Below are 128,866 nucleotides of genomic sequence, written 5' to 3'. Positions count from 1 at the left end.
GACCCGGCCTCGTTAAAACTGAAATCCGTTTTAAAATCGGACGATGCATTACAATAATATTGGGATTTAAAAATTGAGTTTTCCGGAAATTTTGATTCCACGTTATTGGTTAAGAAAATAGCGTTATGTTCAAAGTAAAATTGTTTAGTCGTATTTGAACACATTCGGATTTTTTTGTTAAGTCGTTCTTGAAATCAGAAAGGTTTTTGTAAAGTCGTCCTTAAAATCATTCGGATTTTGTTAAATCGTACCAGGAATAATTCGATTTTTTTCATCTTTTTATTATCGTTACTCTTGTTATTGGTTTAAGAGCTCTGCTTCTTACAGGAACTTCCAGCTTTACTTTCGACATTAACGGAAGACCCACTCGTTGCTTTGCAACGAGCTTTGCTCTAGTTATTTTTTTTTTCTTCTAGACGCCAACTTTGATCCTTAATATCTCGCTCGTTTGTTCACCGATTGTTTTGAAAGTTTCAGGACTGATAACATGCCGCGTGATGTTGTCGTTGCATATTTTAGTTGAGGAAAATCCCTATCCGGTTTTGAGTTATTCCCCTTTAAGTAAAATTTAACGACTTCTTTTGTCCAGGGGGTTTAGCTTTAACGATGACTGGCAGAGTCTCAAAGATGGGCTGGTTTGGAAGCTAATACATTGAATTTGTGCGAGATATATTTTATTTATTATTTAAATGCAAATAAAAGGGAAGGTATAGATGTTGAAACAAAGGTAAGAAAAAAAATCAAAAAAATTCGCGTATTTTCCGTGTTAGTTTTCTACCTGATAAAAATTTGTTATAACATGTATTTTAAAAGTTCTTGGTCTTACCCAGACCTTTCATTCGGTATACCGAAAAAGGGGCTGGCCCTTATAATTAGGGAGTTTGAGGCGTCCAAAGTTTCTTATCAATAACTTAAAAAGGAATAAACATTTCTAATGCATTATTTAAGCAAAGTTGTAAAGAAATTAATTTTGAATCCTTCTATAGTATTTAATTTAATGCTTTCGTAATTCATAGTCAGTATTTGCAGAAACAATTGTTGTCAGTTCGGTCCATTTGTGTGGGGGTGCGCACGTTTATGAGGTTATGAAAGGGCTTCTTGTAATGCACTAACTGATACATGTAGCGCGCAAAAATAATTCCACATTAAATTCCCAAATGTTTTATACATATGTACATTTTCATTTCATATAGATAAACCTCTTTGACCTTATTTTTGTTGTTTGTTTCATAACTGTGCCCCTGTCTATATTTAGATGCATTACGAGACTCAGGTAACCGATCGATAGGACGCTAGCTGTATTCAGGCCGTCGCCTAGACGACAGTGCATGTGCTTGTAGAGCTGGACGTACACGATTAACGCCCCACTGTATTACTGTAACAGAGACATTTTGAATTGTTTCAGTACTGGGAGATGTGTTAATAAAATGGTTCCAATGCATGGTAATTAAACTCAACTTTTCTACAATACGTATACACGGCCGTCATATAAAGCACAATGTGTATTACTGTCATGACAAATGTACGCTGGCAATTTAAACGAACGCGGGATTGCTCCCGATAGAACATACTGATTTGCGATGGATATAATATAATTATCATCGTGGAGATGATTTTAAAAAGTGAACTTTTAAAATACGATATACGATAATATTTGAATCCAAAGCCGCTAGTTTTAGGTTACGGTTATTAGGGATATTAATTATGACTTGCCCCACGTTTCAGGTTTTTTACTTGCAAAACGTCTACAAACGAAAATACCAAACAACCTTCAGCAGCAACTTATAAATTATTTATTCCATACACAATTCTAAAGAGGTAATTAAATAAATTTTATAAATGCTTTATACTTGTATTCGCTATCTTCCATGGAAATCAGTTGCATGGAAAAAATGTTGTTCAATGTTCATCAAATACGCTGTTGCCTTAGCAATCGAAAATAATTAACAAACTGTATATTGATAGATTGACATATCAACAAACATTCAGACCCGCAATGTGTTTTCTTACCAGATCTATAAAACGTAGACTCAATGACTGAATTCTTTACCGTTTTCCGTCTGGGTTATTTTGAATCACGTGTGTACGTTATGTGTAGCCATATAGATGAACACTTTAAGTGTTTAATTTTTAAAAGAAATTGTGTACATGCAGAGCAATGCAATGCTAGGACAATAAAATTCCAGCAATGTATATGGTGAGGCCGGTCAGACTGATACTGGTTCTGCTTGTTCTACAAATAGCGAATGTAAGACGAAGTTTTTGGGTGTTATATTTTATACAAATCTTAAAAGCTTGCATTACTCAACAAAGTATTTTATTGGAATTATTCTTAGTTACCTTAGCTGCATATATGTACCGCTCGGTCTGTATCCCGGAAAAATTGACTACCATCCGAAATTTTTCATACAAGGTCTACAGACTTGCAGCTACATGTAACATTACCTTTAAAAATACATTTTGGAATTTGCCGCTGTTTATAAATTAATTAAAAAGACGCGCAGAATCAAGTGGTAATATGTCGTTTGATATGGGATTTATGACGTCTATTTATATTGTTTTCCTTAAAATTATTTCATTATTTCAAGCTTGCGGGTGGAATGAAATCAGTTTCACATGTTATATGACATAAAGATGTCCTCTCCCCACTTTTTCTCGAAGCAACTATTTTTATAAAATTTACATTAAAAAAATTGAATTATCATGGAGTTGCCCCCCCCCCCCCATTTTGGTAGCATGTAAAAAAAATGCTATGAAAATCATGAAATTATGAGTGAAATTTTGAAAAATTCAAAAAAAAAAATCTGTTTTTTTTTCTTGTCAAGATTTGTTGGATGAGTTTGCCCCCCCCCCCCCACTTTCAAAAACGATGCTACGCGCTTGGAAATTACTCATTTCTTTATTCCCCTCTTTAATAAACAAAACAAACTAACAAACATAACCGATCCAGATAAATATAATTACATGTATCAAAAATAAACTTAAAAAACAAACTACACATTCATCCTTCACCCACAATATTGCCACAACGATATTTCTCATCGTTGTAGACCCGTGTAACAATCTGTTAAGTAGGTGCTTGCACGAAAAAGAACCCCTTGCTGATCTACATTTTCATTAACGCATACAAAGAAAAAATATATTTTGATTTATTTTTGAATTTCTTTTGATGTAAAAAAAAAAAAAGAGAAGAAATTGGTTCTCAGTCTCTCTTTATGCCTGTTTGTTAGCGGTTAATCCAAGTTCATTTTGAATATCCTTTTGTAATTTAAAAAATGCGATGTAAATTTTTTTCATGCAATATTTCGGATAAAGCAATGAAGAGTTGTTTCTTGAAATTTTATTAAACCATAAAATTGTAAAATGCTAACATTGAAAATTGTGCCCGATTTCTTTCTTTTTTTTAAGGTAAAACTTTATTGATTTAAAAAATGATTCTTTGAGACAAACAAATTGAAATAATCAATAAGAGTTTGACAATCTCTAACTGCAGGTCTGTAGCTTTTAGTCAGAAAAAGAATCGGATGGACGACCTAGGACACAGATCGTCCATCCGAATTTCTTGAAAATTGCCATTATTTTCGTACGCGGACGCAATACTCACCGAAACTAAATGGTTCGTATCTTAAGTTTTAAGTTTTAACTGCTTTGAAAGGTAATATTGGTTTTCTGATAATTATGAACATGAATAATTAAATAAAAATGGTTAAAAGTACAGTAAAATTTCCGGCATCGGTCTTCTCCGTGCGCGGATCTAGAAGGGGAAGGCTTCCAGACCCCCCCCCCCCCCCAGCGAAATTTCTTTCAATTACGTGTACATTATAAACTTACCAAATATGCCTCGGACATCCCTTGGCAAACTCAAATAACCGTCTGACTTTTCAACCCCCACCCCGGAAAAATTTTCTGATCCGCGCATGTTCCACCTCCTCGAAATACAAAATTATTCTTCAAAACCCCTTGTAAAATTTCCAGGATCTCCGCATGCTAGTAAAAATGCTAGTAAAACGTTTGCCAATGGTCTTTTTACCTTCGTACCGGGCATAACCACAGTCCCACTCTTTGAATAAAATGCGGCGAATCAAACTAGGGACAACGTGTTAAGATCTGTATTTGCTCATAAACATGTAGTATCATCGTGCAAAATACACTGTTCAATTATAATTTTTTTTTTTACTTTACTTGTAAAATTCAACACCTGTTTCGTAATTTTTTCTCACAGTTTATTTCTTACATAGTTACTTTTTTTATTTAGTGATTGACACTTTTCAGACTTTATATGTGATTTCAAAAAGACAGAGTGTCATGTCTCAAGGACTGTTAACCTCTTAAAACAACATTGTGCAATTATCAGATTTTCATTTCTTGGACATCAAAGACTCATTGAGTTTATTTAATTATTTTATATCTGTGAACCTTTCACTCAGCTTACTTATATCATTACCTGTCAATTGCAATTTATACTCATTGTTAAGATTCTTATAAATAGTTATGTACAATTGTCAATGCGCAGTCTGGAATACGGCGGCCAGCCCCGGCCACGTCCTACTCTCCCAGAGTCTTGAGTCCGGAGGCCACTTCTGGCCATATATCCGACTTGTTTGTAACATGTCTGTCTGTTAAATTGTTGCCATCGTTGAGTCTCGTCCAATAATGTGGAATCCTGCATCAATTGCCTGTTTATTTTTCTGAAACTGTATACTGGTGGACCTTCGGGAATATGGCAAACCTACCCTTCGTTTTAGCTTACGGCCCACAGCGCGCCCCAACCATTTACCTTATACACTTTACGCCAACATTCCCTCACCCGGTTCGTACTGCACACGACCGATGCAGATCCAGACGAATTCTCTATCACCGTAAAATCTACGCGGTCACAGAAATATAATACTTTGTTTCTCAGTGTTTACACATCTAATATTGTACTATGGTCAGCTATCAATTTTTTGTAATACGTCACAAGTATGACGCAGCTACGACGGAAAACCTAATCGTTGCTTGCAACGAGCTCGTCTCTAGTTAGTATGTACTATTCAAAACCAGACAAGGTTAGTTTGGAAAGCGAACCCTACGCTTTTAACACACCAAACGCTTTGATAAGGAACCGTAATAAGGATATAAAACATTTTACTCGATTGTGCTTATTTCAGTTAATGAGTTATCTCTCTTTTTGTTGCATGCCCTAATGCGTTTTCCGTATCGCGTACAAGTTATACAGAACAAATACCATTATGATATAATGTTTTTGTAAGATATATACTGAACAAACGTACCGACGTGCTTTTAAGAACATTGAAAAATTCAAAGAATCTGACAATATATACGTCTTAGCATAAAAGACTTGCAGACACAGAGACGTTCTGTTAAACACAATGAAATAAGTAAAATGATCTCGAGTTTCTCAAGAAGATAATTTCATAGAAGATAAGTTTCATATCGACAATGACATACCTGATTGGGATGTTTTAGCAATGCATGCATTTGATAAACTAACATAAAAACAGCGATTCCATGTTACGTCTTCCAGATCTTATTAAATTTCTTAAAACTACCACAAGATGAACTTCTGCGCCATACAGTCAACTGCAAAGTGACAGAAAGGAAACCAAAGTTGACCGACCGGCTTCACTTTGGCATTTAGTTAGTTTAGTTACGTTTCTAGACCCCTCAGTTATCATTGAGTGGACTAGATGGTAAAGGTTCATCTTCTGTGTTACTAGTTTTCAAAAAGCAAAAGTTTATTCAATGTAGGTTAAATAATTTTCTGTATAATATATACATTGCAATTTTTACTTTTCAAAATTATAATCTATTGCATGTGTATAATTTATATATTGAAAATAATTTTGAAAATATCAAAACAAGTGGTTCTATCCACATATTTGATAATGCTTATTAAAGTTGACCATTAGCTGTCGATAAAAACATGGCAATAATAACTGCAGCTTTATCAGTCTGGCATTCGCTACAAATCACAGAAGTCATTTATAAACCCTAAGAGGACAGACCAATTCTAGGCTATCTACCTTGCGTAAGCGAATTGATTAGCAAGAAAGAAATATCAAACTTTCATTAGATGGGATTATGCATATTCCAGATGATATGTGTTAGAAAATTCCAAGGACATCAATACCTATCGTCAACATACCGGTTTCAGCTAACAATTCAACAACATATTACCAAGTATAAACCAGATTTAACTTAGTAAAAGTAGACGTTGCGACTTTAGTCACAATTTAACCGACAAATGTAGTTTAAATACTGAGATGGCCATTGTTTTCAGATACAGTCTTCCATACTGGTAACCCGTAGGATAGTATGTTCTACATTGGCTTTGGATTGAAAAACTGACGAATAATACAACCTAGCCTCTTCATCAACATTAACTTTAGAAACTTAGGGTATTTCTCGCCACCTTCATTAAATATGGAACGATTTCTATACATATTTTTCCATTTAAATGCTAACACCAGTCAAAAGTAAGCAAGAGCAAAAAATGGATTTATACCAAAAAATGGTTACAATGTTTCAATCTTCCCTGTTAAAGATATTGACAAATTTATATTACAAAATTCATGTTGCATGTGTCTGATTATTGTTGATAAGTTTCCTTTTTATCACTTTGATACATAAAAATAGAATCAGTGTTAACTTCCTCTCAGGAGTGCTATTCTAGGCTGCTAATTTCTTTGCATGCATTGACAGCGGACAAAATCGGTACTAATTGACACGCATTGGAGGAAGTCATGCCTCGCTATCAGCACGCTCATAGGATGGTCACTGCAATTAACTAAAAGATGTTCAGTTATGATGGCAAGTGATGGAAGTCTGATCTACAGTATGATTTCATTTAATGGAGATATAATTCGCTCTCTGATCACTCTGATAAGAAATGTCCTTTTATAAGACAATCAACTGCATTTTCCAAACGTTCTGTCAATGTAGTAAGCTATCACTAAATTATAAATAACCGGCATAAGACCATTTGCAATCAAACATTAATAGCTCTGTGCGTTAATATGAGATAAATGATATTGAGATAACTATAAGCATAGTTAAGGAGGCTGAACGATCAACTTACCCATCAGATCTACCTTAATTTTGAAACAGTGTTTTCTTTAGCTGTTAACTATTCCTAGTATTTAGTTAGGATACATAGTTCTTTTTTTTAACTTTGACCTTTGAATGTTATCCCATATCTTTTTCAGCAAAACGATCTTCCAATAATTTCAAGTTTCTCTAAGTTATCCAGCAGTTGTCGTAGAATTCAGGGACTTGGACATGTTAAAGCACAATGACAGACTTTCAGCGTGTTTATTGATGTAAATATTTATAAAGATGAAAATCCATTTAACATTCAGATAGCGAACAAAAAATGAGTTTTTGTGAATTCGTAAATACTACAAAGCATTAAATTTGGAATTTGATAGAAACCTTGTAAAATATGAAATGAAGGTACCTGATAACAAGTTAACAATGATCCAATGATAAAATTGGAAAATGAGAAATACACACTTGATAAAAATCACACACATGTCTTCCGATTGATAGTCAGTTGAATTGTGTCTTTTTAGTTTATTAGTGCCTCTAACATAAATAAAGAACTCTCAATCAAGGCATGTATTTATATCAATATATATGAATATGCATCTTCCAAAGATGTTTCATACTTATTTATTTCATTGCAAGGAAAAAATCAATCTTTTGATTAGTATTTGTAGAACAACATTTAGAAAGTAAATATTATACAAAAACATTTGAGGTAGAATTTAATACCCATGTTTTCTCCCTCTTTCTGCAGAGCTTATTTTCAAAACACAAAAAACAACGAAAGGATTTGAAACAGTTTTTAAAAATACTTTAAGTGATAGTCGCATAATTCCTCAATTTTTTATACAGGCAACAAAGACAAGATGTATATAGATTTTATATCATAAAGTGTATCGTGTTTTAATTAAAATATATTAGGAAATAGACGGTTTACGGTACATTGTATCAATAGCAGGCTCAATCAAATCAAAGAAAAATTGTTCCTGCAATAACGATCGTCGTTGTCATCCTTATCATCATTATGATCGTCATTATTATTTAATTTCAATCGATTCATCACATTTACTAAAAGGTTTCTTCACGCTTTTCACTTCCATAAGTATTGCACTACCCGTCGCCAATACACAACGTTAATATTTATTACCACAACATAGATAAACATCAATAATGCATTTGTTTTTGTCTATGTTTACGTGTTAACTTGATCTTATGCACAAGCAACAGTAATATTTTTGTCTATCTATAACACTCTTATTTCGCCAGTTGAAAACAACTTCATTTGAATCCATTTTTAGCCGGGCTCTGCTGAAAGCGGAGTCCTGGCTATAGGCAGGCCAATCGCCAATGTTACTATAAATAGCACAAATAAACAAAAAACCAAACAGCGTCAAGGTAAAGCTTCCGCTATACCAAATAGTCACACAAAGAGCCACGTTTTGTCAAAAGTGTTGGCATTTTGTTTCTTTTTTTAAATTTCGAATGAATTGTCTATCTTTTTTATTATTAATAACGTGTTTTAAAAACATTATTATGCATTTTGAACTCATACAATGCGCATGAATTTCCATGAACTACTTTGCTGCACGATGAAGAAACGGGGATTGAATATATAATGCTTGTTGCAAAATTCAAGGGAGCAACTGTTGAACTTTTTAACTTCTACTAGACAGACTTATTTTTTGTTTATAGCCGCTTACAAAATTTGGTCGCTCTCTGATGCTTTGCCGACATTAAAAGCATGAGAGAGAGAGAGAGAGAGAGAGAGAGAGAGAGAGAGAGAGAGAGAGAGAGAGAGAGAGACAGAGACACAGAGAGAGAGAGACAGACAGAGAGAGAGAGAGAGAGAGAGAGAGAGAGAGAGAGAGAGAGATTTTCAGTCTTTACTACACAATATGCATAAAGACACACCAAAAGAGCCCGGCTTTTAGTACTTCAGTACTTTGATTATAATTTGAAACGTAAAAAGCTCAAGGTGTTTTATGGCCACGGCATTGTAACGATTGTGAAGAGCTTTCGATGTTCTTATTCTAAATACTCGTGAATTCGTTTCTTTGAGTTGTACGAGGGTTGTCCCAAAATAATGTAGACAGGACACATAATTTATAATCTGTTCACTGGAATTTCATTAGACTTCTATATTTTCTTCAATGTCCCTTTGGCAAACAATGCTGAAAAGTTCAAATCTGTACTTTATTTATTTCTCGAGAAAATGAATAATTAGTAACAAGTTTTGTCAGGCGGCGCAATGTGCGACGTCAAAAAATTCCAGTTTTACGTTGTTGCTAAACCCTCCACATCGTTCACGATAACATTAACGTTTTATTTCCGAAAATGTCTTAGAAAAAATATTATCTTTGAACATGTAATCTGCGTGCACATTCAATATATATTTCTAGTTTTGTTTTGTTTTTAAATATTTTCTAAGTACAAACGATCTGTCGGCTCCAAACTTGCCCTTTATTACTTGTTGTCTAACGTCCGTCTTACCGAAATGTGTCGTTCAACATTTTGACGTCCATTGATATCGTTCGGGGTTTCTTTTTTCCACTTATTGTCATCATACTTGTTCAAATATTTTCAATGTTGTTTTAACTACTTATTCACAAAACGCAGTTCTCATCGATTTTGTTATTTTCATTTACTTCCAAAGCCGCTTAGGATTTATTTCATGGTCTTTACAAAATTGTATCAGTTACTGCTGCGCCGCCTTCAACGCTGAAAACGTCATTTTATTACCACTTAACTTTTCAACTTGTCACAAAAAGCGCTATAAAATATTTAAAAGTTTTGTTATAGCCAAAACATTTTCTGAGTAAATAATAGAATTATTATCAAATATCGGTGTATGTTTTATTTGAATTTTTTCATTCGAAAAGTACTTTCCCGCCCAATTTTCAATTCATTATGTTGATTTTAACTTTTTGTTTTTGACATTGCACCGCATGTCGAATTTCTGATCTAACATGCGTTCATTTCACTAATTTAATCTCAAACAATATTCGATTTTAAAACATTATTTGAATGCAAAGTTCTTGAACCCTTTGTAGCACAAATTTCATCTTCCTTTGTCTTCGATTAACTGAATAACGCCACTTGTCTACGGTATTTTGGGACAACCCTCGTATGTCTGCTTGATTACTTTAGTTCTTTTATTTAAAAAATTTAATGTTTTAAAAAAATAAAAAATAAAGCCACAAATTCTTGGTATTGACTCTTGCTATAGCAGGGTTTTAAAATGATTTTACAGAACCTTATGACCTTATGACTACAGGTTGCATTTTTGTTTACATTAAAATTATCATAAAAGAAAAGAGTTGCAATGAAAAGAGATGTTAACAAACGATTTGATAACTATTGAGAGCTATTCAGTTACCAGTACATTGGCGTCTAAGAATAAAGTGAGATCAAAGAGTATTCATCGGTAAAACTTGGCTATATTGATTTCAGTATGTTTCAATATTTGAATCTTTTTAACTTGTTGTAAAACCAAAAATTCAAATCAATGTAGCAATTAAATTACAAATAAAAAGAGAATACATATTACTGTTTTAACAACGCAATGTCTCGCAAGATTAAGCACAGTAAGACATTTTCAGCAAAGTAATTTTTACATGATTGATGAATTTTTATTGTTTTTCAAATTTTCATTCAAGATGATCAAAAGCGATGCGTCTTGAGACGACATCATATCAGAAAGCTTCTGTGAAATTAATTGCGTATCTATTTTCTCGACAGATTACATCTTGTCTTTTTCGGGATTTATGAGTATGAGACGAGCTCCATCATGTAGGTGTCTGTGATATCTGATGTTACAAATATTATGTAACACTAAGGTCTTTTAAAAGTACTTAAACATTATTTATGGTGTGCTGGAATAAACCTCGTGATTGTAACGGGAATTTTACGCTTTAGTTAAAAAAAAAATTAATGTTGAAAATAAAATGCGTTGAATAGCTGCCCAAAATAGAATTGGTATTCTTAATTTTTCCGTTCATTTTCACTTACTCTCCAATGAGAAATCGTAAGGATTCTAGAAATGTGAATAAGGACTATGACGTCATCATTGTGTCTGATTTTCCCAAGTACCCTGTAAAAAATGTAAGACATTATTTGAAGTTGCTTTTATCTGATTTTAATTTTCAATCGCTTTATTTCAAAAACCATATGCAAAATCTGCAAAACAATATTTTGAAAAAAATATATATTTCAGTTAGCAAGGACACCAAAATATATAACATTGAAAGTTTAATTATCAAAATTAGTTCCTGTTTCTTGATGTTTCAGTGTTGATTATTTGCATTCAATTTCCAAGACCAGACATAAATCCCGAAATCAACATCCAGAGACTGTTCTTGCAACATAGAATGACAATAAAGCACACCGCATCCCTTACATGGCTTACAACCAAATGAGGATTGTCGGAAGCAAAGGCACGACTCCATACAAGACAAAAATCGTTAACACGGAAATCTCTAGATACTTGTTACAAGGTTCGGAGAAATTTGATGTCCCCTCTGATCTCTGATTTCTTCACTCGTCTATTTAAAAAGAATGTGAAAGTGGATATTGACGGATATTGTAGACAAAATGCGCTGATCATACAACAAATTTCGACTTGTTCAATATATTGATGCAAGTTTACCGAGCGCAGGGAAGAATGCTCAGCTGTTATATAATCTCTTAGGCTCAAAGAATGAATTTATGAAAAGGAACATATTACATTAAATGGTCGTAGAGCATTTACGTTGTGGGGCTCACATTTTCTGGCTCCGGGGCCAACAAACTTAAACGATCTCACTTTTGATCTCAGTCTCACTTTTCCACTATATGTTCCTTTTGTAAAGTGAGACTTAGATTACAAGTGAGCTAATTTAAGTTTTATGGCCCCAGGGCCTGATGAGTGCACCGTGTGCCTCCCGAGTTAATCTAGTTAAACTTAAAAACTGCGTCAGCTCAGGTGTTATCTTAACAGCAACACTCAACCCGAGTATCAGCATTCAATCATTTTCAAAGTTTCATTATCAAATTTGAAAAATGAAGTTATGTAAAATCTAAACAGTAGTCAATATAATTTCAGAATATTTTAACCAAGTGAAGATATCATTGACTGACAAGTTTGGTCATTCAATACAACCACGCCTACATTACTACTTCTGGCCAGAGAGACAGATTTCGGGAATACCTCATTATTTTTTTACAGACATAGTACACTTCTCTTTTGAATTGTGCACACTCTTAGTTTGGTTTTGTCTCCTCCAATATTCTGTGCGATATGTTCTATATATGGTGTATGATAAGATATTTTAAGATAGACTAAGTGGTGTTTCGTTTTATTTGAAAAACATCGGAATAATATGCACACTTTTATTTGATTGATATTTTTCTTTCTTTTATTATTTTGGTCAAAAATTATTTTTTCGATTTTATTGTATACAATGCTTCAGTAAGGCATTTTTGATAAGCAACCAAAATTTGGGTATCATTTGTTGGATCATGAGCAAGTTACAGAGCATACAATTCTTTGCTATACAAACAAAGCTTTTGTTTACATTTTGAACGTTGAAGTGAAAATTCCAGTCCTAGACCTAAGATTAATGTGTTAAACGTTATGAACTGTTTATTTATGCTTATAAATTGAATAAGGAGATAGAAAAAAAAGTTTGAAAAAGATTTTTACTGGTATATAGAACCTACGTAAACAAAAACAGGGCACGAGCCTTGTTTACATGACAAAGAAATGTGGGCCCTGTATCTTGCCTATAACTTTACGATTGACTCTGAAATTTTGGTTGATCATAACAAATGCATTCCTAAAGCATTGTAAATATTAAAAACAGAACATAGAATTTGACCAAAATCGTGACCATGCTCCTTTAAGGAAGGAGTCTTTTCATTATCAAACATACTTCTTATAATAAGAAATGCATGAAATTTTGACACAGTCAAACGGATCATATTACTTAATGATTCTATCAGTTTAGATAAATTTGACCTTTTTGTTTTCGGATAAAGGTCAGGTCAAGGTCACAACCTTTTTCCTCAACGTAAAGGGTGATAAAATAAGTGTAGCTCTTTATAGTTCTGTAGACATTTGTTTAAGATTTGAAGATTCAAATCTTCAATGAAATCATAGACCATGAGAGTGTCTATCAGCTTATACTACTAAATTGGAATAAATATTTATACTAAAATTGATATTGCTTAGCCCGCATTTCCTCTAATTTTCTTAAATTTTGAAGAAATTTTGATTATTTTTTTATGCTTCCAATAATAAAATATTTCTAATTTTTATGTATTATGAAGACTTTATATAAAGATATAAATTGACAGAAAAGCTAATATATTGACCGTTTCATAAGAGAGAAAAACTGATTTTAGTGATTTTTTCACAAAAATCAATGTATAGAATGGGCGCTTAAAAAAGCGAATAAAAATGTTATTTGATAGGCAAATCATATTTTAAAAACATATTCTGAAACCCAAGTATCATATTATTAGTTCACATTAGTAAAAAAATATCCAACATTATTGTTATTGTTTTTAAAATGCTAAAACAGACTCATTATATATATATAATCTGCAGCAATTCTGAATTGCGCAACATGTGGTATTTTCCTACGCCAATATTACGCCAAAAATATAGTCCTTGTTCCATTCTAAACATTGATTACATTTTTCTATGCCAAGTTGTATGATAGTAAAAAAGAAAGAAAAATATACTATTTTAATTTCCTTTCATCTTGATTTAATGAACAATTAATCAAATTTACGTTTGACAAGTCGAAAACCAGAAAAGACTCCTTCCTTAAGTTTTATCTCTTGTTGATACACCTGTATATGTACACACTTAGTTGTTTTTGTTTTGCCTTTTCTATTTTCATATTTCTGTATAATATGTACATCCCTGGTTGTTGTACCCCTCTTTTTAAATACAATGTTTAGTATATACATTCTTATTGGTTTATATTGTTGTATAATGCATAATATATAATGTATAATATATAATGTAGAATACATAAAATATTCTTGGTTGTTGTTTATTCGTGAGGGTCAATGTTCGTGGTCAGCCGAAATGTTCCTGGTTCGTGGGGATGTTATTTCGTTGGTAATAAGCGTAATTTGAATAATTAATATTAAACAACTGATTGTGTTTAGGTTCGTGGGAATGTAAATTCGTGGGCAAAGGTTACCCAAGAATGCTGCAAACATTGCCCCCCCCCCCCCCCTCCCCACGAACAATGATGATTCCACAGTAAACTAAGAACTGTGTCTACGTTTTGCACCCACTTTTTAAAATATACTTTCCTTAAAGTCTACAAAGTCAAATGACTTTCCTTTGTCCAGAAAGCATACAACTTGTTTTGTTTTACTGAGTTTAACTGGACAGGTAAGATGTTTATCTTTAAAAACATTTGAATGAAAAAACTGTAAACGCATTAAATCTAGCATTCACAATATTTGGAAGCAATTTTCCGATGAAATACTGTGCTAACAAATTCATATTTTCCTTTGGAAAACTATTCATTCCATTGGAATATATTTCAATCTGACACGTGAGATACATCAACAACAAAACTAGTTACGAGCTCATTAGACAATTGTCGTTTATATATCAAAAGGGAACTATTTGAAAATGTTCTTCAAACGGGTACATATGTGTCATCCTAGCACTTTCATAACCTGTAATCTTGGCTAGCCTAAGGTGCCAAATGCACGATGTTTCTCCTTTCCGAACAGGGTATCAAAGTGAATCGTCAACCCAGCAAAGATGTTACTTGTTTTGTTTTGTCATTTTTTCATATACCTGTAAAATATCTTTACTTTTAGCTGGCTTATCACTTCTTATACACCTGTATTATATGTACATTCTAAGTTTGATTTAATCTCTTTTTATATATGCTTCGACCTGTTTTATATTTTCACTCATTGTTAAGTTTTCTTTGTTTTTTTAACTACAAAATATTTTCTTAATTCTTTTTGTTTTAATTAACTACATATTCTATATGTACACTTTTAGCTGAAAGTATTTATTTTAATAAAATGAGTATGCAAGTTTCTAAACCATTATAAAATAAAACACATTGAAAATTGTTTAATTTATTCATGCTTTATAATCGTATCTCATTTTCATGATGAAATCTGAGCACTTCTTGAATAAAATCAGATATTTTTTCTTAATAAACTATCTATTCAATATTTGGAAACATAATTGCCTGACGTCATGACGTCAGGCATATCTAAGGTTTAAAAGTTGCAATCTCCGAAACAGTGCAGACAATGGGACAAGCAATATAATGATATTTCACAAAAGAGATTAACCGATGCATGTTTAAGATGTCAGCATTTACATTCACAATGGATGAAAATGTTATATGGCATGTAATAACATCAGTGAGCAAGAGTTTTCAATTAAAAGGGACGTTCACCATGCAGTGCACGTGTGTAATCCTAATTTAAAAATAGATCAAAAGGGGGAGGGGGTCATCGCAACAAGTTGTAATATATTGTCTATTACGGTACAGTGTAAGTAATAATTGGTGTTGGATTATCATTATTACAAAAGAGTCATCAGTTTGGATTAAAACAAATATATATTTATACAGCTGGAATGTTTACTGGAGGGACTAAATCGCCAAAGCGGGGTGTGACCTGATTTTCGTTCAGTTGGGCGATTTCATTAATCTTGAAAAGGGGTCATAACTCGCGTATCTTACTAAATGTACATTACTACTTTTAACAATTACTAATCAAGTGTGTTTCTTAATTCTATAGATTTCTTCTAAAACATCCGATCCAAAGTATAATATACATATGTGTAGCTGTTACAAAACAAATGTCAAAAAATTCATCTGACCCCCTCCCCATGGATCTCTGCCAATGGATGAGTTCATTCGTTTCGTGAACGGTAATAACAAGATTTCGCGCCATAATGTCTCATTCATAGTTTTTCGCGCCATAATGTCTCTTTCATAGTTTTGCGCGTCGATTAGCTGACAAGTCCGTAGGGATCCTGTGAATTGAAGTTACAGTTAGGGTTTTTTTTTTTCATGAATTTGAGAATTCACCCTTTTTTAATTGCTTGTCAAGATGATTTTGATGAAGCTGCCCACACACATTAAAAAACAATACGTGTTTGTATACCCTTTCATATTTCATATGGTTGGACATTTTTAAAAATGCCTTTCAGTTGATTTTGCATCTTAATATAACAAATACAATTTTTAAAATTAAAACTACTATTTACTCTCCAGCTTTCAAGCTTACATGCACTTATATGATATGTGCACATTCCTAAAAAAATGAATTAATAAAATAAATGAATTTCAAGTTATATATACATGTATGTACATGTTCTAGATCGAAGAAAAGACTGACATTTCGTCTTAAATTTGCACGTTCCGTTTATAAATTTATGGTCAGCAGCGAAAATTAAAATTCATTTCTGATAAGATAGCCTAATTGATACATGCATGCTTCCATTGAATAATTTTGTTTAGTCAGGCAAGCTTTTTGGAAAGCTATTACTTGTATGATTTAGATCCTATTCAGCTCTTGAAACATCAAGACGAGGTAGGATAGGGAAATATATACATGCATTGGTGGTCCAAAAGTCTGGGATGGATGTTCAAAATATTTCTTTCACACTTATTGCCTGACGTCATGACGCCAGGCATATCTAAGGTTTAAAAGTTGCAATCTCCGAAACAGTGCAGACAATGGGACAAGCAATATCATGATATTTCACAAAAAAGATTAACCTATGTATGTTTAAGATGTCAGCATTTACGTTTATAATTGATGGAAATGTTATATGGCATGTAATAACAACAGCGAGCAAGAGTTTTCAAGTAAAAAGGACGATCGCCATGCAGAGCACGTGTGTAATCCTGATTTAAAAATAGATCAGCATTCCGCCATATTTGAACGGTGAAAAAGGGGGAGGGGGTCATCGCGATCGCAACAAGTTGTAACATATTATCTATTACGGAACAATGTAAGAAATAATTGGTGTTGGATTATCATTATTACAAGAGAGTCATCAGTTTGGATTAAAACAAATATATATTTATACAGCTGGAATGTTTACTGGAGGAACTAAATCGCCAAAGCGGAGTGTGACCCGATTTTCGTTTAGTTGGGCGATTTCATTAATCTTGAATAGGGAACATAACTCGCGTGTCTTACTAAATGTACATTACTACATTTAACAATTACTAATAAAGTGTGTTTCTTAATTCGATAGATTTCTTCCAAAACATCCGATCCAAAGTATAATAAACATATATGTAGCTGTTACAAAACAAATCTACCCCCCACCCCCCTCCATGGATCTCTGGATGAGTTCATTCGTTGCGTGAACGGTAAAGCAGGATTTCGCGCCAAAATGTTTCATTCATAGTTTTTGCGCGTCGATTAGTTGCCGAGTCTGTTGGGATCATGCAAATACCCCAGAGCACACCATGTGTTTACATCACGGGCACGTAGCATCGGGGGTTAGGGTGAGGGAGGCTGCTTCCCCTCCCCTCTTTTTTGACAACTGGCACTTTTCTTAACTTTTTAGGATAAATGGAAATATCATGGATTTGCCCCCCCCCCCCCCACACACACACTTTAATTGGAGCATTCAATAATGAAACTGCATGAAAGTTGATTTTGCAATAAATACAATTTGAAAAAAAAAGGACTATTTACTCTCCAGCTTTCAAACTTACATGTACTTATATGATATGTGTGCATTCCTGAAAAACTGAATTAATAATTTTAAAATAAATGAATTTCAAGTGATATATATGTACATGTTCTAGATCGAAGAAAAGACTAACATTTCGTCTTAAATTTGCATGTTTCATTTATAAATTTATGATCAGCATCGAAAATTCAAATTCATTTCTGATAATATAGCCTAATTGTTACATGCATGCTTCCATTGAATAATTTTGTTTAGTCAAACAATCTTTTTGAAAGCTATTACTTGTTAAAAGGAATGTTTGATTTAAGGGTCCTGGTATAAAAACGAATTACTCTTGCAATTTACCATGGTTTCTATTATGTAAAATACAAAGTTATCTCTTTCCATTTATCTTTAATAATTTTAACTGTGAAATGCTTTTTTGTGGACCATGCTTTAATGAACATTATAGGTGTCAAAAATTTGCATTTTGATTTTACCATTAATGTATCTTAAAGCAGGTTTATAAGTAACGAAAAATAACAGCTCAAATTGGATGGTATCATATTATTCGGTAATGTAAGTGGTTATGTGAATATGACCGAATTTCTATACTTAAAAATATGACAAAAACCACTTTAATCATTAGAAGTGAATTTGTGAAAATAATAAATAAACTAATTATTCAAAACCAGATAAGGTTGCTTTGGAAAACAAATGGATATAAACAAACCAAAGCTCGTAATAGAAAAAACCGTGATAAGAGGATGATCACATTTAAATTTATACTTACTTATTTAAGTTTTTATTATCAACTTTGCTGTCCAGGAGTTATCTCTCTTTCTGTTATGTGTCCTTGTTTGTTCTCCCTATCGTGTCCACGTTATTCAAAACAACTACCATACTGTCTTCCAAATTGTTAGAAATATTCTTAATATGTTCCAAGCCCTCTTAAACAACTTCTAACAATACATCTTCGTATAAGATAATCATTGCAGGACACATAGGCGCTTCTTTAACAAAATTCAATAAATATAACAGTCTTGAAATTTTCAAAACCTCTCTATCTACTCTAGGTTCTATTAACGATGAAATAAATGTTTGTTAATTTATCAGTTAAACATTTTATTTGAAAACTTTTTTTTGAAACTTCATCATAAAAACAGCGATTTTATGTTACGTCTCCTTGATCTTATAAGTTTGATTTTCTGAATCTTAAACTTCTACAAGATAAACCTGTGCTACAAACAGTCAACTGAAAAGTAACAGAAAGGAAACGAAAAGTTGACTGACTGGTGTAACATTGCCATTTTATTACCTTTCTAGATTTTTCAGTTAACATTTAGAGAAGTGGATGGTTAAGGTTCATCTTCTGTATAATCTAGGCAAAGGGTATTTTAATTAAAGTAAGATAATTCTCTCTTTTCATACAATACAGTCTGTGATTTTCATAATCAGAAATGTGGAAAACATTTACGAGAAGTGAACCGTTGTATGTTCTGGATAACATATTTCAAACCCTGTGCATGCCATATAAAAAAGTTTCCAACATTTCATGATATACTTTTAAATAATATTATTCTAAAAACCATATTTCTAATTAGTTCCTCAGTCTTTAAAAGTATGGCTTCATTATTAATGGTTATGAATGCTCTAAACGAGACTTTAAGGTGTAAAATATCATTTCATTTTGCCACTTAACGATTTATTTTTGAGATTTAAAAAAGCATTAAACGTAAAAAAAAAACCCATCTAAAACAACATATTTTATTAATTGAGAAAATATTTTTAACGATGAACGAAAGTCTATGCCATCTATGTCGTCACAACTTCTGACTTCCGCCAAATTACATCCGGCACACAAGAACCGGAACAGGTGAGTGGTGAATGACGTAATCACTGACACTTCCTAGGACGGTCCGGCGGATCTTCCCGAGTCCTCGAGTACCTGTGACAATCAGCGTGGCATTCTCTTCCTTCGCTATCTTAAGTATGGCCTCCCCTGGCTTACCACCACCGGTACGAAACTTCCCATCAATCTGTGTGCAATACGTTATAATCATAATTTTGCTTATAAAAGAAGTAAGTAAAGTGAACTTAGTGTTTAGGGTGTTTCAAATAATGTCAGAATATATTTTTTTACTAATTTTGTTCAAATCCTCCGATCGATCTGCATGTCAAAGAAAAATGAATTTTATTACAAATTGCTTTTAGTTTATAAAAAAAAACAGTGTCTTTTTCTTTAAGTTCAACATTTTCTCAAGTTGAAGTGTTGAAAAACTTGTCAGATTGAAACTTTGTAATGTGAGTTTTCAGGACATAAAGATACATTACGGCTACAAAACAAACTAGTATCGATTTATAAAAGGAAAAAACATCAAAATCTTTATACGAGATGTATGCTACAAGGATTTCAGCAATTTGAAAGTTATGTTCCATTTAAAATGCACTTAATTGATTGTGTGCAATCTTTTTAATTCCATTTTCTATAAAAGCTTGCACCAAACGAGAGAGGTTGACGCCATGTTCAAAATGGCCGATATCATGTTTCAAGTGACACTGACACACACTTATATTTTTTCTACAGAAAGGTTTTTGTTATCAATTCAATGTAAAATGTATCAACCGTGAAATCATTTACACTGTGTTTATTTCTTGTGTAAAAATATGGAAAATAATTTTCAAATATAAAAAAAATGGTTTTATCTACGAATATTGGATAATATTTAACACTATTGATAAAACATACATGACGATAATGATAATCAAAGAAAGATGTCATCATTATGAATGTCTGGGGATAGTAGCTTAATCAGTCTGACATTCGCTTCATATCACTATAGTCATTTATAAATTCTGAAAGGACAGATCATTTCAAGGCTTCATACCTTGTGTAAGCTAATTGAGCACCAAGAAAGAAATATCAAATTTCATTACTAGATGGGATTATACATCTTCCAGTTGAATGTGTTGATAAATTGTGTAGCGACCTTTGCAAGGATTGATTACTTCTGTGTCAGTCTTATCATTATACTCACCGGTTTTGACAAAAGAACCAATGGCAAATAACTATATTATTGTATTATTGACTGTCAGTGAATTAGTTATATCGAATTTACCGTTTCACTGCTTATCAGTGCATACCAGTTTTGACAAAAGAATGACAACTTGATATGGCCTTCATGTTATAACAGTTACTGTAGTAATCAGTGTTTCTATATAATTCTTCTACTTGGTTTACATAGAAAACGTCGCGACTTTAATCACAGTTTAGCTAACGAATGTAGATCCAGTGCAATTTAATAGCCATGACCATCGTTTAAAGCTACAATCCGGATTCCACAGAGGTAATTTTGGAATAGGATGGTGTACATTGAACTTTGATGACGAAATTGACCAATATCATAATCTAGCATGGTCTCACAGCTTTGAATTCAAAAAGGAGATTTTTCGCTACCTTTTTCGTATGCAGAAAGATTAACATATATATGATTCCATTAAACATTTTGACACCAAGTAAATTTAAGCAACAGCAAGGAATTAGATTACACGTAAAAATTTAAATTAGATTTGATTGATTACAATGTATCAATCTTTTTTGTTAATGTCAAGAACCAGTAAATTAGATTTGCAAATAAATAATAACTTAGCTTAGATATATTATATATTGGCAAATTTTAATTACCAATTAATGTTATCTGTCTCTGGTTTTTGTTGTTGAAATTCCTTTTATCACATTGATACTTATGAATAGAAAAAATCTGTTAACTTCCGTTGAGGAGTGCTCTTTTTGGACAAAATCTGATTATTACTCTGCATATATATTGACAGTGGAAAAAATCGAGACTAATTGACACGCATTAGAAGACATTCCTTGCTATCAGCACGCCTATAGGATGGTCACTGCAATTAACTGAGAGATGTTCAATTATGGTGGCAAGGGATCTACAGTACGATTTTATTTAATGGTAACACAATTCGCTCTCTGATCACTCTGATCAGAAGTAATCTTATGTATGATTAAAAATTTATATGTCAAAGATTCTATCAATGTGCTGAGCTATATGTGATAAATTAAACATCCTGTATATGACCATTTGCAATTAAACGTTTACAGCTTTGTGTGTTAATTTTGCTGTGGTCTTACCCCGTATGCTTTGACTTTTTCAGCATAGCGATCTTCCAAAAACTTCACGTTTTTCTCCAATTCATCCAAAAGTTGTCGTATAACTCCAGGACCTGGATATAACAAGATACAATGACAGACATTCGACGTGTTTATTTATGTAAATTCTAAAAAAAAAATTAGATATTTGCTGGAATGCATTCGGATAGTGTACAACGACCATCGTGTATCAATTGATGATCGTGTAGGTTGATGATCAGAAAAACAGACAAGAAAACGTCGAAGTGTGTAGAATTAGACCACTAACGTGCACACGTGCACGTTTAGATGCAAAATTAAAATAAGAAAATGATCATCCTAAATATTATGGAAAATAGACTTTAGATTTAAGTTAACGGAATGCATATGATGCAAAAACTATATATAAAACACTATTTTTCATATAAAGCTGCTTAGCAGGCTAGCTTTATTTCCATTATATATGTAGCAAGAACAGCAAAATCTCCCTATTGGGGATATAATAATTTAACATCTTTTGTACATGTATTACAGACGACAATATTTTTTTCAGGCCAAACAAATTGATGAAAACAAAAAGCTAACCTATTTTCCATTTTAAAGTGATATCTCAGTTGCAATACCTTGATTTGGCGCTTTTCATGCACTAACCTGTTTTTCGTTGTTGTTGATTTTTTTGTGGTTTTTGGTGTGGTTTTTTTGTTTCATTTGAAACATTTTATTTCAGAAATTCTAACACTTGACGAAATCATAATTTAGATTAAAATCCTAAGCTTCAAATGTGTGAACAGAAGTTCTTTTTCGTATAATAGCTAAAAATTGATAAATTATCATACTTTAAACTAGGGTTTGTTATTCAAAGTCATGTTTTTCACTAAATTGTTAACAAACATTCAATTATTTTAAAATTTAACCATGCAAAAGTCACGACTTTGTATGACTATCGTCTAATATATTCTAATTAGAGTCAACACATGCAAATAGATATCAATATAGCAGGTAAGACACGTCCGTCTACGTGTAGCAGAAAGAAATTTTGCCAATATGCAGATACATACTTGGAACCGTGAAATCGAACGCATCCTTCTGGAGCGCCAAGGGCGACCACTCCCCTGCGACGCAAATATTTGATGTGAATTCGTGAATACTTCTTTGAAATCATAATATTAAACCTTTATGGAGTTTTAGGTGAATAATAAATGTCACTAAACTTTGAAACCTTTTATCGATTTTTAAAATTAAATTCAAAATATAAAATGAAGATACCTGATCACAGATTAACAACAAATAGGTGATTTTAAACACCTAAAATTGGAAAATCGAACAATGAGGAAAACACACTTGATAAACACACACACACACACACACACACACACACACACACACACACACACACACAGAGGGAAGAAAGAACGCGAATTTTGTACATGTTTCCCGATTGCTAAAAAGCAGAAATGTTAGTGCAACACAAATCTAGAATTTTTAATCAAAGCGTGTATTTATATCAATAGATATAAAGATGCATCTACCAAAGATAATTTTTATTTTGATAAGGAAACAAAATCGATTTTTAGATTGGTTACCGCTAAAACAACATTAAAAACAGGCAAACGTTTTTGTGATAGAAATTAATACTTATTTCTTCTCCGTTATTCTGCACAGCTGATTTTCAAAAACGCAAAAAACAACAAAAGGATTTGAAACAATTTTCGAATATGTTTGTGATGGTAGCAAAAATCCTTAATTATTTATATAAAAAAAATAAATCAAAAACAAGCTCTTTGCATTGGTTATATTATGAAATTCGTCGTGTTTTCATAATAAATACAAAAACAGATGGGTTTTTTTCAGTATACAGTATGAATAGCTAAATCTGAAAAAAAAAATACACGAGAACAATTTAAACGTAGTGTTCCTGCGACAATTTTCATCATCGTCGTCGTCGTCGTTGTCGTTACTAAAAATTCCTTACTTTGCTCAAGTACTTAATTCAGCGAATCCACTGTTTAGCATCAAATCTAGAGAGTATAATATCGCGATCACTAACAATTTTATATAGTTCAAAACTGTCTTAAAAATTCCGCGAGGGTTCCTTCTCCCAAGTTCACGCGGAAATTATTTCCTTGCGTTTCATTAGGAATCTACAGCATTTAATTTCAATCGATTCATCACATTTACTGAAGAGTCTCTTTTACGCTTTCCATTTCCATTAATATTGTACTAACACTTGCCAATACACAACGTTAATGCCTTATTATCACAAACGGGTTGAACATTAATAATTCATTTGTTTCTGGAAATATGTTCACGTGTTATTTTGTTCAGTGAGACGTTATCCAACAGAAAATTATCGATGCTCATCTGCACATACAACATTAATGCGTCCATGTCTATTTATAAAACACATGTATTCGCTAGTTGAAAACAACTTTATTTGAATCTATTTTTTATAATTGCAAAATAAGTTGAAACGTCGAGAGCTCAACTGTTTCATGGATGCACCCTTGTAATGATTGCTAATCTTTCAACGTTCTAATTTCAAAAACTCGTGTACACGTTTCATTGAGTTGTGTGTTTGCTTGATTAGTTTGTACTTATATTTTTCATTTCGACTATTTGATGTTTATTAAAGAATTTAAGCCACAGCCCCGTGTGTTTGCTATAGCAAGCTTTTAACAATATCTTAACAGAGCTTTATGACCACAGAAAGACTGTTTGCAAAGAACTGCGTTTTTAAATCTCAAAATAATTGTGATACAAGAGAGTTGCAAAAAAGAAAAGAAAAAAAAGAAATGAAAATAATACACAATATTATGATAACGATTGAAGTGCTAATCGATTCCCATTGTATCGGTATCTAAGAGTAAAAATTAAGATCAAAGAGCATTGCTTATAATTAGCATGTGTTCTCTCCTTTTTTTGGTTCTTGAAATAAATATTATATTGATCTGAAGTGGGTTTTTATCAATGCTCTTTCTCGTAAGATTCAACACCATTTTTAAATTTTCAGCGAAATGTAGTTATTTATACGATTGATGAACTTTGATTGTTTTTCATTAAGATGATCAGCAGCAAAAGTCTCGGGGCGGCATCATATCAGAAAGCTGCTGTGAATGAATTGCCTATCAATTTCCTCGACAAATTACATCTAGTCTATTTCGGGATTTATGATTATGAGACGAGCTCCATCATGTAGGTGTTTGTGATATCTGATGTTATAAATGTTATGTTACACTAGAGCCTTGTAGAAGTACGTAAACATTATTTATACATGATGTGCTGCATAAAACCTCGCGACTATCACAGTAAATTAACGGTTTGGATCGAATTCACCAAAAAAATAAAGCGATGTTTTAAAAAAGTGTGTTAAATATCTGACAAAAATTAGATTTGATATTCTCAATTTCCTCTGTTCATTTTGACTTACTTGCCAATGAGAAATCGTACGACTCTGGAATGTGAATAAGGACTATGACGTCATCGTTGCGTCTGATTTTTTCCAAGTACCCTGTAAAAATGCAAGACATTATTTGAAGTTGCAAATTTGATCGGTTTAAAATTATGAATCGGTTTATTAAAGAACTGCAAGCAAACTTTGCAATACAATATCCTGAAAAAACCCAAAAAGAACACGTTGATTGATTTTTCGGTTAAAGCAAGGAAACCAAAAAACTGACGTTACAAGTTTAATTATAAGAATTAGTTGCTGTTTATTGATGTGTCAGAGTTGTAGACTTGCATTTAATTTCCAAACCAAGACGTAATACTCGAAGGCAACATCCGGGGAATGTTCTTGCAACATAGAATGACAATATAACGGAAGACATATACCGCATCTCGTAAACTGCTTACAACCATATGGGGATTGTCGAAAGAAAACACACGACTCGATACAAGACAAAAATCGTTAACGCGGAAATCTCTAGATACTTGTTACAAGGTTCGGAGAAATTTGATGTCCCCTCTGATCTCTGATTTCTTCACTCGTCTAATTAAAAAGAATGTGAAAGTAGATATTGACGGATATTGTAGACAAAATGCGCTGATCATACAACAAATTTCGACTTAAGCTTGTTCAATATATTGATGCAAGTTTACCGAGAACGGGAAGAAAACTGAGCTGTTTTATAATCTCTCAAAGAATGAATTTATGAATTGGGAACGTTTTACATTAAATGTTTGTTGATCAATACGTTGTGTGGCTCACATTCTCTGATGAGTGCACCGTGTGCCTCCCGAGTTAATCTAGTTAAACTGCATCAGCTCAAGTCTTATCTTAACAGCAACACACCTTAACTAGAGTACATGTGAATCAGCATACTGTACAGCCACGGTTTTCAATGTTTCATTTTCAAATTGAAAAAACGTTTCTAAAATCTTTCTTTTTTCAATGTCTCGTCTCAATCCATGAAATTTGTTTTTCAAGCCATTTTGTGATCACATTGAAATTGTGTGCATTATAATTACGGCGATTAGTTGCATCAAAATGAAAAAAAAAATTGAATTGTTTTCCAATGAAATATACTTAAGGAGTAAATAAAACTGTACTCACAATCAAAAGCTTTTTCAGCATATTCACTGTTATCTATCGCTACAGCTACGACCCGGGATGGTTTGGAACTTGGTTTAGATTCTGTTGCCATGGTCAATACAGTCTATTCCTCAACTGAGCGACTTTTCCTGGCAAGAAAGAATCCCTTCGTGAAATAAAGCTAATAAGGGATAAAAAAGAAGACGAACAGTTTTTTGTGTATTTCTCCAGAAGCCAACAACTCAATGAGTTGTCTATCACAGCAACGTCTTGAATCAAAAGTGAAAACCTTCACACATTGATTTTTCTGACAAACATTTAAAGACGCAGAATTAATGCAAGCAGAAACGCCAAAAGTCAATTAATTTTGACTGTCTTATCTTCATTACCATCTTCTGCAATTAGGAACAACTCTACGACAAAGCAACTGGAAAGTAAACCGACTTTATGGTTTTTTGCTACCAGAGCGATCGTTGAGCAAGTTCTTGACTGGAGAGAGCTCTGGGTCCAACCACTGGTATTTTACATATAAACCCTATAGATTTTATCGCCCTTTCCCACTGTGGAGATAAAAAGCGCGCGAGAATTCACAGAAGTACTATGAAATTCCCTATAACATTAAGTTTTCTCTCCCTAGGATTGTTGTATTATTAATTCAACGCACGCCAGTGGTTCGCTACATTTACAGCCGTGGCCAATGCGAGAGTATGTATTGATAACTTTTTCAACATTAAGGTCGAAACAGGGTCTATCGTGGTCGACTGTTGCTTCATAATTCTGTCTATATGCGAAACTGATGAATTATCCATAGATTGTAATGTATTTCATTGTCGCAATGCATGCAACTTCGTATTTTATTCCTCTGATGGGTTTTAAGATTTTATGTTGATACAAACTGTCAAATTACATGAAAGATTGTTGATTTAGAAGTGATATAAAAATTACAATAATTTATTGTGCAAATCATTTAAAATGGCTGTCGATTAAAAGTAATTGTGTCATCCATCGAAACACCCAACCATCTCATTGAAAAATTAAAATTCGATTGTATTTCAAATCTAATTTTATGATAGAAAAGCACAAGGTTTCACAGCAAACTCTTAATGTTTTGATTGAAATATACCTTATCAAACAACAACAAAATGTTAACACCTACAAGGCCAAGAAAATGAACAACAAATAATAAAAGTAGGCGTAACTTTCTTCTTGGCGACATTACTATATAATAATAGCTTTCTCAGTCAAACCTTCGGTCAAAAATTATTCTGATTTCAATATCGTTCTCTAGACAGTGCATCAGTACATTTGTGATAACCCTAGCTTAAATACCTAAAAAATACATATTGTAGTCACAGTGTATTGACTTTTACGGTTAACAGCCGTATTTAGATGAATTTGAATTATACATTGTATTACCACAAATGACGCACAAGGACACGGACAAACATGAGGAAACATGCTTGCAGGAGTTGGAGAGGGATCGGTGATTGATCTGAAGGTCTTTTGTAACCTTTGGTAATTTGTCTTAGAGCTACACATCGATCTCTTTGTTCCGGGGTACCGAAATATATTTTCTGATACTGTGAAGTTTATTGATAGTGTACTCTTTGCACAGTGGAACAGCAGAATTGATTGGATGACGATGGTCAACGAAAATTTCTCGCGAATTTAGTCTACCTTAAAATTAATCACTCACAAAAATTATTATATAGCCCATCTCGAATAAGAATTTGAATTCAAATGATTTCAAATTAAAATAAAATAAACTTTTAAAATTCAATTTAGTTGCGTTTAAAGGTAAGTACAGGCATTGTAGTTTTGTTCCTATTTATTATCATAAAACCCTTATCAATTTGATTTTAAAATAACATTATTAAATGAAAATTAATTAGTTATCAAAGATGTAAATTAGAAATAACACCCTTACCTGATTGTTTCTGATCTGTCCTGGTTGTCGAAAACTAAACCGAGTACTTTAATTTCCAATCGAACACTTAGCCTTTACCCATGTACTGTTTAGAAGTCATAGTGTTAACCACTGAAGGTTTGGATACAAGGTATTGATCAACAAGCAATCTGTCAAGGAAATAATAAGAGGGGACTGGCTAACTCCCAATTACTTCTGATAATTATGTAAAAACTGATTAAGAATTCAGGTGTTGCCAGCTGCAGCAGCGCATTCCGATATTATAACGAAAGTAGATTTAAAGTATCCTCCGATCAGCAGCTCCTACACATAGTTCATCGCTGTCTTCTCGGCAATAAAGCCATGTGTTCTAAGAGAATACCATGTTGGTAAGAGAGGCTGCATTCGCCATTAATCTGTCAAAACGCATCAAAAGCCCTTCAGAGGACAGCTTATGTCAGGGTTCTGTTTGTTTTTGGTTTTTTGTCTTTTAGGTTTTTACAAGGTATCGGTTCCACTAACACTCTTTTGAGAGGTTTCTACTGTAAAAGTTTAATTTTAAGGAACAATTTTTTTTTTGTGCTTCTTTTGATTGTTATATTACCGAAACACTTCGGTTGTTGTCTCTTTTCATTACCTGATTGATGTTTAAAAGGGGACAACAAAAAATGTACAGAAAAAGTTTCTGGCGTTATGTTACCGCTACCGATTACGTATAGATAATTTTACATCACACGGCACTCTGTTAATAGAAATCAAGCGACAAGTGGCGAGACGAGAGCATGATTAAAAGAAAGAGTTGCTGATTTAGAAATTGTCTGCCTCTAATATTGATCTCTCGAAATGCAATTATTGTCTAACAATGCCTTCTGACAATCGAAGTCAAGTAGAGATTAGATTACCGTAAAGGATCAGAGGATGCATGAGTTTTGTACATCGCTACCATACCGGTAAAATGATTTAGCTACCTGTACAAGTGTATAGATCCCTACCGTACGGATGCAAACGTTTAGATGAAAAGTATACATTGCTCCTGTAATGGTACAGCTTATATATTAAGTTACAAATTTACATTGCTTCGGTAGAAAGGTTACAGTACGATAAATGTAGCAGAGGATAGCTACAGGTACATATTGCTTTAATAGAGACTAGATAACCGTATAGGTACAAGAATGTAGCAACAGGTTAACATTGCTACAATAGGGACGAGATACCGATACAGACATAGAACAGGTTAACATTGCTACAACAGGGACGAGATACCGATACAGACATAGAACAGGTTAGGTTATAAAATGCTACAGACGAGAAGCTCGGAGGCAATTGATTTGTCTTATCTTATCTACCCTTAGAAAACAATTGTTCTGAAATTTAGACAAGTCGAATTAGAAAGTTATACCTAAAAATGAGGTACCCATAAAAGGTCGATAAACTGTTAATTAATGCACCATACGTCAAAGAGGGGACATTTTTTCTTGAAACTTGATTAGCTGGAGAATCAAACGGACATCGATCATAAAACTACACTTTATCATAATGCTATATTTGGTATCCTTTTAAATTAATTAAATACAGCTTTGGTAGAAATGTAAAATCACCATCTCTTTGAAAAATTGAAAGCTGAAATAGCAATAAAGTATCCATTGACAGAATAACAAAATTACGGGAAATCGATCGAGGGAATGGATGTCTCGGTGGTCACTTAACCGGCTTAACCAGGTTTCCAGACTCCGGTTGTCATTTTACATAAATCACATTTTCATCCGAAGGATTTCAGTTTCCAATAACATATTTTGAACGAGGCTAAATATTCCAAATAAAAAGAAAATTGTATCGTAATGATTCCTAATTAATGCATATTCCTCTATCAACAGATTAACATGAATATTGTTGATTATTTGTAATCGAAATTAACTATCTAAAAGGGTTTTTTAAAATTTCATTAAATGCATTGATATAATTTGGAAAATGCTATTGATTTTAATGTTAAAAATTGCTATCATGTGCATGTTTACGTTGTAAATATACAAAACACATTGCACTGTTATTTCAAAACATAATGATATTGATTATTGATCGTGGAGGATATTCAAATTACATGCATATGAATAGAGACGAAACACATTTTGCAATAGAGGGACAATAGCGACCCTTGCTGCATGGTTACTTTGGATGAATTAATCATTTGAAGGTCGCCTTAACAGTTGTTGAGTTTCGGTGGGAAATCTCATTGAATAACAGCCCTCGACAGACAGCCAACACAGATTACAGTACATATTTCTTCCTTCACATTTGATTGATTTATTGTCCTTCGTTGTAACAGTATAATTCGTCTCATTTCCGCAGGAAGTTTGGAAATTACCGATACTTTTAATTAATGGTGTAATCAAAAATGAATACAGTATGAACTTAGCATTTATAAAAAGTGCATGATTATATCCCAAGGGTCTATTTTTGTTCTATTTTGATTTGATTTTCTAACAGAACTCACTGAGAGTATGAAAATGATTTTTTATTAGTTTACTCGCCAAGAGTTGTCGATCCTGGTGTAACAACATATTTTTTATAAGCTCACCCGTGCGGAGGCTTTTCAATCTAATCCAATTTTTCTAACCACCTGGCAGATAACCTAACACCTTCGTCTTTCACATCTGATTGATTTATTATTCTCCATAATTTGAGAATATTGCATCCCATTTCCGCAGGAAGTATGGAAATGAATTTATCAAAATGTTTATGATGAGAGGGAATTACAAGGACGGGTGTACCTTGCATTTCCGGAAAATAACATTAGTGATTTTATCCTAGAATACTATTTTTTAGTCTTATTTTGGATTTTCAAATAAAACTCACCAAGAATATGTTAGTAAGTAACTCATTTAAGTGACATGTGTTATTCCAATAATTTATACATGGATATATGTAGAAGATAGATGACTTGAACACCCAGTCCACGCGTCATTGTATTTATGTTCCGTTGAACAACAAGTTTAATGTAAAACTTCATTTATTACCAGTATATGTTATTCTTTCTCGCATCTTTCAATTTTTAAAGTAAATAAAACAATCAATACTTCATTGTTTGTAACATTATATGTTATTCATTTTTTGTAAACTCATCTTATCTGGAGGTTCAAGTGAGCTGTTGCCCCGCCATCGCCCGTTTGTAATCTGTTCAAATTATTGATTTCAGAGAGTCACTGGAAAAATTTTAACCAAACCAAATCCAATATTGTTAAGGGGGGTAAAAATATAACTTTAAAAATAGGGTTGAGGTCTTTAAAATTCGTTACAAAAAAACCCACTACACCAGTTATGTCAATATATAATGAACAGTCAAATATAAAAGGAAATGCATTTAAAGAACTAGTTAGTTGTGTTATCATACTCTGCAAGCACCCTTATGAAACGTGCGTCCTTCAAATCGTGAAACCTACGAAAGGAAGGGAGAAATGTTCCGCAGCAAAAAACAGATCACATCTTTCCAAATGATTTTTTTTAGATAGACTTTCTACATTTTGTGTTTTCAAAATAATCATTTTAACACAAATTGCAAAGGTTTAATTTTAAAAAGTGCACACTATCCCCCGATCCAGCACCTCCCTATCCTTCAGTTCAGTGCTTTATAAGATGAATGTAGAAAGAGCTACAAGAACTCGCTTAAGAAAAGAGTCATTTACTCAGGTGAGCAGTGTCACCCACGAGACTCGCATTATTTTAGATATCGAAATGTTGCAAAACGTGATCTAGACTGCAATATATGTAAAGGAACATTATGTATTGGTTGTTCAATGCGTTTGTCACTTTGGTAAAAAAAAAAAGAAGTTTCTGTTCACAGTGACTAATCCTGGGAATTATTCCTAGTTAGATCAGTTTTCAGAACAGATGATCACAGGGTAAAACCTCGTAATTGCGTTTTTTTCTGTAAAAGATAATCGATTTTATTTACCAACGTAATCAAGTCTCGTTTAATTATTATTTATATACTTTTATCACATAAAATTGATTATCGAAGCCAAGTTAATTACAAAATATAAAAAAAGAATATGACACGACTAAAATTCAGAGAGCATAGATTTTTTAACAAGCTGCCTCACTTAAGAACCTTTGACAGGTACACTACAGAAAATATGGTGACGTTATTGATGTGGGATAAAAATCTATAAAGGACCATTGTTCAGTGAATTCATTATTCTGGTCTAACTTAATTGTTGCAAGGTACTTGAACACAGAGTTAGGATTTTCCTCATATTAGTAATATCTCTCCGGGGGTTTTCATTTTGAAAAGTTATACAATGACTGTTTGTGACTGTGAAGGATTAAATTGTAAATGTTGAGGAGTAGATCCAAATCTTACAGTCAATCAATGAAATTAAAGTAAAAATAAATCAATAGTAGTTCGATAGTGTTTATCAAAATTGTTTGTACGAATGGGTTTAATGGGTTAAAATAAACGACCCCCTCCACAGAAAAAAATAAAATAAAAACTATATAAATTCAGAAACAAGTAAATCGATGTGGATATTTTTTTAAATCAAATAGTTGACAAAACAATCAATATATCATACCAGTAAGCAATATTAGCAAACAAACAGTTGGCAATTATTGTTCAGTTACCGTTGAGCGATGTGGCCCACGGCCCTCGGCGATGTGGCCCGTAGGCCTCGTGTTCAATAATTATAAATCCATCGACAAAGGCATTGATTTAACGCAAAATAATCTACTAATTTAATACGAAGGAGTGTAAAAAAAAATTATGTATTCTTAGTATATAAAGTTGTTTTTTATGTGACATCCAAGACGTGACATTAAAAATATCTATCATACTTTGAACATACCATTGTTATACAACTATATGACTGTGAGTTCATATTAAATCCATCAAATTTTCAACAAATCAAAAAATGAACCATGGAGTAATCTACATGTATTTATTAAAATAAAACGATGCAAACAACCCCGTTATTGACGATATGTACAATATTTTGATATATTATACTACCATTAACTAATTCTTGTATTTGGTTCTTGGTCAAGTCATGGTCACGATTTTGGTTGAAATCTATTTTTCCGATTTTAATGTGTACAATGCTTCAGTAAGGTTTTTTTAACAGGCAGCCGATTTTGAGTGTCAGTCGCCGAGTTATAAGCGAGATAAAGGCCTCACAGTTTTTTTTATGTTCAAAAGTTATTAGCAGATAGAAAAATCAGCTTAAAAAAGAACTTTTACTGGTATATTTAACCATTGGAAACAAAACATGACATGAGCCTTGTTTACATGGCAAAGAATTGTGAGCTCTGTATCTTGCTTATAACTCTACGAATGACATTTAAATTTTGGCTGATTATTAGAAATGTATTATACTCAAGCATCGTCCATAATAGAAATAGAAAAATAAAATTTGACCAAAATCGTGACCATGTCCCATTAACCAATATTTTGGAATTTTATTCATAAACTTAGCCTGTATTGTGAACTTTATATATATTGGTCAGAATTAATAAGCAACTATTCTTGGGGGGGGGGGGCAGTTTATTAAACTAGACACCTTAAAAGCTGACAACAGACTTAATAACGAACCATTTCATTAGCGAAGGATTATTGAATTAGACATCCTTGCTTTGAAGTTTAGAGGCAATAAAAAGGCAAATCTGAATTCCTATCTTGCATAAGAGTCATATTTTATGATCTAAAAGTTTTATTTGTTGCTATATTAAAGAAAAGAGAATTAATTGAAAGTGAACCCCTCTGAAGTATGGTATGTAGAATTCCATAATTTTAAAAGGTAAAAACTTATGTTATGAAATGTGGCATATAATCTTATTATGTCAATATATTATTTGAGGTCAGGTTTTATATTAAGAATATATTTGGAAATTTCTTTACAAACATTCTTCTACAAAACTACATGTATTTCGCAAAAAACTTGAAACATTTAGGGAAGCATGGCTTCATGTAATGTATATTCAAGTCCATTCCACTCATAAGCCCTGGAAGTAGGGTGGGATGACAAGGGGGGGGGGGGGGGAGGGGGGGGGGGAGGTTGTTGAATTTTTAAAGAATATACATATGTATAAAGCAAAAAAAAAAAATCTTCTTTGCAAAAACTATATAGAAAATTTAAAAAATTATGATTAAAGCTAGCATCTTAAAGAAGTGTAAATTCTAGTATGTTCAAATAATAAATTGATATCCGGGGGTAGGGAAAGCAATTATTTTGGGGTTTTACATATTGATAAGTGAAGGAACATCTTTCACTATTTCCTATTTCTTTTAAAAACGTATAGGGGCTTAACCAGAAAATTTAAAGAATAATGTTGAAACATCTGCAGGGAGTGTATATTCAATTTTGTTAATCATGACCCCAGCCTGCGATACGGTGGGACCATGGACATTTAATTTAAAAAAAAATATGAAATGTATATCATGCTACCTATCAAAATCAATTAATTTTCTGCTGATTCAGGAAACTCTTTTAAAGTGTAATGCGCCGCCTTAAATCAAAATATTTACAAATGTATGCTGTACATTTAGCTTACACGTGCATAACTACATGTACAATGTAGCTACATATGTCCATCAAATTTCGCTTTTGACACAATAATCTAAAAAAAAATTCATATTGTTTCAAAAAATTTTTCGGGGGGAGGATTTTAATAACATGTCATTTTTAAAGCCATTACGTTTTGTCAAAGAATTTAAAATAATATACATGTTGCTTACTCATATGCTTTGAGCGAAACATCTCGGCGAGAACCATCTCAGGGCGAAACTGAATAGGTGCGAACCGTGCATAGGTGCGAAACATCTCGGTACCGAGTAATTTTCGCGGCAATATGGCTGAAAACGAAAACATGGAGAAGGCTGCGCTACACAAGGCCATTTTCATGGCATTACCTCATTTACAAAAAATAAAATTTGCAGTCATGGAAGTTAAGAACTGTAATGCAACGGAAAGTAAACTTTTTTCTGATGTAGATTGTAAGTTTGACATGATAAAGACGGAGAGGGAAGAAGAAGAGTTGAAAAATGAAGTGAGACCGTTAACCGTCAACTTCACAACCTTGTTCCGGCCTGGACTCGAACTTCTAACCGCTTGTCAGGATGAAAATATAGTGATGGAAGCATTGGTTCTCCTTAACGACTATTTTCAAAATATAGGTGAGAATGTTTTGTTGAAAAAAATCATGGCCTGGGCTCTGTTTACAGACCGATAGTTAAAGCCTTTATCTTGTTCTTGAAACATTTCAGGTTTTCACGAAGAAAGTCTTATCAAAGTGTTTTGTGACAAAGGGTCTCAGAAAGAAGATATCACTGTTGCATATGCAGAACACCTCCTTAGAAAGCTTGCTCCTGGGAAATCATATATTATTGATGATGAAGCAGAAAAGAAAGGATTAAAATGCAAATGTGGATGCAATGTTGATCCAAACTTAGGCAGTACAGGCATTGGTATGATTAAATTTTTTATATGAAAAAAAAAAGAAATAAAGTAGCATATTTGTTTGCTAGGTGTGTTCAGGGACATTAATAACTGTTATTTATGTCTCTGGTGCATTTTAGTTTCCTTGAAAACCGAATCTGCATTATACAAAAAAGCTTTCAACTGGCCAGAATGTATAGTCTACTTTTGTACAAATTTATGGCAGAGATATGACGGACACTGTGCTATTGATATATGTATGGTTTTAAAACAATTGATCCTTAGATTCCAGCCAATAAATTGTGCCTTACAAACATAATGTTAACAGTATAAAGTGGCAGTCTCTATAGTTCAGTTGCTATGTCACAGTATTTCCCCCACTCCCAAAGCAATAATAATAATTTGAATGCATTGTTTATATCATTGGACAAGTGCACCTGTTTTCATACTAATTTCTCAGTAGGCCTATCTAAAGGCCAAAAATATTACAACAGTTAAGTTAACATTCTTTTATACAGATACTAGTCTAGTTTTTAAGTTTTAAAATTTTTTAAATTAAATAAAAGTGTCGGACTCGGAATAAGCTATTGTTATTACAGGTATATCTAACCATTTTGACTTGTTTCTATTACCATGTAGTAAAATTAAATTTGCAGTAAGGAAACTAAGTTTGATTATTTTCAGGTCATGAGGAGGTATGGCACGGCCCTGTTGATATAATATGTTCATCTGATAACTTTGAAGATCAGTGCATTGCGACCTGTGAGAAGGATCTGGTTGTTGCAGATAGTATTACCAGTTTATGTACCCCTTCCAAAAGAATAAAAGAAGATGGTATGTGGCATTCTCCAATCATTTGTTTTTAAGGTGGCTGGATGGTCAACAGATTATCCATCAGATCTTCCAAAAGATAAACAAGTCCACTTAAAGGTTCTTCATTTATTCAGATGATAAAGGGATTAAAGGATTAAACCCAGGGCTCTACATTAACTTTTTTCCCTACTTGTCCATTCGGACAAGTGACCAAGATATTTACTTGTCTGAACTTCAACTTCATTTGTCCGAAAAATTTTCAATATTTATTAAAGATCAAATATTGCAAACTTGAAAACTACGGTTCTGTATAAAGTCATTTATTGATTATTCTTGCTATAATTAATAACCTTACTTTTTAAATGGAAACTTAAAGTGTCTTTCCTAAATGCATTTGTTCCATATAACATTAAACATGATTTGTCAGCTGTAGCTTTGTCATGGCCAATTACAAGACATTTCAAATTTAGCATGAGGTTTAGAAATACATGTAACTGTTATATTGATTTCTCAGCTGTTTTTAAAACTAAGCATGGGAAGTCATCATAGTCTATCAATGATGAATGAAACCTAAAATAAATTACAATTCTTTCCATAATACTTATCTTTGCTACCTTTTCTTCCTTCCTTTTCTTAACGTGTGTTTGGTACTTTGTAAGAACTAAGATCCACACCTTTACAGTTCTGAAAGTTGTTTGAAATTAATGAACTTCAATCCCGATCAAGAGTAACTCAATTGCATTGCAATTTGATGTCGGGATCAAAATTCAAAATAACTCATCGATAAACTTATAACGAGACTACGGAAAAACTTATATCAAAACTTTCTTTTTTTTCAAATTTTGGAGACTTCTTTACATAAAAATGTACTTGTCCAGTTGGACAGCAATATTCACTTGTCCGTTTATTTATTTAACTGGTACCAGACAAGCGGACAAGCGTTAATGTCAAGCCCTGAAACCCTGTAATATAATTAATAGTTATCAGCATAAAAATGATCAATGTTTACAATAAGTTTCAGCAAAAAAATATACAATCATTCATGAAATACATTACTGCTCAGAGTTCACTAATCAGACTATTTGTAAAGAAGGATAACTCTGATTATAATGCATCATTCTTTCAGTGTCAAGAAGAGTTACTGCCCTTGAACACAATTTACAAAAATATAGAAATACGCTCTATATCAGATATCATTATCAATATTTGATTAAGTAAAAACATAAACTTTCAATGTAGCTCCTTTCTGAACATGTACATGTAAAATATAGATGAAGTGTAGGATGATGATGAAAATGAAATATAAATAATGCATGACTGTAATTATTGTCATAAAATGCACCCTATTACACTTAAAATTCAAGATATTACATTTTTAGCCATACAGTATCATTAAGTAAAGAAGAAATCAAGATATTTTAGCTTTAAAATTTATATATATTTCATATATTTAGTATTGAGCTCAAGGAGATTATTATGGTACATGTATAGATGTATATAATGGCCACAGCTATCAAGGCTTCTTAAGCTCTTCTAGAGTGTCAATGACCAGGTTATGCTCTTATGGTTGTGAGGTGTCCACCTGTCTGTTTGTCTGCAAACAATTTTAAGCCCTCGATTATCCAGATGCAAAAAAAATAATTTATAAAAACACATACACCTCAAACCAATTTTGAGCTCGCGATTATCCAGATGCTAAAAAATATACCTGATAATATATATTAGATAGTGCCTCATTAAATTTAGTTTATTACCATGTTGAGGTGAGTTTTGTAATATTTGACTACCTAAACCAAGAAACCAAGAAAAAAAATTTATTCAACTAAACTTTATGATGGGAAAAATATTATTAATACTACATGTACTATTACCGGTAGTATAATAATAATATATTTAATATAATCATATTCTATGTTGATGTAGACTAATGTTCTGTGAGTTTTGTAGCATAAGTCAAATGAACATGTGTGTGCATGAAGAAATCTGGGGGTGGGGGTGGTCTAAACCTGAACCCACTTGGAAAATTCTAATTTCTTAAATTTACAAATTTACACAGCAGAGACATTCAATGGAACCCCCCCCCCGCTTTCAAAATTTTTTTTTGGATCCATGCATGCTTTAAGTAGCTGATTGTCCCTAAGCTTAAGTTAATATCCTTTACATCAGGACAGTTACAATGATACAGGACACTAACAGGGGACTCAGGGGCATGTTGATTTGTGCAGGATGGAGTTCCTCAAGCTGGAGCTGGAACTCTAGTTGAGAGTGCTGTTCTTATGCCTTTGAGAATGTGAACATTTTCGCTTACTTATAAAAAAAAAAGGGGGGGGGGTTTAACTGTCAAGTGTAAACTTATATTATCCAAGGGGTAAATAGTAAAAAATTATGCAATTGTTATTTCAGGTGGTGAGGAAGACTGTCCAGGAGGGAAAACAATGACAGAAGTGAAAGTAAAAGCTGTAGGAACAAGTGAACGGGCCCTAGCCCAGACTATTGTATTTTCCTTACTTCAGAGACAGCGACATCCTAATTTTCGTACCTCTTTGACACCAAATATTCTATTTTCACCAGATTATATACAGATTATCATGTATGATGCAGTGAATGATGTTTTACTGGGCAGCAATTTTATTGATTTATTTAATGTGAATGCCGATGGTCATCTCTCCAGTGAAGCCGTTGTCACTCTATGGCTTGTTTTACATTATAGAATATTCTGTTGTGGATTGTATTTCAAAGATAATGTTGAAGCTGAGATTTTTAAATCAAATTTTCATAGCCTGACCAAGGAAAAGTGGAATGTTTATACGAAGCATTTAAAAAGCTGTGTTCCGTGTTTTCCAGTTATAGACAAAGAAATCAAAGTTGATACATGGAACAGAAAAGTCCTTCAAGGAACAGAGTATTGCAAAGGCATGAGGAAGAAAAAAACCCAATGAAAAGTCTTGATGCTACTCCTTATAGGTACAAATCAATTTTTATGCCAATGTCAACTCTCAGTTACAATTCTTCGATATTAAAAATATTGTTATACTATTGTGTAAACAGGGCTTTCATTTGTCAACATATAAAAAAAAATAGTGTAATTCTTAAAACTACATGTTATTATTTTTTTTTTTAAGTTCATCTAAGTCGAAGGCTCAAGTGAGCTTTTCTAATTACAATTTGTCACTTGTCGTTGTTGTCATCGTAAACTTTTCACAGTTTCATTGTCTTCTACAGAACCACTATACCAATTTCAACCAAACTTGGCACAAAGCACCTCTGGGGGAAGGGCTTTTAAGTTCATTCAAATAAAGGACCAGGTCCCCTTTCAAGGGGAGATAATTGTAAACTATTAAAAATTTGTTGGTATTTTTCAAAAATCTTCTCAAAAATCAGTCGGCCAGAAAAGCTGTAACTTGAATGGAAGCTTCCTCAGATAGTGTAGATTCAAGTTTGTTCAAATCATGACCCTTGGGATTAGGTTGGAGTCACATTGGGGGTTGAATTTTTACTTTAGAATATATAAAGAAAAGTCTTCAAAATCTTTTTCTCAAAAACCATTTGGCCTAACAAACAGGCTTGTATGGTAGCATCCTTAGGTAGTGTAGATTCAAATTTGTTCAAATCATGATCCCAGGGCTAGGGTTGGGCCATGGTGGGGGGGGGGGGTCAATTTTTTACATAGAACATTACCGAGAAAAATCAAAAACCAATTGGCCACAAAAGTTGTAAATTGTTTAGAAGTATCCTCATGTAGTGTAGATACAAATTTGTTCAAATCATGATCCCTGGGGGTATGGTAGGGTAGGACTACAATGTGGGTCAAATTCTTACATACATTTATAGATAGAAAAATCTTTAAAAATCTTCTTGTCAAAAACAATTGCAAAACAAATAGAAGCTTGTGTGTTAGCATCCTCAGGTAGTGTAGATTTAGGTTTGCATGTTCAAATTATGATCCTCAGGGGTAGGGTGGAGCCACAAGGGGGGAGGGAGGAATTTTTACATATATATATATATATATACCGGGTATAAAAAAAAATCTTCTTAAAAACCAATCAGTTAGGCAAGCTGTAACTTGTGCATCCTTATGAAGTGTAGATTCAAGTTTATTTGAATCATGAACCCGGGAGTAGAATGAAGCCACAATGAGGTGGTTTGGGGGGGGGGGGGTCGAATTTTTGCCTAGGAAATAAATTTGATTTTCTCAAAAACTCAAATTATATAATATGTGGTACATGTATTACTTATATGCGAGTATCTTGACATTTGTTGATTCTCACTTGTTATACTTTGGCTCTTCGACAATTCTTGGCTGCACAAGGGGTTCAAAGTTTGACGTATGTTTATATTTACATGCATAGTTGATCTTCTTGAGAACTGCAATGCCAAGTATGCATGAAATCATCCAGTTACAGAAGGGACTCAATGTTAAGCATAAGACTATCTGAAAAAAAAAATTGAAAACCTTTTTATAAAGGATCTGTTTTAACATTGTTCAGATATTTTGTATATGTCTCCTTAAAGCTGATTTTTTCATGGCTGTCGTTGCGCAGGTTAGCGATGTGGGCTATGGGCTTCTTGTTTTAAATTGGAATAAAGTATTATGAATATGTCGGAAATAAGTATTGCTATTAAAAAAATACGAAAAACATTTTTGGTGCCATGTGCGACCAAGATGTAGTGGGCATGGTTATTCCAGACATTAAATTTTTTGAGGGCATAACCCTATCCTTAAGAATCCTGTGTACGAATGTACCTGAGTAGCAGAGTTCCTAGTTTCGGCGCCTAGTATAGAACCTATTATAACAGAATGTTAGGGTTAATTTGCACCTTGGCACCAAAATAAGGTGTTTATCAGTCCCGCTTTAGGGCATGGGAATTGGGCGGAACAACTGTACCCAGTGTAATCTGGTCTCACCTGGCACTACCCAAGGTTACCGTAGTTTCTGCGCTGATCTACAGCTAATTCTGATGCCAAGGCTTTTTAGTAAACCATAGATTGTTAAATACTAAGCGCAAAGTCGGAGGTGTGACAATGAAAATTCTATTGTGAACGGTTGCCTCTTCAAAGTACCTTGTCCCAAATTTGGGCTAATGAATAAGGATATTTGGCGCCAAGCTGCCCAACTTTGGATCTGGGGACTTTGAGGTATCAACAAGAATCCAGTGGTACATCTCCCACTTGGGCGCTAGTCTCCAAACTTTAAAAGTACCTAACGGTTACCTAGAGCTCTGACGTAAAAAATCAGTCCCACTTTGGGACCGAGGACCTTAAAGAAACAAATGTACCCACTATTATCCATCTAAACTAAATGGTACTTCTCCGTGTTTGAACCGGGCGTTATTTTCTGGCCTCAAAGTTGGCCTGGCCTCAAATTTTGGCCTGGCCTCAAATTTGGCCTCTACCAAAATTTTTGGCCCCCAATTTATTTTTATATTTTCTTTATATATTTGATGATTTTATTTATTTATTTTCAATGCACATTAAACATCCCACTTGGTCACCTTAGTGTCTTATAGTGATAATTTATTAAAAATAATAGTTACAATTGAAAATATAGTGCCAACAATGCATATTTATGACTACAGGTATGTCGAGTAATCCACTCTAATAGATTTTTATTCAGTCTTTTTTTAATTCTTAATTAAGAACTTAAGAATGTGATTTTGCCCTGCCATAGTATAACCATGGCATTATTATGCAATGTACTTAGATCAAACTGCTCTCAGGATTCGAGAATATCTATGTAACTTTTCTTTTACCAACGATTTGTTTGAACAAAAAAAATAATGGAAGAGGCCAATATTTGTTCTAACTAACATCAAAGGTAATAAATGTTTTGCTTTGTTCAGATTCTGATAATGACATATTCTCTTTTGAGAAGTGGACAGGCATAGCCTATTCTCTTTTGAGAAGTGGACAGGTATTCTCTTTTGAGAAGTGGACAGGCATAGCCTACATCCACATGGATGTAGGCGATTCTTACTTTTATAGTTAATCGCTTTTGTATTGACATCATCTATTCCTTAACAATAGTAAGATCAATGCTGTACCTACATGTGTGTTTTGTGTGTGTCATAGGTATTTTTTGTGTGTTTAGACATCGATTAAATTAATTAAACTTGAACAACGGTCACTTATCATATTTTTTCATATGATTATTCCTTTAAATATTAAAAACCCATTGAAAATATTTTTAAATGAAATCAATAAAAATTCAATCCAAGTCTAAGAAAATAAGAAAAAGAAAAATTTTAAAATAAGAGGCCAAAAATTTTTGAAGAGGCCAAATTGAGGCCAGGCCAAAATTTGTGGCCAGGCCAACTTTGAGGCCAGGCCAGGTTTTAGAGTATGCCATATATTTGTAAATGTAATACTGTTATACATATGTATTTACAGTGAAATTCTGACAATTTTGATTTTTATTTTCTTTAACTTTTTTTTTTTTTTTTTTTTACAATTCTATAATTTTTAAGGCGTCGAGCTAATGCTCGGCAGCCTTCTAGCGATCGTCTGGATTGGCAATCGTCCAAAAATTCATGCACTGCACCGCCTTTTAAATGCGCATTAGAAATAAGTTCCTTTAAGTATTAAACATATTACAAGATTTTTATTCCATTTATTCAACTATATTGTGTACAAAAAACCCAACTTTGCCTCCCTGGTTATTGCCAACTCATTGCATAAGTATAAATTTGCTTAATCAAGAAATTGCGGATGAATACAATAAGGTGTACACATCTAAAATTAATGTTAATTAAGTTTATCGCTTACATTTTAATGGGAGACCGTGCCCGATAGAAATAAAATTTGATATGTAGATTTATTTTTTATCGGGCACGGTCTCCAAAATAAATGTAAGCGATAAACGTATCTAGTGATTTTGTTGCAATAAGAAAACACGAAAATGCAGTTGGTTTGTTCGAGCATTTTAGATAGCACGTGTTGTGGATTTGTTTGTAAACAATCGTAACATAGGTAATCTTTTTTCAAACGGGAATTGATATAGATAAAAGTATGTTTTATTATTAAATTAGGGACACATTGTTAATGTATTCAAATTATGAACCTGTGAAAATTGTTCAAAGACTGTTTAAAGCAGAAAGAATTTTTTTTTTGAACTTTGAAATTTCGACGATTTTTGTAACCATGATGAGTTATTGTATTATAAACGCATCACTACCTATTTTATAAGAAAATATACTGATTTTTGTTTTTAAAGCAGCACAAAACATAATTCATTTACTTTTTTTATTCTAGTATTATTTGATATACGACTTTTAGTATAGAACTGGAGAAATTCAAATTATTGATATCATTCTATATAAAAGAAAATGTCAGCTCTACGCCTTTGTGGCCGTTCCGGCCTTTGATTTTTTTATTTGTATGAGTTCCAAACGGTGTGGTCCCGTTTTGCACACATTTGATAATTGGGTATGGAACAATAGGTGTGATTTGTGTTGTGATAGCAATTATAGTCTGCTTTTGGTCTAAGATATTACCTGGATTTTTACCTGTGTTTTATCAGCGCCTTTACGATAAAACAAGAAGAATATAGATATTTTGTTGTATTTTAGGTCTAATAACTAATAACTATCACCATTTTTTTCGTTTGATAAAATAAAGATAATGATATATTAAAAAGTCCATAAAACCAAATGAATTAGGAAAAATTGCTGGTCCCAAGCCAATTGGAAGCTGATTCAATAAATAATTATATGATGAAGGGAAAAACTACATGTACTCCGTGTCTCTTTTTACAATTGAGTTGCAAATTATGTAAACCCATGTTTATAATTGATTGTTTGGTATCAACAGAAGGAATATTATGACAGAAAACAGATCTTTATCACAAAATATTTCAATATTTGAAGTAGCGACCTTGACAATAGTTCTTATGACATGACCGCTTTAGTATATTGCGGGTCACTTTCTAGTTTTCACTAGACACATTTCCTCCATATATGTCAGCAAATGCAATAATTAAATATTAACATGATATTTTCTCTTCAAACTTTTAGCATGTACATGTACTTCCTAGAGGCAGTAAGATAAACAAAGGCGCTACATATACAACGTTTTTGCAATATTCGTTCTTTTTTAAAAAAAAAATAATGAAATTGTTCATGACCAAATTGATGTTTGAAATCAAATTCATGAATATGGATGTCAATTTTTATGTAAATGTGCTTTTATGCAAGTTGCATTGTAACATAAAATAAATGTAAATATCAATTGCGAGTAGATATGTTTTATTTCTTTAATTGTCAATTGCCTTCGCAGGAATAGTGATATAGACTATAGCAATTAAGCAATTATCTCACCTGGTCAAATTCCCGTTTCGCACACATTTTTTCGATACCTGATTTTCAAATGTGTGGAAAACGGGAATAAACCGTTCCAAACCTTTATTATTCAATTCAATTATTTGTCCCATTTGAAATTAGCCTTGCGGGGGTATTAGTCCCATTAGAATAGTTCTAGTTAATTCTTAAGGTTCCTCGACACATCAAAATTTTATTTTATGTATCGATAGAGAATCTTTTTTGAAACATGATTCCACAAAACAGAGATCAACATCGGCTTTCAGTTATTTTATACGAATTTTTTTGTATTTTTTTAGTGAAATAGGAAAAACTGTTTGGCAGACAAACAGAATATATTAGAGCTTTAAACTTATTGACAATTAATGTGTAATATAATTATAAATAAATTCATGCCAAAGATCGTTTGGTCAAGTGTTTAATTTTTTAATTAAAAAAATATTTCTGAAAATCAAAATTGTAATTCTTTAATATCTTTTTAATCTATGGATAAAATTTTAAAAATAACATATAGTCACGTAAACTATTTACTAAACAATGATATTTTACAAAGAAATTGAAATGAAAATGCGAAATTTTGGAAAAATTGCTATTTATCAAATTTTAACCGATCCCGATTGAAAAAAAAACTGATCCCGATCAGAATTATTTTAAAATTGAAATTTTACAAATAAACTGTAGTTTTTTTCTAAGTAATTGATATAAATTATAAAGTTAGTAAATGACGAAACCATTTTACAGCTAAACAACCTTAAAATTTTGCAAAATTCTGATTCATTCTAACTTTATGTGATTTCGTTCGGGATCAGTTTAATTACAATCGGGATCGGTTCGATTTTAAAATTTTCCATTTTTTCTTTAATTTAACTATTTGGTTTCAATTTCTTGTTGAAATATGATTGTACAGCAATTGTTAAATGCGAGTAACAGTTTATCTGCAGTTTTTATCCATAGATTTAAAAAATATCTACAATCCTTTTTTTTCATTTTCATAAATATTTTATTTACAAAAATATTTCAAAGTTTATCTGGCCGTTTTTGATATATATTTATAGATAATTGTATTGTGCATTAATTGATAACAAATTTTTAGCTCTAATATATCTTGTTCGCAGCTAAAACGATGTTTCCGGTTTCTATCAAAAAATACAAAAAATTCATATAAAATAATCAGAGGCCGATATAGGTGTCATTTTTGTATAATCATTTCTCAAAAATGATTCTTCATCGATCCATCAAATAATGCATTGGTGTGTAGAGCCACCTTAAGTTTACATCTGTCCAAAAGAAAGGTGAGATTTTACAATCCGCGAGATGTTCGAACTTCATTTCCTCGGGTTTTATTAAGGAATATACAGTAACTGTCATATCCTACATAGAGGATATCTTTATTGTGTGATTTTATATTTGCTTTATCCAACGAGTTGAAATGGTGTATATATTCGCTAGGCTTGCCGATCATACAATTCGATTTATATTATGAAGCTTTTGAGACAGTCCCTTATGTGACCCGAATTGTTTTTTTTTTTCAAAGATTAAAAACGATGATGCAACGTTGTGTTATTCTGCTATTGTGACCTTGCACAATACAATTTAGTACGTCATTCCTGAGATAAATCTAACTGTTTTAATGTAAAGTTTCACTGAAATAAACCTTAAAATAATTTGTTAGCTCTAAATAATTTCTTAGAGCTTATTCGCTTGATTAAATGGAAATTCCGATTAGAAGACTTAAATAATCAAGTTTGTTGACATACACGAAGTTGCGAAATCTCGTTAGTTTGAATTGACTCGAACGAGGAACAGTTGTTGATGTTTAATAAAACAAACACTAGGCTAGCCTTATGATACGAAATTGAAAATAGTGAATAAGGATGCTTACTGGTGGTGGAATAAAAGTCTTATGAAACATTATTTCGGTAAGTTCTTGTATATAAACCAGGCACGTAGCATCAGAAGGGGGGGGGGGGGGGGCATTTTTCGCAGCAACTAAATTTTTTAAAATTTACATATAAAAAATTTAATTATCAAGGAGTTGCCCCCCCCCCCCCATTTTTTTGGGAGGATGTAAAAAATTAATATGAAGATAAGGAAATGAGGACTGAAATTGAAGTTATTAACCCCTTCACTGTAACTGCGGTACTGCTCTTTTGCAGGGCAAAATGACATAGTTTGGCGAAATATGACGTAACGTCAATTGTTTCATTTACGTCATTTAATTATCTATCTACTGAAATTTCGGCAAAGCATACCATTTTGCCCTGCAAGATAACAGTACCGCAGTTATCGTGAAGGGGTCTATATACTACGCCGGCTACCCCCCCCCCCCCCCCCCCCCCCCCGGATTAGGATTTTGAAGATTTTTGGAAAGTCCTTTTTTCCTTTTTTTTTTTTTTTTTGCTTGTCAAGATTTTTTGGATGAGTTTGGCCCCCCCCCCCCACTTTCAGAAACGAAAAGGGTCTTGTCGTTACGGTTATGAATAACTTTGCATTTGCAAAAAAAAAGGGGGGGGGGCTAACCCCCCTCCCCCCGGCCCCACTCACAATAGCCCCCCCCCCCCCCACACCCCCCCCCCCCCCGGTTCCGACGCATGTGCTACGCAGTTTTGTGTTTTCCTTCATATTTGTAATTTAAATCTTTGATAAAATCAATTTTATATTAATTTTTATAGTAGATATGGTTATTTTGAAAGTACTAGCAAATCTTCGAAAATAGGTCACTGAAGCGTTGAAGCAAGGGGTTGTGTCAAAAATAGTTCGGACCGGAAGTATTTGATAAAGCATCACCCGTTTGATTTAGCAAAGGTTTATCACACGGGTAATAGCGAGCGCAGCGAGGCGGCGCGAAGCGCCGCTTGCGTAGCGAGCTCCATAGACAACGTGTACGAACGGAGGAAATTCGAGTTGAAATCTGCACATTGTTCAAAGAAAATTTTATGAGGCCACGTGAAAACGTTCTACTATCCCAGTGATCCTTTGCGGTGCATAGCAACATGGCAGAACAGGAAGCGTTTTTAAGAAAATAGTTACCTGTAAATGGCATACATCATTTTCATTTAAGAATAAAAAATCCTTTTAAAAACATTAAAGTAAACAACACATATGCTTACGTAAAAAACTGTACCTATGACGTCATTTCCTTCCCCGAATTTGTCCGACAATTTACGAAAACTGTCGAGCGCAAAAAGTTATGTATGACGTCACAGTGATCTCGCGTTTTATATTCCCGCGATACATTTAGAGGTGGATCAAACATCTGTACTGAATGTAACGTGTAGGAAGTACTCAGTAGGGAGTCACCGTTAATACTGATACTGCGCTCGCTATTAACGGTGACTCTTTGGCTGATTAGTTTTGTTTTGATGATTTTTTTTCCTCAGTAAATACACATGCAAGTTCCATGCTAAATTTATTGTCATATTGATCCAATCATTGTATCGGCGTTAGGTAGGTGACAAAAAATTATTAAAAAAGAAAAGTCTAATCGTTATTAGATATACGTGTAGCCACTTCATTTTGTAATGAATAAATAAAAGAAAAAAATTAAACTGTTAAAATACCTACATGTATTTGTTATTGTTGCATATGTGGTCAAACCTTTCAATAATATTGGATATCACACACTAAAAAGAGAGGGAGGGCACATATGTCTACAACGCTTATATAGCGTACAAAAATTAAAAAGATTAAGAACAAAATTGATGTCACAGAGGAAAATAATTAAAACACCAATAACAAAAAGGAACAAAATGAGAAATAACACAGACACACAATTTATTGATTTTAATGATCATTATTAAAAGGTAAAGAAGAGATAAAAATTTTAAAAAAAAACCGGCTTTGTGTTTATCAAAATATTTTGATAAGTCTGTTTAACATTTTATTTAATGCTCAGTGGTGGTTTTTTGTTTAAGTGTATAATTAATCCTAGGAAGGGACCATTGGAATAAAAGTTTGATATCTTCCGGTTCCTTGCGGTGGTAAAAGTTTTCGAGACAAAGCCAAAGTTTTTTGGTTTGGTTAAACGGGTTGCATTAAACAATGATGACAGATGTGTGGCTCCTTCTGCGCTCGCCCCAACGGTCACACCGTAAAACATATTATACACCACACGTATGAGATAAAGAAATATATTTATAACATTTATACACAAAAACATTGTGTCGTTTTTGGCAACAAAGACTATAGTTTACTGAAACTTTACACGGAAAAGACCAAGCAGATTTTTTATGCTTTATTATTAGTTTGTGTATCATAAAACGTTTTGTTAGATAGATATCGGTAATAGATTAACGACCTTGAATTAAAGATAATATTAGGCTAAAGCTTTGTCCATAGAAAAGAATGCAGATTAGCCTATAAATACTGGATCTATATGACATGAAGATTTATTGTTCACAAAGTTGTATATTCTGATAAAGCAAATATCAAGAAATAGGTGTTCATTTTTCAGCTGCAGAGACAGGTTAACAATTTTTTTTTCAACATTTGATTTATCTAATTGAAATAGTTGAGTTAAAGTTTGTCCTAATCCTCTTCCTCGGTCTCATCGTCCTCTTCCTCGGTCTCATCGTCCTCTTCCTCGGTCTCATCGTCCTCTTCCTCGCTTTCATCGTCATCATCTGAAAAATCATAATCCTCCTCCCTTTCTTCTTTATCTGGGTCCCCTTCTGATACCCTTTTGTCATCGTCACTTAAAACCTTCAATTTGGAATCCAACTCTACAAAACAGAGCGATAAATGTGAAGTTAAAACGCAACCCCTGTTTATGCTGATATTTGCTTCGAATTCCGTGAAGGATAGTAATTGGCTTTTGTTGTATCAGCTATAGACAGACCTTTGGGTTTGTTTTCGATTTCTAGTTTCTCCAGCTCCTCTCTGTTGTAATCATTCAGCGTGAGTTGTACGACATTGTTGTCTATCTCTGCAAGAAAGCTTTTCCCGTCATTCCCTGGAGTCATTAGACCAAACTGGAAAAGGAAACATCGCATACCAATTCAGTTCACAAAAATAATCCAACTCACCCACCCCCAATGTACAACAAAAGAAACAAACATAAACAAATCACAAGCCGACATTGGTCCACACTTAACTTCAAAGTTTTGTTCAACCTTGATTCTTTCACTTCATGTCTATCTTTTTTATAATTGAATAGGTCTATATAACATTTATTTCATGCGATCACTAACACCATTTAAATGTACAAGAATGTGAAAGTTCACTTGTCATTTTTTTGTGAATGACTGGGAAGGTGACCGTTGCCAAAACATACAAAGATGCTTTCAAATATCCGCTTCACAACTTGTATTCTATGTTCGTAAGGAAGAAAGCTATTATTTTACAATACATGTTTTTGCATTTCTTGAACATACCATGATGATCGTGAATTATTTTTACCCCGTCATGTGATTGATTCAAAAGCTTTAATGAGTTTTCACTGTTAATTTATCTGACCTGAACGTTCCATACTTTGCATCACAACATATGAATTTCTAGAAGAGCGTAAACGTTCAATTCTGTGTTAACTTTTTCATTACGTTACAATGATCATAGCACGCGCTTATCGCTTGTCGTTTGGAATATTGTTAACATAAACTCAGAGTAATATTAACAATTCTGAACGGTTTGCCTTTTTCAAATGTAAATACAAGTAATAAACATCTGTTTTAAAATTTCACCGGAATATGATCTTGGTTGGTACGTGATCAAATCTTCTGAAAAGCCCTTCGAACGTCACTGAATTTAATCACGTGACCAACCAAGTTCATAGATTCGATCACATGACTAACAATATCCCGGTAAACTTTTTAACTTCCAGTTTATTTCTTAAAATATTATGGCCAATGACATCGTCTTTTTCCTCTCCAACAGTTCAACTCGTGAATCATTAAAATATATTTACCCTCTTACAGCTTCTAGTACATGTATATTATTATTCATACTTTCAAGTTTTAAAATATTCCATTCTCTGACCTGTTTTTTGAAAAGATAAAACGTACGATTTTTTTTTTACGGAATAATAGTTCAAAGCTTAATATAATTTTACATATCTTAAAATTTTAAGTAGATCTGGCCCCGCCGTTACCAACTATCCTCAAGTAAATACTCAGCCTCAAATCTGAGGGTTGACCTCAAATTTATGCACCTTTCTTTAAAGGATTTGAGTTGAGGAATGAGTTGAGGAATTTGAAATTTTGGTGAGGGTGGAGCCTGATGGTTAATTTGTTGACCAACCAGACTCCTTTGTATAAATAAATTACCAATAACACCAAACATTTTATGTTACTCACGCACCACAATTTCTGACCGGTAGGTGGCCACGCACTCCCAGCTGTCCACGTCCCAGATCCTCATCAAGTTTTCCTCCTCCATGTCACAGTAAGACATCAGGAACGTACCCCCCGGCGCCATCACTAGATCAGGCACATCAGTGTGGCCGCTCAGCTTCATGTGAAATTTGCCTTAACATACATGTATAAATGTTAAATTAATATCAGTTTATTTCAAAGTTTTTGAGCATGTTATTAGTTTAAAGTAAATGTAAATGCAGTTTATCAGTGAATAACAATCCAGACCAGAATTCTTTAACGAAGGGTGTAGATTAATTTCCATAGTTTATCTGGATATATCTAAAGTATATATATTGTCTACCAAATTTTCATGGTTAATTATCTGCACCACTGAAATCCCACAGATAAGACCATTTCTATTTTTAGCTCATTATTCATGACATGACATAACATCTGATACAAATACCTTTGATTTGCTGCACAAATATTTTTTGATTCATTCTTTGATTTTAAGCTAGGTGATCTAAAATTATAATAAGATAGCTAATGTCCAAAACACACAACTTTTTTTTTTTTTTTTTTTTTTTTTTTTTTTTTTTTTATATATAGAACCTCAAGAAACGTTTCTTAGTTCAAAAAATAGAATTATCAAAAAAGAAAGATAATTTGAGAAATTGAAATTTGCCAAGTTTTAAATTCGCCCGCTGATAACGAGGGCGAAAGGGGCAAAAAAAAATAAGACGGGGGCGATATTTCCCTGTATACAGTATACTTTACTGCAGTACTGACCGAGTTTGAGGTCCCAGAGTCTGATGGCACCATCCGTGTGTCCCACGGCTAGCAGCTCGTCTTTGATCACCTTTTTGCTATACATTTCCAGATCAATCACTGACTTGCCCTGCTGTTGGTAGGGCTCGAGTTCTTCTTCATCGAAAAGGATCGAACATGAGTCTGTAAAAATAAAGCTTAATGTTCAAATCCGTCTGTAGCGGTAATATTTATTGATTTGTTTTCATTGTCTAAAAATAATCATCAAATCTTTTTTTTTTGCTTAAAGGTACCAAGCCTTTCTGAAAAAAAAACAAGAGGCCCATGGGGCCACATCGCTCACCTGAGCAACAATGGGCGTTCAAAAGATATTGTGCCATATGGCCCTCTGTAGAATAACATAAAAATAAATATTGTAAAGTATTCGAATTTTACACTTATTTTTGCATACACGTAATCTTTGACTTTGTACCTTCATGAAATACTGTTTTTACACAGAATAAGAAAATCCTACGCAAGATATAGAACTAAATATTTGGTAGGGGTACACTGTTATATAACTTCTAATTCCCTGTATTTTCGTTCTGCCCCCCCCCCCCCCCCCCCTCCCCCACTTAATAAAGCGATCAAAATATATGAGAGCATATAGGTACATTTTCTTCCTCAACTACTTACTAGTTATTGTATTTTTTTTAAATATAATAGTTATTGTATTTTATAAAAAAAAATCCTACATGTAAATATGTGAAGAAGAAAATTGCACCTCAATGAGCTCAATTTCTCAAAAAAAAAATATTCAACAATTTAATTTGCTTCTCCATTATAATTAAATGACTTGTTTACCTCGCGTAAACTCGTGACTTTTATAACTTTACTCACATTTGATTGATGAATACACTGGAATGAAAAATGCTGTCACGTGACATGTTAAAGATCTATAAAAATCAATGTTACCGTATTGACAGGTACATCACTCTAATTTACTATGGCCACCGATTATTTTCGTTTTTAGCTCACCGAGACGAAGTCAAGGAGAGCTTATGCTATACCCTCGGCGTCGGCGGTGGCGTCGGCGTCGGCGTCCGGACCTGGTTAAAGTTTTTGTTGCAGGTCCTGTATCTAAGCTATTACTTGTCCTATCTTCACCAAACTTGCATGGATGATGCATCTGGACCTACTTATGGACTTGAAAGACTTTGATGCTGAATCTGGGTCCTAAATTTCAGATGCTGGAGGAGGATAAGGTTGTTGGACCAGGTTAATGTTTTTGTTGCAGGTGCCCTTTAATAGCAATATCTTAGTTACTGCTGGTCCGTACTTCACCAAACTTGCATGGATGGTGTGCCTTATGATACTGATGCACCAGACAGGCTTGAGTGCTGAATCTGAGCTATATGTTTCGGATGCTGGAGGAGGTTAAGGTTTTTGGAGCAGGTTAAAGTTTTTGTTGCGGGTGCCCATTGATAGCAATATCTAAGTTACTTCTGGTCCTAACTTCACCAAACTTGTATGGATGATGTGTCTTATGATACTGATGCACCTGACAAGCTTGAATGCTGAATCTGAGCAATAGGTTTCGGATGCTGGAAGAGGTTAAGGTTTTTAGAGCTGGTTAAAGTTTTTGATGCAGGTGCCCTCTGATGATTATATCTTAGTTACTACTGGTCCTAACTTCACCAAACTTGTATGGATGGTGCGTCTTATGATACTGATGCACCTGACAAGCTTGAATGCTGAATCTGAGCAAAAGGTTTCGGATGCTGGAGGAGGTTAAGGTTTTAAGAGCTGGTTAAATAAAGTTTTTGAAACAGGTGCCCTCTGATGATGATATCTTAGTTATTACTTGTCCTTACTTCACCAGACTTCCATGGATGGTGTGTCTTATGATACTGATGCACCTGACAGGCTTGAATGCTGAGTCAGGTTTCGGATGCTGGATAAAGTTAAGTTTTTAGGAACAGGTCACATGTTTAATAGATGATAGTACTATTTCAAACCTGCATAGTTGATTTAACTGTAATATGAATGAATCGCAGAGGTAGCTGCAGATGCAGAGCTTTATCTCCATTATCAAGGATGCTAAAAAATAAATCTTAGTTATTACAGGTCCTAACTTCACCAAACTTGAATGGATGGTGTGTCTTATGATACAGTTGCACCTGACAGGCATGGATGCTGAATCTGAGCCATAGGTTGCAGATGCTGGAGGAAGTTAAGGTTTTAATTGCTAGTGCCCTCTGATGATGATATCTTAGTTATTACTGGTCCAAACTTCACCAAACTTGCATGGATGATGCGTCTTATGATACCAATGCACCTGATGGGCTTGAATGCTGAATCTGAGCCATAGGTTTCGGATGCTGGATGAGGTTTAGATTTTTGGAACAGGTCACATGTTTTATAGATGATAGCTTGCATAGTTGATTTAACTTTATTATAAATTAAATGCAGAGGTTGCTTCAGATGCAGAGCCTGATCTCCATTATCAAGGATGCTAAAGGAATCTCCTACCTCACTCAAACCAGCTCGATAGATAGATGTGTTTGTTGATAAATGATATAACATGATTCCTATGATATAGTATTGTATGATATGAAACAATATTGTTTGATATGATACAATATGACATCATATGTTATATTATAAAAAGTTATAAGATACGATATGATATTGTATCAATTTTTTTGATATTTTATGATATGATATTGTATTATGATATTGTTATGTATAGTATTGTATATTATGATACAATATTGTATAATATTATATTGTATTTTTAATATATTATTTTATCACATGATACAATTACATAAGATTTTGCAAAATATTATATTGTATCCAATGATACAATATTGTATATTCTATAATATGGTATCATACAATATTGTATAATATGATATTGGTTTCAGTAATATAGAATTATATCACATGAAATTGTATTGTATGATATTGTAATATTATATAATATTGTATCATACGATATTATATGATATGATATTGGTTTATATGATATATTTTTATATCACATGAAATTGTATTATATGATATTGTAATATATATTATTGTGTCATATGATACAATATTTATAATATAATAATGTATTTTATAATATTTTACTTTATCACATAATATTGTATCATTTGATAAGATACAGTGTTGGAATCAAATTATATTGTATTATATGATACAATATCATATAATGTATCAATTGAAATATGTTTCAGTGTCATTCAATATAATATCATACTATATTATACAATATAATATCATGTTTCAGTGTTATGATGTATTATGTAATATGATATTGTAATATAATACTAGATTGTATTATATTTTATGTTGTTATACTTTCATGTTAAATACTGAAATCTGATTGGTTAAGACGCAGTTAATAATATTTACTATTACCCTCAGCGTTAGCAATGCACTTGGCAACGGGTAACATTAAAAAATGTTACATGCGCGAAAATTATGCGCGTACGGTTCGCTGTAGAATTCACGTTATTCCTATATAAAAGCAGTAAAATTTTCTTAAAAATTTTAAAAAAGACATTCAGTATAACAAAATAAATAGTGCCTGTTTGGGAGGATAACAGTTGAAATTGACACCCCTCGAAAACCATTGTCAACCTCCGCTTCGCGTCGGTTGACAATGGTTTTCTCGGGGTGTCAATTTCAACTGTTACCCTCCCAAACAGGCACTATTTATATAATATTGTATTATGTGATCAAATACAATAAGGTATAACACAATACAATGTCATATCATACGTTACAATATCATATCTCATTATTGTTTATTACGGTATTTTATTGTATTATATGATATATATTATAAATATGACATGATGCAATATTTAATTTTATATCATTGTATTGATTAACATATGAACATATGATTATCATAAAAAAAATTTATCAGATGATATACGATATTTTGTCAAAACGGAATCCATGAATATCCAAGATCATAAAGTATGATTTTCATATAAAATGATAAAGGTGGTCTTATGAAGGTGATGTCTCATAAGGGTGATGCTCCGTCTCGGTGAGCTTAGTAATCTATGATTACCTATGTTTATTAAAAAAAAAAACCCAAAAAACAAATGGCTATAAACCAGGATAATTTTCCGCTGTAATATTTGCTTAGGAATAGCGATAATTCTTTTATCCCTGCAACAGAAATGTGTCAGAACTATGGAAACTGTTTTAACGATGTCGTTTTTATTTACTCACATTTCACATTATTCATTGTATAAAGAGGGGGCCCCATAGAATAGTTATATACAGCATATCATTCTTTAATTTTTCTTGTGTACAAGTATTTAACATACTTTTATTCATATAGAATTTCTAATGATCAACCACAATTTCAGCGTCAATCGTAGAATTATAAGCAAGATGAGCTCAAAATTTTGCTAGGTTTGAGTCATATTTTGTTCACATGAGTTTATTACATTCAGCTTAAGATTTTTAACTTGGTATTTCCTATTCGGCATTTAAAATTGAAACAAATGAATGGCCTCAGATCTGTGTACAAACATAGAATTGTGAGCAAATCTCTGTGTCTTGCTTATACTAGTAATTCGAAGCTTAACACTCAAATATGGTAAGTAAATAGAAATTGTAAACATTTGAAAACACAAGAAACATGCACTATAACAAATAAAGAACACAATTTATTTTTCGAAATGAATCATATACATGAATATACCTACATATTTCCGTTAGCGATATTAAACTCTATTTAAACTGAATAAACTCGAGAAAATGCCGAGCATCTCAACAAAACATATTGCATTATTCTACCATTACGCAAAAGATGATACCGAATTACCGATAGCCTGAATGAATTGCATTTACCGAAGTCTCTGTTTGATTTGATACGTAAATATCAGGAAATACAAGCGACAGCTCCCAGGTTAACGCAAAGCATAAATGAAAACGAAACGAAAATCACAACAAGCTAACTCCACCGTCATATGTGAAAACTGTCAACGCATTGAAATATTTAGCCTCAATTTACTTCACGAAATCGGCACCAATGTATTTTGCATGTTTCAAAGATTCCCTTCGTACACGAACTGTTGCACAACAAACAAATTCATCATTGTCAGATCGACCCGTTTATCATATAGTGTCATGGCTGCTTTTAACAAAGAACCTCGTTTTAGAATTATGGAATACGAGTCTTGGTAAAATGGGTAAGCAAACCCGGGCCGGGGCAAAATAAAAGCCGGGGCAGATCGGCAATCGTCAATTCCAATTACGCATTATTTTGCACCAATATTTTCAGCGAATACAAATATAATATAATATAATATATAAGTAAATATCTTGAAATTTTAATGAGATTGGCAGATTAATAACTGTTAATGTTTTGTTTTGCCCTGGCCCGGTCATGCCTACCCATTTTACCAAGACTCATGGATCCTATAAATTGCTTGAAACACGCCTTTTCTTTCTTGTTATTTTCGTAATAACTCAGATTTGAAACAGAATTAGCCCATAATTTTTGCAATTTATATTTTCCTTCCCATAAGGATTATTCATGCTAAATTACGTTGAATTTGCCTCAGTAGTTCTTGAGAAGAAGATATTTTTAAAATGCACCCCCTTTTTTTTTTTTTTTTTACAGTTTTGAGGTTTTCTCCGCTTTCAATGAAAATTTTTCTTTCATTTCTGCAATTTATATTCATCTTTCCATAAGAATGCTTTGAGCCAAATTTGGTTGAATTTGGTAAAGTGGTTTTAGAGAAGAAGTTCAAAATGTGAAAAGTTTACAGACGGACGGACAGACAGACGGACGACGGACAAAATGTGATCAGAATAGCTCAGGTGAGCTAATAAAAACTTAAAATATTGCAATACATTTTGATGAAGTGTGAAACATTCAAAATTTCCTCCTATTTAATGAAAAAAGATTTCCCTGCAATTTTCCCTATAAATTTTGATATCAATTTTCGCAGTGCATCTATTGCAAAATCATAGAAAAATTAATGGGATTAATTAGCTTCAGCTAAAATTAAAAACCAACCATACCTTCCTCCTTGTTCCAAACAAAAGGAGTTGTTATGGTGCGCTTTTTTAGTTGTGCTGTTCCTATTACGTACATCCCGTTTCTAGAAATGTCGATATCCGAAGCGATATGACAAACATCTTTTCCAATATCTTTGTCTCGCAATGTTTTTATCACTCTTTTCTTCTCTGTGTCGCAGACTAGTATCGTGTCATCTTCGGTAACGCAAGCAATAATCTGTCCATCGGAAGAAGCCTACATGTAAATACATTTAAATTCATTCAAACTGTTAAAAATTGTAACCACAGCGTATTTTCTTAAACTATTTGCTTTTAACGAAACTTTGGTGTTGCTGCATAAATTGACAAAACAAAGCGAAAGAGAAAAGTGTACGTTTTCCAATAAAAATTCAATAACGTTTTTTCTTTCAAAAGTTAGGATGTTGAGGCGTATTTACAAAACATGCCATCATATAACTTTATAAACTGTTTTCTTTGGCTTAGAAAAAGTAATACATATGAACTTGCGCTTTAGGATTCAAGATCTATTGTATTTAAGGAAAATATCGATTTTCTTGTCTTTTTTTTTTGGGGGGGGGGGGGGGCATAATTAAATATTTCATACCACAAATGTTTCAACAATATATTTTTTATCAGATGTTGATAACTGGATGATTTTTGTCACTTTTCCAGTTTTTGTATCGTAACATTTCAGGTTTTGTCTCCCTCGTGTCTGCGTAAGTATTTCTGAAATAATAAAAACAACATTTCAATGGCAATTTAAAATCTGTATAATAAAAAGTAAATAGGCCACATTGTTAACCTGAGTAATTTTTCTTGTGTCTTTTTATAGATTTTTATCACGAAACACGAAATGTGGAGAGGGAAAGGCGGTGAACATTTTGAGAAAAAAAAAACGAATGCATCTACATGGATATCAGAGAGCTTACATAATACACATTTTAACATCACACGTTTTCTTTAATTGTATAACGTAAACTTTAGAAAATGATTTTAGTATTGTTTTAGATAGTCATATACAGAACTTAAAACTCTCCTATTGGCCCTATTATTGGTCTGGTTATCACGGTTTCAAAAATTGTGAATTTACACTACATCCTATTTTTTGTATAAAATAACAGAAATATCTCATACAAAATAATGTTCACAATTCTAAATGAAAAGCATTTGCACTGCAATCTACACTCTTGGGCCCCCCATTTGGTCAGATGCACATGACTAAGACTGTCTTTCTCTGCTAAGACGTTGAACTTTGATACCATTACCGCGCTTTGTGTATTTTTTAAGGAATCAGTTATCATTCTTCGAGTATTATCGTCCCGACCGAAGCTTGACAACATCAAGATGGTGTCCATCACAGAGGGCTTCGCTAACATAGTGGACAATATGATGAAAAGAATTTCAGAGAATTTTGCTTTGACCTTGTCCTATTACTTCGAAATTTTCCACCTGGCATATAACGTCTAATTCAATCTCATTACCAATTACAGTCATTTTTGTTCAAACTGAATATATTAACCAAATGGGAAATAATCTATGGTCCAAAACTGGTTATAAAGAAATCTGCTTTTGCCTTCACGTTGACTTGGTTGAAGGTCACTGCACGCCATTAACCAAAAAGCTCTTTTAAGTAAAGTATTAGCCAAAAAGGACTAAACGGAGAGTATATATATGCTACCTTTAAGCGAGTGAAGTCTGAGCCAGATTGAAGAAAAGGGAAAGACGATATGCTCCGGACAAGGGTTCTGCTACCTTCACTTTTGACCTTAGCAATTGGTTCAAGGTCACTACACACCCGATATTCATAAGGTCTGTTTATTTGATGAATGAGCCAAATAGGGCTAGATGGAAAGTATATATGCTCTGAAAAAAAGATTTATGCACGGCCCTATATAACCTTGACCATGACCTACAAACTTTGTTCAAGATCACTGCACACCCTATGACCATAGACACTATGTGAATGAATATGTGCTAGATGGTTCAATGGGAGAGAAGATATGTCCCGAACAAGGATTTTATTTATAATTCTGCTATGACCTTAACCTTAGACTTAGAAACATGGTTCAAGGTCACTGCACACCCTTTACCCAAATGCACTTTGTTGGTGAAGCATGAGCCAGATTGGGCCAAGGGGAGAGAAGATATGCTCCAAACAAGCCATCTCGGACGGTCGGAAAGACGGACGGAGAGACTGATCACTAGGGCACCCGCAGAGCGGGACCCTAATTATCACCTCATAATATTCAAAGAATTAGTCCTTATTACTTACATTTATATAAATTTCAGCAACTGTAAATGTACGATTAAATATTTGAATGTAAATAAGCAAACCATGCTTGCTTCAATTACACGTCATTTGAAATTATTGGACTGTATAGTACAAATCAATACGTAGTGTATTCACAGGCAAGGACTCTGAAAAATGTAAATATTTTTTGGTAAAAATTGGGATTTCTGATGCCATGGTTTTGAGCATATTTTTAAACGTCAATTGACATATCCCATGTGATTCTTTTTCTTTTCGAAAAGTGTTAAATATTTCACCTTAATACGCGACAATTCTCTTGATAAAAGATTGATTTGTACCAAATTTATTTGTCCTAGTGGCAAGAGAGAATAAGTTTGAGGTGTGAAAAGAACACAGATGACTGACAAGGGTTGATCAGAAGCGCCCTCATGACCTCCCGTTCCAGGTGAGCTTTAGGGTAAAATGGCATCGCATTCATCATTGCTTTATGTTGCTAACCATTGCCCCCATTAATAGCCCGCACTTCATAAAACGGAGCTAAGAATCCCTCAAATTCTGTAACAATAGTAGCTGTTTCCAGGGATATGGCCTTCAGTTTGTCTTTTTTTGTGCTCACTATAAGTGTGTCGTCATCGTCCAGGAGAACCTCTTCGGAAACGTTGGTGTCCTAAACGAAATGCATTGATTTACACACGTTTTATTGATCAAAATCGAAAGGATTGGGAAAAAAGTTCTTACAACTTACAACTTCCTCTCCTCATAAAATTCAAGTAAATATCAATACATTCATCTTGCTTTATAAGCAAAACAATGCATATTTTTATCATTTCGCTGCATTTTTACGTGTAAATTCAATGCATCAAATCACTTACCAGAGCGATCCGTTTGATGACGTCGTCTTTGAGGAGATCATAGATTTCATATATAGCCGTTGTCTGTTCTTTATCCTGGCGACGTATGAGTGCGTAACGGGGGTTCTCCATTGAAATGATTTTTCTAAATAAGTAAAGTAAATCAGCAATGACAGAAAATGTACTGTTAGTCTGTATATAAAAAAAAGTTTGTCGTTATTCTATCACGTTGCTCAATTATCAAAGACATTTCATAAAAAGTTTTTTTTATAAAAGTAATGTTGCCTAATTGTTTTTCCGTTGCAATAAGAGGATTTTGTCCTTTGTTCTCACTTCCCTCTCTTTATGTTTAAATAAATGTATAGATTTAATATGTAAATACGAGTGTAATAGTTGAAATATATACCAAAAAATGAAAATGATGTCCTCCCTGTCATACCCTAACTTTTTATAAGGAGAGTATTACAAAAGTACAAATTCATTAAGATGGTTTATATTGGAAACGTCAATAAAGAAAAAAAATTAATCAAATTCAACTTGAGTTTAGATGACAAGATAATTCGCTTAGAACTATCGTTGAGTCGTGTTTAGTTTAACCATTTTCCCCCATAAATATTGCTTAAAAACATTGAAATTAGAAGAATACAGACGTATATGATGGACTGTATTAAATACAGATTGCCATATCTTATTGCATGTAGATAGGTGTAAAAACAACAAGAAAATGCAGCCAGCTAAAACAAACTTTAGGCGTTTTGATGTAACCATTGGAATTGCTCGTTACAAACATAACTATGATTGCAATAATACGACTGTGACCTGATTCTGTTGCTCTGTTGCGGAAGTTTGTTTTGGATGTCCTTCCTCGCTCTGTCCCACACCCTGAGGATGTTATCCTGGGACCGGGTAACGAACAGCTTCAGGTCACATGTCCTTACATCGACCAGAGAGATTGAGTGCGGGAAATGGGAAGACACTTCGCTGCCCGTTTCGTTTGATATACAGACAACTTTATCGTTACAGACTACCATGGATCCGTACAGAGAGTAAACCTTGTCGAGACGAAGCAAAGGTTTTAGAGCTGAAACAAAATAGACATTAATGATCTTCTAAAATTGTTTAGTCTTAAACCGATCGATTTATCAGGTACCCGATCAGTTGCGAATGAACGGTTATCTACGGCGGAAGGTGGCGGAGTGTTTTAAGTTACCTTCAAGAGTTCGCATTTCATTCAGATTTGCAATATCCACCAACACCACATTGTCCAAGCCTACGTGGATGATGATGTGGGTCTCGTCAGACGTTATCGCCATGCTGTTGATGGCTTCATCATCTTTCATCTTCACGACACGGGAAAATGTATCTTCTCTCACATTATACACACAAAGACATCCCATAATCTCACCCGTAAATGCAACAAAATTTTCAGATCCTAGGAAAATGATTTCAAAATCAGTTACTTAATTTAGACCCAACAATAAAATGCATAAGAGGATGTTGCAAAAAAGCTGAAATATTCCCTGACCCTGAAAGAGCCTTTGAATATCCGTATGACTTGAAGAGTCATATCTAAATATCGACACATTACGTAGACGTATATATTTACATAATGGGTGTGTTCCGTGTAGGCAGTTGTAATTATATCATCCCATGTTTCTTAAATATCTAGATATTTTGAATGGTTTTTTGTTTGTTTTTTTTTTTGCTTTTAACAACTTGTACATGTATCATTGAAGTGATACGTACATAAAAATGTTTTAAAATCCCTTGATACATGTTAGAAGAAAATGTTTTATCATAATTCAAATTTAAAACGGGGACTTCACACAGTAAGTAAAAAAATTCAAGGCGCATGCAAACTATTACATTAACTAGCGTTTATCATATGTATGAATAACTTTATTCTGACATTCTTAAATAATCTATTTATTTTAATTTTACTATTAGCATTACATTATTTTGTCATGCGATTAGAAGAAAAATGTATAAAAAGAATTCGAATTGTTTTAGGATTCGAATCCTATAAAAAAAAAAAGTGGGACACGGTTACAATCTATTATAACTACGCTACCCCTCGACTACCAGTAATCTCGACAGGACTTAAAGCTGGGGAATTTTAGATTTCAAAGGGTATAATGATTTTTTCCCCCAAAAGTTAGATTTATATAAAAAAAAATATGCCTCTATCAAACAAAAATCGGAATGGCAGCTTTCCCTACACAATGCATATACTTAATTTTAAGATTGAAAAGTTGACATTTAATATTATCTCATTTAACATGGTTGATCCAGTTACAAGAACCTATTCGAACTGCATTTTATCCTCTTCACTAATCACAGTTGCACTTAAATTCGTAAAAAATAAAAACAAATTACCGGAAATGCACTCCAGGCTGTTGGGTTTGAGTTTGGGTGGCAATTCTTTACGTTTCAATTCACTTCCGGTCGTAGCATCCCATAAGACGAATTCCTTTTCACCAATGGCAACGATGTAGCTTTGTTTGTGGCCCGCAGTTGTTACCGCAATGGCTGGAAACTCAATGGTATACTTGACGTCACCTTCTGAATTGCATCCATATATTTTATCCTGGTACACCTGAAGGAAGATTTCTCCGTCTACCGCAAACTCGGCCTTGCATATTTTAGATTGCATGGCGAGAATGGACTTGAGCTCCTTCCCCGCGTGTACGTCCCACGTCTTTATCAGATTGTCTCCCTCACTCGCTGAAATGTTTAAAACTCAAAATGTGTTTGTTTGGTTTAGGATGATATTTACTCAGAATGAAAAAAATTCCACTGATGATAATGAAAAACCAACTATTTTGTGTTATAGATCTTACATGGCAGTTGGTCATTGAATATTTTTTGAAAAGTTATGAAAAATCCATAAAAATTTTACCCTATGATTGAGATTTTCTTAAATGTGAAAATAATACAAACTGCTTAACTCTTTAACAAATGAAATACAGTTTATGAATGGTAGTGACATTAAATAGATACAAAGCAATAAGTTTTCATTCATATTCTAGTCCGAATTTCCTCTATCAGTTTTCAAACCACTACCCATTTTTGATTTAATATAACAAAAAAACTGAATGATGATAATGCTAAAAAATTTATAGTATTAAACTAAGTATATTGACCTTTCTCTGATGGCATAAAATTTATATGAGATCAATGATCAAAATTTTGAGGTATGGTGTCTTTTATCATTTTTAGACATTTTTCAATATTTTTGTAGTGTGTGCCATACGATTATCTAAACGAAAAAGCAAAATAAAACCAACCAAAAATATGCAAAATTACGTTGACTAACAAATAAAATCTTAACTTTAAATATTACAGTTCTACCAAAAATATTTCAGTGGAAAACAAAATTCATTTCATAAATACTTTTTGTATTGAAAACAAATTTTACTCATAAAATTGAACTTTAATTTTAACAATCCGGATTTGAGAACTCAAACCCTGAGTAACCAACGTCCTTAAATAAAAATAAACAGTCAGCAAGTTTTAAAAAGTTAAACGGCTCACTGCGATATGAACTTGGTAGGTCACTTGATCAAATCATGCGAAGCCCAAGGGTTTCTCAGAAAAACTGGATCACGTAAATATCCTTATAAAGGTTTGGGTTTTTTTTTAATTTTCGTACTGTTTTATTTAAAAAGAACATCTTTTGGCATTTGATAAGACATTACCGATAACATAATGTATTACTTACAGAAATTTTAAATAAAACTTTAACCACAGGGGCATCGTATCCACCACACTCTATGATATACACATATTATTTATATGTATGTCATGGAGTGTAGAGCGGATACGATGTCCATGTGCTCTAACGTGCTATGGTACATATGTAGCATACTATCCATTACCAGTAAGCGCCACCAGCTTGCCCTCGGGATATTGATGCAGGTCTAAGCTATCGATTACTGAGTTGTGCCCAGTGAGGGTCCTGACCAGTTGACCCCCGGGCTTCTTCAGCAAGAAGTGGGAGCAGAGGAGGTAGGGGTACGGGCTCTGGCGGCACTGTGTCAGAAAATCTTGAAGACCCTGGGGATGAGTGAAAATCAAAAGGTAACATACGATTCTTTAACTCTCAGACCGTTGTTAAGCACTGCTTTAAGGTGGTAAATGTATCCTTCTTTAAAAATATTCTTACAGCATAGATACTTTTATTGTTTGAGACAATTGTGCACATAAGTAAAACAAGAAACACAATCAAATGAACATAAGGAGTAATATGAAAAATATTTCCTCGGAAGAAAGGTAAATCACATTTAAACATACATGTATATTCAATGCATGTAGTTACATTTAAACCAAATGACTCTAAGGGCAAGTCTACCTTTGCTTTATTTGTAGGTCAACACAAGGTCAGCTACCATCAGTACCTACCTGTATGTGTTCCAGGCGATCCAACAGGTGCCCGGGGAGTTGGCGGGGGTCCTGGGTGAGGGCCGCGGCGGAAAGGTTGATAGCCTGGGACAGGGACTGTAAGTCCTGCTCCCCGGGGAACAGACTGATGGTCAAGTCAAAGTCATCCAACAGGTCCCTAATAAAGGCGCAACGACAAAATGTTAGGGCAAGATAAGTCCCTGTTATTCTGACTGAATGGTATACATGTAGCTCTACGATTTAGACACTTTTCCAAACCTTTCAGTTAACATTAAGTTGATAGCATGGAACATGTTCACCTTGCAAAATATTTGTATATGGGACAACGAAGCAAAAGATCTGGTGTAAAATTAAATTTTAATCCAAAGATAAATCCCGGATCGGAATTGCATATTTTAATATGTATTTTTACATGTACATCACATAATGATCATATACAATAGAGACTTTTTCCGTGTAATAATGTTTAAGTAACTTTCAAGCTACAATAGTCCAATCCACACTTTGCAAAAGTTGTTTCCCTTTGCGGGGTCAACCGAAAGGTCAAAAGGGAAAAACCAACTTTTTCCTTCTTCATGCAACCAAGCATTTGGGCGTTTTGTGATGAAATCTTTTGAAAGGACTAGATATGGTTTGAGCCTAAAATGGCCCCCTTAAATGAACATCGTCATTTAACTAAATTCTTTGTTTTATTTGTACAAGTATACATTTGAAGTGTTTTCATAATTTTCATTTTGATTTTAGTGCCCACAATTTAAAAATATGACATCATAAAGTTTACTTTGTCCCGCCATTTTCTCAATTTTAGCATAAAACGGCTTGTTTTGAAGCAGTTTTTCTTTAAGGAAACATTGAGCGACTGCTTGAACAAACAAAATATTTTCACCAAAGATGTATCTCTCCAATACCTATAAGTGACAAAAAGTTCGTTCTTGTTCAAAGAGTCGCTCTATATTTCCCATTCGAAAAACGAAAAGAAAAATGTTAATTTTTGACTAATTTTGATTGTTATAAAAATAGCGTCACTTCTGACGTCATATACTGCCAGTGAGTGCATATTAATCAAATGAATAGGCGAAAAACATATTTTATGTCAACTTTTTTATAAAATAACACAGCAAATTAATGCACCTGAATCATTTTAAAAATAGCGAATTATGGGGGCCAAATTTGACTAATTTCATATATAGTTCTTTTAATTAATTCCTTCAATATGTGTGTTGCCCAATTTTGGTGCAATCAAAATACAGAACGGAAGCGGGTTTTTAATGTCAACTGACAAAGTTATAAACCTTTAACTACATGTACAAAGGCTACTGTTAGAAATCTATGGGTAATTTTCCCCAAAGATGGCGACCAAGGGACATAACTTTTGTGAAGTGTGGATTGGTTTATACAACAAATGAATTGTTGAAATAAGAACTTGAGAGAGTTTGCAGGAGATTTTATATGCTGTGACTATAGATGTATAAAGAGCAGTCCTGAGAAATCTTACTGCGTATGCAGACAGAGAAGTTTATGGATGAGGAAGTCGAAGTTAAGGAGGCACTCCTTCTTTAGGTCTGGCAGGTTTTCTGACATGGCCAGATGGTACGGTAGGCTCTTCAGTTTCCGTTCGTTCATCTGGTTACCCAGTTGTATCGGCTGGCTGGCCACATAACGGATGGCTTCTGATTCGCCATGTTTATCCTTGTATGGCTTTGGAACGTCTGCAAACGATGGGAAATTACCTTAAGCTATGACACATTTTCCTGGGGATGTCTTAGTTTGGTGATTTTTGTATTATTACAGAGGTTTAGCATTTTCTTTTAGGATTTAAATGGCATTTAGTTTGAATTCAGGAATTTGCTATACTGAGGTTTCATTATTTTTAGTTGCTTTCAATATCATTTTATTTAAGCAGAAAAAAATATTAATCGATTAATCCTAGTAATATATGCACGATCATTTTCATTGACAAATTTTAAACCATTTTCTACGTAAATACGCATCATCGAATCCTAAATTCTAAATCCGCGAAAATTGATGTCAACGGACATTAAAAAATACACAGTCATTTCACCATCTGTTATCCACTTTATATGTGCATCCACAATGTGACAATTTTAAAATATCATAGTTGTTTTTCTGACCTCCGGACCACCTGCCCATGAAGTAGTCGGCAATCCCCGCGTGGAGCCTCTGGCAGGTGTCTTTGTCATTGGTGTAGCGGTCCTGGGCCGCCTCCCAGAACTGACGGTGGTACCAGCCCATGATCTGTACACCGGAGTCCCCCCGGTTGACTGAAAACCGTCCACAAAATGGTAAATTACAACAAAAACAAAGAGCGCTAGCTTCCACTTTTTTTAAACCCATTTTGTTCACAACTTAATTCAGAGGCAAATTTTCATGGTTTGTGGTTCGAGTTCTATGCGTTATTGAGCGGGAAGTCGTTTCTATTTAAATAAGATTATAAACAAAGTTTTGTTTTACATAACTGGAGCAAGCAATTTCACACAAGAAGTACATAAAACAACATATCTTGAAAAGATACCTAAATTAGATCTATCTATCACTTAGATATTATTTGTTTGTTGAATCGTTTTCGAAACAACAAATAAATGTGGTAAGCCTTTAAATGCGAGCGAGCCAAAAGAAAAAACCCATGCATTTCACATTATTTTCTTTAAAAAAAAAGGCTAGGGAGGTGAACAAGCTTGTACCAAGATATCGATTTAAGTCGTGACGCAGGCGCACGATCAAGAGAGGCGGAAGTCGTCTAATAGGCGGGGTCCAGAACTGATACACGTCATTTAATACGTCATCATCACAAGACAGTATGTCCTCCAGTTCAAACTCAGACAAACCATGTTTCGCTTGAAATAAAAATAAATAGACTGAACATCACATGAACATAAAATTGATGAAAAATCATGAAAGAAGTTGCTTTTGATTTTATTTTTTAGGTAAGCGTTATGTACAGTTGATCCAAGTGGTAACGTTGATCAAAGTGGTACCATTTACTAGTAAAGTTTTAATTATATAGGACTTAATAAAAGTGATATCGCAATTATCAATACCAACTGTAACGTATCCTAGAGCTCTGGCTACGAATAACTCTCCATGTTTGTTTTCAAGAGACCTGAACAGCTTGTCTATGCATCCACGAATCGTGTCTTCCAGTTGACACTCTTCTATTGGACGAAACGAGGTCCACGTGATCGCCTTGCGGAAGCAGAGTTTGATGTAAAGAGGTAAGGAGCACTTCTCGAACATGCTCAGTACGTAGGACCGCTGTTCGTCCGTCAGTTTCCGGTTGTTTATTTGGAACCAATGATCAAGGACGTCTATCCGATTCTCCGGCGTCAGAAGGGGCACGGAAATGAAGTTATCCTCCGACACAAAACTCTGAAAAAATCTTACATGTTTATGTTTTAATGTAGTTTATAGTGAAAAACTAAGGACCAAAATGGACCCAAAACGTTGTGTAATTGTTAATATAATAAATTGGTTTTTTTAATTTTACTTTAAATAGAAACATTTACATATTTAGTGTCCTTTTCTGTGATACACTACGAATCGATTTCTTTTAACAGTCTGATAAGTTCAAATAACGTCCTGTTGGGACGAAGCTGGGTTTGCATAATTTAAAGAAACGGAAATCACATAAATATGCCAATATTCATTCTAAAAATTACATAAATATTAGTAATAATTAAAGAAACATTCTTTGAATATCATGAGGTGATAATATCGGTCGGAGCGTGGTCAAATCTATCATAAAGTCCTTCGGGCTATATTGGATTTGACAACGCCCCGACCAAAATTATCACCTCGTGATAATCAAAGAATGTTCCTTATTCCCTAACCGAATGATACCAAAAAGCCTATTTTAAGCATCATTTGTATAAAATAATTATTGTAATTCAAGTTATACATTTATATTTCCACCATCGTCAAACAGAGAGGGAAACACAGAATAACAATGAAAAATAGCAAATCTGATCTCGGAACTTTTTTATAATTCATATATAATATCTTTTTCCATCAATTCAATTTTAAATAGAAAATGTTATTTTATAGTTTGAGTCTTTTTGGAATATATTAGAGGTATTTCTTTTTCCAAATCTTAGCATTTAAAAATATGTTATATATCAGTATGACAAATTATAAACGACCCATTTTTTCCAAGTTCTCAAACAAAAATACCTGCATGTCTAAACATCAGTAGGAATCCTTATAACAGGCAAAATGACATTAAAGGCTTTCTAAAATATATTATTTTTTTCCCTTGTGTAAACCGTGTTGTTAACATTTATTAAGAATTCATTTATTTATTAAAACAATCATTACTGAGCGAAAATTATATCTAATGAGTAACAAAAAAAACAAAGCAAATTATTAATTAAGAGTACGTATCACATTGCTAGAACGAAGTATATAGTAAATATTCTTTCTATTTCAATTCAAATGGTCTTACTTTGATATCAGGAAATACCCCGAAGTCGGGATGATCAATGGTGGATATGATGATTTTGGCGGACTTCAGCAGATTGTTCGGTATCCATGACGACACAAGGCGGCCATTATGAGATTTATCAAGCTGATCTATAGAATCTATGAATATCACAATCGTTTTCTTCTTCAGGACGAAGAAACGTAAATACGTTTTAAACGTTTTGATCAGCTCTTTTATATCCTTCAAAAATAATTAAAAACTTTTTAAGGTGAACAAATAATACAACAAAGCTTTTTTCCATCGATTTTAACATTCAAATGTCTTGACAGCAAAATGTTACTTTTATTCCATATCTAGATTTAATCTTTCACCTGCGCTCTCCAAAAACACCAAAAAATCTATTTCAAATTGTCGGAAGAATGAAAACAAAAAATTAATTAACAATTAATATCTTAATCAATGATCAGAATTATACAATCTACTGTTTGCTGATAAATGTAAAGAAGGTAGAAAGGTATGAATTTCGGTAAGGAAATACCTGAGATTTGACAGCCCTTAACTTGAAATATTTCTCTATCTGGGAGTTCATGGACTGAAGGAGAGACACGACGTTGGAACTATCCTGTGTCGATCCCAAAAACCTGTCAACAGGGATCGTTTCTAGCTGTCACAATTAAACATCTAGTAAAAATGCTCTCGGTCATATATTTAAACCATACTAATAAATGATTTGTTACTCAACGGATTTTCCGGGTTGTTCTAGGCATGTCAACCCGAAATTCCCACAGAGCTACAAGATCTGTACTATTTTCGTAAACAAGTACATCAAAATATCATAACTCTACGAATAAAAAGTGGCAAACAGCAATTTATAAGATATATATATATATATATATCCAAATCGCAAAAGTATTTTCTCAGTGTCCGATAAAAATATAATAAAAGAAAAAAAGCAACACTAACTGCAAAACATAAGCGCTTTCATTTCTTCAGACGTTTTACAGTCGTTACAATTCTGACGTAATTACGTTACCTAGTGATAACGTCAACAATCGTCAATTATTGTGAAAAAGAACTCTTCATGAATAGAGAGGTTTAGATTTAAAACGTGTACGGGTACGCGTACGTGTGTTATAACTACACGTACAAGTACACGTTTTTGTAATTCATCAGTTGAGATTTCATACCTTTTAGGATATAAACGTGTACGTAAATTTCGACACAGTTTTTTGACATGAATTCACTAATTAACTCTAAATTAATGGTAAATTTCTCATCAATTTGCATGCAAATAAAGTTTAAAAATCTACGTATATATTGTATTAGAAGAATATATTTACCCATCAATTAGATTATATTTGTTGTAAAAGTTACAAGTTTGTACTTACGTGTAGACGACAGTGCACAAGTTTAGAGAACGTGTAGAAACATTGTCATCACAAAAACTGATGACGTAATACGCGAAGAATTTAGGTGATTTGCATAAGAAAAAATTAAAATTTTATTTTTAGCCATATATTATCATTAATATTTGACATCTTCGCGTCATCAAAGAATTTAGGTGATTCCCCTAGTACACGTACACGTACCCGGACACGTTTGAAATCTCAACCTCTCTAATATATGAAAAAACGTTCAATTATTAATGTTAATTTATGAGTAAAAATAAAATTTGAATTTTTTCTTATGCAAATCTGATTTATATATTTGTTGCCTATTTTATATATATATATATATATATATATATATATATATATATATATATATATATATATATATATATATATATATATATATATATATATATATATATATATGAACGTTTTTTCATATATTCATGAAGAGTTCTTTTTCACAGTATGATTAATATGTATGTACATGAAGTCCAAAAAATGGCCATGAAAAAATACAGCCCTTTTTAATTTTTATTTGTATCACCTCATTATGACCATGCCGTTTCCGTGAATCCACGAGAACGCCTCCCTAGCGGCCAGCGCCACGATGGAGGTTTTCCCACAGCCTGACTCCCCGTGTACAATTAACGGCTCCATGCTGTCTCCCAACACATAATCCTTGATTTTCTGTGAATCCATTCAAGTTGTAAATCAAAGCGTTTTGTTCTTAGTCTTTATGTTATTGAAGTGTGATCATGTACTATAGAATATGATTTGTATGTGTATCAAATGCTGTATACAGGTATTGTATTTAACACTGTGATTAGAAAGAAAATGTATGAAAGTTGTTGTGAAAAATTTATATAAGAAAAACCTCTATGTAAGTACCCTTTCTTAAAATTTTGAACCTACTTAAAATTTACAAACCTCGCTAAATTTAAGCCTAATCTTAACCCTTTAAACTTATTCCGTATTTATCCTGTAGCTTTAACCTTAAACGTATCTAAACCCTTTACGCGCAATGCTAGCCTTTATCCAACCAATACATATTCTTATTGTTATTTCAACAAACCTATTCTTTTAAAATGATCCTAGGTACCTCCATCTTTTTGGAGGTCTGTGTTGCTCTGCTTTGAATTTGTATTTCGTTTTATGGATTTTGGAGATGGTTGACGGTTTGTTATTGTCATTTTTTCACATAACCAAAAGAACCCTTACTGTATTTTCACCTTCCTAGCCAAACGTCTAACTCATTTACTCGGTACCTGAACTCTTATAGACCAGTTTAACTCATCTTGATCATGAAAGTCTTTTATGAGATCTGTTTACTAAAATTAACTATATTGTACCTGCTCAGTTCGCCTTAGTATATGGTTCTCTTTTTTTTCTACTCAATTCGCCCTATAACGATGTGAGCTTTTTGAGGCTTGCTTAACCCCCCTTAAGGAAGGAGTCTTTTCTGGTTTTCGACTTGTCAAACGTAGATTTGATTAATTATTCATTAAATCAAGATGTAAGGAAATTAAAATAGTATATTTTTCTCTCTTTTTTATTATCATGCAACTTGGCATAGAAATAGTAACCAATGTTTAGAATCTAACAAGGACTATATTTTTGTCGTAATATTGCCGTAGGAAAATATCACATGTTTCACAATTCAGAATTGCTGCAGATTAATGAGTCTGTTTTAGCATTTCAAAAACAATAACATAAATAGTGAAATTTTTTTTTTATAAATGTGAACTAATGATATGATAGTTGGGTTTCAGAATTTTTTAAAAATATGATTGGGCTATCAAATTACATTTTTATACCCTTTTTAAAGCGCCCATTCTATACATTGTTTTTTGTGAAAAAATCACTAAAATCAGATTTTCTCTCTTATTAAATGGTCAATATATTTGCTTTTCTGTCAATTTATATCTTTATGTAAGGTCTTCATTATACATAAAAATCAGATATATTTTATTTTTGGAAGCATAAAAAAATAATAAAAACATTTCTTCAAATTTTAAGAAAATTAGAGGAAATGCGGGCTAGGCAATATAAATTTTGATATAAATATTTATTCCAATTTAAAAGTATAAGCTGATAGACATTCTGAAATTCTACCATTTCATTGAAGAATAGAATCTTCAAATCTTTAAAAAATGTCTATAGAACTACAAAGAGCTACACTTTTTTATCATCCTTTACGTTGAGGAAAAAGGTAGTGACCTTGACCTGACCTTTATGCGAAACCAAAAAGGTCAAATTTGATTAAACTGATAGAATCATTTGGTAATATGATCCGTTTGACTGTGTCAAAATTTTTTGAATTTCTTATTATAAGAAGTATGTTTGATAACGAAAAGACTCCTTCCTTTAGATGAAAGCTCTTCATGAGACCCGATGAGTGCATAACTCATCTCAACAATATAATGCCAATCCGTGAGACCAGTTTGACTCACCTTAACAATGTGGTCCCGTCCCCTGACGCCGTCGCATTTTTTCCTGACTAGCACCGCATGCTCCATGAACTCTTCATGGTCAGGCTTCAAGGTCAATTTTTTGTCGTTTTCCCTCTCCTTTATGGACTCGTCTATGGACGCGATCATCTGGTTCTGGAAATCTGTGGTTATCTTCTCCAGGTAATCAGCGTGTTCCCTGCAATCCGGATCAATTCCTGAAATGTCAACCATAAACTTTACGTCCTTTTTCGTAAAAATAAAATTAGTTGTTTCCTTTCATTAACTGTTTGTGTTTTTAAAAGTCTTATCGAAAACTCGCACAATTTTCAATATTTATGCAAAATGTCATCTAAAAAGCAAAAGATATCCAAAGGGGTATATCATTTCTTCTTCAAATACCTAGAAGTAATGATCGTTACCCTTTTCCATCCAGTTGAGTTCGTATGTGTGTACGTGGTCTGCATTTAGTTTACTCGTCATCCGGTCCTTGAGGTCCTTGTTCATTGCTCGAGCTTTCTGCCATACCTTCTCGTCTCCCAAGCATTCTAATATTTTTTAAACAAAACATCATTTACAATTACATGGTTATTGTTTTCCAATTCAACGTGTAAACAGAAAATGTCCTTGTTGGTTCGTAGTACATTTTATAACAAACTATCGTTTTTGTGTATGTTGAAAGAAAAAATACGAGTTTCAAGTTTGACTGACCTATATACCTGGACAGGGTATAGCAGTTGTTCTGCTTTTCTATATGTTTAAAATCTTTCCGGAACCAAAAACTCTTTTTGGTCGCATTGTTTTCATTTAGTGCAACTTCCGTCTCCAGTTCCGTTACTATAAAAAGACAACAGAGCTCGGACTTAAAATAATTACAAACTTATTTTTTTAAAAGAAACTAACAATTAACACATGACAAACAAAACTTAATTAGTTTTAACATTAATTTTATACACAATAGACCATATTAACGAATCAACGTTACCTAAAAATACTACAAATGTCTTAAGAGTCATTTATAAACATTGGTGGAAGAACATAACAAAATCCCATTTTACAGTGTGGAACTTGCTCGCGTCCTACCCGATATTTTGTACTTTCTGGCACTGTCCCTGTCCAGTCCCTCGGTGGCCCCTGTAGCTATGATCTCCATCAGTCGTTCGCTCTCCGTCCACCACTCAGATTTTGCCTTTTTCTGGGTTTCAAAGTCTTTGGAGAGGAAGTCCGGAATGTTTCTACTAATGGGATTTAAAAGGAAAACACCGGGGACTGCGTTCGAGTCCAGCTCATACCATCTAAGACAACAAATACGTTGAGAGAATTTGAGATCATGGGACTTAAAAAATTCTGATTATTTTATTTCATATAGATAACAATTAATTAACATAAAACGAGAATCTAAGAGATAAAACATGCGAGTTTTTCCTATTATATATGTATGAAACATTTTCTGTGAATCCAACATACCTTAAGAGATGTTCCAAGTCCGCCTGATTAGTAACCGCACCCTGGATCTTTCGGAACTCCTCGCCATTTATTTCCCGAGAAAGAGAACGGTATCCATACTTGTGAGCAAAAAGGGACTAAAAGAAATAACTTAAGAATTAAAGGCTGACCGCTTAGTTTATATAAATATGAATTCAGATACACGGGACTTTTTTATTTGATTTGATTTGATTTTATTCATTTTATTTTAATCGTTAATCAATAAAACCACAATTTGTGATGTAATCATGCAGCTACAATGGTATGAATAGATGTGAATGGAAATTTTCTTACAATGAAGTTGGGTCCTTTTGATAGCTTTTGACACTCGCGAAGTTCATGCAAGCAGAGCTCTGTTGTCATGTGATCATCCGTTGATTGGTTACGGATGCCCCATCTCATGTCCACCACTTGGAATTCGTAACCCTTCTTGAAACAGTGCTCTTTGATTTTGGGATACGCCTTCTCCATCCAATAGTTTCTTTCATATTTTGTATCTGCCGAATTTAAAGTAAAGTTGTTCCTTCTCAACTCAAAGCATTCTTACATGTACAACATAAAACATTACATAAATGATAGAAGAGGAAATCATCGTCAATGGTCACAGATATGTTTGAATGTCTTGGAATAATTATGTTTAAGTTATGATTTAATCCCGTTCGAAATTGATATCATTATGAATATTATTTTATATCTGCATTGTAGCCACATACAGTGGTTGTCGTCATTTATGTAAAATGTTTGTCGCATGTATATGGACTAATCAATTTCGATAGTACGTGAAATCTGATAAATCGTGCAATAATCCATAGATTCGTGCAACTTCTGTAATTTCTAGCAGCATACACTAGTACATGAAGTTACACCTGTCCTTATACCGTACGTGAACCTGAGCCTACCTGTGAACGTGCTGCTGGTAAAAATACGGATAGTTTTCATTGTGTTGGGAAAAGTGGCGTAAAAATTCCCAAGAATAATAGCCTCCTGGAAGGGAAAAGCCATGACAATCATCTTCTCTGTTTGATCAACGGTCTCAACCAGAGCTTCAAGTTCTCGCTTTTGCTTTTCCTTAAACTTTTTCTGTTCCTCCGTGAGCTCTTTTGGAGGTGCCTGAGCAGGATTTTGGGTTCCGGTAGAATTACTTGGGCCTGAGTTTTGAGCATTCTGATTTCCGGACTCTGTTGCGTGGTGCCCTAATGGTGTCGGAGGTTCTGGTAGTGTCCTGCTATTTTCTGAGAACTGGGGGTTGGGGTGACGGGTTAGGGTACCACTGGTCGAAGCCGATGAACTGGTTAATGGCAAATATAGAAACAGATATGTTGTGAGATTTTCACCTGTAAACACTGGAAATCTTAATTTATTGAATTATATACTTTGTGTCCAGAACAATTAAAAGATAGAAACTAATGCAACGAACAGATACTTTACGTATGTGTATTCAACGTATCTTGTTTTCAAATAGCGGATAATTATATTAAAATGAAACTTAAATTATTTATATAAGATAATTCATCTTTACTTCAGTTTATGTTAGATCCGCCACGGAATTCAATCATTTTGCCAAAAGAATGCATCAAAGCGAGTCCGTTTTTAAATCAATACCTGTGTACGTACACATGCCGCACTGAGCGAAGTGAAAACAATTTATACCTACCTGCAATTGTTTCCCATTTGCTTCTCTCTAATGGCAATTTCTTGTAGATATTTTCGATACATGGTGAACGTTTTTACTTTAATTTTTCAGTCAATGTGGAATTTCAACGCACGGGTTTTCCACAAGGAGGCACTATGTGGATGTTTTGCCGCCATATTTTTGTTTATATTAGTTATGGTGACGGGTCAATCATTTACGCTCTCAAGCACATCGCCGACCTACTTATCATATACTGAATGGAAGTCTACTGACCGATATTGATTTTAGAATCCTGGGGCTCGTTTCATAAAGAGGCTTAAATTTTGACCTAACTTTAGTCTAATCCGATGTCTTACACCGAAACTTAGTCGGGCGTATTTTGCATTTCCTAAAGCGGCGTACATTTAAACTATAGCATTAGCATAAGTCCTTGACAACGCAGCACTGCACATGCATAAAATTGTTTCTATTACTCTGTTATATAAAGCATGTGAAAATATGATCAATCTTAGAGGAACTAGCAATTTTAATAATTTTTATTTAAAAATATTCAAAATTTGATAAATTCTTATTCCACACAAAGGTTAGATTTTTTAAATAATATTCCCTTCTCTTCAACAATTAACCGGACAAAAAACGCATAATATCAACAATAAATTATACAAATAGATAAAACATTAAACGGAAACACAAAAATGGTGAAGTGTCTATGCTTTTCTCGAATACCAGCGCAAGGAGTATTATTAAGTGTCAAAAACGCATGGAAATTTTCAATGAATTATCCGTATAATAAATGTATAATGTTTAATTCAAAGCGGGTCCTTACTCGGCATTGTTTTGGTTGAAGTACATGACTTGTGTAATATGCTCAATAGAATAATCAATATATCATTTAATGTAATTAGGTAGTCCAAAATATATGTGTTATTTTATTACTTTTATCATATTGAACATTTCAAGTTGAATGTGCTGGGTCTGTGTAAATTTATTTAAGTTGTCATATTGATGTTTGCATCTAATTTTCTGACCTCTGTTGATTTTTATCATTTCAATTGAAATGAATTTTAGGGGTCATTTTTTATAGAGTTTTATCGGCTTCGATGTTCAGTATTGTTTGCATTCAATATTAATGCATTTAAGGGTACCTACATCGTATATTACAAAAATATACTGTATAAATTACCAAAAAAATATAAGCTATTTTTTGGGGGGAAGCAATTTTAATGAAAGATTTTTAAAAGGTGAAGTTATTACTAAATGTGATGTAAACTTGTTCATTGCAAATGTTGTAAAAATAAAAACAATGGTTGAGAAAAAATAAAATGTTAGTTTATCAAATACAACACATAAAATTAAAATTAGGGAAAATTTTTATATAAATTATGCTATGACTCTCTCTCTCTCTCTCTCTCTCTCTCTCTCTCTCTCTCTCTCTCTCTCTCTCACATTTATTCGGGAGAAACCCACGTGTGCACATCAATTCCGCAGAAACTCCCGTGGCAATCAAATTCCAGAATTTATCGTTCTTTCTCAGTATCCGAATGTGACAATACATGTAACTTAAATCGCATTAGTGATAAAATACAATCGTCGTCTCGTTAAATATATGCTTATTTATGTTTACGTCCGGACTTACGCCTACTTAATTTGGCTTAATTTTAGTCGGACGTAAAAATGCGCTCTTTAATGAAACGCAAATATTCGAACTAGTCCCGTATTTACACCGGAGCAGCGCTAAGTCTGGACGTACGACTCTTTATGAGACGAACCCCAGGGGCCCGTAGATGATAAACAGCGGAAAGGAAGATGGATAGATAAATATATAGATATGTTGATAGATAATATCTTTAGATAGGAACTTGTCAATTGTGTTTGCGCGAGAGAGAGAGAGAGAGAGAGAGAAAGAGAGAGAAAGAGAGAGAAAAAGAGAGAACCGTAAAGTATTCAGGCATATTAATCCTGTTAAGTGACAAAATCACACAGCAAAACTTGCTAAAATGTTTTATTTGAAAGATATATTTGATGAAGCATATAGGACATGTTCATTCACAATTATTAACTATTTTGTTTTTGATATCTCCGAGAATTTAACCATGTTTCGAACACCCTTGGAATTTCTATTTTGATCATGCGTCAATTATGGCCTGAGTATAAATATTTTTTTATTAAATTTTCTGGTTTCCTCTTGCTATATCATTAAAGGAAAATCAGTGAATTTGTTTAAAAATAGAAAATATAGCAAATTAATGCAGTAATGAACTTTTTAACCATGGATTGGACAATATTAAGCAAGCATCGAACAACCATACAACAGATACTAAAAATAGCGCAATTCTAATATTTCATGAAAAAAAAAACCAAAAAAACGAAGAGGCTCGGATAAATATATTTATTACTTTCATATTAAGATTTGTATCAATGTAAAATGTGGAGCAAAAATGACCTTAGAAATAATTGATGAATTCCAAGTCTAATTTTTTTTTTACACAATTTGTTTCTGAAGTTAGTTTTTTTATTTAAGTGAAAGGGTACATACAAACCATAAGTGCATGGACGTTTATTTGTAAATGTGTTTGTCAGACGTATGGTGGACTCAACATAAACTACCCAAGTACACTTACATGTGTATTAAGTATATTGAACGAGGCTTCACATATATTTGAAGTTAATAAAAAGTAGGTGAATGTAGCCTACAAAATAAAATCTATTTAATCTTGAGTCAGTGTTTTGCATCGGTTGTATGATAAATAAATTATCTAATATTTAAAAAAAAATTAGGGACTTTTGACGACTCTAAAACATAGTTGGAGCTTTCATCATATTTTGGTATTTACATTTTAACAATACTGAAAATACTTTTGTGATTAACCTTAGTTATACTACCTACGCTAACACCTTTTACTCACCAAAAATGAAATAAAAAAAGAGGAAAATATAAAAGTCAATAATTCACTTATTGAGTTTTAAATTTCAAAATATCCCGCTTACGCATATTTTGAGTGGAAGTTGGGGGGGGGGGGGGGGGGGAGAGATGAAATGCTTGCAATGCTAGACATTTCTTATACAAATATACCTTTGTACTACAATACATGTGCATCATGTATGAAATTTTTTGCAGTATTCATTGCCCAATTTACTTAAAAATATGAAACGTAAATCAAATAATTGAATAAAAATAATCAAATAAAAACTATACATGGATTGTCTAAATATGTCATTTTAACATGTAAACAGCAAGTGCAAATATAAAGAATGTGCATAAAACATGGTAAGAAAGTAGTTTCTATTCGAGAATTGGTACCATCTATCAAAACTCTTATTTTCTTAATTTCATATGAAATTAATAAAATTTATATGACAAATTGTACAATTTAACATTACGGTAAGCACCGATATTCTCAGCAACAGAATTAGCAATCATTTCATGTTTACGCCATAAGTTACGACTACCCTTGGCTAGGCGTAGATTTTTGTCTTAACTTAAGGCGGGCGCAAAGTTACGCCTTTCAGTGAAACGGACCTTAGTCCAAATATTTGACTTAAGTCCGGACTTACGACAGGCGTAAGGTTACGCCAGGCATACGCTTTTTAGTGAAACGGGCCCAGGGGCCCGTTTCACTAAAAGGCGTACGCCCGGCGTAACCTTACGCCTGTCGTAAGTCCAGCCTAAGTCAAATATTTGGACTAAGGTCCGTTTCACTAAAAGGCGTAACTTTGCGCCCGCCTTAAGTTAAGACAAAAATCCACGCCTAGCCAAGGGTAGTCGTAACTTATGGCGTAAACATGAAATGATTGCTAATTCTGATGCTGAGAATATCGGTGCTTACCGTAATATTAAATTGTACAATTTGTGATGTAAATTTTTAAAATTTCATATGAAATTAAGAAAATAGAGAGTTTTGATAGGTGGTACCAATTCTCGAATAGAAACTTTCTTACCATGTTTTATGCACATTCTTTATATTTGCACTTGCCGTTTACATGTTAAAATGACATATTTAGACAATCGATATATAGTTGTCATTCGATTATTTTTATTCAATAATTTGATTTACGTTTTCATATATTTTAGTAAATTAGGCAATGAATAATGCAGAACTACATACATTATGCATATGTAGTACAAAGGTATATTTGTCAAGCATTTCAAGCATTTAACCCCCCCCCCCCCCCCCCCAACTTCCACGCAAAATATGTGTGAGCGGGATTTTTTCAATTTAAATCTCACTAAGTGAATTATTAGCTTTTTTATTTTCCTCTTTTTTAATTTAATTTTTGGCGAGTAAAAGGTGTTAGCTTAGGTAGTGTAACTAAGGTTAATCCCAAAAGTATTTTCAGTATTGTTAAAATGTAAATACCAAAATATGACGAAAGCTCCAACTACATGTATGTTTTAGAGTCGTCAAAAGTTCCTAATTTTTTTTAAATATTAGATAATTTATTTATCATACAACCGATGCAAAACATTGACTCCAGATTAAATAGATTTTATTTCGTAGGTTACATACACATTCTCTTTATTAGCTTCAAATTAATATGAAGACTCGTTCAATATACTAAATACACATGTAAGTGTACTTGGGTAGTTTATGTTGAGTCCACCATACGTCTGACACACGCATTTACAAATAAACGTGCATGCACTTATGGTTTGTACGTACCATTTCACTTAAATAATTCGAAAAAAAAGCTAACTTCGGAAACAAATTGTGTAAAAAAAATTAGACCTGGAATTCATCAATTATTTCCAAGGTCATTTTTGCTCCACATTTTACATTGATACAAATCTTAATATGAAAGTAATAAATATATTTATCCGAGCCTCTTCTTTTTTTTTTTTTTTGCATGAAATATTTAAATTTCGCTATTTTTACGATCTGTTGTATGGTTGTTCGATGATTGCTTATTATTGTCTAATCCATGATTAAATAGCTCATTACTGCATTAATTTGCTATATTTTCTATTTTTAAACAAATTCACTGATTTTCTTTCAGGATATTATAGCAAGAGGAAACCAGAAAATTTAATGAAAAAATATTTATACTCAGGCCATAATTGACGCATGATCAAAATAGAAATTCCAAGGGTGTTCGAAACATGGTTAACTTTTCGGAGATATCGATAACAAAATAGTTTTGTTGAGTAAATAATTTTGAATGAACATATCCTATATGCTTCATCAAATATATCTTTCAAATAAAACAGGTTAGCAAGTTTTGCTGTGTGATTTTGTCACTAAACAGGATTAATATGCCTGAATACTCTCTCTCTCTCTCTCTCTCTCTCTCTCTCTCTCGCGCGCGCGCGCGCGCAAACACGATTGACAAGTTTCTATCTTTTTATCTATCTAAAGAATATCTATCTATCTACATATCTAAATATTTATCTATCTATCTTCCTTTCTACTGTTTATCACCTGTCTGCGCATGTGCATAAGCCCGTTGTCAAGGACGTAAGCCTGGCCTTAACTTAGTCCGATACTAGTGTTTACGGCCAGGCGTACGCCTCTTAGTGAAACGCAGTTTACGCCGGACTAAATTTTGGCGTACGCCCTAAGGCCTAACTTAAGTTTCGTCGTATCTTACGCCTTTTAGTGAAACGGGCCCCTGGGGCCCGTTTCACTAAAAGGCGTAAGATACGACGAAACTTAGGTTAGGTCTTAGGGCGTACGCCAAAAGTTAGTCCGTCGTAAACTGCGTTTCACTAAGAGGCGTACGCCTGGCCGTAAACACTAGTATCGGACTAAGTTAAGGCCAGACTTACGTCCTTGACAACGAGCTTATGCACATGCACAGACAGATGATAAACAATAGAAAGGAGGATAGATATATAACTATGTAGATAGATAGATATTCATTAGATAGATAAAACGATAGAAACTTGTTAATTGTGTTTGCGAGAGAGAGAGAGAGAGAGAGAGAGAGAGAGAGAGAGAGAGAGAGACGTAAAGTATTCAGGCATATTAATCCTGTTTAGTGACAAAATCACACAGCAAAACTTGCTTAAATGTTTTATTTAAAAAATATATTTGATGAAACATATAGGATATGTACATTCAAAATTATTTACTCAACAGAAACTATATTGTTATCGATGCATGTCTACGGTGATTTCACCACGCATACTTTAAACACCTTTGGAATTTTCTTTTGATCATGCGTCAATTATGGCACGAGTATAATTATTTTTTTAATAAAATTTTCTGGTTTCCTCTTGCTATATCATTGAAAGAAAATTAGTGAAATTGTTTAAAAATAGAAAATATAGCAAATTAATGCAGTAATGAACTTTTTAACCATGGATTGGACAATAATAAGCAAGCATCGATCGAGCAACCATGCAACAGATACTAAAAATAACAAAATTTTTATATTTCATGCAAAAAAAAAATAACGAAAAAAAAACCGAAGAGGCTCGGATAAATATATTTATTACTTTCATATTAAGATTTGTGTTAATGTAAAAGGTGGCCTAGGAAATAATTGATAAATTCCAAGTTTAATTCTTTTTTTACACAATTTATTTCCGAAGTTGATTTTTTTCTAATTATTTAAGTGAAAGGGAACATACAAACCATAAGTGTATGCACGTTAATTTGTAAATGTTTCACTAAAGTTATCAGATCCAATGTTCAAATGTATGTGTCAGACGTATGGTGGACTCAACATAAACTACCCAAGTACACTTACATGTGTATTTAGTATATTGAACGAGACTTCACATATATTTGAAGTTAATAAAAAGTAGGTGAATGTAGACTGCAAAATAAAATCTATTTAATCTTGAGTCAGTGTTTTGCATCGGTTGTATGATAAATACATTATATAATATTCCAAAAAAATTAGGGACTTTTGACGACTCTAAAACATAGTTGGAGCTTTCATCATATTTTGATATTTACATTTTAACAATACTGAAAATTCGTTTGTGATTAGTCTTAGTTTAACTACCTAGGTAACACCTTTTACTCATCAAAAATGAAATAAAAAAGAGGAAAAAATAAAAGTAAAAAATTCACTTAGTGAGTTTTAAATTTCAATATATCCCGCTCACATATTTTGCGTTGAAGTTGGGGGAGGGGGGTGAAATGCTTAAAATGCAAGACATTTCTTATACAAATATATCTTTGTACTACATGTGCATCATGTATGTATATTTTCTGCATTATTCATTGCCCAATTTACTAAAAATATGAAACGTAAATCAAATTATTGACTAAAAATAATCGAATATATAACTATATATCGATTGTCTAAATATGTCATTTTAGCATGTAAACGGCAAGTGCAAATTTTAAAAAAAATGTGCATAAAACATGGTAAGAAAGTTTCTGTTCGAGAATTTTACCCTTATCAAAACTCTATTTTCTTAATTTCATATGAAATCAATAAAATTAACATGAGAAATTGTTCAATTTAACATTACAATCAGCACCGATATTCTCAGCAATAGAATTAGCAGTCAATTTCTGTTAATGCCATAAGTTACGACTACCCTTGGCTAGGCGTAGATTTTTGTCCTAACTTAAGGGGGGTGCAAAGTTACGCCTTTTAGTGAAAATGACCTTAGTCCAAATATTTGACTTAAGACCGGACTTACGACAGGCGTAAGGTTACACCAGGCGTACGCCTTTTAGTGAAACGGGCCCCTGAAGTTTACCTTAACTGTGACACTACCTTGTCTAAGATTTAATTCCTGTATTTTTTGTTGTGATCAGCCATACGTTCTGTCTTCTTTTAAGTTTTAAGTTTTAATTCATTCTTGTTCATTTAAATTTAATGATGGTACATATAAACATTTTTTTTCAATCCATTTTGAACACCTTTGTTTGTTGTTTTGTTTTTGTTTTTTCTTTTTTTTTCATTTCTTCCAGCTACAATTGTCTGAAACCAAGGCCGGTTACAAAGGAAGTTAGATTTCTGGACCGTAGCATCAAACTTTCCTTTAAGGTTGTGACTTAAATTTTACAAACATAAATAACTGTAAATGAGACCAACAGGTAGGAAAAAGTTGAAAACAACTTAAATCTGTCTCCCTCGGTGTCCAGCAAATTATAAATTGATTCCCCTGCGTGGGTACAGTCATTGGTTTTGTGTGTGGGTACAGTTTTGGGGTTCAGAGTACAGTTTTGCCTCTCTTAGCCCATATCAATAAGTTCAAGAAAGTATAATTTTTACAACAATTACCCAAACATGATTAGTTCTGAAGTGGTTTATTGCACTCAGTGAGGTTACCCTCAGGTCACACCGTGTCTGAGAGCTGGGTTGGATTTCAAATATTAAAGATCAAATAAAATAGACCCGGTTCGTTTGTTCAATGGAGGTTTACTCCATTATGTCGGAAGCAATACGCTAGCTACAACAGAGTAGAAGCCCGCTATAATGGTGGGTGGAGCGGACCAGGGTGGAAAGGAATATCATTAAGCGAACTAGAATTTATATTTTTGGGAATGGGTTTTATATTCATTACACCGTTTGCATGATGACTTTTTTTTTTACCATCATTAAACCAGCGTACGACGTGGAGGTTTTCTTCACTCGATACGACAGCCAATTAGTGGGTACCCAGCACGGGAAATAAACAGGGGTGGGAGGGTCCACGGTACTAATTGGGGTCACATCCAATGGAGACTAAAGTACAGGTAACTTGCCATACAGTCTGCCTTGTACATGTACTACTTAGTATACTTTTACTGACTTCGGTGCATGGTGGATCTACATGTATAATGCATTACACACACACACACACACACACACACACACACACACTCTCTCTCTCTCTCTCTCTCTCTCTCTCTCTCTCTCTCTCTCTCTCTCTCTCTCTCTCTGTAAATTAAAGCATATCATTTGATCTTAATAGTAAATTTTAAATAATCTAAAGAAATTTAAAAAAAGTAAGATAAAATTATTGTTTGAAACACAAAGACGATTCGGGCAGGCGATCGTATCTCTGTATAAAGATTATTATTCGTTCAATAAAATAATTATTATGGTTACACAATCTTCAAAAAATCGCGTAACGATTGAGATAAAATTGCAATGCAAATCCAAACGCACCGATTAATTAAAAAAAAACTTGAAATTAATGAAAATGCAAATCATCGAGTATTAGGTAACATTAAATCTTCAATTGTCAGTGTCTTGTAAATGGTAGGCCTTGTCGCATTGAAATTGTTACGTAACCTTTTATCTTTCCATCCTTGAATTACAAAGGCTACATCTTCTGTTTCGTATCAAATAAGCTGGATAATTGAATTCAAGTTTTTAATATATAATTTGTGATTGTAAAACTTGAAATAAATTTGCTGTCGTTTTGAGAGGTTACTAATTGATCAAGGGGTTGGGTAAAGTGCGTGAGACAGTCCTTGACAAGGACGAGACCGGGTCTCAATGTCTACACGGCACGAAGCAGGCTCCAAAAGTACCCAGGTACTCAAGGTGTAAAGACAGCCAGGGCCAGGTGTACAGTAATGACGTCATCACCGGGACCCATGAAGTTTTAAATGTCTTGTTTGTTGGTGAAACAAATGATGCACCGGTCAGGTCCCGGAAAGCTTGGAGTAACAGAGTGCAGACGACTGGATCTGAGATAAAATCTATGTACTCTTTTTGCTGAATGTTTGTATTGTTAAAAGGTGCACGTGTGGTCTTTCCTTCATCAAACGAGTGTAAACAAAGTAACAAAAATGTATAAATGTTGATGAAATTAAATGGTGGTATAACAAATTGGAGTTTTAAGTTCGATTTAAGTTTTGAATTCAACACAAATAGGTTAATCCTTTGACCTAACCTAATTTGTAGATAATCCGCCGGGATCAACCTCTTAAATCTCATTAAAAATTCCCCGAGGCGAAATCTTGAGATGAAAGCCCCTCTTGAACTTGGTTGAAACGTTTTAATTTAAACATGCAGAACTCTAATCATCTAAATTTGAAATTTGATTGATTTACTGCCAAAAAGTATGCTATCTATCTGACTTTCAAAAAGCACTTGCTTAATTTTTTAAAATCCCGTTGACAGTGTTAATCTGGTGGTAATAGAAGCATTAGAGAAATTGAGGTCACATGGCCTCTGAATGGTTACGTATCGCAATAAATATCTACCAAAATTCTCGCTTATCATGAGCACACATATTTAAAAAGGTATGAAATATCACCTAATGTTACCCCCCACTCTCGATTGAGATTAGCTGCTCCTTGGGGTACATTGTCGCAATGCAAGAGGGCAAGATGTAATTGGTTGTGACCAGATATTGTGAAGGGAGAACAACCTAACATAATGAATTAATTTATAACACGCTCTGTAGCATCTTTAAAGAAACAACGAGAGAGCATTGTAAAGTTCAAACAAAATCCCTTATAATGCACATGAGATGCGCTAAGGACGAAAAGGTCTTCTTAAGAAAATTTTCTCGGTGATTGACTAGACGTTATGTACAAATTGCCGTTAAACAGCTGTACCAGGCACCCATACAATTATTGTGGATTTGCCGTATAGGTGAATAAGTTAATGGAATGTGACTAACCATTTAACCAAACAATACAAAATCAGTGAATCCTTACTATTATAATTTTCCGCTATTCAAATTTAATAATTTCACATTCAGTAGAAAGTCAATTCCATTCTCTTTATTTTTTACAAAACAAAGCACACGTAGCGTACACTGTACATAATATTAAGGTTTTGCACGTAATACAAATTTAGTTCTGGCGATTTTCTTTAATTAGGTGTATTCATTCGCTACACAGCCCCTAACAAATTATCGTCTGTCCCGACAAGGGGGACTTTGTTTGCTTGTAATACCATACATTCGGATACCTAATTTTCAAATGTGTGGAACAAGGGAATAAACCGTTCCAAACCTTTATTATTGAATTCAATTATTTGTCCCATTTTAAATTAGCCTTGCGGGGGTATTAGTCCCATTAGGACAGTACTAGTTAATTCTTAAGTTTACATCTGTCCAAAAGAAAGGTGAGATCCGCGATATGTACGAACTTCATTTCCTCGCGTTTTATTAAGGAATATACAGTAACTGTCATATCCTTCAGAAATTCACGAAGACATTGGGTCGTTTTTGGCAACAAAGACAATAGTTTACTGAAACTTTACACGGAAAAGACCAAGCAGATTTTGTATGCTTTATTATTAGTTTGTGTATCATAAAAGGTTTTGTTAGATAGATATCGGTAATAGATTAACGACCTTGAATTAAAGATAATATTAGGCTAAAGCTTTGTCCATAGAAAAGAATGCAGATTAGCCTATAAATACTGGATCTATTCTATATGACATGAAGATGTATTGTTCACAAAGTTGTACATTCTGATAAAGCAAATATCAAGAAATAGGTGTCCATTTTTCAGCTGCCGAGTAATGTTAATAATATTTTTTCAACAAGTAATTAATCTAACTGAACTAATTGAGTTAAAGTTTGTCCTAATCCTCTTCCTCTTTTTCCACATTCTATTCCTCCTCCTCATCCTGTTCCTCTTTCTCCTCATTCTATTCCTCTTTTCCATCGTCCTCTTCCTTGTTCTCATCGTCATCATCTGAAAAAACAAAATCCTTCTCCTTTTCTTCTTTATCTGGGTCCCCTTCTGATACCCTGTTGTCATCGTCACTTAAAACCTTCAATTTGTAATCCAACTCTACAAAACAGAGCAATAAATGTGAAGTTAAAATGCAACCCCTGTTTATGTTGATATTTGCTTCGAATTCCGTGAAGGAGAGTAATTGGCTTTTGTTGTATCAGCTACAGACAGACCTTTGGGTTTGTTTTTGATTTCTAGTTCCTCCAGCTCCTCTCTGTCGTAATCATTCAGTGTGAGCTGTACGACATTGTCGTCTATCTCTGCAAGAAAGCTTTTCCCGTCAGTCCCTGCAGTCATTCGACCAAACTGGAAAAAGAAACATCGCGTGAATGGTGGAAGGTGGCCGTTGCCAAAACATACATGTTCCTTCTATGTAATACTAGTAGCTGCTTTCAAATATCCGCTTCAAAATTTGTATTCTATGTTCGTAAAGAAGGAAGGGATTCTGAATTTACAATATTTGCATTTCTTTTCGGAAACTACCATCGTGATTTATTTTTACAACGTCATGTGATTGATTCAAAAGCTTTCATGAGTTATGACGGTTACTATATAGTAATTTATATAATTTGGTTCCATACTTTGCATCACAACACATTTACATTTACAAACATATTTCCTTATATGAATCTTCAGAATAGCGAAAACGTTCAATTTTGTATGAATTTCTTCAAAACGTCACAATGATCATAGCACGCGCTTATCGCTTGTTGTTTTGAATATTGTTTTAAAAAACATAAAATTTCGGTAATGTTAACAATTCTGAACGGTTTTTTTTTCAAATGTAAATACATGTACATGTAAGTAATAAATAGCAGTTTTAAAAAATCGTCGGAATTTGATCTTGCATGGTTGGTATGTGATCAAATCTTCTGAAAAGCCCCTCAGACGTCACTGGACTTAATCACGTGACCAACCAAGTTCATAAATTCGATCACATGACTAACAATATCCCGGTAAACTTTTTAACTTCCATCTTATTATTGAAATTCCAATGACATCATCTTTTACCTCTCCAACAGTTCAAATCATGAATCATGAAAATATATTTACCCTCTTACAGCTTCTAGTACATGTATCATTATTCATACTTTCAAGTTTTAAAATATTCAATTCTTTTCCTTTTTTACACTTTATATTAATTAATTACCAATGGCACAATAAATTTCATTTTTATACATATGCACCACGATTTCTAACCTGTTTTAAAAAGATAAAACGTACGTTTTTTTTCTTTACGAAATAATAGTTTATTTAAGCATTGAATCATTATTTTTTGAAAGATATAGTCTCATAACTGCAGCGGTGTGTGCATACAAATTGAATAACTCGCACTAGCGCGTTATGAAAATTTGTATGCACACACCGCTGCAGTTATGAGACTATATCTTTCAAAAAATAATGATTAAATGCTTATATTTACATTTTTTTAAACTTATTTCCTTGTCTGCAAATGTGATTTTTACGTCAAAATTTCTGTTTTATCCTAAAGGTAAGTTCAAATTAATGGAAGAGCCACTGTAACAGCCGCAAGCGTGAACTTTGATTCTCGCTTGTGACGTTGCATTTTACAGCGTTCAACGTTTGTGACGTCATAATAAAACTAGTCATTCTAACCTTTGAGTACCCTGTGTGTGTTACGGTCTTATAACTGCAGTGTCTTTTCACACACTTTACATGCAAAAAATATTTGGAATGTAAATATAGCTTAATATAGTTTAACATATCTTAAAATTTTGAGTAGATTTGATGGTTAATTTGTTGACCATCCAGTCTCCTTGATATAAATAGACTACCAAACATTTTATCTTACTCACGCACCACAATTTCTGACCGGTAGGTGGCCACGCACTCCCAGCTGTCCACGTCCCAGATCCTCATCAAGTTTTCCTCCTCCATGTCACAGTAAGACATCAGGAAAGTACCCCCCGGCGCCATCACTAGGTCAAGCACATCGGTATGGCCGCTCAGCTTCATGTGAAGTTTGCCTTGACATATAAATGTTAATTAGTTTTTTTTTAAAGTTTTTGAGCCTGTAATTATTTCAGAGTAGAAGTTTAAAGCAATATTAGCTGTATTTTTTTTTTTTGGAATTTTATTTTAAATTACTGCTAAAACCTGCTGGTATGACAAGTCTGCATATAACTTAAACCTTTTTGACGATTAATAAGATTTTAAAACATCAGTAACTTTGTCAAAGGAAATATTTTTCTTCTAAAGAATATATATATATATCAAATCAATTTTTGTACAGGACGACAATAATTCAATTTTGCTCCAAATAAGGCTTCTTAATGGTCTTTTTCACAAAAATATGGCTAACAGAAATTTAAAAACCATGAAATTTTTGTCATTTTTGTAGAAAGTACATTTTAGTAAAAAAAAAATTCAACATGAAAAATGCAGCTCATATTGCTTTAAACTATGTGAATTAAGTTTGCCTTTGGTTTACTCTAAAACAGCAAGGAACATGAACAAAAGATGAACACAAGTATTAGAACGTCAATATAATTAACACTTGATCAAGATTCATTTCAATGCAATAAAAACAAAGAAAAATATGCCTGTCTTTACATTCTTTGGTTCTCGCAAAGACGAAAGTTCTCTCGTCATATTCAACGAAGAACTATTATAATAGAAGTGCCGTTTGTTGGATGTAGGCAATTAAATTCGTTTTCCTTAAAACAATTGTATAGCTAAAGCCCATTCTTTTCCCCCGCGTATCAGTCTCTCTCGGCTTTCTACTCTATTTGAAAACTGTTTTCATTTCATATTATTGAGTATTAAATCATAGTCGATATGTACATGATTAATATCTTAATTGGTTTTGGGACCAGGCATCTACCATACGTAACAGTTTCGTACATGCTCAATTTGATAATTCAATCCAATTTTACATTTTCCTCTTTTTTGGAGATTTCGTTGTTGGTGGATCCATAAAATCTTCAGAATAAAATAATTTCAAAGGCAGGTGTAAAAATATAATAACGTATTGTAGTATCTTCTCAGAACTGAATTATTTTAAAATCAACGGAAATGGAAGTCAACACTTCTATAGACATTAAACCAAAGCTTTATCATGTACTGTGAACAATGGAAACTAAACACTGTATTACAAAAAGTAAAGTACTTTTATTTTCGCATCTTCCGCCCTCGTTGTCAGGGGGATGATTTTAAGACTAGACAAATTCCAAAAAAAAATAAATTATTTTGCTAAATAGAGTATCTATCACACAACCGTCTAAACGAATTCAAGACGGGGCTAGTCTGTGAAGTGAAGAGGGGCAAAAATAACCCCTCACATACAGGTAATGTGGGGAAAATAACTACATACTAGTTAGTAAACAGCGTTATTTTCTCCCCGTGTAATTTTCGCCCTTTTACACTCGCAAGCAACTTCGCCCCGTCTTGAATTTGCCCAGACACAGTTGTGTGTTAAGAAAGATAATTTGAGACATTGAAATTCGCCCAGTTTTACATTCGCCGGCTGATAACGAAAGCGAAAGGGGCGAAAATAAAGCGGGGGCAATATTTCTCTGTATACAGTATACTTTACTGCAGTACTGACCGAGTTTGAGGTCCCAGAGTCTGATGGCTCCATCCATGTACCCCACGGCTAGCAGCTCGTCTTTTATCACCTTTGTGTTATACATTTCCAAATCATTCATTGACTTGCCCTGCTGTTTGTAGGACTTGAGTTCTTCTTCATCGAAAAGGATCGAGCATGTCTCTGTAAACATAAAGCTTAATGTTCAAATCCGTCTGTGGTGGTAATATTTGTTGATTTTGTTTTTATTGTTTAAAAATAATCATGAATTTTTGTGTGCTTAAGGGTAATAAGCCTTGCTAAAAAAAAAACTTAACATATTGCATTATTGTAATTTTATATTAAATACTGAAATATTGCATTATTATACTCTTATGTTAAATACTGAAATCTGTTTGGTTTAGACGCAGTTGATAATCCGTTCTATTACCCTAAGCCTTAGCAACAAACTTGGCAACAGGTGACACAACGAATTGTTACTTGCGCGTAAATTATGCGCGTACAGTTCGCCGTAAAATTAACTTCATTTCTATTTAAAAGCAGTGAAATTTTCTCTAAAATTAAGACATTCAGTATGATAAAATAAATGTGCCTGTTTGGAAGGATAACTGTTGAAATTGACACCCCTCGAAAACCATTGTCAACCTCCGCTTTGCGTCGGTTGACAGTGGTTTTCTCGGGGTGTCAATTTCAACAGTTACCCTCCCAAGCAGTCATTCTTTAGGGTGTTCCGTTTCCAACGTTTTTGTTAGGTTTGTTAGGTTTCTTTTTCTCTTTTTTTTTAACTACTATTATTATTCTTCTTTTTCTTACTATTTTTCATACCCCCGCTCCGGAGGAAAGGGGGTATACTGTTTTACCCTTGTGTGTCTGTCTGGCTGTCCGTCTCTCCGTCCATAGCAAATATTTCTGTCGCATTTATCTCAGCAACTATTTATCGCAGATGCTTGACATTTTTACACAGTGTTTGTATAGGCATGGCATATCATGGGATATATTTTTGTACCAATCGGACGTCAAATTCCTGTTAAATGACGACTTTGCTTATTTTTAAGATTTCTCAGCAACTATTTATCGCAGATGCTTGAAATTTTTACACACTATTTGTTTTGGCATGCCATATCGTGGGATATACTTTTGTACTAATCAGACGTCAACTTCCTGTTAAATGACGACTTTGTTTTCTTTTAGCAAAAAATTTCAAACAATTTTTTGTCAAAGAATTCTCAGCAACTGTTTATTGAAATTTTTACACAGTATTTGTTTAGGCATGCCATATCGTGGGATGTATTTTTGTACCAATCGGACGTCAACTTCCTGTTAAATGACGACGTTGTTATTTTTAGCAAAAATTTTCAAACAAATTTTCGTCAAAGATTTCTCAGCAAATGTTTATCGCAGATGCTTGAAATTTTTACACAGTATTTGTATAGGCATGTTATATCGTGGAATGTATTTTTGTACCAATCGGACGTCAACTTCCTGTTTAATGAGTACGTTGTTTATTTTTGCCAAAATTTTCAAACAAATTTTCCTCAAAGATTTCTAAGCAGCTATTTATCGCAGATGCTTTTTTTACATTCTATTTGTTTTGGCATGCCATACTGTGGGATATACTAGTATTTCTGTACCAACCGGTTGTCAGCTTTCTGTTAAATGTCGACTTTGCTTATTTTGCATATTCACATCAGAGCGGGGGTATCACTAGTGAGCATTGGCTCACAGATATCTTGTTTAAGGTACTTCACTACACCGAGACTTATACTTTTTAAGACACTATGTCACAAGATGGTGATTAAAATGTTTTGTTAAACTGTTTGTATCAATCGATTCTGATGTATATCGTCATAGCTCAGTGATTAAAGTATCCGGCTTGTGAACCACAGGTCATGAGTTCGAATCCACCTGGGGCTTTTGTTTATGTTAACTGAATGAAATTTTTAAAGATATAATTTTTATCTAAAGTTTCGCATTTTTTCGCCTATTTGACATATATACTTCTTATCCATCATGCTTTCTATCATAATAAAGTAATTTTCTGCTGATTTGAGAAACAATTTCAAAGTGTAGTGAGGCACATTAAAAAACTCAAATATCTCGAATATGCTACAACGAATTTTTATGAAATTTTTCGGAATAATACAAAATATCAAGATCTTTTATCACGAACATTTTTGTTGATGACGTCGCTTCCGGTCGGCCGTTATATTCTTTTTTCTTTTTTTAAAAGTGACTGTGTGCTCCCTTTTTTTCAAATACGATTTAAGATAGAACATTGAAATTTTCAGGAATAATTTATTTTTGAATTCTTAGTGCCGATCAGGTCCGCTTAAACAGCATTTTTTTTAAACCGTGTTTTAAAAATTTTTTCAGATAAAAAAATTTACAATTTCTTTTCATTAGAATATGTTTTAAACTTATCAAATTTTAATATGAGCTGGTCGTCCGTCACTTCCAGTCGACACCGGAAGTGATTCCAAAATTTCAATTTTTGGATTTTTTTAAGCATATACGTTTTGTAGATATTTTTGTACTGAATACAAAACTAAAAATCGTTTTAGAATCGGAGAACGCATTGCAGAGATATTGCAGTTTTAAAATGACCTTTTCCGGAAATCTCAATATTGAAGCGTAGATCAAAAAATTAGTTTGACAGAAGTTAATATAGTACCTGGTACCAACATTTTGATTTAACCATATCATTTTTTTATAATCAAACGGAAGAACCACTTGTTGTTCGCAACGAGATCGTGTCTAATTATATAATAAAATTTGCTTAAGTGTGAAACAATCAATATTTTCTCATAGTTTATATTTTTTCCTGTAATTTTCCCTGTTAATTTTGGTTTTAATTTTCGCAGTGCATCTAGTGCAAATCATCGAAAAGTTAATGCGATTAATTAGCTTCAGCTAACATTAAAACCAATTATACCTTCTTCCTTGTTCCAAACAAAAGGAGTTGTTACGTTGGGCCGTTTCAGTTGTACTGACCCTATAACGTACATCCCGTTTCTAGAAATGTCGATTTCCAACCCGATATCACTAACATCTTTTCCAATATCTTTGTCTCGCAATGTCTTTATCACTCTTTTCTTCTCTGCATCGCAGACTAGAAACGTTTCATCTTCGGTAACACAAGCAATAATCTGTCCATCGGAAGAAGCCTACATGTAAAACATATATAAATTCATTCAAACTGTTAAAAATTGTAACCACGAAACGAAACTTCGATGTTGCTGCATAAAATGACAAAACAAAGCGAAGTATAAAAAGTGTACGTTTTTCAATGAATTTTAATTATGTTTTTCTTTCAAAAGTTAGGATGTCGAGGCGTATTTACAACACATGCCATAAAATAACTTTATAAACTGTTTTCACTGGCTTAGAAAAATAACACATTTGAACTTGCGTTTTAGGATTCAAGATTTATTGCATTTAAGAAAAATCCCGAGTGTCTTGTCTTTTTTTGTGGGGGGGGGGGGGGGGGGCATAATAAATATTTCATACCACAAATGTTTCAACAAGATATTTTTTATCAGATGTTGATAATTGGATGATTTTTGTCACTTTTCCAGTTTTTGCATCGAAACATTTCAGGTTTTGTCTCCCTCGTGTCTGCGTAACTATTTCTAAAATAATAAAAACAACATTTCAATGGCAATATCAAAATCTATATAATAAAAAGTAAATAAGCCACATTGTTAACCTGAGTAATTTTTCTTGTGTCTTTTTATAGATTTTTATCACGAAACACGAAATGTGGAGAGGAAAAGGCGGTGAACATTTTGTAAAAAAAAAAAAAAAATAAGAATGCATCTACATAGATATCAGAGAGCTTGCATAATACATTTTTAACATCACACGTTTTCTTGAATTGTATAACGTAAAATTTAGAAAATGATTTTAGTATTGTTTTAAATAGTCATATACAGAATCTATATGATGAAAGAATTTCAGAGAATTTTGCTTTGACCTTGACCTATTACTTAGAAAATATCCCCCTGGCATAGAACGTCTAATTCAATCTCATTACTACATACAAGCAGTTTTGTTCAATCTGAACAATTAACCAAATGGGAAATAATCTATGGTCTAAAACTGGTTATAAATCTGCTTTGGCCTTCACGTTGACTTGGTTGAAGGTCACTGCACGCCATTAACCAAAAAGCTCTGTTTAAGAAAAGTATTAGCCAACAAGGACTAAGTGGAGAGTATATATATGCTACTTTTAATCAAAGGCACTATGTGAGTGAAGTACGAGCCAGATTGAAGGAAAGGGAGAGAAGATATGCCCCGGACAAGGATTTTGCTATGACCTTTACTTTTGACTTTAAATATTTGTTCAAGGTCACTACTAGCTGCAGGTCTGTAGCTCCTAGTCTGAAAAAAATCGGATGGACGACCTGGGAGCTACAGTGCCTCCCACAGTAAACAAGAGGCCCATGGGCCACATCGCTCATCTCAGGAACAATAGGTATGATAAAATCAGCTTAATGGAGTCATAATACAAACTATCTGGACAATGTACAATAATTCATGTAGATCCTGAATAAATAAAATCCATTTTTCCCCTGAATATTCTTATGTTTACAATCATTAGTTCCTTTTCTAACAGGATGATTTTATAGTCATATCATATGTTGAGTATTGCAGTTCTCAAAAAGATCCTTAACAATAATTAAATATATGGGATATAAACCTACATCAAACTCTGAACATTCTTGTGAGGCCGAAGAATTGTCCTGGGGCCAAAGTCTTAACAATTATAAAGAATCATCTGGCTGATTAGTTTCTGAGATTTTTAAAGATTTACCCTATATATTCCTTTGATAAACTTTGACCCCCCATTGTGGCCCCACCCTACCCCTGGGGATCATGATTTTCACAACTTTGAATCTACATTACCTGAGGATGCTTTCACAAAAATTTCAGCTTTCCTGGCTGATTAGTTTCTGAGAAGATTTTTAAAAATTTACTCTATATATTCCTATGTTAAAATTAGACCCCCCCCCCATTGTGGCCCCACCCTACCCCCGGGGGTCATGATTTTCACAACTTTGAATCTTCACTACTTGATGCTTCCACACAAGTTTCAGCTTTCCTGGCTGATTAGTTTCTGAGAAGAAGATTTTAAAAGATTTACTCTATATATTCCTATGTAAAACTTAAATCCCCCATTGTGGCCCCACCCTACCCCCGCGGGTCATGATTTTCACAACTTTGAATCTACACTACCTGAGGATGCTTCCAAACAAGTTTCAGCTTTCCTGGCTGATTAGTTTCTGAGAAGAAATTTTTTTAAAATTTACTCTGTATATTCTTATGTAAAATTTCGACCCCCCCCCATTGTAGCCCAACCCTACCCCCGGGGGTTATGATTTTCATAACTTTGTATCTACATTACCTGAGGATGCCTTCACACAAGTTTGAGCTTTCCTGGCTGATCGGTTTCTGAGAACAAGATTTTTAAAGATTTACTCTATATATTCATATGTAAAACTTAAATCCCCCATTGTGGCCCCACCGTACACCCGGGGGTCCTTATTTTCACAACTTTGAATCGACACTACCTGAGGATGCTTCCACACAAGTTTCAGGTTTCTTGGCTGATTAGTTTCTGAGAAGAAGACTTTTAAAGATTTACTCTATATATTCATACATGTATGAAAAATTTCGACCCCCCATTATGGCCCCACCCCACAGTCCGGGGGTCATGATTTTCACAACTTTGAATCTACACTACCAGAGGATGCTTCCACACAAGTGTTAGCTTTCCTGGCTGGTTAGTCCCTGAGAAGAAGATTTTAAAAGATTTACCCTATATATTCATATGTTAAACTTCGACCTCCATTGTGGCCCAACCCTACCCCTGGGGGTCATGATTTTCACAACTTGGAATCTACATTACCAGAGGATGCTTCCACACAAGTTTCAGCTTTCCTGGCTGATTAGTTTCTGAGAAGAAGATTTTTAAAGATTTACTCTATATATTCCTATGTTAAACTTAAATCCCCCATTGTGGCCCCATCCTACCCCCGGGGATCATGATTTTCACAACTTTGAATCTACACTACCTGAGAATGCTTCCACACAAGTGTCAGCTTTCCAGGCTAATAAGTTTCTGAGAAGAAGATTTTTAAAAATTTACTCTATATATTCCTATGTAAAACTTCGACCCCCCATTGTGGCCCCACCCTACCCGTGGGGGTCATGATTTTCACAACTTTGAATCTTCACTACCTGAGGATGCTTCCACACAAGTGTCAGCTTTCCTGGCTGATTAGTTTCTGAGAAGAAGATTTTTAAAGATTTACTCTATATATTCATTTTAAACTTCGACCCCCATTGTGGCCCCACCCTACCCCGGGGGTCATGATTTTCACAACTTTGAATCTACACTACCTGAGGATGCTTCCACACAAGTTTCAGCTTTCCTGGTCTTATGGTTCATGAGGAGAAGATTTTTGAAATTTCTCAAAAATTTTCATAAATTCCTAATTATCTCCCTTTGCTAAAGGGCGTTGTCCTTGATTTTCACAACTTTAAATCCCCTTAAGCTAAGGATGCTTTTTGCTAAGTTTGGTTGCAATTGGCCCAGTGGTTCTTGAGAAGATGTTGAAAATGTGAAAAGTTTACAGACGGACGGACGGACAGACAGACGGACGACAGACAAAATGTGATCAAAATAGCTCACTTGAGCTTTCAGCTCAGGTCAGCTAAAATCTGCAATTAACGGCTCTGAAAACTTTTTTCAGACAGGGAGCTGGACCTGCATCTAGGTCACTACATACCCGATATTCATAAGGTCTGTTTATTTGATGTATGAGCCAAATTGGGCTAGATGGAAAGTATTTATGCTCTGAAAAAATTAATTTTTGCGCGGTCCTATATGACCTTGGCCATGACCTAAAACTTTGTTCAAAGTTACTGCACACCCTAGACACTATGTGAATGAATATGTGCTAGATTGGTCCAACGGGAGAGAAGATATGCCCCGTCAATATTTTATTGATAATTCTGCAATGACCTTAACCTTAGACTTAGAAACATAGTTCAAGGTCACTGCACACCCTTTACCCAAAGGCACTTTGTTGGTGAAGTATCAGCCAGATTGGGCCAAGGGGAGAGAAGATATGCTCCGACAAGCAATTTCGGACGGACAGACAGACGGACTGATATCTTTGGCGCCCTCAGAGCGAGGCCCTAATTATCACCTCATAATTTTCAAAGAATTATTTCTTTTAACTTATATTAATATAAAGGACAAGAGCGTACAAGGCCTGACAAATCCCCCGTACCCAGGATATTGAAATCGCACATGAACATAAAAAAATCTTTACATTTGAAATTGTGCATCAGTACATGTACATGTATAATATAGAACTGCATTCTCTGACAAATAAATCATATACATTAATAAATGTACTTGGTACTTATCTTCTTTGTTTAATTTGATGCTTTCTACGCATTACAGCACGACCACATATCGTGCTAGCACTATTTTTATCCGACATTGTATGTACAGAACATGAATATTACGTAATTGATGTCATTATATAAATGGTATTACAAATCTTTTTCATAATAATCCAATAAAAAAGCAAAACATATTTTACTTAAAAGCAAATGAATTAAAATTAAAACGCCGTCTATACGATTCGAACACCATCTCCATTGAGAAGGATGGACTACGAGCCTCCGCTTATCATAGTGAGCTACGTTGACACATTTGAGTTCAGGTTAATAAATTTAACTCTTTGACAATAATTTATAAAGTAAAACGTTTTTGGTGAAAATCACAAATTTGACCAATTATGGGTCTAGACTCCATCTTAATAAATCAATAATAAAAATCAAATAAAATTATTCTTTAAATAAAAGTACTTTTAGGATGGAGTCAGGACCCATTCATACCGTATTTTACAATTAAGTACAGCGAATGATCCAAGATTTAGGCAAAAAACTATGTGCAGCTTAATTTGGAAACATATACCTGTTGTGTTTATAGAATGAAAGTACAATATTGACTCCCATCGTGGAATTTATGATAAAAACAATGCATACAACTCAAAAATTAATGTTTTAACTTAAATTGAAATTCTGTCGTCTTCATTGCTAAGAGTGGGGGATATACAACGCCTTGTACGTCCCTGTTCTTTCAGCAACTGTAAATGTACGATTAAATATTTGAATGTAAATAAGCAAACCATTCTTGCGCTTCAATTACACGTCATTTGAAATTATTAGACTGTATAGTAAAAATCAATATGTAATGTAATCACAGGCAAAGACACTGAAAAATGTAAATATTTTTTGGTAAAAATTGGGATTTCTGATGCCATGGTTTTGAGCATATTTTTAAAAGTCAATTGACATACTAGTATCTTATGTGATTCCTTTTCTTTTCGAAACGTGTTAAATATTTCACCTTAATAAGAGAGAATTCCCTTGATAAAAGAGTGATTTGTACCTAAATCGCTTGGCCTAGTGGCAAGAGAGAATAAGTTTGAAGTGTGAAAAGAACACAGATGACTGACAAGGGTTGATCAGAGGCGCTCTCATGACCCCCTGTTCCAGGTGAGCTTTGGGGTAAAATGGTATTTCATTTATCCTCGCTTTATACTGCTAACCTTTGCCCCCATTGATAGTCCGCACTTCATAACTCAGAGCTAAGAATCCCTCAAAATCTGTAACAATAGTAGCTGTTTCCAGGGATATGGCCTTCATTTTGTCATTTGTTGTGCTCACTATAAGTGTGTCGTCATCGTCCAGGAGAACCTCTTCGGAAACATTGGTGTCCTAAACGAAATTCATTGATTTACACACGTTTTATTGATCAAAATCGAAAGGATTGGGAAAAAAAAGTTCATACAACTTGCAAGTTCCTCTCCTCATAAAATTCAAGTAAATATCAATACATTCGTCTTGCTTAAATATAAGCAAAACAATGGCATTGCAATTTTTGATCATTTCGCTGCATTTTTACGTGTTAATTCAATGCATCAAATCATATACCAGAGCAATCCGTTTGATGACGTCATGTTTAAGGAGGTCATAGATTTCATATATAGCCGTCTTCTGTTCTTTATCTTGGCGAGTAATGAGTGCATAACGGGAGTTCTTCATTGGCATGATTTTTCTAAATGAACAAGTAAATCAGCAATGACGGAAAATGTACTATTAGTCTGTAAATAAAAACGTTTGTCGTTATTCTATCACATTGCTTAATTATCAAAGACATTTCATAAAAAGTTGTTTTTTTTAAGTAATGTTGCCTATTTGTTTTCCCGTTGCAATAAAAGTGAAATTTTGTCCTTTGTTCTCACTTCCCTCTCTTGTCTAAATGTCTAAAAAAAATTATAGATTTAATATGTAAATACGAGTGTAATAGTTGAAGTATACCAAAAATGGAAATGATGTCCTCCCTGACATACCCTAACTTTTTATAAAGAGAGTATTATACAAAAGTACAAATTCATTTAGATGGTTTATATTGGAAACGTCAATTAAGATAAAAATAAATCGAATGCAATTTGATTTTCAGATGACAAAATAATTCCGCTTCTATCGTTGAGTCGAGTTTAGTTTAACCTTTTTAATTTCCCTATAAATATTGCTAAAAACATAAAAAAAAAATACAGACGTATGTGATGGTCTGTATTAAATTGTCATATCTTATTGCATGTAGATAGGTGTAAAAACAACAACAACAAAATACAGCCAGCTAAAACACTCGAATCGTTTAGATGTAACCAATGGAATTGCTCGTTACAAACATAACTATGATTGCAACAATATGACTGTGACCTGATTCTGTTGCTCTGTTGTGGAAGTTTGTTTTGGACGTCCTTCCTCGCTCTGTCCCACACCCTGAGGATGTTATCCTGGGACCGGGTAACGAACAGCTTCAGGTCACATGTCCTTACGTCGACCAGAGAGATTGAGTGCGGGAAATGGGAAGACACGTCGCTGCCCGTTTCGTTTGATATACAGACAACGTTATCGTTACAGACTACCATGGATCCGTGCAGAGAGTAAATCTTGTCGATAACACACTGCAAATGTTTCAGAGCTGAAACAAAATAGACATCAATTCTAAAATCTAAAATTGTTTAGTCTTAAACAGAGTTATCACTAACCGAGCTCTGCGGAAAAGCTCGATCAGTTGCGAATGAACGGTTGTTGTTTTATTAGTTACCTTCAAGAGTTCGTATTTCATTCAGATCTGCAATATCCACCAACACCACATTGTCCAATCCTTTGTGGATGATGATGTGAGTCTCGTCAGACGTTATCGCCATGCTGTTGATGTCTTCATCATCCTTCATCTTCACGACACGGGAAAATTTATCTTCTCTCATATTATACACACATAGACATCCCATAATCTCACCCGTAAATGCAACAAAATGTTCAGATCCTAGGAAAATGATTATCAAAATCAGTTACTTAATTTAGACCCAACAATCAAATATACGAAAAGAGGATGTTGCGAAAAAAGCGGGAATATTTCCAGACCCTATAAGGACCTTTGAATATCCATATGACTTGAAGAGTCATATCTAAATATAGACACATTACGTAGACAACTATATTTACATAGCGGGTGTGTTCCGTATGTAAGCAGTTGTAATTATATCATCCCATGTTTATAAAGTATCTAGCTATTTTGAATGGGTTTTTTTTGCTTTTAACAACTTGTACATGTATCTTTGAAATTGGCATACCCGGTTATTTCAAAAAAGGGAGAAAAAATCAACTGTATACATTGATACGTACAAATGTACATTGTTTTAAAATCCCTTGTTAAGAAAAAAATGTTTTAACGGGGACTTTACACAGTAAGTAAAAAAATTCAGCGCGCATGCAAACTATTACTTTACCTAGTGTTTAACATATGTTTGAATAACTTTATTCTGACATTCTTAAATTATCAAGTATATACTAGTAGTATTACATTAATTTGTCATGCGATTAGAAGAAATATGTATAAAAAGAATTCGAATTGTTTTGGGATTCGAATCCCATGAAAACACCCCTGCGAATGTGTTCGGAATGTTTTCTTTATCGTTGCTAAGTATGTAATAAATCCAGAGGTGCTCGAACGAAAGTTCACGAGACTTCACTGAGATTTGTTCAGTTCTTGTGAAATTTCGAGCGGAAGTATAAGAGTTCGGATAATATTCTCAAAATACGTACATGTAAGTACTGGTCGTTTTTCATATCATATCCTACTTTGATTTATGTTAAAACATAAAAATCGTTTAAGATGTATGTATTATTTTACCGTCTAGCGGTTATTTATATCAAACGATAATATTCAGAACAGAGTTATTGTTCGTGTTAAACCACGTGTAGAGTGGTATGAAAATATGAACATCGGGTTGCTTAATAAAATCATAGCCATGGTTGATGCTTGTGTTGATGTTTTTAGGAAAAATAATGGGTGTCTGTTTTGCATAAAAACCTAGCATATCGAGTCATTTTCAAGGAACAATCTGCATAAAATAGTATAGTCTGTTTCACTATTGATGCTATTACTAGGTCAGGCGCTGATCGAAAATTAATCATATGGGAGATCTCTTCTAAAGAATGTTAATTGTTGCAACAACAGACAAAAAACTATTTTTTTTTTGTATTGTCACATTTATTTCTAGAGCACATTTTATCCATCAATTAATGAAGATAAAGTTTAAAATCAATAAACCTCTAGATTTTATATTTGATTACAAATACCTAGATTCTATGAAATAGACTATAAACACGAGGCATGATTTTTAGTGCGAAACTGAAAGGGTCAAATAAATTATAAAACCACGTGGTCTAAAATTTAAATGACAATAACATTCGCAGGGATGGGACACGGTTACAATCTATTATAACTGCGCTACCACTCGACTACCAGTAATCTAGACAAAAGTAATAGCTTTCCAAAAAGCTTGCCTGACCAAACAAAATTATTCAATGGAAGCATGCATGTATAAATTGGGCTATCTTATCAGAAATGAATTTTAATTTTCGCTGCTGATCATAATTTATAAACGGAACGTGTAAATTTAAGACGAAATGTCAGTCTTTTCTTCGATCTAGAAGATGTACATATATATCACTTGAAATTCATTTATTTTATCAATCAATTTTTTTTAAGAATGTACACATATCAAATAAGTGTATGTAAGCTTGAAAGCTGGATACTCGTTTTTAAAATTGTATTTGTTACATAAATATGCAAAATCAACTGAAAGGCATTTTTAAAAATTTTCCAACCATATAAAATATGAAAGGATATACAAACACGTATTGTTTTTAAATGTGTGTGGGCAGCTTCATCAAAATCATCTTGACAAACAATTAAAAAAGTGAAAATTCTAAAATTAATGAGAAAAAAATTATAACTGTAACTTCAATTCAATTAGAATTCCTTATTTGCAGTTTCATTTATGTCATGCTCCTACATATGAGGAGGGGGGGGGCAAATTCATGATATTTCCATTTTATATCATATAAAGTTAAGAAAAGTGCCAGCTGCGAAAAAAGTGGGGAGGGGGAAGCAGCCTCCCCCACCCCAACCCCCGATGCTACGTGCCTGTGATGTAAGCACATGGAGTGCTCTGGTGTATTCGCATGATCCCAACGGACTCGTCAACTAATCGGCGCACAAAAACTATGAATGAGACATTATGGCGCGAAATCCTGCTATCACCAGAAGATCTAGGGGGAGGGGGTCAGATGAATTTTTTGACATTTGCTTTGTAACAGCTACATACATGTATATTATACTTTGGATCGGATGTTTTGGAAGGAATCTATCGAATTAGGAAACACACTTGATTAGTAATTGTTAATTGCATGACGTCATGACGTCAGGCATATCTAAGGTTTAAAAGTTACGTTCTCCGGAACAGCGTAGACAATGGGAGCAAGTAATATCAAGATTTTTCACAAAAAAGATTTACAGATGCATGTTTAATGTGTCAGCATTTACATGTACATTCACAATTGATAAAAAAAGGTTATATAGGATGTAATAACATCAGTGAGCAAGAGTTTTCAAGTAAAAGGGCTGTTCACCATGCACGTGTGTAATCCTGATTTAAAAATATATAAGCCATATTTGAACGGTGGAAAAGGGGGGGGGGGGGGGGGTCATCGCAACAAGTTGTTACATATTCTCTATTACGGTACAATGTAAGTAATAATCGGTGTTGAATTATCATTATTACAAGAGAGTCATCAGTTTGGATTAAAACAAATATATATTCATATAGCTTAAATGTTTACTGGAGGAACTAAATCGCCGAAGCGGGGTGTGACCCGATTTTCGATGAATTGGGCGATTTCATTCATCTTGAAAGGAGCACAAAACTCGTGTGTCTTACTAAATGTACATTAATACTACATTAAACAATTTCTAGCCAAGTGCGTGTGTGTTAATTCGATAGATTTCTTCCAAAACATTTGATCAAAAGTAAAATATATGTAGGTGTTACAAAACAAATGTCAAAAAAATCATTTGACCCCTCTCCCCATGGATCAATGCCAATGGATGAGTTCATTCAAACCATCGGATCGAGATCTCAGCCGTTGCGTGAATGGTAAAGCAGGACTTCGCGCCTAAATGTCTCATTTATAGTTAGTGGCCGAGTCCAAATGGGACCACAAAAGAATACTCCAGCACGCCGTGTGTACACATTACAGGCACGTAAAAACGGGGGTGGGGAGTGGGGGGGCTGCTTCCCCCTTTCTTTGCAGCAGACATTTTAACATTTCTTAACTTTACATATATAATAAATGAAAATTGTCAGCATGTAATAAATGAAACTGAAAATAATGAATCTAATTGAATTGAAGTTACAATTAGGATTTTTTTCATGATTTTGAAAATTCGCCCTTTTATTAATTGCCTGTAAAGATGTTTTGGATAAAGCTGCCCCACTCACTTTCTAAATCAATACGTACTTCAATATCCTTTCCTATTTCCTATGGTTGGACATTTAATGAAATTATTTAATTTCAAGCGATTATGTATACAGTCTTGTACATGTACATGCACTAGAATTTATGATCAGCAGCGAAAATTTAAATTCTTTTCTTATAAGATAGCCTAATTGAAACATGCATGCTTCCATTGAAAAAAATTGTTTAGTCAGGCAAGCTTTTCAATCGCAACTTCTCGGGCCTTTCCGGCAGGCTCGGAAAAACACCTCGAATGTATTAACATTACCGGATGTTAGAATTTTACAAAATGGAGTCGCTTCCCATTAAAATAAGTATCTACTAGACAGTCGATTCTGTGTTATATTTTAGGGTATATCATTTAGTTTAATGAATTCTAGCTTACATCTCAACAGATCGTAAAATGTGTAGTATTCATATCAAGTTATTTTAAAAAGGGGGGTTGTCATGGAAGCCTAGGTTATACATTCGAGGTGTTTTTCCGAGCCTGCCGGAAAGTCTCGAGACGTTGCGATTGGCAAGCTTTTTGGAAAGCTATTACTTGTGTAGTAATGTACATTTAGTAAGACACGCGAGTTATGATTCCTTTTCAAGAGTAATGAAATCGCCCAACTGAACGAAAATCGGGTCACACCCCGCTTTGGCGATTTAGTTCCTCCAGTAAAACATTTCAGCTGTATAAATATATATTTGTTTTAATCCAAAATGATGACTGTCTTGTAATAATGATAATCCAACACCAATTATTACCTAAATTGTGCCGTAATAGACAATATGTTACAACTTGTTGCGATGACCCACTCCCCCTCTTTCACCTTTCAAATATGGTGAAATGCCGATCTATTTTTAAATCAGGATTACACACGTGCACTGCATGGTGAAAGTCCCTTTTACTTGAAAACTCTTGCTCGCTGTTGTTATTACATGCCATATAACATTTTCATCAATTGTGAATGTAAATGCTGACATCTTAACCATGCATCGGTTAATCTTTTTGTGAAATATCATCATATTGCTTGTCCCATTGTCTACTGTATACACTGTTTCGGAGAACACAACTTTTAAACCTTAGATATGCCTGACGTCATGACGTCAGGCAATGACTTAAAGATTGGGAATTTAACACTGCGTTCTTACAGTTCAAAGGCATAAATGATTTTCCCCCCGAAAGTTAGCATATATATATGCATCTATCAAGCAAAAAACGGAAATGGCAGCTTCCCCAACACAATAATTAAAGATATCGATCCAGCATACACGTATTTTTCTGATTGAAAAGCTGACATTAAATATTATCTCATTGAAAATGGTTGACCAAGTTGCTAGTAGGAACCTTTTCGAACTGCGATTTTATCCGCATCACTAACCGAAGTTGCGCTGAACTGCGTAAAATTAAAAATTAAAAAACTTACCGGAAATGCACTCCAGGCTGTCGGGTTTGAGGTTGGGTGGCAATTCTTTACGTTTCATTTCACTTCCGGTCGTAGCATCCCATAAGACAAACTCCTTTTCACTAATAGCGACGATGTTGTTTTGTTTAGGACCCGCAGTTGTTAGCGCAATGGCTGGAAACTCAATGGTATACTTGACATCCCCACCTGAATTGCATCCATATATCTTATCTTGGTACACCTGAAGGATGATTTCTCCATCTACCGCAAACTCGGCCTTACATATTTTAGATTGCATGGCGGGAATGGACTTGAGCTCCTTCCCCGCGTGTACGTCCCACGTCTTTATCAGATTGTCTCCCCCACTCGCTGAAATGTTTTAAAAATCTGAATTTTTTTGTTTGGTTTAATTAAAGATAAACAGTCAGCAAGTTAAAACTTAAAAGGTTCACTGCGATATGAACTTGGTAGGTCACATGATCAAATTATGTGAAGCCCAAGGGTTTCTCAAAAAACTTGATCACGTAAAAATCCTTTTAAAGGTTTTTTTTTATTAAATTATCGTACAGTTTTTTTTTAAAACGTCTTTTGGCATTTGATAAGACATTACGAATACCATAATGTATTACAGCAATTTTATCCACCCTACACTCTATGACATACATATATTATTTATATGTATGACATTATCATAGAGTACAATGTATATCATAGAGTATAGAGATGTCCCTGTGCTCTAACGTGCTATGGTACATGTAATATACTATTTATTACCACTAAGTGCTACCAGCTTGCCCTCAGGATATTGATGCAGGTCTAAGCTATCGATTACTGAGTTGTGCCCAGTGAGGGTCCTGACCAGTTGACCCCCGGGCTTCTTCAGCAAGAAGTGGGAGCAGAGGAGGTAGGGGTACGGGCTTTGGCGGCACTGTGTCAGAAGATCTTGGAGACCCTGAGGATGAGTGAAAATCAAATGGTAACATACGATTCTTTAACTCTCAGACCGTTATAAAGCACTGCTTTAAGGTGGTAAATGTATCCTTCTTAAAAAATAACTTATAGCGTAGGTACTTTCATTGTTTGACACAATTGTGCACTTATGGAAGTAAAACAAGAAATACTATCAAATGAACATGAGGAGTAAGATGAAATATATTTCCTCGGAAGAAAGGTAAATCACATTTTAACATGCATGTATATTCAATGCATGTAGTTACATTTAAAACAAATGACTCTAAGGGCAATTCTACCTTAGCTTTATTTGTAGGTCAATACAAGGACCATCAGTACCCACCTGTATGAGTTCCAGGCGATCCAACAGGTGCCCAGGGAGTTGGCGGGGGTCCTGGGTGAGGGCCGCGGCTGACAAGTTGATCGCCTGGGACAGGGACCGTAAGTCCTGCTCCCCGGGGAACAGACTGATGGTCAGGTCAAAGTCATCCAACAGGTCCCTGATAAAGACGCAACGACAACATGTTAGGGCAAGATAAGTCTCTGCCATTCAATCAACTTAAATCTGACTGAATGACATGTATGTAGCTCTACCATTTAGACACCTTTTCAGACCAACGAAGCTAAAAATCTGGTGCAAAATTAAATCATAATCTTATTGATAAATCCTCGATCGGAATTGCATATTTCAATATGTAATTTTACAATATTTCGATATGTATTTTTACATGTACATCACATAATGATCATATACAAAATAGACTTTTTCAACGTAATAATGTTAAAGTAATTTTCAAGCTAAAATAGTCCAATCCACACTTTGCAAAAGCTGTTTCACTTTGCGGGGTCAACCCAAAGGTCAAAAGGGAAAAACCAACTTTTTCCTTCTTTATGCAACCAAGTATTTGGGCGTAATGTGATAAAGTCTTTTGAAATTTAGTTAATTCCTTTGATACATGTATGTGTGTTGCCCAATCTTTGGGCAAACAAAATATACAGAACGAAAGCGGGTTTTTAATGTCAACTGACAATGTTATTATATAAACCTTTAACTACAAAGGCTACTGTTAGAAATCTATGGGTTTTCCCCAAAGATGGCGACCAAGGGACATAACTTTTGTAAAGTGTGGATTGGTCTATACAACCATTGGATTGATGAAATAAGAACTTAAGAGATTTTGCAAGGAATTTTCTATGCTATGACTATAGATGTATAAAGAGCAGTCCTGAGAAATCTTACTGCGTATGAAGACAGAGAAGATTATGGATGAGGAAGTCGAAGTTAAGGAGGCACTCCTTCTTGAGGTCTGCCAGGTTTCCCGACATGGCCAGATGGTACGGTAGGCTCTTCAGTTTCCGTTCGTTCATCTGGTTACCCAGTTGTATTGGCTGGCTGGCCACATAACGGATGGCTTCTGATTCGCCATGTTTATCCTTGTATGGCTTTGGAACGTCTGCAAACGATGGGAAATTACCTTAAGCTATGACACATTTTCCTTGGAACGTCTTAGTTTGGTGATTTTTGTAGTATTAAATTTTTCATTTTCTTTTATGATTTAGATTTGCATTTACTATGAATTCAGGAATTTGCTATACTGAGGTTTCATTATTTTTAGTTGCTTTCAATTTCATTTCATTTAAGCAGAAAAAAATATTAATTGATTAATCCTAGTAATATCATCTTCGCTAGCCAAGGGTTAACGGTCCACTTTGCTCCCCATAAACCCTTGGCGGATTTCATTACGAAAACTCGGTGACAAGCTCCGTTTTATCAAAATGATTGGCTGCAGCTGCGAGTAGCTGATCCAATCGCAGTGCTTGTAAATATAAACTTTAAAGGAAAACACATGTGTGATCTTTGGTAAAACATTCGGTAATTTTAACAGGTTGAGACACAAGTTCTTGAGCACAGTGCCTCCCCAACGATGGTCTAACCAGATCGCTTTAAGGTTGTCCATCCATAACTATCGTATCTAATAGATTGCAAGTTTGATCATTAAAATCTTAGTGTGATTTTAAGGGGTTTATTAGATAATACAGATTCACCTTTGAAATTTAAAAAAAAAATGAATATTAACAAATTTACCTTTTATATGTTGAAGTTAACATTGAAGTCTGTGGGAAAAATGCATTTTTAATTATATTTTTTTAGTAGAAGTAATTTTCTAACATTTCTCCTGGTAAAAAGTTGCACAAGCTTTCCCTTTCTTCGAATATGCTAAAATAATTCATAATTTACCATACATATTTTCACAAAATTATTTTTTTTAATTTTCCCTAAGAGCGGACAACTCTTTAAAAAAGTTTTAAGCGCAAAAAATTCATTTAATTGACTACATACATATTACTTTCGAGTTTGGTTTATGTCAGCCTTATAATAACTTTAAAATATGTTTTTGCTGTAGCATAGATCAATCAAAATTGTAAAATTTGCCTTAGTTATGGATGGACTACCTTAAAAACCTATATTTTTTACTGGGACTGAACATAGTTCTACAAACTTGTCAAGGCTCGCGTGATAGCATGGAAAGTAAACATGGTGAATGTAGAAGTTGCCTATCCCGTTAGTATATACGTTCCTGCTTATGGTTATTGCTTTTAAAGGTTCAATGAGCTCTGTTTTATTTAATTTCTTTGCTCCGCAATATGACATGAAAGCTTTCATATAAATCGGCGACTTTTTCACTCATGGTACAAATCCTTACAAAACACTATGAATAAAACATTCCGTGCTTTCCCTAGGTTATAACTTAATTCGTTTTGAATAGCATCGTTAACTATGTTCCGATATTCGGTAGTCAACATGTTTTCAAGCTGTATTAATGCCATAGTGTTTACATAGCCCGTTGCTTAATTCGATTAAAATGTAAATATGCAAGGGGCGCAACTCAAGTTGCTCGCTAGATAGCGCCACTACATCACCGAGTTTTCGCCAAGGGTTTATGGGGAGCAAAGTGGACCGAAAACCCTTGGCTAGCGAAGATGAGTAATATATGCACGATCATTTTCATTGACAAATTTTAAACCATTTTCTACGTATATACGCATATTCCAAATCCGCAAATATTAATGTCAACGGACATCGAAAAATACACAGTCATTTAACAGCTGTGATCTACTGTATATCATTATGTGCGTCAACAAAATGACAATTTAAAAAAATAATAGTTGTTTTTCTGACCTCCGGACCACCTGCCCATGAAGTAGTCGGCAATCCCTGCGTGAAGCCTCTGGCATATGTCTTTGTCCTTGGTGTAGCGGTCCTGGGCCGCCTCCCAGAATTGACGGTGGTACCAGCCCATGATCTGTACACCGGAGTCCCCCCGGTTGACTAAAAACCGTCCACAAAAAGGTAAATTACAACAAAAACAAAGTGCGCTAGCTTCCACTTTTTAAACACATTTTGTCCGTTATTTAATTAAGAGGCTGAGGTTCGAGTTCTATAGATGCGTCATTGAGCGGGAAATTGTTTCTATTTAAAGCTGCTTGGTCCGATTTTATATCAAATTTTGTGTAGGCTTTTCAACGATGGTTATGCTTATCATGTGTATAATAAAGGACATGGCAGTGGTTTTCCCGGTCAGTTGAGCCAAATTATTATGCACAAATTTTGTTAACAAAACAAACGACATAAATATGGCACGCCAAATTCACAAAAATGAGCTAAACATAGTTTCACAGTCGATAAACTAGGTTTATCGACTGTTAACTATAGTTTACGTATCGAAAACTATAGTTAAAGACGTTAATCTATATTTCACGTATGTAAACTATAGTTAACGCGATAATCTATGTTTCACATCTGTTAACTATAGTTAACACTGAAAACAACCATTTGCGATTGTTAAACATAGTTTATCAAACAAAAGGGACGTGAACAAGTTTTTACCAAGATATCGGTTTAAGTCGTGACGCAGGCGCACGATCAAGAGAGGCGGAAGTCGTCTAATGGGCGGGGTCCAGAATTGATACACGTCATTTAATACGTCATCATCACAAGAAAGTATGTCCTCCAGTTCAAACTCTGACAAACCATGTTTCGCTTGAAATGAAAATAGACTGAAAATCACATGAACATTAAATTGATGACAAATCATGAAAGAAATTGCTTTTTATTATATTTTTAGGTAAGCGCTATCTACAGTTGATCCAAGTGGTAGCGTTGATCAAAGTGGTACCATTTACTTGTAAAGTTTTATCAATAATTATATAGGATTTAATAAAAGTGATATCGTCATTTTCACTACCAACTGTTACGTATCCTAGAGCTCTGGCGACGAATAACTCTCCATGTTTGTTTTCAAGAGACCTGAACAGCTTGTCTATGCATCCACGAATCGTGTCCTCCAGCTGACACTCTTCTATTGGACGAAACGAGGTCCACGTGATCGCCTTGCGGAAGCAGAGTTTGATGTAAAGCGGTAAGGAGCACTTCTCGAACATACTCAGTACGTAGGACCGCTGTTCGTCCGTCAGTTTCCGGTTGTTTATTTGGAACCAATGATCAAGGACGTCTATCCGATTCTCCGGCGTCAGAAGGGGCACAGAAATGAAGTTATCCTCCGACACAAAACTCTGAAACATTTTTTTATGTTTATGTTTTAATGTAGTTTAAAGGGAAACACTGAGGGCCTAACTGGACCGAAAACGTTGTGTAATTTTTAATTCAATCAATTTGTTACTCTGAACAATAAATATTTACATTTTTCAGTGTCCCTTTCTGTGATATCACTACGATACGATTTTGTATTTACAGTTTGAATATACATTTTTGAACTGTTTTTGTCTGTGATAACATTACGAATCGATTTTGAACCCAACAGCCAAATAACTTCATATTTTAAGATGAGTGACACAAAATGGGCGCGCGTGTCTTGTAGGATAACCGAAAACGGTATTGGCTGCGCTGCGTAGAAATACATAGCATGTGCTGCATGAAAAATAGAGGTTTCAAAATATAGATGTTTTATAGTGAACAAATTGGAATTAATATTAATATAAGTAATAAGGAATCATTCTTTGAATATTATGAGGTGATAATTTAGGTCGGGGCGTGGTCAAATCTATCGTAAAGCCCTTCGGGCTATATTGGATTTGACGCCCCGACCGAAATTATTACCTCAAAATAATCAAAGAATGTTCCTTATTCCTAACTGAAGGATAGAAAAAAAACCATTTTAAGCTTCATTTGTATGAAATAATTATTGTGATACAATTTATATATTATATATACACCATCGAAATCAGAAAAGGAAACACAGAATGTAACAGTGAGAAATTGTTATATGACATTTTATAATTTATGTATCACTATTCAGTCAATTATAAATATAAAAAGTTATTTTAGTTTGAGTATGTTGGAATATATAAAAATATTACACATTTTGTTTATAATTTATTAAGAAATCATTTATTTATTTAAAAAAATATTATTGAGCCATTATTATATCTAAACAGTAACAAAAGAAAACAAAGCAGATTTTAAAAATAAGAACAGATATGGTATCATATTGCAATAACTAAGTATCTATTTATATTGTTTTTATTTCAATTCAAATGGTCTTACTTGGATGTCAGGAAATACTCCAAAGTCGGGATGATCAATGGTGGATATGATGATTTTGGCGGCCTTCAGCAGATTGTTCGGTATCCATGATGACACAAGGCGGCCATTATGAGATTTATCGAGCTGATCTATAGAATCTATGAATATCACAATCGTTTTCCTCCTCAGGACGAAGAAACGTAAATACGTTTTAAACGTTTTGATCAGCTGTTTTAAATCCTACAAAAATTTCAAGTTGAACGAATAATATAACAAAGCTTTTTTCATTCGATTTTAACATTTAAATGTCTTGACAGCAAAATGTTCCAGTCCTAGATTTAGCTTTTCACCTGCCCCAAACCCAACCCACCCCCCCCCCCCCCAAAAAAAAAAAAACACCAAAAAAACCTATTTCAAAATGTCGGAAGAATGAAGACCAAAAAAATTAATTAACTATAATATAATAATCGATGATATGAAATTATGAATTATACAATCTGGTGTTAGCTGATCTGTAAACAAGCTTTAAGCTAGAAAGGTATGAATTCGGTAAAGAAATACCTGAGATTTGACAGCCCTTAACTTGAAATATTTCTCTATCTGGGAGTTGATGGACTGAAGGAGGGACACGACGTTTGAACTATCCTGTGTCGATCCCAAAAACCTGTCAAAATGGATTGTTATTGGCTGTCACAATTCAACATCAAGTAAAAAATGCTCCCAGTTATATATTTTAACCATACTTTAAACAAATGATTTGTCGCTCAGTGGATTTTCCGGGTTGTTCAAGGCATGTCAACCCGAATTCTCCCACAGAGCTACGAGATCTGTACTATTTTCGTATACTTGTACATCAAAATTTCCAAACTCTACGAATAAAAAGTGGCTAACAGCTATTTGTAGGATAAAGAGTAGCTGCATTTATGATTGACCCTTTCCAATTTATTATATGTATAATGGCCAAAAACTTATCAATCAGATTTGCCTAAAAGAATTAAATAAAATCATATTTTAGCCATAAATTATCATTAATTTAATATTTGAAAAATTTTTATATATCCATGAAGAGTTCTTTTTCACAGTGAGATTAATATGTCTGTACATGAAGTCCAAAAATGGCCACGAAAAAATACAGCCCTCTTTAATTTTTATTTGTACAGTTCACCTCATTATGACCATGCCGTTTCCGTGAATCCACGAGAACGCCTCCCTAGCGGCCAGCGCCATGATGGAGGTTTTCCCACAGCCTGACTCCCCGTGTACAATCAACGGCTCCTTGCTATCTCCCAACACATAATCCTTGATTTTCTGTGAATCCATTCAAGTTGTAAATGAAAGTGGTTTGTTCTTAGTCTTTAAGTTATTGAATTGTGATCATGTACTAGAGAACATGATTTGTATGTGTATCAAATGCTGTAGACAGGTATTGTATTTAACACGTGTGATTAAAAAAATGTATGAAAATTGTTGTGAAAAATTTATATAAAAAAACCTACATGTAAGTATCCTTTTTTCAAAACTTTGAACGTACTCAAAATTTACAAACCTTGCTTTTAAGCCTAACTCTAACCCTTTTATAAACTTACTTCGTATTTTTCCTGTAGCTGTAACCTTAGCCGTATCTAAACCCTTAACGCGCAACTCTAGCCTTTATCCAACCAATACACATTCTTATTGTTATTTCAACAAACCTATTCTTTTAAAATGATCCAAGGAACCTCTATCTTTTTGGAGGTCGGTGTTGCTTTGCTTTGAATTTGTATTTCGTTTTATGGATTTTGGAGATGGTTGACGGTTTGTTATTGTCATTTTTTCACCATCATAACCAAAAGAAACCTTACAGTATTTCCACCTTCCTAGCCAAACGTCTAACTCATTCACTCGGTACCTGAACTCTTGTAGACCAGTTTAACTCATCTTAATTAATCATGCAAGTCTTTTGTGAGATCTGTTTATTTATGATTTTAGTCTTGTAGTGTACCTGCTCAGTTCGCCTTAGTATATGCTTCTCTTTTTTTTTTTACTCAATTCACCTTATAACATGTGGGCTTTTTGAGACTTGCTTAACCCACCTTAACGATTTAAACCCTTCATGAGACCCGATCAGTGCTCAACTCATCTTAACAATATAATGCCAACACTTCGTGAGACCAGCTTGACCCACCTTAACGATGTCGTCCCGTCCCCTGACGCCATCGCACTTTTTCTTGACCAGCACCGCATGCTCCATGAACTCTTCATGGTCAGGCCTCAAGGTCAATTTTTTGTCGTTTTCCCTCTCCTTTATGGACTCGTCTATGGACGCGATCATCTGGTTCTGGAAATCTGTGGTTATCTTCTCCAGGTAATCAGCGTGTTCCCTGCAATCCGGATCAATTCCTGAAATGTCAATCATAAACTTTATGTCCTTTTCGTAAACATAAAATTACTTGTTTCCTTTCATTAACTGTATGGGTTTTTAAAAGTCTTATCAAAAACTCGCACACTTTTCAATATTTATGCAAAATATCATTTTAAAAAGCAAAAAGATATTCAAAGAGGAATTTCATTTCTTCTTTAAATACCTAGAAGTAATGGTCGTTACCTTTTTCCATCCAGTTGAGCTCGTATGTGTGTACGTGGTCTGCATTTAGTTTACTCGTCATCCGGTCCTTGAGGTCCTTGTTCATTGCTCGAGCTTTCTGCCATACCTTCTCGTCTCCCAAGCATTCTAATATTTTTTAAACAAAACATCATTTACCAATACATGGTTATAATTGTGCTCCAATTCAACGTGTAAACAGAAAATGTCCTTGTTAGTTCGTAGTACATTTTAAAATAAACTATCGGGGTTTTTTTGTTGAAACAAAACATACGAGTTTCAAGTTTGACTTACCTATATACCTGGAAAGGGTATAGCAGTTGTTCTGCTTTTCTATATCTTTAAAATCTTTCCGGAACCAGAAACTCTTTTTGACTGCATTGTTTTCATTTAGTGCAACTTCCGTCTCCAGTTCCGTTACTATAAAAAGACAACAGAGCTCGGACTTAAAATAATTACAAACTTAGCTTTTTGAAAGAAACTAACAATTAACACATGTCAAACAAAACTTAATTAGTTTTAACGTTAATTTTACACACAATAGCCCATAATAAGAGTCATTTATAACCATTGGTGGAAGAACATAACAAAATCCGATTTTACAGTGTTGAACTTGCTCGCGTCCTACCCGATATTTTGTACTTTCTGGCGCTGTCCTCGTCCAGTGCCTCGGTGGCCCCTGTAGCTATGATCTCCATCAGTCGTTCGCTCTCCGTCCACCACTCAGATTTCGCCTTTTTCTGGGTTTCAAAGTCTTTGGAGAGGAAGTCCGGTATGTTTCTACTGATGGGCTTTAAAAGGAAAACATCCGGGACTGCGTTCGAGTCCAGCTCGTACCATCTAAGACAACAAATATTTATACGCTGAGGGAATTTGAGATCATGGGACTTAAAAATCATGATTATTTTATTTCATATATATAACAATTAATTAACAAATAATGAAAATTTAAGAGATAAAACAAGCGATATTTTCCTATAACATGAAACGTTTTCTGTAAATCCAACATACCTTAAGAGATGTTCTAAGTCCGCCTGATTAGTAAATGCACCCTGGATCTTTCGGAACTCCTCGCCATTTATTTCCCGAGAAAGAGAACGGTATCCATACTTGTGAGCAAAAAGGGACTAAAAGAAATAACTTAAGAATTAAAGGCTGACCGCTTAGTTTATATAAATATGAATTCAGATACACGGTACTTTTTTATTTGATTTGATTTTATTCATTTTATTTTAATCGTAAATCAATACAAGAGGCCCATGGGCCACATCGCTCACTTGAGGAACAATAGGTATGATAAAATCAACTTAATGGAGTCATGATACAAACTATCTGGACAATGTACAATTATAATACATGTAGATCCTGTATAAATAAAATCCATTTTTCCCCCTGGATATATATTCTTATGTTTATAACCATTGGTCCCTTTTCTAACAGGATGATTTTATAGTCATATCACATGTTGAGTATTGCAGTTATCAAAACAAACCTTAACAATTGTTTGTATATGGGATATAAACCTACATCAAACTCTGAACCTTCTTGTGAGGCCAAAGAATTATCCTGGGGCCAAAGTCTTAACAATTGTAAAGAATCATCTGGCTGATTAGTTTCTGAGAAGAAGATTTTTAAAGATTTACTCTACATATTCCTATGTAAAACTTTGACCCACCCCCTTCCATTGTGGCCCCAACCTATTCCCGGGGTGTCATTATTTTCACAACTTTGAATCTACACTACCTGAGGATGCTTCCAAACAATTTTCAGCTTTCCTGGCTGATTAGTTTCTGAGAAAAAGATTTTGAAAGATTTACTCTATATGTTCCTATGTAAAACTTTAACACCCCCCCCCCCAAATGGGGCCCCACCAACCCCCCAGGGATAATGATTTTCACAACTTTGAATCAGGATGCTTTCACACAAGTTTCAGTTTTTTGGCTGATTAGTTTCTGAGAAAAAGATTTTTAAAGATTTACTCTACATATTTCTATGTAAAACTTCGACCCCCCCCCCTCCCCATTGTGGCCCCACCCTTTCCCGGGGGTCATGATTTTCACAACTTTGAATTAACATTACCTGAGGATGCTTCCACACAAGTTTCAGCTTTCCTGGCTGTTTAGTTTCTAAGAAGAAGGTTTTTAAAGATTTACTCTATATATTCCTATGTTAAACTTTGACTCCCCATTGTGGCCCCACCCTACCCTTGGGGATCATGCTTTTCACAACTTTGAATCTACACTACCTGAGGATGCTTCCACACAAGTTTCAGCTTTCCTGGCTGATTAGTTTCTGAGGAGAAGATTTTTAAAAAGATTTACTCTCTATATTCCTTTGTTAAACTTTGACCCCCCCCCCCCCCATTGTGGCCCCACCCTACCCTTGGGGATCATGATTTTCACAACTTTGAATCTACACTACCTGAGGATACTTCCACACAAGTGTCAGCTTTGCTGGTTGATTAGTTTCTGAGAAGAAAATTTTTAAAGATTTACTCTCTATATTCCTTTGTTAAACACCCTGCCTCCGGGGTCATGATTTTCACAATTTTGAATGCACAGTACCTGATGATGCTTCCACACAAGTTTCAGCTTTCCTGGCTTAATGGTTCTTGAGTAGAAGATTTTTTTAAAATCCTCAAAATTTTTCGTTAATTTCTAATTATCTCCTCTTGAAAAAGGGTGTGACCCTTAATTTTCACAACTTTGAATCCCCTTCGCCAAAGGATGATTTTTGCCAAGTTCGGTTGAAATTGGCCCAGTAGTTCTTGAGAAGGTGTTGAAAATGTGAAAAGTGTTCGGACAGACGGACGGCAGACAAAATGTGATCAGAAAAGCTCACTTGAGCTTTCAGCTCAGGTGAGCTAAAATCCACAATTTGTGATGTAAGCATGCAGCTACAATGGTATGAATAGATGTGAAGGGAAATTTTCTCACAATGAAGTAGGGTCCTTTTGATAGCTTTTGACACTCGCGAAGTTCATGCAAGCAGAGTTCTGTTGTCATGTGATCATCCGTTGCTTGGTTACGGATGCCCCATCTCATGTCCACCACTTGGAATTCGTAACCCTTCTTGAAACAGTGCTCTTTGATTTTGGGATACGCCTTTTCCATCCAACAGTTTCTTTCATATTTTGTATCTGCCGAATTTAAAGTAAAGTTGTTCATTATAAACTCAAAACTTTCTTACATGTACAACCTAACATAAAACATTGCATAAATGATGGAAGAAGAAATCATCGTCAATGGTCACTGATATCTTTGAATGTCTTGGAATAATTATGTTCAAGTTATGATTTAATAAAATGTTTGTCGCATGTGTATTGACCAATCAATTTCGATAGTACATGAAATCTGATAAATCGTGCAATAATCAATAGATCGGTGCACCTTCTGTAATTTCTAGCAGAATACACTAGTACATGTAGTTACACCTGTCCTTAAACCGTACCTGTACCTGAGCCTACCTGTGAACGTGCTGCTGGTAAAAATACGGATAGTTTTCATTGTGTTGGGAAAAGTGGCGTAAAAATTCCCAAGAATAATAGCCTCCTGGAAGGGAAAAGCCATGAAAATCATCTTCTCTGTTTGATCAACGGTCTCAAGCAGAGCTTCAAGTTCTCGCTTTTGCTTCTCCATAGTCTTTTTCTGTTCCTCCGTGAGCTCTTTTGGGAGTGCCTGAGCAGGATTTGGGGTTCCGGTAGAATTACTTGGGCCTGGGTTTTGAGCATTCTGATTTCCGGACTCTGTTGCGTGGTGCCCTGATGGTGTCGGAGGTTCTGGTGTTGTCCTGCTATTTTCCGAGGACTGGGGGTCGGGGTGACGGGTTGGGGTACCACTGGTCGAAGCCGATGAACTGGTTAATGGCAAATATAGAAACAGATATGTTGTCAGATTTTTACCTGTAAACACTGGAAATCTTAATTTATTGAATTATATACTTTGTGTCCAGAACAATTAAAAAATAGAAAATAATGCAACGAACAGATACTTTCACCGTATCTTGTTTTCAAAAAGCGGATAATTATATTAAAATGAAACTTAAATTATTTATGTAAGATAATTCATCTTTACTTATGTTAGATCCGCCACAGAATTCAATCACTTTGCCAAAAGAAGGCATCAAAGCGAGTCCGTTTTTAAATCAATACCTGTGTACGCACACATGCCGCACTGAGTGAAGTGAAAACAATTTATGCCTACCTGCAATTGTTTCCCATTTGCTTCTCTCTGATGGCAATTTCTTGTAGATATTTTCGATACATGGTGAACGTTTTTACTTTAATTTCTCAGTCAATGTAAAATTTCAACGCACGGGTTTTCCACATTGCACCATGTCGATGTTTTGCCGCCATATTTGTTTATATTAGTTATGGTTACGGGTCAATCATTTACGCTCTCAAGCACATCGCCGAGCTACTTATCATATACTGAATGGAAGTCTACAGACCGATATTGATTTTAGAATCCTGAAGTTTACCTTTACTGGGACACTACCTTGTCTAAGATTTAATTCCTGTTTTTTGTTGTGATCAGATGTACTTGTTGTCATAAACAGAACCAATGTATACGCTGACTTCCCTTCTTTTAAGTTTCCCTTCAGGCACGTAGCATCGTTTTTGAAAAAAAGCTACTTCCCCGAAATCGGGGGGGGGGGGGGGTGTAGCGTAGTACACCTATAACTTCAATTTCATTGTTCATTTCCTTGTTTTTACTCGGTCTAAAAAAAGTGAAGGGGGTACCAACTCCTTGATAATTCACTTTTTTAAATGTAAATTTAAGCACAATCTTTGCTGTGACAAAAAGAAAGGGGCCAGCCCCCCCCCCCCCCCCCCCCCCCGTTGCTACGTGCCTGCAGCCTTAAATTCTCCCATATATGCATGTGTAAAATGTATTCTCTTTTGAGAAATGGACGAACGCTATAGCTATGCCTGTCCCTCTCAAAAGAGAATGATATGATATGATACACCAAAAATGATACAGAATATTGAAATATTGAATATTATTTTTTACTTTTTAAGATTAAGCATTGTATATAAATAATAAGTACAATATTAAACAATGCAAAGCGGAAGTAGTTTAAACGCATAACTATAAAAGTAAAGCGACGAGCTAATATACGTAAGTATTATTGGGAAATAAAGACAACTTTTTCGGTAGTATTCTTGATATTCTCAAATTTATAAGTAAGTAAAGAACTATATATGATATGAGTTAAATTTGGCACCCATAATTCGCCATTTTTTAAAGTGTTTCGGGTACAATAAAATGTTATGATACTTTTTATATGAGTTGATGTAAAATATATTTTTCACTTATTTATTTGATTTATTTGCACTCATTCAAAAAACCGACTTGAAAAAAAATTCCGATCGGGTTCGGTATATTTGTACCACTCATGAATGTATAAACTTTCAGAAAATTACAAATTTCTCCATGAAATAAATCTAATTATTTCAGTAAAATTAATTATTACGTATAACCTATCACATATTTACATCGCAACGTGTTACGGGGTTCAGACTTCTATACTACATGTATTACGCATGCGTAAATTACTGTAAACATAACGCACGCAGGGCTCGCGAAGATTCTCTTGGACATGTTTGTTGATAAAAATATGTCTTTTCTACTTCTCCCAGGTAATAATTGTTCAAAGTTTTTAAAAAATAACCACAATTTTTATTTTGTAAGTGTGTATTTTGAGTGTTTATCATAGGAATTGCTACAACCTGAATTCATTTTTGTAAATGAGGCCCCTTGCGGGGTTATTTGACATATTTATGTCTGTTCATTTTAAAATGAACCCAAATTGGTAAACCATTAATAAATTTTCGAGAAAGTGATGATGTGTTCCGTTTCGAGGGTCCCTTTTACCTCGTATAGCATAACGACCGTAATCGGACGAAGATCGTGTAGTTTTCAGCACGTGTCAATTACTGTCAATCAAAGTCCACGTGGTACAAATGTACGACCCTTGAATTTCAGGAAGCTCGTAATTACGTTAATTTATATATATGAAAGGGTTTTTTTATGTATTTCAACTATTACAATCAACGTTATTTCTTATTTCCTAACGATACAATAGATACATCTGAAGTTATTCACACATATGCATGTTTTCAGCTGTACTGTCTCTGTAAGTACATTAGTCTGGAGTGCGAGGAAATACAAGAATTATGTGTTTTTCTATTCATAATTGCCTGAACACTAAATATATCCAAAGATAAAGATTGCCAAACAATCTTTCAGTCCAAGCTTCTACTGCTCCTGTAAAAGGTATATTCAATATAGCTAGAAAGATTTTCAAACCGACAGGATGCACTTTAAAGATGAAAACGTTTAAACTTTGATGATCATAAAGTGCAACAGTAATCTTCATATTGAATTAGTCATTAAATTTTATACCTGATAGTGAAAGTGAACTTGTAAAAATGTTTGAGAGTGTTATATATTTGAAAAATTCGCACATACTCTTTATTCAGCTTTACTTTTTTCATATGGTAATAGAAATGCATTTCTTACTCATGTAATGGTAATGTAATGCATTACTTCAAGAAAATTAAGTAGTGGTAATGGTACTTTAGTGCCCCAATTCCACCATAAACCATAAAGCTTGGGGAGCAAGACTTTTTAACATGTTTTACGAATTTCAAACATTTTGAATTAAATTTTTCTAAAATATCTATGTTACTTCACAACATTTATAAAACAGATTCGGCTAATAACACTACGAGACATAACAAGAGTTGTGTCTCTTCTCATATGAAAATATACGTACATTGTACAAGTGGTCAATTTTGGAGGGAACCCCCCAACACACACACACACACACACACACACACACACACACACACACACACAAAATCCAATTAAAACTGTCTGAAGCAACACGGTGATCAGTGCATATGATATTGCGATTTCAACAAATTTCCTAAAACCATGGCTATCACTTTCAAGAATAGAGTCTAATAAATCCTTTGAAGAGTTACAAATAATTTAATTCATTCTTGTTAATTTTGATTTAATGATGGTACATATAAACATTTTTTTTCAATCCATTTTGAACAACTTTAGATGTTTTTTTTTCATTTCTTCCAGCTACAATTGTCTGAAACCAAGGCCGGTTACAGAGGAAGTTAGATTTCTGGACCGTAGCATCCAACTTCCCTTTAAGGTCGTGACTTAAATTTTACAAACATAAATAAATGTAAATGAGAGCAACAGGTAGGAAAAAATTGAAAACAAATTAAATCTGTCTCCCTCGGTGTCCAGCAAATTATAAATTGATACCCCTGCGTGGGGTACAGTCATTGGTTTTGTGTGTGACTGTGTGGGTACAGTTTTGGGGTTCAGAGTACAGTTTTGCCTCTCTTAGCCCATATCAATAAGTTCAAGAAAGTGTAATTTTTACAACAATTACCCAAACATGATTAGTTCTGAAGTGGTTTATTGCACTCGGTGAGGTTACCCTCAGGTCACACCGTGTCTGAGAGCTGGGTTGGATTTCAAATATAAAAGATCAAATAAAATAGACCCGGTTCGTTTGTTCAATGGAGGTTTACTCCATTATGTCGGAAGCAATACGCTAGCTACAACAGAGTAGAAGCCCGCTATAATGGTGGGTGGAGCGGACCAGGGTGGAAAGGAATATCGTTGAGCGAACTAGAATTCATATTTTTGGTAATGGGTTTTATATTCATTACACCGTTTGCATGATGACTTTTTTTTTTTGGCCATCATTAAACCAGCGTACGACGTGGAGGTATTCTTCACTCGATACGACAGCCAATTAGTGGGTACCCAGCACGGGAAATAAGCAGGGGTGGGAGGGTCCACGGTACTAATTGGGGTCACATCCAATGGAGACTAAAGTACAGGTAACTTGCCATACAGTCTTCCTTGTACATGTACTACTTAGTATACTTTTACTGACTTCGGTGCATGGTGGATCTACATGTAAAATGCATTACGCTCTCTCTCTCTCTCTCTCTCTCTCTCTCTCTCTCTCTCTCTCTCTCTCTCTCTCTCTCAGTAAATTAAAGCATATCATTTGATCTTAATAGTAAATTTTAAATAATCAAAAGAAATTTAAATTAAGTAAGGTAAAATTAAGTAATTTTACTCCAATTATAAAATAATTGTTTGAAGCTTATAAAGACGATTAGGTTAGGCGATCGTATCTCTGTGTACAGATTATTATTCGTTTGTAATTTTCATTCCGATAAAATAATTATTATGGTTACACAATCTTCAAAAAATCGCGTGAAGATTGAGATAAAATTGCAATGCAAATCCAAACGCACCGATTAATTAAAAAAAACTTGAAATTAATGAAAATGCAAATCATCGGGTATTAGGTAACATTAAATCTTCAATTGTCAGTGTTTTGTAAATGGTAGGCCTTGTCGCATTGAAATTGTTACGTAACCTCATATCTTTCCATCCTTGAATTACAAAGGCTACATCTTCTGTTTTGTATCAAATAAGCTAGGTAATTAAATTCAAGTTTTTATAATATAATTTGTGATTGTAAAACTTGGAATAAATTTGCTGTCGTTTTGAGAGGCTACTAATTGATCAAGGGGTTGGGTAAAGTGCGTGAAACAGTCCTTGACAAGGACGAGACCGGGTCTCAATGTCTACACGGCACGAAGCAGGCTCCAAAGTACCCAGGTACTCAAGGTGTAAAGACAGCCAGGGCCAGGTGTACAGTAATGACGTCATCATCGGGATCTATGAAGTTTTAAATGTCTTGCTTGTTGGTGAAACAAATGATGCACCGGTGAGGTCCCGGAAAGCTTGGAGTAACAGAGTGCAGACGACTGGATCTGAGATAAAATCTATGTACTCTTTTTGCTGAATGTTTGTACTGTTAAAAGGTGCACGTGTGGTCTTTCCTTCATCAAACGAGTGTAAACAAAGTAACAAAAATGTATAAATGTTGATGAAATTAAATGGTGGCATAACAAATTGGAGTTTTAAGTTCGATTTAAGTTTTGAATTCAACACAAATAGGTTAATTCTTTGACCTAACCTAATTTGTAGATAATCCGCTGGGATCAAACTCTTAAATCTCATTAAAAATTCCCCGAGGCGAAATCTTGAGATGAAAGCCCCTTTTGAACTTGGTTGAAACGTTTTAATTTAAACATGCAGAACTCTAATCGTCTAAATTTGAAATTAGATTGATTTACTGCCAAAAAGTAAGCTATCTATTTGACTTTCAAAAAGCACTTGCTTAATTTTTTAAAATCTCGTTGACAGTGTTAATCTGGTGATAATAGAAGCATTAGAGAAACTGAGGTGACAGGGCCTCTGAATGGCTACGTATCGCAATAAATATCTACCAAAATTCTCGCTTATCATGAGCACAAATCTTCAAAAAGGTATGAAATATCACCTAATGTTACCCCCACTCTCGATTGAGATTAGCTGCTCCTTGGGGTTGTCGCAATGCAAGAGGACAAGATGTAATGGGTTGTGACCAGATATTGTGAAAGGAGAACAACAATATTTTTGTAGATTAACATATGAATTTGACTTAAAACACGCTCAATAGCATCATTAAAGAAACAACGTGAGATCATTGTTAATTCAAACAAAATCCCTTATCATGCACATGAGATGCGCTAAGGACGAAAAGGTCTTCTTAAGAAAATTTTCTCGGTGATTCTAGACGTTATGTACAAAATGCCGTTAAACAGCTGTACCAGGCACCCATACAATTATTGTGGATTTGTCGTATAGGTGAATAAGTTAATGGAATGTGACTAGCCATTTAACCAAACAATACAAAATCAGTGAATCCTTACTATTATAATTTTCTGCTATTCAAATTAAATATATGAAATACATTCAGTAGAAAGTCAATTCCATTCTCGTTATTTAAAAAAAACCAAACAAACCACACGTTGCATGCATAATAATAAGGTGTCGCACGCAATACGAAAGTTCTGGCGATTTTCGTTAATTAGGTGTATCCACTCGCTACGCAACTCCTAACAAATTATCCCGTGTCCCGACAGGGGGGTCTTTGTTTACTTGTAATACCATACAGTACACAGGTTAACCAGAAAAAAAAATCAAAATATAGTCGTAATATTGAAAACATTTGTAATGTTGTTTTATGAGAGTATAATGTGAAAAAAATGTCGGCAAATGAAATCATCTGTTGCCTAAACAAAGCCATTTGCTTTAAAAATATTCATCCTACTGGTACTAAAAATACTAGTACATTGTTTTATAAACAAAATTTTGTATCTATATTCATGATATCCTTTGATGTTTCCTTGTTTGAAAGTAAGGTGTTGCAAACTTACATTTTCATTTTGACCAATCAGTGTTCATTTTAACAATATGGTTCCAGAGATGGAGAGAACTAAGGAGATGAAATTGTGAAAAGATATCCCCACAGGCAATGCTGAACGACGCACAACCTGCAGTTTGTCCTGTAGATCAGGCGACCTAAACTTCTGTGATTCAAGTGTGTACCTTTTTCTTTATGTCTTCACCAATGACAGCATTAAAGTGCAGGTCGCAACTTAATTGTTTCATTAGTGTGTTTGATAAGGACACGCAAAGTCTGCAGTTTGTCCTGCATATCAGCCTAGCTAAAACTTTTGTGATTCAAGTGTGTACCTTTTTCTTTATGTCTTCACCTATGACCGCATTAAAGTGCAGGTCGCAACTTAATTGTTTCATTAGTGCGTGTGTGAAGGACCTGTCTAAATGTCACTCGACTGATTAACCCCTGTTGACGGGATCCTCTAGTATAACTACTCATACATGTACTATAACCAACCGTCCGGAAACCGTCTATTGTATTACTTTAGCAGTTTCAAAGTTTGAGTTGTGCAAAAGACGGGGTATAGAGATGCAATTTATAAAAATATAATGGAAAAGGGTTTTGCATTGCATAAAAAGAAGGCAGTAAGTTTTAATGTAAATATCTGGTAACATATTTTTCTTAGATGTACTGTCTGTCTTTGAACAATTACTTTGAGCTTGTATACATGTAAATATATATTAATTTGTCGTTGATATTCAATTTAGTAGTGTATGTGAAAAATCACATTGTGTAAAGAAAATACAAACAAAACACGCCTTATTCTAAAAACATAAAATTGAAACATTCCAATCTTTTTTTCACAAATACATAATCATATCTTACGCAAAATTTTAAGTTTTACTTGAAAAAGTTAAATATATATTTTATTCAATTGATAAAAAAATATTATCGTTACGATACCATTTAACATTAAAAAAAAAACATTCTAAAAATACGCATGTGTATAAGTATATTGGAGAAGTCACTCCTGATACGTCATTCACGGAGATCTTTTAATCCCTCCAATGAGCTCGTAGATCTGATGGTAGAGATAAAGAAACATTATACGGTCCGGGTACCTGCTAATCTCTGCGGATTAGTCTACTTAGGCGATTTAATGAAAACTTATTAGTATCATTGGCTATCGTTTCCAGATTGTCGATATGTGAAGTGCATAGAATTGTAACCCAATACTAGACACTGTTTTCACACAGGTCCGCTAAATGAGTATCAATATAAACGTCCGCTATTCATTTTCAACTGGTGTCAGTTCATTAGTTTTGTTCAGAATGGCGACAAAGATTTCTTTACGACCAGAAAGTCTTTCACAGATCTCGCCTTTTTGGATCTTGAATATCTATTACCAAGAGATATGAATGATACTTTTCACAGATCAGACACACTGAATTATTTCCCATAATGTTTGGTAATTACTTCGCGATATCTGTTGATCAACTGTTTTCTCCAATTAATAAGCAGCAGATATTGAATAAGGGCTAGACTGATTAAAATCAAGATCAAATTTGACCCATTGGCCTCAGTTATTAATTATTAGGCTTCTGAAAAAGAGGTATACAGTCTTCTCTATTTTTAAAAGAGTACGATTGAACTCGATGAAATAGAATATAAAAATTATGTGGAAAACGATCAGTCATTTGCCACTTAGTAAAATGATAGCTTCCTGCGCTATAATAAACAGAGAAAAATCAGATAAGGAATAATCCACTTTGTTCAACTTTAATCAACTTTATATTTCTGTCATATTTAATTTATGAATAAAGTCGTTCTCGCGGAAAGTTATTTATTTCACAATCATGAATTTTAGCGTGATACACGTACTGTCCTTTTAAAAAAAACTTAGATTCTTTAATACATTTTATCCAATTTATATATGACAAATTTTATTTGCTTTTTAAAAATTCTGTAATACTGTAATTGATTGCGCATTTCATTATTTCGAGAATTTACTACCGTTATACAATTTTTTTAATATCGCACTTGTTGTATTCATTCACATGAAAAGTGCCCCTAACTTGTTAAACATATTGAAAAATTGCATCCTTGTTTTTATGAGTGATGTTTTTATCGAGTCAGCACTTTTTTTGCTGTCATTCAGTTTCCTCAT

General features: G+C 33.9%; 4 protein-coding genes across 14 annotated transcripts; 1 reads left to right on the top strand and 3 right to left on the bottom strand.

Annotated features, from left to right (window-relative positions):
• Positions 1–19,472: 19,472 nt before the first annotated feature.
• Positions 19,473–28,678, bottom strand: LOC105317627 (universal stress protein in QAH/OAS sulfhydrylase 3'region). 7 transcript variants are annotated; one of them, XM_011414328.4, is made up of 7 exons: positions 28,322–28,678; positions 26,416–26,575; positions 25,291–25,371; positions 23,499–23,525; positions 22,922–22,975; positions 21,867–21,958; positions 19,473–19,758 (listed from the first exon to the last, which is right to left on the bottom strand). In XM_011414328.4, the coding sequence occupies exons 2-7, from the start codon at positions 26,504–26,506 to the stop codon at positions 19,567–19,569; spliced, it is 537 nt and encodes a 178-aa protein (XP_011412630.2). In that variant the 5' UTR covers positions 26,507–26,575; positions 28,322–28,678; the 3' UTR covers positions 19,473–19,566. The 7 variants fall into 7 exon arrangements, with proteins under 7 accessions (XP_011412630.2, XP_011412629.2, XP_011412631.2 ...); XM_011414327.4 differs by having other exon boundaries at positions 26,416–26,543; XM_011414329.4 differs by lacking the exon at positions 28,322–28,678 and adding an exon at positions 26,784–26,986 and having other exon boundaries at positions 26,416–26,543.
• Positions 28,679–35,109: 6,431 nt separating this feature from the next.
• LOC105317628 (uncharacterized) lies at positions 35,110–58,938 on the top strand. 5 transcript variants are annotated; one of them, XM_066081060.1, is made up of 6 exons: positions 35,112–35,462; positions 35,553–35,753; positions 36,409–36,558; positions 38,941–39,501; positions 58,642–58,663; positions 58,780–58,923. In XM_066081060.1, the coding sequence occupies exons 1-4, from the start codon at positions 35,138–35,140 to the stop codon at positions 39,474–39,476; spliced, it is 1,212 nt and encodes a 403-aa protein (XP_065937132.1). In that variant the 5' UTR covers positions 35,112–35,137; the 3' UTR covers positions 39,477–39,501; positions 58,642–58,663; positions 58,780–58,923. The 5 variants fall into 5 exon arrangements, with proteins under 5 accessions (XP_065937135.1, XP_065937132.1, XP_034305964.2 ...); XM_034450073.2 differs by lacking the exon at positions 58,642–58,663 and having other exon boundaries at positions 58,780–58,929; XM_066081061.1 differs by lacking the exons at positions 58,642–58,663; positions 58,780–58,923 and adding an exon at positions 58,127–58,145.
• Positions 49,311–77,041, bottom strand: LOC105338047 (NACHT domain- and WD repeat-containing protein 1). The gene is made up of 28 exons (XM_034450071.2): positions 76,869–77,041; positions 76,114–76,502; positions 75,509–75,711; positions 75,197–75,312; positions 74,813–75,024; positions 74,441–74,566; positions 74,152–74,277; positions 73,733–73,947; positions 71,827–71,969; positions 70,427–70,529; positions 69,910–70,128; positions 68,510–68,837; positions 68,153–68,305; positions 67,583–67,732; positions 66,946–67,159; positions 65,451–65,607; positions 64,928–65,105; positions 63,426–63,773; positions 62,260–62,481; positions 61,869–62,130; positions 61,071–61,194; positions 60,697–60,865; positions 58,552–58,673; positions 57,951–58,182; positions 51,930–52,091; positions 51,145–51,311; positions 49,688–49,820; positions 49,311–49,571 (listed from the first exon to the last, which is right to left on the bottom strand). Exons 1-28 carry the CDS (start codon positions 76,928–76,930, stop codon positions 49,378–49,380), a joined length of 5,229 nt encoding a protein of 1,742 aa, XP_034305962.2. The 5' UTR covers positions 76,931–77,041; the 3' UTR covers positions 49,311–49,377.
• A 10,933-nt stretch (positions 77,042–87,974) lies between these two features.
• On the bottom strand, positions 87,975–120,782 carry LOC105340965 (NACHT and WD repeat domain-containing protein 2). The gene is made up of 28 exons (XM_066081059.1): positions 120,615–120,782; positions 119,879–120,267; positions 119,349–119,551; positions 117,424–117,539; positions 117,041–117,252; positions 116,707–116,832; positions 116,416–116,541; positions 115,996–116,210; positions 114,997–115,139; positions 114,393–114,495; positions 113,853–114,071; positions 112,534–112,861; positions 112,176–112,328; positions 111,468–111,617; positions 109,527–109,740; positions 108,630–108,786; positions 108,110–108,287; positions 107,357–107,704; positions 102,187–102,408; positions 101,796–102,060; positions 101,004–101,127; positions 100,619–100,787; positions 95,496–95,617; positions 94,921–95,152; positions 92,010–92,171; positions 90,263–90,429; positions 88,615–88,747; positions 87,975–88,498 (listed from the first exon to the last, which is right to left on the bottom strand). Exons 1-28 carry the CDS (start codon positions 120,674–120,676, stop codon positions 88,353–88,355), a joined length of 5,184 nt encoding a protein of 1,727 aa, XP_065937131.1. The 5' UTR covers positions 120,677–120,782; the 3' UTR covers positions 87,975–88,352.
• Positions 120,783–128,866: the final 8,084 nt, after the last annotated feature.

This window comes from Magallana gigas, chromosome 4 (genome assembly GCF_963853765.1).
Source record: "Magallana gigas chromosome 4, xbMagGiga1.1, whole genome shotgun sequence".
Lineage (NCBI taxonomy): Eukaryota > Metazoa > Mollusca > Bivalvia > Ostreida > Ostreidae > Magallana > Magallana gigas.
The sequence above is the reverse complement of the archived record's forward strand: the minus strand, read 5'-3'. Positions and strand labels throughout refer to the sequence as shown.

Bases quoted from the DNA above. Each gene is read 5' to 3' on its own strand.
- LOC105317628 (XM_034450073.2), top strand. From the start codon at position 35,138: ATGGCTGAAAACGAAAACATGGAGAAGGCTGCGCTACACAAGGCCATT. The intron at 35,463-35,552 runs GTGAGAATGTTT...GAAACATTTCAG, and splicing joins CGACTATTTTCAAAATATAG to GTTTTCACGAAGAAAGTCTT. The intron at 36,559-38,940 runs GTATGTGGCATT...TTGTTATTTCAG, and splicing joins CAAAAGAATAAAAGAAGATG to GTGGTGAGGAAGACTGTCCA.
- LOC105338047 (XM_034450071.2), bottom strand. From the start codon at position 76,930: ATGTATCGAAAATATCTACAAGAAATTGCCATTAGAGAGAAGCAAATG. The intron at 73,948-74,151 runs GTAACGATCATT...TTGACATTTCAG, and splicing joins ACTCAACTGGATGGAAAAGG to GAATTGATCCGGATTGCAGG. The intron at 70,530-71,826 runs GTGATACAAATA...CCCTGTTGACAG, and splicing joins AACGGCATGGTCATAATGAG to GTTTTTGGGATCGACACAGG.
- LOC105317627 (XM_011414328.4), bottom strand. From the start codon at position 26,506: ATGGCAACAGAATCTAAACCAAGTTCCAAACCATCCCGGGTCGTAGCT. The intron at 23,526-25,290 runs GTAAGTCAAAAT...TTTGAAAATCAG, and splicing joins GTACGATTTCTCATTGGCAA to CTGTGCAGAATAACGGAGAA. The intron at 21,959-22,921 runs GTATGTATCTGC...TGTTATATCCAG, and splicing joins GTTCGATTTCACGGTTCCAA to GTCCTGGAGTTATACGACAA.
- LOC105340965 (XM_066081059.1), bottom strand. From the start codon at position 120,676: ATGTATCGAAAATATCTACAAGAAATTGCCATCAGAGAGAAGCAAATG. The intron at 116,833-117,040 runs GTAGGACGCGAG...GTCTTTTTATAG, and splicing joins CAGAAAGTACAAAATATCGG to TAACGGAACTGGAGACGGAA. The intron at 90,430-92,009 runs GTCAGTACTGCA...TTATATGTCAAG, and splicing joins ACTCTGGGACCTCAAACTCG to GCAAACTTCACATGAAGCTG.